Genomic DNA, 131,180 nt, shown 5'->3' with positions numbered 1-131,180 from the left:
GGTCTTTTCCAGCTCCAGGTGGTGTGTGTCTAATCTTAAATTCTTGAGATGACTGCAGTTGAGGGGTCTTTGCTGTTTGAACACAAGAATCTGCTCTGTGCACTGCAATGCCTGGCAATGGAAGAATTTTTTTCTTAGCCAAGGAGGGAGCTAACCCACTGCTTTGTCTGTGTGTACACCTTGCCTTTTTCACTGGCACCATTTTATTCCCGACTCAGCACCTGAGGTGCATGCCGAGAATTGTGAGTAGTGTAGACCAGTGGTTCTCAGTCTTTCCAGACTACAGTATCTCTTTCAGGAGTCTGATTTGTCATGTACCCCAAGTTTTTAAGTGAGGTGAAACGACTTGCTTACAAAATCAGACATAAAAATACAGAAGTGTCCCAGCACACTGTTACTGAAATTTTGCTTATTTCTCATTTTTACCATATAATTATAAAAATTGTACTTACATTTCAGTGTATAGTATGCAGAGCAGTATAAACAAGTCATTGTATGAAATTTTAGTTTGTACTTACTTCACTAGTGCTTCTTACGTAGCCTGTTGTAAAACTAGGCAAATATCTAGCTGAGTTGATGTACTCCCTAGAAGACTTCTGTGTTCCCACAGTGGTATGTGTATCTCTGGTTGAGAACCACTGGTGTGGAGGGCCAGTAGTAGGTTGACCTAAAGGGTAATAATGTAACATATTTGCTGTTGGTTTGTGTCAAACCTACTTGCACAGCATCTCCAGCACACAGCCAATGCACTCTGTGCTGAGAGCATTGGCTAGGGCTCTGCGAGGCTGGGGGAATGGAACGTGTGTCTAGGTGCCTGAATGCAAGTCTCAGGGTAAATACAAATGTAATTGTGCCAGCCTTCTGTATTGACTGTGTATGGTTGAGAGCCTGCCAGGTGGGGTTATTTTATAGTGCATTTTTCCCAGATCTGGACCTTAGCGTCCAAAATATGGGTGTTAGCATGAAAACCTCCAAGCTTAGTTACCAGCTTGGACCTGGTAAAGCTGCCACCAGCCAGGAATCTATACAGTGCCTGGCGCACTGTGGTCTCCCCAAAACCTTCCCTGGGGGACCCCCAGACTCAGATTTCTTGAGCCTCACAACAAAGGGGAATAAACCATTTCCCTTCCCTCCTCTGGGTGTTCCCTCCCTGGATTCCTGGAGAGATATACAGAAGCAAGCTCCGTGAATCTAAACAGAGGGACTCCACCTTCCCTGTTTCCAGTCCTGGAAACACAAGTACTTCCCCCCTCACCCAGAGGGTATGCAAAGTCAGGTTAGTAAATCTAACACAAAGAGATTTTCCCCCGACTTCCTCCTCCCACCAATTCCCTGGTGAGCTGCAGACTCAATTCCCTGGAGTCCCCACTAAAGAAAAAACTCCAAGAAGTCTTAAAAAGAAGGCTTTATATAAAAAAGAAAGAAAAGGATATAAAAATGGTCTCTCTGTATTAAGGTGACAAATACAGGGTCATTTGCTTAAAAGAAAAAAATGAATAGACAGCCTTATTCAAAAAGAATACAATTCAAAACATTCCAGCAACTACACACATGTAAATACAAAAGAAAACAATATAACCTATTATTGTCATACTATTCTTGTACTTGCAACTTGGAAACAGAGATTTGAAAGCCAGGAGATAGAAAGATCACTCTGAGCCGAGAGGGTCAGACCCAAGACAAAGAACTCACACACAAACTTCCCTCCACCCAGATTTTAAAAAAGTCTTGTTTCCTGATTGGTCCTCTGATCAGGTGTTTCAGGTTACTGGTGTTACCCCTTTACAGGTAAAAGAACATTAACCCTTAGCTATTTGTTTATGACAACTGTGTATGGTTGAGAGCCCGCCAGGTGGGGTTATTTTATAGTGCAGCCACATCACTGCCTTAGTAGTTTTTGTATGTTATATAATGTATGAAGGAGCCTGAGAGAAGGAACAACTCCAGAAGTCTTATTCTCTGTTTGCTCATTGGAATGACTCTGTGATCTCTCTTGCTGGGAAGAGGTAGGGCTGAAATTCCCCACTGAACTCCTGGCAAGTGGGGATTATAGACTGGAATGAAAGTGGTGGGGAGGGGTGGTTTTTGTTTTTGTTTTTTCCTTTCTTCAGCAGCCCTTTTTGGATCTTGTTCGAGGGCCTGAAACAGTGCAAATGGGTTAAGGCCCAAACTTTGTATTCACATTTTTATTGATGGCCCTTTTTTGTGAATAAGAGGGATTTTTTCCACCATCCCCACCTTGTACTCACACATTCTCAATAACCAGTTGAGTGATGTTTTGTATGATGACACCGTGTAGCATATTGCTGCATTTCCCAGGACACCTGCAACCTAATATTTGAATATTTTGTGTTTATCAGGAAATTGCAGGCCACATGCTTCATTACAGCCTTCTCATTGACCTCCCACACAAGGTAGAGAAGGATTGTGAGATGAGAAGGAAAGGAGCCCACTCTAAGCCACAGTATGAGTGCCGCTCTGGTAATGCGCGCCATGGTTTGGACAAGTAACTCCCCCTCTCTGCCTCAGTTTTCCTATCTGTACAATGGGGGTAATGATACTGACCTACCTCACAGGGCTGTTGTGAGGATTGATTAGGTGTTTGTAAAGCACTTGGAAAGTGGACGCACTACAAATGCTGTGGAATTGTTAGATTTTGGTGAAAGAGTGCATGGCCAGGTATTCGTGTTCCCTTGTTCTCAGGCTCCTGGGCAGACTCTGTTGCGGAGCTGCCATTTGCCTGGTGCTAGATGGAACTGACAGTTACTGTCAACTTAATTTTCACAGGTTTTTTTTTTTCTCAAATCTGCAAATGCAAAGGAAGTGTACAATGACCATTCCCAGTATTATATACAAACAATGCTCTGTGGAAATGTGCCCCTTTTTCACACTTTCCAAAAAGAGAAGCTGATAATATTTCTGTACCAGGATTTTAAGTCCATTTCCTTGGGTATTTCTGGCTGGAGTAACCTAACCAGAAAACTGTGTTTTGAAGTCATCACTCATACTGTAACAACGTTTTTTAGGTGTCGGTCCAGGAAATAAAAGATTTGCAGGTGTGACCATGTGTAAACAGTATTTATTTATTTCTAGACTGTGAAATAGCTCCATTTCTGACCAGAGCTGTCATCACAGCCACACCCCTTCTGTAGATAAATTGCCAGGGCTACAGCAGTTGGCTGAGCAAAGTGAGGCTCTACACTTCACTCAATGGCAATTCAGTTTGTTTGTCTGTCTAATGTGATAGCGGCCAACATTGAACCCAAACACCTCCAGAATTTCAGGGAATGTTCGAGGCTTCAAATTCACTTTATCTGTTGAAGCTCAGGAAATAGGACATAGTGGGTGTGGCACACAAAGCACCTGCCGTCTGGTTAGCTGACCCAGCAGTTTCAGCCACCTCTGTAGTTATCTATAGATCAAGGAACTGGGAGGTAGCTGCCTTTAACACCTCCCAATGTAACAATACCCCCCATCTCAGCTCTGCTGATTCTCCTAATTACAGTTTAAAAACGTTTACATCTTGAAAGACTTCTCTCCCAGACACAGAGGAAAGAATTAAGCATGGTGGGAAGCCCATGGAAACCCTGGTGTGTGGGGAGGTAGAAATGGGAGAATCTTGGTATAGGGAGAAAGGGGGATGAGAACACAGCCCTGGCCATGGTGTGGAGGAGGGGAAGGCGGGATGGAGGGGACACAGAGCCCCTGACATGAGAGAGGGGATAGGGAGGGGCTGCAACAGGTTCCTGAAATAAAGGGAGATGAGAGGGTGATGCACAGGGAGCTTGTGGGGTGTGTGTGGAGGGATGCAGGGAGTCTCTGGTGTGTAATATACTCAGCCTACAGGCACAACACAGTGTGTGCCCCTGGTATATAAATGCCAGTATAAAATTGCATTTAGCATCCACCTGCTGCAAGCAGTGAATTAGGACAATGATTGATTTTCTGGGTTTGTGAAAACCACTCTGTACAATGTCTTCCCAGTGGTTCTCAGGAGATGGAAATTGACCTCAGTGGCCAGTGAAGGATTTACACCACATGAGGATCTGGACCCTTAACTTTCGCTCCCAGTCAGTTGAAATTAATCTCAGGATTTAATACAAATAATAGTTCAGTACTAATGCAAAATTATCTGCTAGCTGTTTTTAACAATACAGGTATTGTACTGGCTGACAGTAAACTCCGAATCATGTACATTTAATTCAAAGCTGTATTTATTTTTCAGATGTGATTGTCAGACACCAAGGACAGAAAGTTTAATTGAAACTATCATTCCTTTTACAAAGAAACCAAATTTGAGCTGAGTAGTTGGCATGTGTCTTAATAATGCTTGTTAGACTCAGTTCTCTGCTGGTTTAAAACAGCCTTATATACAGAGGATATAAGTATCTCAAGTTTGTAATTTTAGAACAAGCAAATTATCTAGTAAAACGCTGAGGACGCTGCAGATCTGGCAGGTGCAGGAAGTGATATACTGGTATGAGTACTTTAATACTTTTCCTCCTGAGCAGAAGAGGGAAATGGTTCAGAAGTTACCAGATTTTCTCTATAGCAAAGTCATGTATTCTCCACTTCTCTTTTTAGTGTAATTTATACCTGGGGAGGGAAAAAAAGAGGGAGAAGTAATGAGCAGTGAGTTGGTAATAATGAACATTTAAATACAAAATCCAACTATCCAAGATGCAAAAAAACCCCATCAAGTTAACATTTACGTTATATTTCACAATGTGTTACTATATATGGAAAAATCTCAAACATTTGAAAGGCTCAGCGTTAAAGAAAACAAGGAGCATATGTAATGTATGGTTGTCCAGTTAATGATAGCAACAGAACACCACCACTGGAGCTGTTGAGCCACAGCTTGGCCCAGGCATTGAGCCCTCTGTTCGGGTGGCACAAAGAGGCTGGAAGCATTTTGCAAGGCTTTATAAATATATTTGAATAAAACCTAGTAACTTACACTGGGTTTTTTGCAGTCACCAGCACATTTTGCCATCTGAACCTTGTTTTTACAGTTACTGATGTTAACTGCTACTTTCACAGGTACTTGCTTGCATTCCTTCTTGCCTGGAAAGGTAAAGTCCACCAGAACTGAAGCTTTGTACTATTCTTCACTGGTGCAGCTCCTTCCGGGGGAATTGGTGATTACACAGCCCCATATCTGCAATCCTTATGCAGGGGTTGCAGTCTCTATTCTGGTTGGGGAGCTGATAGCTCCCCTGTCACCTGCACATGGGCAGATTTCAACCCCCAACTCCCATGCAGGAACTCTGTGCAAAGCCCACTTAGCTGGGCTGCAGGGAAATTCCCTAAGTGGAGTTTCAATATGACAGAATTAACTAGAAACAGGCTTTTTTGTGCTATTGACACTGGGCATCGTAGCTCAGTGTAACTTCTATGTAAACTGTCTCTGTACAAGTCTAGCAGAATTTTATCATATTCTATATTCTTGATTCCTGTTTAAAACACAAACCACACCAGAATCTATAGATCATCATATGCCCTACATGATAACATTCCCTATTGCTTTTTAACCTCGTTTTTAAAGGTTGGGGTGTGGCTATAATGCTCCAGGCAGCCCTGGAGATCAAAAGCCCTTTGCTTATCTACAGATCAGATTCAGTAGCTCCTGTGGCTATGCCGGCTACCCAGCCAATGCCTCTCAACAGGAGCATCCGAGTGAGTTTGTTAATAGTGGACTTGTGCTCTAGGAGTCTGGCAGAAGTAACCCAGGGGCCGACTTTTAATCCTCTAGACAGTCAACTTTTGCCACACTGCACCATGAACAAAGGGCCATGTTTGAGAGGGCACTAGGAAGTCTCGGATACGGGTGGTTGGACTTGGGCCCACATAATGTAGGGTAGATGCTGGAACCCCAAGTTGAGACCCATGATTCAACAATCCCTAACCTGGGGTTGCAAATGAGTGTTGATGCTCAAGCCCTAAGTTAACATTCCCAGGGTCTGCTAACTCAAGGTCTACTAACCCTGGGCTTACACTGCAGTGTAGCTGTAGCTTGAGTGACCTGTCTGAAGTCACACAGCATATGTCCACACTGCAATATGACCTGTGGCTGGCCTGGGTCAGCTGATGCTGGCTCACAGGGCTTGAGGTGTGGAGCTAAAAATGGCATTGTAGACATACCCCTAGGAAGACAGTGGCAGCACTAAGATTGGAACCTAAGTCTCCTATCCTTCAGCCCAGAGCCCCATCTGCACGGCTTATTGGGCAGCAGTGATGTACCGAGAGGTGCAGATAAATGGTTATTAGCTCATGTTTGTAGAGTTTTGAGGTACCATCTTTAAAGAAAGACCACTAGGAAAATATGAATCTGTTAATTATATATACACAGTATTATGTTCTTTGCAGCACCAATCTCTGCTTGGGACTGTGCTGAACCAGCACTGTTAAGCCATCTGCCTTGCACATGGACAAGAGGCATGGATTCTCTCAATCAGCAAATGTCGGCCAATCTAAAACAACAAATATAAATGTGATTGGATGAGAAACTACGATGTGACCAAACAAAATATTAAGTCTACAGCTAATAAATTCAGCGGGCATGTGGTAGGTATTATTTTCTTGTAAAATATCATGATTTTGCACACTGTATATTGCTCTACCAAAGTGTTAGGAATAGTTTAATTTTTTTTTTTTATTCTCTGATTGCCTCCCAATGTTATCCTTACGGGGTCTCTGAGCTCTTTTTGTGTGTGTTTCTTTTCACCTTTTAAGTTAGGTAAAGAAAACATAACTCAGCTTCTCTGGTTGCCTGATGAAACTGCATAAGAAATACATACAAATAGAAGACTGTCCTTAAAGTTCTACATCCACTTACATGCTTTACTGGCTTGGAATGTTACAGCAAGACCAATCAAATTATTGCTGTTTTCTGGGTGGGACTGTTAGGTGTTCGGAGCCCCTTCTGCGCCTTCTCCCATGCTAAGAAAGCCCCAATTCTGTAAAGAGAACCATATGAGATTACCCTCCTGCACCTGTGCGGAGCTCCCACTGGAGTCAGTGGGAATGACTGTGCTAAATAAACTTGTCGTCAGTAGGGGGCTAGGTAGAGGCAGGGATCTACCCATGCAGCAATCTTTGAGGGCTTGAGGCCTCAGTGGTCAATGCAGAGTATGGAAATAACCCTTGCAGTTTCAAAACACCACACAAGGGGCTTAGCCAAATGATTTCCCTAAACTTATTAAACAACTTGAGCATGGAGAGGAAGTCTGTCTCCTTAGCTATCTGTCCCCTTGAATAAAAAAGTTAAATGAATGCATAATGTCCTGTTTTAAACTCTTAGTATAGGTCTCTTGTGAAGTGCACACACACATGTTTAGCACAGAACTTAGATTCCAAAAGTTCAGAGTTGCACAAAGGTGGATGTTACAGTGGGTCGGGAATCACTGTTTCTATTCCCTCCCCCCACATTACAGACTGCAAGTTTCAGGGTTTTTGGGGGGTGAGGGAACCAAATATTTTAGTTGAAAGTGAAATTTCTCTCCCTCATACACTCTCCCACACACTTTTGAAGAAACCTTTCACTCTCTCTTACTCCTGTATGTTTGACAAAATCTCATCTTTTTCATCCCCCAAAATGTCAATCAGCTCTCATAGCTATCGTGGTGCCTTGCATATCCCTGAGTAATTCAATTGCAGCATTTGGGAAGAAACGTGCAATTCACCTCATATTCTTTGTTGTTATGGCAACATTTCCCTGGTTCTGAAAAAGAAACATGTTCAGCCTTTAAATAATGTTGGTGGTGCTGAATTTTAGCAGGCTGCTATATTTTCAGTAGTATTTATTCTTCTTTATTAACATCATTACTGGTTATTGCTTTTGGGCACTCACAAGGCTATTATGCTTTCTAATCAACAGCGGGCTGGGTTTTTTCAATCAAGTTGACAATTTCCCATTTCAATCCCAAAACCACATTTAGCAAATATTGAAAACTGGACACATACCACAATAAAAAAATTTACAGCAGGAATCTTCAGGTCTGTGTTTTACCAGCCTCACTCCTGCTTTCCATGAGGATGGGCTTGGACAGGTCAGAGGTGAACATACAACAGTATTGGACTCATGGCAGATACGGCTATGACAGCTTGTAGCCAGGTAGCTACTTGCTGGGGGTTAAAAACAGAAAGAAAGATACCTAGTCAGTTGCAACTCTAGAAATTTTGTGCAATCCAGAAAATACCTGAATACTCTGATTTTTTTTATCCCATTGAGCTGTAGCAAGCTGTTTAAAAATGAATGCATTGAAGTCGTTGCCAAAACACTCATTGACTTCAACAGGGTCACAGTTTCACCTACTTTTGCCTGAAGACTGACTGACATCAGTCACTCTGCCAGTAACCGAGATCTACTCACCTATTCCCAAAGCTCTAACTACAGCCCAGTGTCTTCTCTTATTGCCTATTTTCTTACTCAGACAAATCTTAGTCATATACAAAAGAAACGATCCTCACAAGAACATACCGTGGTCAAGAGTCTGCTGTCAGCCAAACGTCTGCAATGGTGCTGGACAGGTGTAACTAGGAGCAGAATCTGGCTCTGATGATTGTTTAATGGAGCGTACATACCATGACAGGTTGCCATTCATCTGAATCCTTCTGCTTGGCTTCAGAACCTCATCATTTACATAACAATCAGATTGATCATGCTCAGTACAGATACCTTCATACAGTCTTTCAGGACAACCACTCCATCAACTGGGCTATCGTACATCACAGCTCCTATCCCTCTCTGATAAAGAGCAGCAAGAGCTGTTGCAGGCTTTCACATTGTACTCAAAGACCTGAACCTTTTCACAAGCCTGGTCTGTTAAGTAGTAACAATGAGCAATAGTTTCACTCTTTCAAATATTTATTTGATTAGGTGTTTCATTTGGATCTTGTTCCCTACGTCAAGGCATTATGCAGCTTGTCCATGGGAAATGAGAAATGTTGGGCTTTTTAACTATTGTTTTAGCAAAAAAATTTGAAGATTACTATATCTATATAATATCTACAGTGCTGTAAGCAGAGCATAAGAAAGATGAAGAATTTACATGCGAAAATAACAGCAAAGCAATGTAGACAAGCAAAAGCAACGCCCACATTCACAAATTCCCCAGACAAGTGGTTAGATATTGTTCAGAAATGCTATTATGCACTCTCCATGTCTCCTGGAATTCTTGTCAAGAAGTGCAGAATTTCTTCACAGTGCTAAAAAGTACAACTAAAATTGCCCGTTTTATTTCCCTTACATCCCCATGAAGCCTAACTGTGCAAGTTTAATGGTGGCCACTAAAATCTGTATAAAGACTAGACAACCTTATTTTTTAAATAGCATGGAAAGCTGAGAAAAATGATACTATGAGACAACACTGTTCAGGCTAGAAATAGCAAATGTAAAGAGAATTATTGCCGAGTCCTGTTCAGCTTAACTCCTGGGAGACGTCAATAGGACAGCTCTGGTTTAGGGACTGCACAGTGGAACCCATAAGCAAAACCATTTTTGGTCAGATTGTGACCCCACCCCCACCCCAGCCACACATGCATGTGGAAGGTCTTCCACACATGGGTCTCCTCTCCCTCGTGTGGAAGGGGGCTCAGGTGCCTCTGTGAGGATGAGTGAGCTGAGCACAGTTTTCTTTTACAAACTTTTTTGTAATAAATAATATGAATACGACGTTTGTTTCTGTATGAGGTTCTTCAACCTCAATGGTGTCGGGCTGATAAACTAGTTCTGGGAAAACAAATCAGTAATGGAGGTGACTATTTTATTGTAGAGATTTTTTTTTTAAACTGAAGATACATGCCTCATCTATCAAGCTAGCTAGTCGTTAGTTACTAAAATCCAAAACAAACACCACTGTTGAATAGGGTAGGGAGTTGATACACCATAATTCTGATTATAGCCATTAACAGCAGAAGGTGGTCTATTGTTTGAGATATTTGCAGGAACAATCGCCTAGCAGTTGCCTTACTGGCCAGTAGGTGATGCTGTTGTTCCATGACAATGTTGAAAACACATTTTCTTGTAAGGAAGAAGAGTTTTAAAACAAAAGTTTGGAAATCAGTTGGTCAGGCTTTTAGCTCTTTTATTAAATGATTTGAACCTCATTAAACAATAATATATATATATAATATATATATATATATATATATCAATATATCACATGGCCCAAATTCAATTAAAATATATTTTTCATTTACATTGGATGCCATGTATTGTCAAGTATATAATAGTGCAACATTATTGTTATATTAGTGCTCAGTTATCCTGATCAGGCTCACTACTACACGTGGGTATGTCACTGTCTCGCTCTCTGTTTTGCGCACGTGCACCTCCCCCCTTTTTAATCTATTTTTCAGTTACAATTATGCTCATGAAAAATAATGACATCAAATACTTCTAAAGGAAGAAATGAGGTTTTGGCCCTTGATATACCTTTCTATAGCTTACATTTCTCATGAGACTGTTGCTAAAAGTATAACATTTTAAGTTAGATCACATACAGATGGTATCCCCCTCCCAAAGTGGAGTATAACTAGTGCTGGATCACAGCAGGTATTTTCATTTGCTGAGATACGATGCTACATACAGCTACTAAAGCTGAAAAGCAGTAACAATGCACTGCTCAGCATATTATACAAATAGTGATTGGTCCTGCTTTGAGCAGGGGGTTGGACTAGGTGAGCTCCTGAAGGTCCTTCCAACCCTGATATTTTATGATTCTGCTAATTCTACAGCAGTTCAATGAGTTTCTTTTTTTACTTTGCATCTCTGTTTGATTTTTAGTTTATTAGGTAAATTTTTTTACCCTAAAAGTTGGATTCTACCAGAAAATACTTTCCCACGTAATAGGGAAATGAGCATACAAATCTAAAAAAGTCTTGGCAAGTTAATGATCTATCATCTACCAATGATGGTAATGTTACACAGAGAAAAGCCTTTTGATCATTGGGGCTAGATTTTACTATGGAGTTGGTTAACTAATGTAGGCCTATGGGGCCATGTTTTCAAAAGTGCCTCCAGGAGTGCGGGGCCCAATTCCCATTGACCTTTTAAATATTATTAAATCATCATTAGGGGCTGATACATCATAAATTCACCAATGCTCAGTGGGAGTTGGGGGACTAACTCCTTAGGTGCTTTTGAAAATTCCACACGGGGGGGTGGGGGGCGGGGAAATTGCAGGGGGATAGATGGAGCAGGGAGCATCTTTTTTCTTGCACCCCCACAGAATTACTGGAATTCAATAGTGGTTCGATTACTCAGGGAATGCAGGGACTGACTTTGTACCTGTTATCTCCAAAGAAGGAGCTGCCCCATTATGAACCAGCCAACACCATAGGACATGTCAGAGCACTGTTGCAAGGGTGGCTCATGGGCCACATTCCTCCTGTTGTTCCAGAAGCACTGTTGTCTGAGCCATGATACCTCCCAGCGCTATCAGAGGGGCAGTGGACCTCTGATTACTCCCAACCTTCAAAGCACAGCCAAGCCCATAAACTATTGCCTTTTTCTATGCTGGCACACAAAGGAGGCCTCACTTTAGGACATGACATCAATTCCCAGGAACTTGGAAATGCCTCAAATCACCTCCAGTATTTTCTGGCTGGACATAAAACTAGCGTCCGCATTGTTTTTGAGTGATTCACAGAGCCCTTTGGATTTTATATACATATATATATATTTTTTCCATTTGTCATACTGATGTTTGCTATATGTGCCACTACACAATAAAGTAAATGTCAGGTGTTTCAAGAGTTAATTAAATGTTCAACTAGCCTTATTAAATACAAAGAAATGAACCAGCATTATCTTGCACAGGGTCCAACATAGGTATGAGCAGCTGACCTCTTACGCTTCGGTGCGGTACAGTACTTAGACCATATTTCTCACTTGATACATCCAATATGGCAAGAAACATCTGCATCACACTATTCTACATTCTGAGCACCCAAATGGGCCAGTTGCTACTAGTGATACAAGAGGAGGACAGTTTGGCGTGTGGTTGTAATGACACCTATCAATGACTCCAAGCCACCCTATATATATTATGCATCCTACTTTAGTGTATCTGATTTTTCACATGATCATGTATGGCAAGACAGGAACCATGCATAAAATCAAACAGGACAATTATTTATTTTCTTTGTCCATTCATGAACAAAACAAAAGGCTTTGTTTGTGTAACTTTTATTTTGTCTTTTGTTAAAAAAATATATCAAAGTGATGTTTGAATGTTTATAAAGGAAACAAAAGGTTTTACAAGACGTGTTGCCAGCAAGAATAGTTGTTTATCCCCCAAAGCCCTAGCTTAGATATCAGAGCAGTGGGCTTAAAATTGCTTCTATGTATGGGGGCAGGCTTCGGGAAATACAATAGAATAAGAAAATTGATAGTGTATATAATTAGCTTCCCCATCTGCTCTCTTAGCACCAGAGCCACCTGAAGTCAGTGACAGACTACCATTGACTTCAGTGGGTTTTGGACCAGGCCCTTACTATTCTGGCATTTTAATGCCTGCACAGTGTGAAATTTGAAAAGACATACAGTAGGGTTAGACAGAACTCAAGAGTTTACTAGGGGGAAATAACTGACAAGATCAGGCTAATTTGGGAGTGAGGCGGCTTCCACAGCACTAGGCTGTTATGACAATTTTCATCTACAAACAAAATAGTGGCTTACACCATAGCTTCCCAGAGAAAAATCCATAGGACGACACACATTAGGCAGAAAACAGGCACTGCGTCCCCACACAGTTCTAATGGTACAGGATGGGAGTTTTATCAAGAAAATCCAAAGAGCTTTCTGGGGGATGATACTGTGAAGAGAAGCTGTGTTTCTTCAATCCCCATTTCACTAATGTTTTGGGAAAAGGAATGGGTTTTCTGTTCCTTTCATCCCCACTATGGGAAATATTAGATCAGATGCTATAGTCTTGTAAGTAGATCAACTTTAACAAACAATGAATGGCATTAGGCATATGAACAGCAGTAGAGAATATTAGACCTCAAAATCAGGGAAAATTCTCAATCTAATTTCAGAACTTTCATTAAAATAATTAAATCCTCAGCTCTACAAGCTATAAATGTTAAATATAAATGTTGTATTAATACTAGAACTCATAATTTAGGAGCCATTTCCCAGTAACCTGAGGAAAGGTTAAAAACTAGGTGTGTTTAGTCTTGGGAAAAGAAAACTAAGTGGAGACCCAATAAATTCTTCAACTATGTTAAGGGCTGTTCTAAAGAATACAGTGATCAATTGTTCATGTCCATTGATGGTAGGAAAAGAAATTAATTGGCTTAATCTGCAGTAAGGGAGATTTAGGTTAGATATGAGGAAAACTTGTCTAAGGATAGTTAAGTACTGGAATGAGTTACCATGGGAGGTTGTAGAAACCCCTTCAGTGGAGTGTGACAGTACTGGGGACTAATAGCTGAGCCAGAACTCTGATCACTTACACACCAATTAATTCTCCTGGGATGGACCTGGCATATTAGAATGGATGGCGGAGGATTAAAGAACTAATTAGCCAATTGGTGCAGAGGCTAGGAGGCGGCATAGGAAGGATGTGCTGGGAGACAGAGATGTAGGTTCATAGAACCAGAACCAAGAAAAATCCTTGGGTGGTGAAATCTCTTTTCTCTTCTTGGTAGAGGAGAACTAATGCTACAAATGCTGTGATGTCTGGGTCAGTAAAGGTGGTGGGAATAGACAATGTAAATAAGCTACACAGAGGTGTTTAACAATATCCAGCTGATGAGTAATCAGTTCATGGTATGGTATGTCTCTTTATGAAACACCTTTAAGTCAAGTGCACAAAATAATTGAGATGCATTTTTTTAAAATATGGGTTTAGTTAATTTTTTTTTGTAAATTATGTACAAAAAAATTACTGCATTCAAAAATAAAACTGTAAAACTTTAGAGCCTACAAGTCCACTCGGTCCTACTTCTTTTTCAGCCAATTGCTAAGAGAAACAAGTTTGTTTACATTTGGGGGAGATAATACTGCCTGCTTCTTATTTACAATGGCATCCAAAAGCAAGAAGAGATGTTCGCCCAGCACTTCTGTAGCTGGCAGTGCAAGGTATTTATGTGCCAGATGTGCTGAACATTCATATGCCTTTTCATGCTTTGACCACCATTCCAGAGGACATGCTTCCATGCTGATGTTGCTTGTTTAAAAAACAAAACAAAACCAAAACAAAACATTCATTAAATTTGTGACTGAACTCCTTGGAGGGGAATTGTATGGCTCCTGCTCCATGGTTTTACCCACATTCTGCCATATATTTTCTGTTATGCTAGTCTTGGATAATGACCCAGCCTGTGTTACTTGGTTTAAAAATACTTTCACTGCAGATTTGACAAAACACAAAAGTCCCAATATCAGATTTCTAAAGATAGCTGCAGCACTCAACCCAAAGTTTCAGATTTTGGAAGGTGTTTTAGAATCTGAGAGGGACGAGCTGTGGCGCATGCTTTCAGAAGTCTTAAAAGAGCAACACTCCGATACTGAAACTACAGAACTGTGAACCACCAAAAATGAAAATCAACCAGCAAAAGAACCAGCACAATCAGTAACATTGCAGGAAATGTGTGCCACTACTTCCTCATCCCTCCACTCAGACTTTCTATTACAGCTGAGGGCTGTAATCTGGGGTCCACAAGCTGAGGGAACTGGACGTATGTTCTACTCAACAGTCCGTCAACAGCATAAAAGGCTAAGGGAGGCAGGGCTGCTGTAACACAATTCTAGCACTGCGACAGGCAGCGGAAAAGGTATTCTCTTGTTATGAACAGAGTTCTGCAAAACATTTACAAGGTGGTTTCAATATTGTTACATTTAGCATGTTTTCTCCCCATTTGAATCCTAGAGGGTCATCACTGTTATGAGCCTTTTACCTTTGAAACAGTGGTAACTCAACTATCAAGAAGAAACAATTGTCAAAGTTAGGTTGGTTTGACAACTTTCTACATCACTCTCTGTTAGCATCTGAATAAAATCACTTGCTTCTGGAGGAAAGCTTAAGAGCTTATATAAACAGAGGTATCATAGGTGTGTGCAGCCCATTTCATTAGGGTGTGCACCCAGGGAATGTTCTCTTTTTTTAAAGGCGAACATTTACTGAATACTTAACCATAAAGGGCATTATTTTTATTCAAACAAACTAAGGAAACTAAAACTTAACTAAACTTAATTTTTTTTTAAATTAACAACTAAACTTTACTTAAAAATGAGACACAAAACAGCAAATTTTTGCTGTAGTGATAACCAGGTGTATACAAAGATACAGTCAATTTTCATGATCTTTATCTTTAACCAGATAATGAGCTAACCCGAATTGACCAAAACAGATTAAGGTTTCTTCATCTTCCTATCCTAGAGAATGAGACATTGCTCACCAGGTGTTATGGATTTAAATTCCTCAGTCACATCACTGTAATTAGCTGACAAAGCCAATTCTTGTTCAGTGTACAAAATTATGAGTGAGTCGAGGCGCTGTTGGGACATTGTACTTCTTAGTTTGTTTTTTACATGTGCTAGTTTTGAAAAGGTTCTTTCAAATGAACAGCTTGTCTGCTCCTTTTTTTATCTTAACAACGAACCGATACATACTTTAAAATTTAAAGGGGGTATAATATGATTGAATTATAACGTAAAGCCACGGGCTTGTTATGCTATTTCAGTAGAGTACACGCGACAAAGAATACAAACACTGTAGACACTGCGCTGGGCATGCCTGATGCAGCCGCTTATATAGGTCAAAGAATTTTCTAGAATAGTAGTCGGAGGGGAGGACCAATGGTAATGCGGCACTGCAGTAGTGGGGACACATGCTGCGAGCGAACGTGGGCTTTCTATATAGAGCGTATCATGAGATTAAGTTAAAACGTTGTCATAACTTTCCTACTCAGATCTGAACCTTAGAGTTCAGAACATGAGAAGCTAGCATGAAACCTCCAAACTTAATTACCAGCTTGGATCTGATATCGCTGCCACCAGCCAGAATTCCAGTGTCTGGCTCACTCTGGTCTCCCGAAAACCTTCCCTGGGGAACCCCAAGACTCAGATGCCCTGAGTCTCACCACAAAGGGAATTAACCCACTTTCCTTCCCCCTCTTTACCACCTCCCAGATTTCCCCGCCCTGGGTACTCTAGGATATTTCCTGCTTCAAGTCCTTGAAACACAAGTACCGAGAGATCAAATCTCTCTCTCCCCTCACCCAGAGGGTATGCAAAGTCAGGCTTAGTAGATCTAACACAAAGAGATTTTCCCCCTCCCTTTGTTTCTTAGCCTTAACCAATGAAAAAACTCAAACAGGTCTTAAAAAGAAAGCTTTATATAAAAAGAAAGAAAAAGACATAAAAATGGTCTCTGTATCAAGGTGACAATATACAGGGTCAATTGCTTAAAAGTAAAAATGAATAAACAGCCTTATCCAAAAAGCATACAATTTAAAACATTCCAGCAGCTACACACATGTAAATACAAAAAAACAATATAAACCTATTGTCTTACTATCCTTGTACTTACAACTTGGAAACAGAAGATTAGAAAGCCTGGAGATTCCTGTGGTCACTCTCAGAGCCCAGAAAAAGAACAGACCAAGAATAAAGGACTCACACCCAAAACTTCCCTCCACCCAGATTTGAAAAAGTCTTGTTTCCTGATTGGTCCTCTGGTCAGGTGTTGTTTGTTACCCCTTTCCAGGTGAAAGAGACATTAACCCTTAGCTATCTGTTTATGACAAACGTAAAGCCACTTTTTTTTGGTGTGGAGACATTAGGGCAGGTGTGGGCAAACTTTTTGGCCCGAGGACCACATCAAGATTGCAAAATTGTATGAAGGGCCAGATAGGGAAGACTGTGCCTCCCTAAACAGCCTGGCCCTGCCCCCTATCCAAACCCCACCCACTTCCTGCCCTGACTGCCACCCTCAGAATCCCCGACCCATCCTGCTCCTTGTCCCCTGACTGCCTCCCTGAGGCCTGCTTCAACCACTACCCCGGGATCCCACCCCCCACCAACCCTCCCCGCTCCCTGACTGCTGCACCCCTATCCACCTCCCGCCTCCTTACAGAACCCCAGAACTCCCATAATCCAACCCCCCGTTCCCTGTCCCCTGACTGCTCCCCCCCCCCAGAATCTCTGCCCCATCCAACTCCCCCTCATCCCTGTCCCCTGACTGCCCCCAGGACTCTTATCCAACCCCTGCCCTTATCCAATCCCCCCGGTCCTGGCCCACTTACCATGCCACTTACCTCTGCCTCCCTCCTCTCTCGGAGCTTCAGCATGCCGCATCCAGGAGTGGCCCTGGACAGCGCTGCAGTGGCATGGCTCTGGTGGGACTTGAGCTCCTGCTGCTCAGTCTGCCGGAGCTCGCAGCTCCTCTGCCTTACCACATGGCTCCGAGCGGCAGGAGCTCAGGTCCCACTGGAGCCATGCCACTGCAGCGCTGGGGGGAGGGGGAAGCTGGGGAGCCTCCCTGGCCAGGGGCTCAGGCAGGCTGGGCAGGATGAGCTTGCCCACCCCGCATTAGGGTGTGCCGGGGCAAACCCAGCACACTCTGTACACATGCCTAGGAGAGGGCTACTCAAATTGCATCAAAATCAACCTGCAAAAAAAGTCCGGTCACAGCAAAAATAGCAAATTTCATGGATGTGTAATTTATGCCATGACCAACCTGCGAAAAATGTGATTTCTCTGTAACATTTCTCAAACTGGGGGTCCTGACCAAAAGGGAGTTGGAAAGCCTATTGTAGAAGGGTTACCGCATTGCCACCCTTATTTCTGTGCTGCCTAGGTGGCCAGAACGCAGCAGCCTCTGGCCAGGCACCCAGCTCTGCAGGCAGAGTAGCTGCCCTCAACAGTGGAGAAGTAATTATGGCAATACTGTGAACACTCCTCCCCACAATAGGCTTGTGACCCCTTTTGGGTCAGGACCACCAATCTGAGAAACACTGTGTACCTTTGTATACTTTTTACCCTATACTATAGGGTAAAAGTTACGCAAAAAGACCAGATTTCACGGTCCATGACACAATTTTCATGGCTGCGAATTTGATAGACTCCTGCACATAAGGGGTCAGGCCCCAGCTATATAGAAATTGTGTGAGAAATAAAGCATACTATTGGAAAATTGTCCATGAAAATGTATATCCACAAAATAGTGTTCCAATAAATAGATACAAGGCTTACACTTCAACATGATCTATAAACTGACTTCAGCACGTGAAATATCAGATATTTAAGTTTATTTCTTTATGATAAAAATAATGCATTTCTGAGTAATAAAATCCCATATAAATAGCATTATTCACAGCACATTATACAACACAAACACATTATAAACAGTGCAGATACGAAAAGATTCCAAATAGCCAAATACGGATTCATTTTGAGAAGGTTCTATGCTTTCTGTTATCCTAGTTTAGGAATTATTTATAACTGTAAAAGATTGGAGGGAGGGGGACTTGTTTCGTGGGAACACTTTGCTCTGCTTGGCAGGAGACAAAATTTCAGAATGACTTTGGGGTTTTTGCTCCCTGGCATTGCAGGCTTGTTATGGTGAAGATGCTCTTGGTCTTAGGGCTCGAGAAAAATGTCTGTCTGTGGTATGAAGGACAAAGTAAGGCACTGAGTCATGGTGTCAGACAATTGGGTTAATGGATATAGAGCAATGAAATGATATCTCCAGAATAAAGGTAGGTGTGTGTATGAGCAGTTTTACCATGGGGTTACACAAGGCAAAAATTAGCCCATCTCAGATGCCTGCAGGCTCCACTACATACTACAAAAATATCAATATAAGGTGCTCCTAGCAAAGCTAGGCAGTAAACTTTGCACACATGGTAAATATGAATAGTATAGTTTTCATTCTTTCAGACTGAGATCAGCAAACTGGACAATTCTATTGCATGAATACTCCATAGGCACTTTATAGCACATTGGATGGCTACCTGGGAAGAACCATGTCATACCACATTCTGTGCACAGCTATATTCATAACAAGAATTTTACCCTGCATTCTCCCGACCATGCAAAGGGAGTTTGTAGAATTACATGTGTTAATATGTTATGAAACAATAGTGTTTCTGTGAATGAGATTGCATTGCCCAGTGCCAGGCATACACTCAGTCAAAAAGAGGCACTATCTTCAAAGACACTTTCATTCTGAATTTTGTCTTTGCTGTTGCAGTGCACAGCCTTTTATGAACAGACTGAAAACTGTCGAACTCTAATGTACATAGGAAAGAAAAAAGCCTGACCTAGTCAGCCTGCGCTTTGTAAACTAGGCTGTATACATTCAATCAAAATTATTAAATACGAGTTTAACAACATTAACCATCAGTACACTTCACATATGCAGGTAGCAGAATATATACTGAGGCCTAAACTTTGCTCTCATTTACACTGTCAACTTAATGAAGTTACTCTGCATATAGATGGTTGTAACTAGGAGAAGAATCTAATCCTCTGGAGTCACTCTAGATTTATGCTGGTGTAACCAAAATCAGAAACATACCAATGAAGATACTTTGGATTTATATCAATGTTGCTGAAAGCAGATTGAATGAATAGTTTTGACTCCTTCAAAATATTATAAAAATAAAAATATTATAAATAAAAGTATTCCTTATTTCTTCTGATATTTCATGATTTTGAGGGATGACAGTCACTTCCCTTTGTTTCTTAAACAAAAAAGTAATGTAAATAAAGTAAAAGTTTAAACCAATGGAAAACTGGGAAACAAGGTGTCTCTCCACTCGTCTAGGGTTCCTTAATCCAAAGAAAAATTTCTCATTTTTTCTGCTAATTCCTGTCTCACTTCAATGTGCTTTTTCAGGTTCTGTACTTCATGGGGCAGCTTAATGTCCCACACAGACATACATGACTGCAGTTCTGTAAAAATAATTAAAAAAAAAATTTAAAAGTACTACACAGATACAATTATCAGATTACAAATGTGATTCTGCTTTGTTTTTAATTACAGTCAGAAATAACAGATCTGGAAATGTAAATAGGCTTTAGTGTGAATGAGATTCAGGCCCAAATCATTAAAAATAGAATTAATGCAAATTTGAACCCTAAATTTACTATGGCTCAGACTATATTTGGTGGGAGTCCAGTCCCACAACCCTTATGCACGGAGTAAGTCCTTTCTTCTTGAAGCAGTCTCACAGGTTTCAGTGGAGTAAGGGGATGAAAGGATTGCTTGCATGAAAAGGGCTTGCTGGATAAGGCTTCCTAGTCTCAATTCTGATTACTGTAGTTATAATTTTGGATATTGTTACAGTTATAATCAGGGACCCTTAAAAGAGGTTCTGGTTCAGTTAGAATTTTGAGCAAAGGTTTGTCTGGTTCTTCTTTTATCAAAATCAACCCATCCCTAATATCACATTAAATTTTATATTAATTATGACATTGCTGTATTTTATAGGCTGTTTGGCAGGATCCTAGAAACACACAGACAACAATAAATCATCACAAAGCTGCAATGAAAATATATCTAATGATATAATCAAATTGCTAACAAACATCTTCCAAAAAAAAAAAAAAAGTACAGTATTTTTTACAACCTAAGTAATATGGATTAGTAAAATAAATTACCAGATACCTTTCTGATGTTTGTTGTCTTCATTACATTTATAGCAGTACCCCAAAACCAGCATGACATTCTTGAGGCTCCCTTTTCAAAAATAAAATGTTAGATTTTAATTTTAACTAGCACTTGGATTTCACTTCATTTAAGAGCAGAAAAAGCAGATTACATGCACCATTGAAGGAACAGAAAGCAGATTTCAGTAAACTAGTGCATATTATATATTTTACTGTTAAAAAAAATCAAAATTCAACATTATCAATCAAAGTGACATGAAAAAATGCAGTGTGTGTGTGTGTGCGCGCCCCCATTTAATATGAGGGATTTATCAAAGATCAAGAACAAATTACATAAATATTGTAAATCATTTACCTTCGTTTACATCCATCCAGCCTCACGGGGTAAAGAAAAAAATTGCAGTGAAAATATGTTAAAGTTTTATGAATGTGGGTGTGAGGACGGGCTTCGTCCCTGTGTCTTACTGAGCATATATAAGGCTAGATTTTGGTTTACTACCAAAACTGGGATTGTGGAAGGTTTAAGGGGCCATGCTGGAAGTCCCAGGAGGTATTCTGCCTGAATCAGCCACAATTCCTCTTGGGTCTCGCAGGGAGTGCTTGCTAGAGCAGCGTTATCCCACTATGAAAATAACAGTGCGCCCTCCTCATGCTGGGCTAGCTCTGCTTGTTATGGGTGACTGACATCTGGAACAGTATACCTGTCCCCTTCTGGACTGTATAGGTTTCCCATTTCAGGATTCTAGGTAGGTATAGTATGCATTTTTGTTACAGAAAACCACTAGAGGAAATTCTGGGTTATCAGTGTATACAGTTAATGTAAACAGATTGTAAAGAGGATGCTGTTTGTGAGTACACTAAGGATTGCCAAAAGTTTAAAAATAAAATAAAATAAAAATTGCAGTCGAGTGAGAATTTTTGGTGACAGATGCCATACTTAGTTTTTAGTGTTGAAGCATGGAACAATATGAACTTTTATTCAACTCACAGTACAAATAGAGCAGACTAAGCATGTCTACACAGCTGCTGGCAGGTGTGATTCCCAGTGCGGGTAGACATACACGTGCTAAAAATAGCCGTGTGGCCATGGCACCACGGGCAGAGACTTGGGCTAGCCACCCAAGTACAATCCTGCCCACCTGCCTAGGCATGTACGCAGGTGGCTAGCCTGTGCCGCTACCTCCACGCTGCTATTTTTAGGCACTAGCTCAAGCAGAATTGGCAGATGTATGTCTACCGGCCCTGGGAGTTACATGTCCCAATTGCTGTGTAGACATACCCTAAATGTTCTACCAAGTGACATGCTGTTAATCTTATTACACATATGGAAAATGCAGAAAACTAGTTAATTGTGATACAGAAGGCTCAGACTCAAACTTTAAGGCCAGAAGGGACCATTGTGATTATTTAGTCTGACCAGAGCGGATTAGGGTCACTTAGGTGTCGAATTCTACAGTGATAGGATCTTAACAAGTACATTTTACAATAATACTAGTTTGCTGAAGGGTTCGTCAGAGTGAATTGAAATTTATTCTTCCCTATGAATCAACATCATCACCAGCTATGTCTGACTGTAGAATATATTTAATGAGTCAGTGCTGCAGACAGAAAATAGATTGGGTTTTCAGATCCCAGGTTAAGTTTACAGTGATTCCAATGGAAGATATCAGAGCTTTAAAGTATGGAATTAACTAACAGGAATATAGTAAGTGTGGGAACTCCACAATGTTAGCTTTAGAGTCACTTTTCCTACTATGGGCATGCTTTATTCTATGCTGACGCTGGAGATGCAGCTCAGGGGTGTTTCATAGAAGGTGAATGTAGACCATGTGCAGTATCCCAGAGTATTTTATTATAATACACATACTTAAGTTTTCCATCCCTGCAGTATAATGTATTGTAACCTGGGGATGTCTAGATTAGTCTGGGGGACACAGAAGAACAGAGGGGATGGAGAAATTACTATACCCTAGATCTGACCCCTCTGCACCTGTGCTGCTGTGGCTATGTATAAAGCAGAAGTAACTCCTTGAAAACTACCCACTTTCAGTCCCTGCTTCCACATTAGCTTATAATAGAGATGGCCATGGTGACAGGAGCAGCTCATACATGCAAAGTTGTGAGCTCTGACAGCAACCCCCTAACCCAAGTTTCTATTCCCTGCTCCTACTTCAAACAGCTGAATTGCAAGCTGCACATGTAACTCTGCTCTACTGAGGCACCAATTAGAGTTTTGCTGAGTGGGAACTGAGAGTGGGCACCACAAATCAAATAAGCAAAAAAAGAATGATTAGAAAGCAACAAGATTATACATACATACATACATATTCAGAGAGAGAGAGCGAGAGCGAGAGAGCAAGAAAAGGAAAAAGGGAGAGAATGAAGGAAGAGAAAACAGGCAGACAGAACAGGAGAAATAAAGTGGACAGAAGGATGGTGGCAAGTGTGTGGGGGCATGGCACAAAAGGGGCATAAATGAGATGCTACTGGTCACAAGTGGGGCTTTCCTAGAAAAAATGCATGAGCCACTGCTGTCACATCTAGCACCAGTAGCACAGTCTTTGGTATTTACTCACATAAGGATTTTGACTGGTTAGATTAAACATGCAAATAGAATAGAGTGAAGGAAAAAAATGAATATTCTAATTAGTTCATGGAATGGCATCTCAAACAGGAATTGTCAATAATTCTATAATGAAAGATTGTTTCTTTTGAATATTTACCGAGCTGGGCTGGCAGCATGACTTGAACAGAATCACAAAAATCGTGTATTATTCGTATAGGACGACGTGTTGTTAAATCAAGCAGCAGGATATGTCCTCCCCCTGTTCCTATCCAGAGGGCAGTATTTTTTTGTAGACAGATGGTCTTCACTCTTCCAAAATAAGCCACTGTATGTTTTGATTCTTTATCTAATTTCACCACTTCCTCCCTAAAAATATGAAGAGATTTTGTATTAAAAATTGCTTACATGCATGATATTTCATTGGATAACTGCTAAGTTCACACCCTTGCACAGGAAAAAACATTTTAAATCTGGTGTGAATGCAGACTGCATGAATCCTAATCTAAGAAACTTCCTTAAATTAAACAAGTTGCGAAGAAAACTACTGAAGTTTTAAGAACCATCAGTCTTAACTTGGGCAACCTGAAAAGGGCTTTAAATTGGACACGGGTAGCTCTCCTTTCTCCTTGAGTCTCAAAGCTGTGTTTGAATAATACCCTGTTCTAGTCTTTAAAAGGAGATGATGACATTGATGTTACTGCTCACAGGAGCATGAGACTGAAACAGACTTGACATACAACACTCCTTTTCACCAGCTTTGTTAGGTAAGAAGATACGTGTGTACAAAGAGTTAAATTAACTAGGCTTGTGTAGCCTACCAGGAGGTAATTTGAGGATGGAGACTCTATTTTAAGGTATTTTGGTTACCAGTTTAATTAGTATTGTTTATAGATTGGGGACAAAGGAAACTCAGAAATGAAACCTTCCCTTCCATATTCTAAATTCTCTCCTATATGAAAAAGAAAGACTGGCAAGGCAGTGGGTAGGGGAAGATAAATCCCTGTACAGACCAAAAGAAATTAAAACACCCTCCCCACCAAAAAATGCAATTCCTTCAGGAGCCAGGATTTCCTCTTGCAGTGTGCTAACAGGAGTAATTTTAATCAGCATGAGTAGATTTATTTTCAATTAATGTACATACATATAGTTGTGTGTCCAATATGTGTGTAGTTGTATATATTTACATATAGTATATGTGTTATAGTTATGGTCTCCATAGGATCCAGTATGTGCATTTTATACATTGGAGGAAAAGCTACTACATCATGGATTAATACTAATGGTGATCACTTCTGGCATCTTAGAACCTCTTTTCTTGAAGGCAGAAGCCGTGACCTGTTGAGTATCTCCTGGGTAACTCCTGATATGCCCTCATCTCAGAGTCACACTCTCTCAGTTTCTTGAGTTCAATGAGATTTGAGGGCACTCAAAAGGCCCAGGAGGAATTTAATACCTTGCAGGGTAAGGCTCTGAAGGACAGGAGCAATAGATAGCAAAATTAAACCACCCTATCTGAAATTCTGAGATATGTTGCCTGTGTTCTCAATCTGGGCATGGAGCAAAGGGTGGGAGATAATAATGTTACCTAACTATCCTATGTCAGTCCATAGCTGTCATGGCATGGACAGGAGTCCCACAGAGCTAAAGCATTAATCTGGGGTCACATGTAGTCAGTGAAATAAACATTTGGTGTAAAATTAATAGAAGCTGAAGAATGAAGGCCATGGAAAAAGCCTGAGAGCCTGCCTGGACCAGTCCAAAACTTAAGGGTAGAAGAGGGGGAGGGATAGCTCAGTGGTTTGAGCACTGGCCTGCTAAACCCGGGATTGTGAGTTTAATCCTAGAGGGGGCCATCTGGGGCAAACGAAGTACTTGGTCCTGCTAGTGAAGGCAGGGGGCTGGACTCAATGACTTTTTTTTTTGGTGAGCCTGGCTAGTTCAGTTGGAAGAGTATCAGACTTTTAATCTCAGGGTCCAGGGTTCAAGTCCCTGGTCAGGCAGAAGAGACAGTTCCCCCAGTGATATCCCTCCACAATCTTCAGAAGGCATCTCCTGAGGACTCTCCTTGAATTCAGTTCTTCCGGGGGGGGAGGAGGAATAGCTCAGTAGTTTGAGTGGTCCTGAGAGCCTGCCTGGACCAGTCCAAAACTTAGGACCAGAAGACAGGGGGAGGGATAGCTCAGTGGTTTGAGCATTGGCCTACTAAACCCAGGGTTCTGAGTTCCATCCTTGAGGGGCCACTTAGGGATCTGGGGCTAAATACATAAAATAAAAAAATGGGGATTGGTCCTGCCCTGAGCAGGGGGGTTGGACTAGATGACCTCCTGAGGTCCCTTGCAAGCCTGATATTCTGATTGTACAAGAGGGGAAGGAAAAGCCATGCCTGACAACAGAATTGGTCTCACCAGTGATTCCCTTCCCCACCACCCCCAAAATGTGAAGTACTTTACTAGACAATCTCTCAGAAGAATCCACTATTCATCTATTACATACAAAATAAGACACTTACTTTAGAAAATGTGCACAGTCAATTAGTTCACAAAGTTTCTCTGTTTTCTTATCCCAAACTTCCACAAAATGGCTGTTTTTCTTAGCCAAGTAGATAGATTTGTCCACTGCTATTGAAATAATGTTTGCATCACTGTAAGCCTTGTGACAGAATCTAAGAAAGAGGAAAAAATATTAAACATATACTATATTCCTAATAGGTAAGCTCTGGCTACAATTACAGACACGGGAAGCCTAAAAACAAAGTGGGCCTGGATCAATTTAAAAATAAACGATCTGATATGAATGTTTACAATCTGTGGAGTTGCACCAGTATAAAACCATTTTAAGTGAGATCAGATTCAGGCCTATAATGTAACTATTGGTCCAAGATATGGGAAATCTTAATGTGCTTGCTCCTGCTCCCAACAAAGTCAATGGATGTTTTACCACTGAATTCTGTGGAAGCAGAACCAAGTTCAGTATCTATTAACAAAATTTTTCCTAAACATATCTGTCAGGTGACAACAGAGCAAACACTGCTTCTTCCTATTCTAACAAAAGGCCAGATCCTGCAAGCTGCTAAGGACTTCCAACTTCTTTTAGAGAGCTGCTCAGCACAACGCAGGACCAGACCCAAAATGGGTGCAGCCTGATTCTGCCCAGTTTGCTTTACCTCTGTTTTTAACTCTAGTAGCACCCTTTTTGAGTACTTAGTAATTTGAATCTCTTACAAATCCCATGATTGTGCACACTTTTATCATCACATCTCTGCAATTTGAAAAGAGCATCCTTCTGCCTCACTGATTTGGGGTGAGGACTGTACGCTCAACAACTTCAGCCTCACAGTCTGTATAAGAATAAGACCTTTGCTATCTTCATCACAATAAAATTTTAGCCTCTTAATAATTAGAGGTAAGAAATCATATGCAACATATGTATATTGGGCAAAGACGTATACACATACCTTATAACCAGTGGCGAGCTGGAGCTGGTTCAGAAGAACCAGTTGCTAAATTTAGAAGCCAGTGTAGAACCAGTCCTGAAACAGGTGGGCGGGCAATCTCTGGCCTGTGGGCCATAGCCAGCCCCCGGGACCATCCTCTCTGGCCCGCCTGAGCTCCCAGCTGGAGAGGCCAAGGCTCCCCTGGCCCCTCCCTTGCTCCCCCACCTCGCAGAGCCGCCGGAGCCCTGCGGGAAGCAGCGGGGCTCTGGTGGCTATTAAAAGGAGCGCGGAGGCAGAGGCAGCTGGAGCCCCATCCCTTTAAATAGCCCTCAGAACCCCCCACTACTCCAGGACTCCGGGGGCTATTTAAAGGTCATGGGGCTGTCCTGCTTCTACCACCCTGGTCTTTTAAATAGCCACTGGAACCCTGGGCAAGCGGTGGGCCTCCAGTGGCTATTTAAAGAACCGAGGCAGCAGAGGCAGCTAGAGCCCCCTGCTATCCCAGGGCTCTGGGGGCAATTTAAAGGGCCTGTGGCTCCCTTGCTTCTTCCGCCCTGGCCCTTTAAATAGCCGCCAGAGCCCTGGAGTAGTGGCGGCGGGACTCCGGCAGCTATTTAAAGGGCCAGGGTGGTAGAAGCAGTGGGAACCCTGGACTTTTTAAAATAGCCCCCAGAGTCCCCCTGCCACTACCCCAGGGCTCCAGCAATGGGGCTCTGGTGGCAATTTAAAGGGTCTGGGGCTCCAGACTCGCTCCACGTGAAGGACCTGCCGCGGAAAACCTGAAGCGAGTGAAGACACCCCTGCCGCCAAGGACCCGGTAGGGAACCGGTTCTTAGGATTTTGGGAGCTCATCACTGCTTATAACTATAAATATATATAGGGTAAATCCTATGCTCAATGCATGTACATGGCTCCCAATGAAATAGTATTTATACATTCAGAAAACATACATCTACTTCCTGCCACATTTGTAAAATAAAAATGCATACTACTTAATGTTTGCTTTAAAACTAGAACAAATACCTTGAGTATCAGTTGATCTTATATTTTTTTTATTATTAAAGGAAAAAATGGAAATAAGGTATTTACAAAGAACAAGCAATAGCACAGGATTCTCAAACAAAACACTGACAGAAAATGTTAATGAAAACATGAAGAACCAAATTACATTAGTATAAAAAACTCACAGCTGACTTGTCTTTGTCTCAATCAGTTTTTGAATAGATATATCACCATATAATGATATGATCTTTGTTCCACAGCTTCCCCAGACTATATTTTTTTCAGATGCATATGTGGAGTCACTTAAGCACATAAGCGGTGTACTGACATTCCCTATAGTTAATATCTTCAAAGGTGCTGCACCCTTGCACTGTAAAAAGAAATATATACTCCATTAGAAACATACAGTATATACTTAAACATGGCAACTTAGAAGTTGACAAACCAAACAAACACATAGGGCTTGTCTACATCACAAAGTTGCAGCGCTGGTGAGGGAGTTACAGCGCTGCAACTTAGGAGGTGTACACATCTGCAGGGCACCACCAGCGCTGCAACTCCCTGTTTGCAGCGCTGGCCGTACTCTCGTTTTGTCTCGGGTGTAGAGGATCCAGCGCTGGTGATCCAGCGCTGGTAATCAAGTGTAGACACTTACCAGCGCTTTTCTTGACCTCCGTGGAATAAGCAGGTATCCCAGCATACCTGAGGAAGCCTCTGGTAATCAAGCTGGTCTCCTTCCCCGGCTTGCTCTCGCGTTCCCCGAACCCCGAGCAAGCAGGTCTCCTTCCCTGCGGTTTGCAGGGTGGTTCGGGGAACGCGAGAGCAAACCGTGGCGAAGCTGGTCTCCTTTCCCGGTTTGCTCTCGCGTTCCCCGAACCCCCCTTGAAGCCGCCCAACAGCGCTGCAGTGTGGCCACATCTAACACCACTTGCAGCGCTGGTTGCTGTAAGTGTGGCCACTCTGCAGCGCTGGCCCTATACAGCTGTACTAATACAGCTGTAACAACCAGCGCTGCAAAATTTTAGATGTAGACATGGCCATACAGGGCCAGATTTTCTATACCTTTATAACACCTTTGTGTCACTGGGTTTTGGTTTCAGCAAACCCTCCCCCTCCTCCATTACCTCCCCATTTTTTTGGTAAACTGCATGAAAGAAAGCTATTAGAAATAGTTACTTTACATATTACTGATTATGTTTTTTAAAGAGAGTACTATATATGTTAAATTTACCTTTACTGCTTGGTCTTCAAAAACTGCTACTTTGCCATCAGCTGTTCCCACCAGAAAAAAATTCTTCTGTTTGCTGAAATTAAATTATAAATTCCAGAATTGCCTCATGAAAGGACGTTCACTGAAGAAGATTTAAAAACAGAAGTGTCTGGCAGATTAGGGGTTTTGCTGGTCACTAAAAGTGAACAGAGGGCCACAGGTCCAAAAATATGCATGCCTGTGAGCAAGCAACACATGGGCAAAGTATGTATTGTGCCTGAAGCTACATGTACAACCACCCACTTTGTGAATACTGCTGTGAAGTCAGATTTCAAAATGTAGCCCATAATATTTAAACTCTAAATGATACCTTTGCTTTGAAAAAAAGTTGCAGTATAAACAGGTAACAGAATCTGACATTTTCTGAAGATGGTGTTTGTTTTTTCCATCTTCTGTATTAAATGTCCACAGGGAACCAGACTGTGTTCCTGCCACAACCCAGTTTTCTCTCTCTGTAGGAAGAGTCACTAAAGCCAAACACAAGATTCTTCCATCTGTGATGTCCTGTGTCAAGAAAAAGTAATTAAAAGCAACCTGGTTATTTTTCAGCAAGGATTACACAGGTCCTTCTGGGAAGATGGCCTTTCTTCCCCATGGAAAGAAATTCCTAATTAGCAGAAAATACTTTCAACTTTTCCTCTGGCAACCCCTGGCATTCAAAATCCTGAAAAGAAATGATTAATAAATAGCTATGATCCATGGCAGGCTGATGCCATGCCTGTCCTTTTAAAATAAAAATAAATAATTGGAGATATACCTATCTCCCAGAACTGGAAAGGACCTTGAAAGATCATTGAGTCCAGCCCCCTGTCTTCACTAGCAGGACCAAGTACTGATTTTTGCCCTGGATCCCTAAGTGACCCCTCAAGGATTGAACTCACAACCCTGGGTTTAGCAGGCCAATGCTCAAATCACTGAGCTATCCCTGCCCCCAAAGAATGCACCATCTGTCTGCCCAGTGCTGTGAGAAGACCAGCAGGGTACTCTAACACATTAATTAACTAACTACCAGGAACACATACATTCTCAGCATATAGCAGCTAATGAACATCTGAAAGCTGTTGTTAGAGGAGCAAAGACATGGAACTGCACTTACGATACTTTCTGTGGCACAGTTTAATTGATGGAAATAAAGCACAGATCCAAATATTTCGTTTTAAAAAATCCCGCCCTCCCCACCCCCGAAAGCAGCAATTTCAAATGTAACACAGTATTTGTTATCTCATGCCTGTGTCTCACTACTGTCTATTGCGTCACAGAAATCCTTCTTTTAATATGCTCTGTGATGAGTCATATCCAGTGCTGGTAGTGAAACACATGTGCAACTTTGCATACCTAGCCTGGGTAATCTATCTTCCGGGTTGCAAATCTGCTTCTTGTGACAATACTGGATATGGGAACTCCAGAAACTAAATGGAGACATTTGGTGGGTGCATCCCATGGCAGTGAGAGTCTCCTGAGAAGAGTGGGAATTACAGGAAATTGTATTGGCATGGAGGCTTATCAGGATTATTGGTCTGTGTTCTGGCCTCAGTGCAAAAAGGCTGAGTTGGTCTACAGCCAGCCCACTGGAAGAAAGAAATGCATTGGTAGTAGGACAATATTGTGAGGGTTATTGGATGGACAGGAGGGAGGGGAAGATGATCACAGAATGATAGAAATGTAGAGCTGGAAGAAACCTTGAAAGATCATCAAGTCCAGATCCTGCGGGCTTTTCCCCTGCTCTATATTCCATAAGCTAATCAGCTTCACTTGTCAGGAAGTCTCATGATAATCAGCTTAAATTTCATTTTGCTCAGTTCCATCCCATGACTTCTAACTATGCCCCTCCCTGAGACACCCTCAGTAATTGCTCTTAAAAAAGAAGCATTTCTGTGGCCCTTCTGATCTGAGGATCTCAAAGCACTTTTCAGACATAGGAAATTAAGCCTCAAAGTCCCTACTTCTCTGTCTGTACAGTAACTATCAATTCTAATGTTTCATAGTTTCATAAGGTAAGTCTATGTAGAGAAAAAAAACCCAAAAAACAGTGGCAGCTGTTCTGTTTCATCTCATGGTATCAGTGCTGATTCTTATATCAAATGCCTTTGGAATTCTTGACCATGACACTTAGCTGATATGGCTGTAGAGCATGAAAGCAGTTAAAGCTGGGAGCTAGGCTTTCCAGATGCTATACCCTATTGTTAAAATGCATTTAAATGTATGTAAACATAGAAACATCAGACCTATCAATGCCAAGGAGTTAGTAATAAATGACAGCTTTCACACTTACCTCACAAGTATGGTCGTCTGTATTTAAGTCAATAAACGAAACCTGGCCTTTTTTTGTATTTCCATTACCTATCCAGACCCCTGCCTTCTTGCAGCTTTGATTAGAAGCAACCATGCACTCTGCTGTAAAGGCACTGCGTATTGAAATATGTCTCATCAAACAGATAAGCTTTGCTGAGTTCAAAATATCATAAACCTGTAAAGGACACCACAAGATAACCAAGATAACAACAGTCTGTAAATAAAGAGATAGCACTTTTCATTAGGAAGGGTAACGAAGTACAATCTATGTACACAGTATCACAGCATGTAATGGTTACTCATGTACTGCAGGTACACAGGCACGATGCACTACATTACTGTTTTTCAGGTGGAAGTGAAAAATACATTGAAACTATAGGACAATGTCAATGGGACTTGGTCTCCTAAATTGCTTAAGGCACATTTGAAAATCTTACTCAGTATCACAGAGTAAGGTAGTATAATGACAGAAGACACACTATGGTAGTTTTTAGATCTATACCATTTTAGAAGATCTATGGAGTAGAGTAGATGAACTGCATCCATAATTTTATGGCAAGTTCTTGTTGGCTAATGTTAATTGAAAATGTCTATCTGACACAAATCCTATGTGGCTAGCATATATGAGTATTAATCACCAAGTAATGAAGTGGCAGAAACATGACTGGATGATTCATGGCAAAATATAAAGGAAAATGGCCAATTTCTATGTTGCACAAATGTTTCTGTTCAAAAATAGGGAGGAGAAAATATTGTACTTCTTACAAAGGGCTTGTCCACACGGTGCACCACTGGGGTGTAAATTCTAGTGCACTGGTGAGTAGCACACTAACTGGCCTGTATGGACCCTACTGTTGCACCCCAGCAGTTCCGTAGTGCATGTAAAATGTAGTCCCGTTTCAAACAGGACTTCACTAACACCCACTACAGAAATTTTAGTGCACACCAGCAGGATCCACATGGGCCAGTTTGTATGCAACTTGCTAGCATGGAGTAGAATGCAGACTATGCCAGAGGTGTGTACACTATAGAAAAGTCCTAACTTAAATTCACCACTTCCTCTTGAACTGGTAGAGCATAATAAGTCAACAGTAGAAGCTAACACAGAAATTGTCTATTACAATCACAAACTACCTGGTCAGATGTAGGTCTTTCCTGCGGGTTTTCTTTCAAACACTTGCTGATTAAACTTTCAACTTCAGGCCAGGGGGCACACCCGTATTCTTTGACAGGATCTAAAATATAAATTTTGTACTGCTAATTAGAGAATTGCCTAATTATTGCAATTTATCACAACTAAGGACTGAGATTTATGAATACCATTCTTCTTACCAGAATTTCTCACAACTTCTTACAAAACTGCCCAGAGATACATCCCACACTAGGGTAAAATTTTAAACTGCATAGAGATTAAGTGCTCAAGTTCTATTAACAGCAAACTGGCGTTACACAGCTAGAGTGGTTGTCATTACCAACAATCACATCATGATGCCCGAGGCATCACTATTTCCCTAATTTTAGAATGGGATCTAAGCTGTAATTGCTGGTGAATGCTTACTTTTTAATGGGGACTTCAGCAATGCCCATGCACTCTCTTTTGAAAATTTACTAGTCTGTGTTCGGCAGAGAGAATGGTATTAAATAGAATTAGAGGAAGTCTTTTATCATATGGATGAATTTTCAGCACACTGCACAGGAACTCCCAACATCATTTATGGGATTTATGAGATTAAATTCTCACGTAGAGGTTTACCTCATCATCTTAGGCACTGAGAGTTCTAAACCCCAAATTTAAATAGTAATTATGGTGAAATTTTTTTTCCTTTTCATCAAAATGCATCGTGATATCCCCAGTATCACCATATATGGACATGACATTAAACAAGGTTAAAGAAAAAAAAATGCAGCCCACAAAATGAACATATTCTCTCTAGACCAGGTCTGAATTTAGTTCTAAGCATACAAAAGTCCTGTTTCTTTACGGAGTGCACCAATTTGATCCCTGATATATCTCTAAGAAAGTTACACCAGGGATGATGTTGGCCCAATATCTCCAAATCTGAGTTTCTCATTGTTTGAAAACAGAATGTAATTTTAGACAAATTCAAAAACTGTTCATTCTTTTCCATTATCCTCCAAGTAGTGGTCACAGTCAGACATAGGATACAACACAAGTGGCAATATTTATCTTAGCCAGCATGACAATCTATGTAAGGACACAAGAACGGCCATACTGGGTCAGATCAAAGGTCCATCTAGCCCAGTATCCTGTCTTCCAACAGTGGCCAATGCCAGGTGCCCTAGAGGGAATGAACAGAACAGGTCAAGTGATCCATCCCGTCACCCATTCCCAGCTTCTGGCAAACAGAGACTAGGGATACCATCCCTGCCCATCCTGGCTAATAGTTATTGATGGACCTATCCTCCACGAACTTATTTAGTTCTTTTTTGAACCCTGTTATAGTCTTGGCCTTCACAATATCCTCTGGCAAGTTCCACAGGTTGACTGGGCATACTGTGAAAAAATACTTCCTTTGGTTTGTTTTAAACCTGCTGCCTATCAGGGCCGCCTGGGGGGTGGGGGGGCAAGTGGGGCAATTTGCCCCAGGCCCCGGGTCCTGCAGGGGCCCCCACAAGAATATAGTATTCTATAGTATTGCAACTTTTTTTTTATGGAAGTGGCCCCCGAAATTGCTTTGCCCCAGGTCCCCTGAATCCTCTGGACGGCCCTGCTGCAATATAGTATTCTATAGTATTGCAACTTTTTTTTAAATGGAAGGGGCCCCCAAAATTGCTTTGCCCCAGGTCCCCTGAATCCTCTGGGCAGCCCTGGTGCCTATTAATTTCATTTGGTGGCCCCTAGTTCTTGTGTTATGAGACAGAGTAAATATCACTTCCTTGTTTACTTCTCCACACCAGTCATGATTGTATAGACCTCTATCATATCCCCCCTTAGTTCCATAACTCTTAATTTTTGTTGCCTTTTTCTGAAACTTTTCCAATTCCAAAGCATCTTTTTTGAGATGGGGCAACCACCTCTGCACACAGTATTCAAGATGTGGGCATAGCATGGATTTATATAGAGGCAATATGATCTTTTATGTCTTATTTCCTATCCCTTTCTTAATGATTCCCAACATTATGTTTGCTTTCTTGACTGCTGCTTCACATTGAGTGGATGTTTTCAGAGAACTATCCACGATGACTCCAAGATCTCTTTCTTGAGTGGTAACAGCTAATTTAAACCCCATCATTATACCTGTACAGCTGGGATTATGTTTTCAAATGTGCATTACTTTGCATTTATCAACACTGAATTTCATCTGCCATTTTGTTGCCCAGTCACCCAGTTTTGCAGCTCTTCGCCCTCTGCCTAGGACTTAACTATCTTGAGCAATTTTGTATCATTTGCAATTTTGCCACCTCACTGTTTACCCCTTTTTCCAGATCCTTTATGCCTATGTTGAATAGGACTGGGCCCAGTACAGATCCCTGGGGGACACCACTACTTACCTCTCTCCATTCTGAAAACTGACCATTTATTCCTACCCTTTGTTTCCTTTTTTTTTTTTTTTTTTTTTAAACAAGTTACCAATCCATGAGAGGACCATCCTTCTTATTCCACGATGGCTTACTTTGCTTAAGAGCCTTTGGTGAGGGACCTTGTAAAAGGCTTTCTGAAAATCTAAGTACATTATATCCACTGGATCCCCCTTGTCCACATGGTTGTTGACCCTCTCAAAGAATTCTAGTACATTGGTGAGACATGATTTCCCTTTACAAAAACCATGTTGACTCTTCCCCAACAAATTCTATGACAATTTTGTTCTTTACTATAGTTTCAACCAGTTTGCCTAGTACTGAAGTCAGGCTTACTGGTCTGTAATTGTCGGGATCACCTCTGGAGCCCTTTTTAAAAATTGGTGTCACATTAGCTATCCTCCAGTCATTTGGTACTGCAGCTGATTTAAATAATCTTTCCCTTCTGCATGTTCCAGTGTTAAATCTTGAAGAAACATGACATACCTGGTAATTTTCCACTAATTGCTAATTCATCAAATTCATTTGGAAACTTCATGCCTTCTATTATTCTACCTCCTGCTGTTAAAATGTCATAAAGAAGCAAGCCAAATGAATACACATCAGCTTGCTGATTGTAAATAACATTTCCTCTGGCAACCTCTGGTGCTCGAAATCCTGGAAATAAAATGATTCATTAATAGCTATGACTCATGCCAGGCTGATGCCATGCCTGTCCCTTTAAGAATAAATACCTCTTGATGAAAAATGCCACAGGAAGTTAAAAAAAATTACATACTATTTTGGAATTGGCAGCAGTCCATATGCTGAAAATCATAGAAGAAATGAGCAAATGGAAGGTCAGTGTAAAAGAAGTACTGTATCTGTAAATCAGTTAATAAGCTTCTATGCTATTAGTCTAACCATCAAAAGAGCTTTATTATTTAATAGTGAAAAGGAAGGGCACGTCCTGCAATCCTAACTCAGGGCCTGATACTGCACTATGGGAGTCATGCCCTCATGTTCATGGCAATGGGCCCAATTCTCATTTACTCTAAGCCTACTTTTTCATGGCTCTAGCAGTACAAAAGGGCCTTCAAATGGGTGTAAATAAGATCCAATTAAAGTCAACGGGAGCTGCAGGTGTTCAGCACCTCTGAAAAATCAGAACCCTAAAGCGCATATTACTGACCACTAAAACCCAACCACGTTTAGAATATTGTTTTAATAAACTAATAAGAATAAAAATATTCAAACTGAACATATTTGTACAACAGAGAAAATAATTAAGATCAGTTAATGTAATTTAACTTACATTCTTTTTAACAGCCTATTACACTGCCAACATTGTGTAAAAGGCCCTTTAGTGTAAATGGGAACAGGCCCAGGATATATAAATCTGTTTTAATCAGTTATAACATGGTGAGAACCACAGCAATGCAGACTGTCCCTTAATTGTATACTTCTTATGGTGGAATTCCAAAATCCTGTCTTATTCTTTTTAACAAAACAAAAAATACAACAAAGCATTTTTTGCCATACCTGGTGTGCCTTCTGAAGTTTTTATCCCCATTCTGCAGCAATATTGAGCAATGCCATAATCAGCAATCTTTGCAATGACTGCTGAATTGGGATATAATGTAAAGAGCAGCACATTATGAGGCTTTAAATCACGATAAATAATCATTGAGGAATGCAGATACCTGTTAACAAAAAAATACTTAGGTGAAAGCATTTAAAATCCGAATCTATCTATTTACACTGACTGCATCAATAATACTACAGTGAGTCATGCTGTTAATTTTAATGATTCTGACATCAAAAGGAAAAAAAGTTTACTAATATGATATCAGATTCCTGGATTATGGTTTTGGAATTATCCCAACATATCAGTTGTTGGCACATGAACAACTTGGTACTATAGTTCAAGACACCTCACTTAGAGTGACACCGCCAATTAAATAAAAAATAAACATAGTTTCACCTACACCTGCCCCTGAGCTTCCCTGCCAGCTTTTGTAATTTTAAAATCGTGTTTCCCTAACCATTATGAAGACATTCACAGATTTTCAGGTTAAAAAGAATGGGACAAATTAAAGTTCCAGAATTCTGGCTTTTTCTCTATTCACGTGAATCCCACTTGTGAATAGAAAAAACAAAAAAAAACACAAGAGAAAAGACAGTGAATAGACTAAATGTAAAAGTATTGTCTGCTTGTGAGTGGTTTTATGGTTCCTGGCCCTATAGGTGAAGTGGCACTTCATGCTTTCTGCCTTTATTCATTAGTTTCCTTAAAAACCAACAAAACAAATAACCTAGACTATATTTTAAAAAAAAAAAGTACAGAATTCTCTCTCTTTTGGGACACATACAATAAAAATGTATGATAGCCTCGCCCTACAGTTGACTGAGATCTTGAAAGGATAAGCTAGTAAACGTCATCAGATGCCCAAATAAGTAATAGTAGCAGATGCCCTTGACAGAATGTTCTTCTTGTAGCCCATGTCAACGAATCCCTTATAGAAAACTGCTATAGAATTGAATAGAAATTATAACCCTTCTATAGAGTTTTTAGAATGAGCTTACATAATTTAATAGAAGTGTATTGAATTGTATACACTGCTTGACAGGACTGTATCCTCTATTCAATTAATCAAATATAAAAAGATAGAACTTCTTTGACTAAGCCAATACACCCCATTGAGAATCAAGGACGGGAAAAGAGAAAGCTTTCCTACTTTCAGACTGTCAATATTTTTCTGTGCCAAAATTAGCATTTCAAGAATATTTACCTTAAGCCATCTGCTACATGTAAAGCTATCCTGTGCTGAAGTGTTTTAGTTAAGCTTGAACTATCTTGCTGAAGCAAACGATCCAGAGAACCCTTAGGGGCTAATTCCATTACCAACATCCGGGGACGGATTGCAGCAGCCAGCAAAGACACTAAGCTAGGGTGATGGAGATGACAAAGCACTGCAAGCTCCTGTAAATTGTAAAAAACAAGTGAAATACTGCATGTATTATACTTATAGTTCTGGGGTGAACTGGGTTTGTTTCAACAATATTAACTACTAAAAGGCAGAAAATTCAGAATTAAGGCAGAGACTGTGCTTAATTATTATTAAACCCTTCACTATTGTAGTTTTACTAGTGCAGCACTATAAAAAGAGGCAACATTTCTTACTTGTCGTAAGAGTCTGAGGGAAGTATGTTTATTAAAAATCTTTACAGCTACTTCTTCTCCACCATATGATGCGCGGTACACAGATCCAAACCCACCGTCACCTTTTCAAAAAGAAATGGAAGGGTATATAAAAAAATAAAAGCACATCTATCTTCTCTCAAATTGACTGGGCCTGACTCTAAAAAGCACAGAGCACCAACAGTTTTAGCTTAAACTAGTGAGAGTAGTGTGCGCTCAGCACATCTAAAAAAATCAAGGCCCTAACATAATCCATAAGTATCGCTTAGCAGAACAGACAAATCAAATAGAAAAAAACCTCAATAAAATGTTTTCAGTATGTTTTATAATTTAGCCCGATAGCTTAATTTACATAAATGTTACACTTTTAATATCCTTGCCACATATTAGGTATATAGGAGGGACTAAAAATTAATATTCACCCAACAGAAATTCAGGCGCCTGGTCAAACTCCAATTCATCATTGTTCAACATGATATTTCTAGGCAAATCAGCCAATATCAGGTCAGGAGCAATCTGGGCTATTGGAATGGTAAAACTTGGTTGATCTGGATTTACTAAGAGATCACCTAAGTAAGAAAAAAAAAATGAGATACAGTTGAAAAGCAGATAAAATAGCATATTCACCACACTACACTGAATGAAGTGTACATCTATCCATCTCTATTTATGTATACAACTAATGCACTTCATATGAACTTTGCATATGTGTACTAACTAGTGACACTGAATATACTTCTCCAGTTTATACACATTTCCTGCATGTGTACAGGATCAGTTCTACAGTTTTCGCCGCCCCAAGCAGCACACCGAATTGCCGCCGCGGATGGCGGGGGCAGTTCCTGTGCCCTTAGGGCAGCAGGCGCGTTTCCGGGATGGCAGCAATTCGGCGGCAGCTTCTATGTTTACTTGAAGCCGCCGCGGACAGCTAAATATAGAAGCTGCTGCCGAATTGCCGCCACTGCGGAAACGCACGTGCTGCCCTAAGGGCACATGGACTGCCCCCGCCATCCACGGCAGCAATTCGATGCGCTGCTGGGGGCAAAATAACAGGGACTGCCGCCCCTTGAAGATTGCCGCCCCAAGCACCAGCTTGGGATGCTGGTGCCTGGAGCCGGCCCTGTATGTGTAAATAATTCCAAACCATGGTTTAGTGGCATACACAGTGGTCAACATTAAAAACTAGCCTTTATCAATGGTTGCCATAAAGCATTAAGCTAACTGAGATACCACATTTTTTCCTCTATACCTAGAATAGGAAACAACTCTAGTAACTATGTGGTACCTGTTGGCTAATATTGCCTTTTTAATTGTGGCCACTGTTCAGGATCCAAACAACAGGACTAATGGCCACTGCAGTACTAACATGAGTCAGAATTAATCACATGAATAAGGGTTGCTGGAACAGATCCTGCGGATGAGTGGTAGGCGAGTGTCTCTTTCAACCCTCCTACTCTGTACACCAGTGCAGGGGCAGCACAATCTGGCCCATACTGTATTGTAATACAATGGCATTAGAACAAAAAAGTTGTGGCTGTTGAACCACATTATGATGACGATATTGTTTATTTTAATCAAGTGTTCTTAAATAATGTGAGGTGTCTAAATGCTATGGCAGTGGGCATCATGTACAGTAACTCTTCACTTAACATTGTCCAGTTACCATTGTTACATTGCTGATCAATTAGAGACCATGCTTGTTGCGCAGTGCTCCCTTCTAATGTTGTTTGGCAGTCATTTGCTTTGTCCTCTGCTTGCAGAAAGAGCAGCCCGTTGGAGATAGCTAGTGGGGGTTTGGAACCAGGGTGGATCGACAACTCTCCTCATAACCTCCCTGCTCCCCTATGTTTTCCCTGTGCAGCAGCCGCCCAGCAGGCTATCAATTGCTGGGCAGTTCAGCTGTTCCTCCCCCCATTGCCCTGTGCTGCTCCTGCCCTCTGCCTTGGAGCTATGCCTGGGAGCCTCCTGCTTGCTGTGTGTGGGGGGGGAGAAGAGAGGTGCTAATGTCAGAATGTCCCCCTTCCCCCCCCACTCCTGCCCCCTATTTCTATTCTACAGGGGGGGAGGACATGACAGGGTCTGGAGAGAGGGAGCTTGCTGGCAGCAGCTGCTGTCTCAACTTGCTGATCTACTTAAAAAAGCAGTGTACTTAGAGCAGGGTCAGCGTACTTAAAAGGGGCAATGCACGTCTCTCTCTCTCACACACATGGTGTGTCTCTCTGTATCTCTGCGCCATGCTGTCTCCCTCACTCCATTTGTGCTGCCTTATGGAGTATGAGGCTACATTAATAACGTGTTAATCCTGGAGGGTTCAGCCGAGTGCTAGTTCATCATTTAGCAGCAAGGCATTCCCTGGGAAATATCCTATCCTCTTCCATCCTCTGACTTCACCACCTCAACCAAATTTCATACTAATCGTTGCTGTGTACAATATTAAACTGTCTGCTTAAAAAACTTATACTCTGTGTGTGTGTGTGTGTCTGTGTGTATGTATGTACATGTCTTTTGTCTGGTGAAAAAAATTTCCCTGGAACCTAACCACCCCTATTTACATTAATTCTTATGGGGAAATTGGATTCGCTTAACATCGTTTTGCTTAAAGTAGCATTTTTCAGGAACACAACTAAAACATTAAGCGAGGAGTTACTGTATAAAAACTTATTTATACGGGTACTCTAATTAGCTTAATTAAAACATTATATACCTTCTTCAGCTTTTTTAAGTAAATCATCAAGTAATATTTTTTGGTGTTCTTTGCCATCCTCAAAGCTACACAAAGCCCATTTCTTCAACAGTGTTTCCCCTTCTCCACATACATCTATATCCAGTAAACCTGGAAACCATTCTTCCACAAGAGAATCAATGTGATCCACAACTTGCCCCAAAAGGACACAACCTGTAAAAAGCCAAAAAAAAAATGTAATTAGAACCACAGTCTCATATCTGCGATTATAAAAACAAACTGCATGTTCTGAAAGGAGCAAGCAAAATGAACAAATGCACCAAGTTTAACTCAAACAGCAGATACAAGAACATATTTAGGAATAATTTAACCTTTTCTGCAAGAAGGAGCTGTAATTTTCAAAAAACTGTCTGGATTGCTATCAAATACTGCTGATTCCACTAGACAGTAAGCTTCAGGAGACCAGTTCAGGTAAATGCCTTGTCTCCAATACATTCTATTAGGACGAAGAGCTCGTTCTAGGAAAAACAAAGTTAGTCAAAGTCAGACCTTTAATATGAACTCTATAAATTGGGCTGAACATTCCAAAAATACAAATCTAAGCATGTACTTGTGGTTTTACATATTTACACAACACAAACAACCAATGCATCTTTGCATGCAACTGTGCATCACCAGAAAAGCTGAACATACTAATCACATTTTTGACCACTCCAACAATACATATACAAGAATACTAAATATTGACTCAGCTCATGGACTAGTTGGTAAATATAGGTAAAGTACAGATCTTGAAGTGCTGGCACACTGGACTCAAATATAAAGTTTCTTAAGCAATAAATAAAATCATTTGGTGTCTTCCATTTTCTCCCTAGTGGAAACGTCTACATTACATATGCACCACAGCCTGATGAGACTGGAATGGCGTGCCCAGGAGAGATCAGTTGCCAGAATAGCAGAGGTGTAGTAAGTCAAATTTGAAGGGCATTACCAAAGATACATTTATGTGAACTGTCTAGCTGCAGCTAATGCTCGTATGTTAAAAAAAAAAAAAATTAAAAAGCCCAGTGAAATGGCTTAATTAAGAAGGCGGGGGGAGTAGGCCCTTTGTATGGACTGAGAGAGTTTTAAAAATAGCTCTGATAAAAATAGAGTCTGCAGAATTTTTTTAGAAGGGGGGAAGAGATGGGCACCAGCAAATGTGTAAGGGCAATGAATTTCATGCCCCAGGAGCCAACACAACAAAACTGGTTGTCAATGGTAGAATTCCTAGAAGGAGATGGGTGTCAGAGTGCAGGTATCTCCCAAGATGAGGCTCAGAGGATGTGTTTTCAATATAGCCAGGTTTTTCCCCATTAAGGGCAGAATTCTGTCATACAGCCATAGCTCTGTATCGGGTGCCATGTGGAGGCCCACTACCCTAGCAGGAAATCCAAGAGGCACCATGTCTAAGCAGGCATAATGTTTTTTAAAGACGAGGGGGGTCTCCAGGGAAGACCAGCAACTGCATTACCCATAGGGTGACCAGACAGCAAGTGTGAAAAATCGGGACGGGGGGTAATAGAAGCCTATATAAGAGAGAAACCCCAAAATTGGGACTGTCCCTATAAAATCGGGACATCTGGTCACCCTAATTACCCCTGGTGTAGCATCTATTCCCGCTGGGTGATGTGGAGAAGGAGGTGACAACGACTCCACTTCCTCCCTGCTTTTTCCTACTCTTTTTGCAGAAAGTAATCCCAACAGTGCTTAAGGGCAAAGATTTCCTCTGTGTCTGTCCTATGTGCGTGTGTGTGTGCACACATGGTGGTGCTGGGGAGAGATGGGCAGAAGAGAGCAAGAGCCTGCTTTCATTCTCCCTTTCTCACTCACACTGAGGGTAGGCACAGTGTTCCTAAGAGTTTTTAAGTTATAAGTAAGGGCCACTATTTTATCTTCTTACACTTGTCAAATGGCCAGAGATGAGCCCAAAACAAAAACATAAAACACAAAATTTCAGGAAAGTGATAGGAATTAGCATTCGTATCTGTAGATTTGAACTCAACTCTGTGGCTAATAGGTGTTCAAGGTAAACACACACATTGATAGGTTTGAAGTTAAATGTCAGTACCTCTTCCTGAGAGCATGTAAGACGACACTTCAAGCAACCTGTTGATCAGTCTGGACCAGAATCCCATGGGAAAGTACGGCATCTCATACAGCCGAACGATGATTTCTGAGTTTTCACAGTGGGGAAGCTCTATCACAGGTCTGTGATCAGACAAACTGAAAAAAACAGGAACATTATTTTTCAGTATTTCATCATTTACTACTTCCAGAATTACTAATTACATAGACTAAAATGAGAATTATTGTACAGCTGATTATTTGTTAGATATATTGATGAATGAATGTCAGAAATGAATGCATCCCCAAATCACGTAAGCAGGGGGCAGATTACTGGGGTCTATCTGTACTAGTGTGTGTGCTATTTTTCATGTTTATGGACATTTTCTGCTCAATTTACACTGCATGCATTCCCAGTGATTTCAGGGAGCTCTCCAAGGATATAAGCATGTGAAAATATTGACGTAAATATAATGCTTATCTTGCACTTATATAACATCACTCATCCAATGACTCTGAGGAGTTTCAGAGGGATTAATCAATTAATCCACACAACACTCCATCCTTTAAGGAAGGTAAGAGTTAGTATCTACATTGCACTGATGTAAAAGCGGAGGCAGGGAGGCCATGTGACCTGTCAGTTCATACAAAAAGAGGGTGTCAACACTGGCATTACTACTCATAACTCCAAATTTCCAGTATTATGGTTAAACCATCAGACGATTCAAAGGCATAATGCCTCTAGGCATCACTGCTTGGGCAGTGCAACTCCTCCCTATTGTGACCCTGACTTAAACCAAACGGTTTATAAATACTAATGTTTATGATTTATATTGAAATGAATATCTGTATATACTGGTGCTGTCTGAATGATTTGATCATTAGTCATACGGGATATTTTGCTATTGAGGTCTCATTGTAAAAGAAATTGTATTCTCACAAAATATTTGGCCTTTTATATGTGCCATTTTTCGTTGTGCTAATAGGATACAACCAGGGCCCTACCAAATTCACAGTCTGTTTTGCTCAATTTCATGGTCATAGGCTTTTAAAAATCAAATTTCATTATTTCAGCTATTTAAATCTGAAATTTCATGTTGTTGTAATATTAGGGGTCCTGACCCAAAAAGGAGTTGGGGTGGGGGTTGCAAGGTTATTGTAGAGGGGATTGTGATACTGTTACCCTTACTTCTGTGCTGCTGCTGACAGCGGAGCTGCCTTCAGAGCTGAGCAGCTGGAGAGCGATGGCTGCTGGCCAGAAGCCCATCTCTGACGGCAGATCTGCTGCAACCAGCAGTGCAGAAGTAAGCATGGCAATTTATGGCCATCCTTACTTCTGTGCTGCTGCTTGCAGAGCTGTGCCCTCACTCAGCAGCCGCCACTCTCTGGGCACCCAGCTCTGAAGGCAGCAGCAAAGAAGTAAGGGAGACATGGTATGGTATTGCCACTCTCTTTTGCGCTACTGCTGGCAGGATGCTGCCTTCAGAGCTGGCCACCTGGCTAACAGCTGCCACTCTGTGGCCAGCTCTGAAGGCAGCACAGAAGTAAGGATGGCAATACCGAGACTCCCCTGCAACTCCCTATTGGGTCAGGACCCCCAATTTCAGAAATGCTGGTGTCCCCCTGTGAAATCTGTATAGTTTTAAGGTAAAAGCACACACACACACACACACACACACACACACACACACACACACACACACACACACACACACACACACACACACACACACACACACACACACACACACACACACACACACACACACACACCAAAAAAAACCCCAAAAACAGATTTCATGGAGGGAGACCAGATTTCACGGTTTGTGATGTGTTTTTCATGCACGTGAATTTGATAGGGCCCTAGATATAACTTTGTTTACTACAAGATCACTTTAACTTTTATGAGAAGAAATGTAGTAGTATACAAATCTAGCATAATAAAATCATAGAAGATTAGGGTTGGAAGGGACATCAGAAGGTCATCTAGTCCAACCCCCTGCTCAAAGCAGGACCAATCCCCAGACAGATTTTTACCCCAGTTCCCTAAATGGCCCCCTCAAGGATTGAACTCACAGCTCTGGGTTTAGCAGGCCAGTTCTCAAATCACTGAGCTATCCCTCCCCCAAAGTCTTGCTCACTGGGGAAATTGCTTTGATATCGAACAGCTAGAAATGCCATTATAGCCTAGAATATCAGAGTTTTTGATCTTAGTATACTTCCATGGCACATTTGTGGTTCTCTCTCTTTTTTACCTGCTTGGAACAAGTAGTTGATCTTCTCCTAATGGCAATGCAATTTGGAACTTTTCCAGAAGCTTAAAGTACTGTGACATGTAGATCTTAGGGAATCTGCTCGTCTTTAAAAGGAATTTTTCCACATCTGAACGCATTATAATTCCTTTGGGGTATTTAGAAAAGCCTTCCACCTTCACTGTCAAAATCTTTTAAAAAAGTAAAATAATTTCAACTCTGCAGTCATAATTGGATTGCATTTTTCTGACAAAAATAGTTTTCTGCAATATATTACCAGTATTTACAAAAATTAATAATCTTATTTATAGTAAAACTCAGCATTTCAGCAATGACAGCCATCTGAGCACAAGCTAACAGTTCTGAACAGTATATCCCATGATACTATTTAGCTACCTCTCCATTCAGTGTAGTGTAGTAGTGTACTTTACTGGCTCCTCGTACCACATATCATATGGGAGATTATTCCACATGTTAATTAGTGAAGAACAAATCTTCAAAGATTGGGAAGTCTGAATAAACATCTAAAAGTTTGGAAGATTTTCCAAACTAACCAAACCAATGGTGGATTCTTTCCAGATAGACCCTCCTATCAGTCCTTTTGCCCCTCACTTGTCTCAATATACAGGTCAGTAAAACCCATCCCCTCTTCTTCCTTTGACAGCAGGGTCCAATTACCCTTCTTCTCCACCATTCCAGGTTACTGTTGTTGCTTTTTGCCAGAACTCCAGCCTTTAACAGTTTGTTGCGGGATTATGCTGCCTCTCACCTGGGATCTCCATTTCCTTTTACACATGTTCTGGGACCTAACTGACTGCGAGCACTATCAGACACCAGAGAGTAAGAGAACTGAGAATGGAGGCACTGGGGTACACTTGAACTCTAGAATGCATATTTAAAAGGCAGCAGGAGGAGTCATGCAGGCCAAATTGGGGAGCTGTGAAAGGGAGTGGGTCATGAAACTGGGAAGAAATAGAGCAAAATGAGGCTAGGTCAGCTACAGTAGTTGGGGATGGAGGAAAGAGCTGAATAAAGGGATACAAAAAAATATAATAATAAGCTAACCTGTGCCATGATTTTACACAGCCATTTAGGGTCCACAAAATACAGATCTGTTAGCTGAAGTGCTGGGTCTTGAAAATGTAGCAGTACGCCTATATAAATAATATTGTAATTAGAATAATATCACACAACACCCATATGAAACAAAAGAAAAGAAGGACGTTGCTTTTAGACAATTCTGGGCTGCCTATTTCCCGCTTTTCTGATTAGGGGCATATTAAATGGTAGGTACCAAACTTAAGAATAACTCAAGGTAACAGTATCAGAGTGCAGTCATGACATGGTCATCTTTTCCATTATTTCCTGGTGCTGTATTTATAGTCATAATCTGACCAACTCCTTTCAAATATCTAATATGCTCAATGTGAATGCTCAGTGTTGATTATTATTTTAGTCTAAGTATCCTCAATTATATAGTCTGCATCGTACTGAGATACTGTGTTAACTATGTTGTATAACTGCTGTCCCAGTCACAGGCTATCCTAGTGATCTTATTTTTCCTTTTGAATCCTCTTCTCTGTTCTACAGGTTTATTACTTTCAAATAAAGCTAAGGGACATAAGTTGTTAGCAGATTAATCCTTCACACATGATCTTTCCCTTAGGTTACAAAATTTTAAGGTAACAAAATGAAATCATAAACAAGAATAACGGCACCTAGAGGATAATAAGGTAATAAGTAATAGCCAACATATAATGTCAAGAACAAATCATTTCAGACCAAACTAATTTCCTTTGACAGGGGAAGCAGCAGAAGTCATATATCTTGATTTTAGTAAGGTTTTTGACAGAGTCCCATATGACACTCTCATAAACAAACTAGGAAATGTGGTCTAGATGAAATTATTATAAGGTGGCTGCATAACTGGTTGAAAATCCATACTCAAAGAATAAGAAACCGTAACCTTCCTTTCTATAACTGTTGGTCTTTGAGATGAGTTGCACATGTCCATTCCACTGCAGGTGTATGTGTACCTCATGCACAGATGTTGCAGACTTTTTTCCCCTTAGCAGTACCTGTTGAGGTGGCTCAAGCACCCCTCTTGCTGGGCACCACCACGTGCTGGTATAAGAGGGTGGAGCAGCCCTTGGCCCTTTGTACCAGATGCACTTCAACAGACAGGAAGGTGGGTGGGTCATGGAATGGACAAGTGCCACACATCATGAAGAAGAACAGTTACGGAAAGGCAGATAACAGGTTTTTCTTCTTCGAGTGCTTGCGCGTGTCAATTCCACTGTAGGTAACTCTCACACAAACAGCTATGTAGGTGGATTGAGTGTCTATCTGAACAGTGATTGTAGAATCACTGTCCAAAACTGGCATCATCTTTGGACTGAGGGGTAGTGATGTAATGAAAAGTGAAGGTGTGGACTGAAGACTGATCACTGCTTTACTTATGTCGATAATTGGTACTCGAGCCAGGAAAGCTGCAGAAGTTGGTTATGCTCTAGTAGAGCGCACCAGCATGCTAACTGGTGAGATCATGTTAGTCAGTTGGTAGCCTAAATGGATGCAGGAAGAGATCCAGGAGGAGATCCTCTGGGAGGAGACTGGATTGCTCTTAACACTGTCGGCAACCGCGACAAAAACCTGTGTAGAATTCCGGAATTATTTAGTATGCTCTAGGTTGAAAGCTAACCCTCTTCTCACATCCAGTGAGTGAAACCTTTCTCGTTGCTTATGGTGATGGGGTTTTGGAAAAAATGTGGACAAACTAGGTTAATGTGAAAATTAGAAACTACTTTTGTAAGGATTTTGGGTGCAGCTGGAGATAAGCCTTAATCCTTATAAAAACTGTATAAGGGGGTTCTGACACCAAAGCTCTCAACTCATCAACCCATTTTGCTAAGTTGATCACTACTAAAAAGGCCACCTGCACATACAGATAATGGAAGGAGCAAGGTGTGAGTGGTTCAAAGAGAGGTCCCATTACAGTTGCTAGGACTAAGTCGAGATAGCAAGGAGGGACAGGGTCCCAAACTCTGGAGTACAATCTGGCCAGGACTTTCAGGAATCGAGCAATAATGGGGTTGGGAAGAGAGGGGCCTGTTATCCATCTGTATACGGAAAGCTGAGATAGCGGCCAAATGCAACCTTCCTAATAGTCAGGTTCTGTTTTAGATCAGAATATAGTCCACAACAACATTCAGGGGTGCTTGCCAAGGAGACATGCCTTTCCCACAAGGCCAACTGGAGAAGTGCTTCCACTTAGCCAGGTGGTCCTAGTTGAGTGTTTTCTACTATTTAAAAGTACATTTTGGACATTCTGTGAGCAGGACCTTTCAAAGGGAATCAGCCATGAGGCATCCACGCTATGAGATAGAGAGCCTGGAGGCTGGAGTGGAGAACATGACCATGGTCTCAGGAAATTATATCTGGATCCAACAGGAGGGATAGAGGAAGCTCTATCAAGCATATCAGTCGGACTGAGTACCAGTATTGACTTACAGCGCCAGCATGTCCCTATAAGAATAAGATGAGCATGGTCCCTTTTTATTTTGGATAGGACTCTGTGGAGCAAAGGAATCGGAGGGAAGGTGTATAGAAGGTAATTCTCCCTGGACAAGAGAAAGGCATCTGTTAGGGAGCCTGGGCTGGGACCTCCCTCCCTCCCTGCAGGAACAGAACTGATGACATTTTCTGTTGGCCCATGTCCCAAAAAGGTCCACTTGGGGAATCCCCCAGAGCTGGAAGATGGATCTGGCTATGTCTGGGCATAATGACCACTTGTGTTGATCAGTCAACCTGTTTTGTTTCCCCAGAAGGTAAGTAGCTTTGAATTGAGGAGGCTAAACAGAAGTCCCAGAGATTAATTGTTTCCTGCCAGAGTTGGTTTGACCGTGCCCCTTCTTGCATGTTTATGTAAAATAGAGTCGCTGAGTTGTATGTCATACTCAGTAGATTTTCCCCACTATGTGTGGAAGGAAGGTTGAGCAGGCTAGATGTACTGTTCTTAACTCCCTGACATTTAGGTGAGCCTCTAGCTCTCAAGATAATCAAAGACCTTGAGTCTTCAGGGACCCAATGTCAGCCCACCAACCTGGAGATGATGTGTCTGTGACTAGGATGAGTATTGGTCATGTGGGAAGGAAGGGAACTCCCATGCAAACTTTTAGAGGTTCTGTTCACAGTCCAGAGATAACAGGACTAGCTCTGGCTTGGAGCATATACTGATGCTAGCCATGTCTGCAGCATCCTGAACTGCAGCCTGGCTTACTACACTACACAGGTACATGCTGCTATGTGACATAACAGGCTGAGGCACTTGCATGCTGTCATGAGTGGGTAAACTTTCATTTCAAGTACAGTACTAGATATCGAATGGTTTCAAATCTGGTCTGTGGCATGAAAATCCTAGCCTCTGTGGAGTCAAGAACTGCTCCAGTGAATTTTTTCTTGGGTGGATCTTGGGAATGGGGAGCAAAGGTATGGTTGTCAAAAAGGTTGTTGACAAAATGCTTTCTTTTTGTCACTGGAGTGTAGATTCCAAGAGATTTGAGTGTTGCCCTGGAAGATGTATGGCTGTGAAGCTTGTCATCAGATTTCTTGGAGAGCAGGGCCTTCGAATGAAAGGTCCTCTGTGTAGGGCCGGCTTTAGGAAGTGCGGGGCCCTGGCAGGGATGACTTTAAAAAGAAAACAAACACACACACACACGGGGCTTGTATTCACCTGGCGCTGCTCTGAGTCTTTGGCGGCACTTCAGCGGTGAGTCCTTCGCTCGCCCCAGTTCTTCAGCGACACTGAAGGACCTGCTGCTGAAGCGTCGCCAAAGACCCAGAGTAAGCTTAGGACCCGCCACTGAAGTACCGTTGAAGACCCGGAGAGAGTGAAGGACCGGCCGCTGAAGACCCAAAGCGCCGCCTGGTGAGTAAAAATTAAAAACGTGCCTCTAGCCAGCGAAGGGATTCTCACTGGGCGCGGGGCCCTCTTCAGTGCGGGGCCCGATTCGGGGGAATTGGTGGAATAGGTCTAAAGCCGGCCCTGCCTCTGTGGTCTGTTGGACTTCAGCATGTATTCTGGATGACTGTAACCATGAACACAGTGATCGCTGATGCCATGGTTTGAGCGCCCGAATTTGCACTATCCAGACTGTCCCGGAGGACAGTCCACACTCCTCCACAACTACTGAGAACTTTTGCTTGCAATCATCTGGTAATTAGTCTTTGAATTTAGCAACATTCTCCCAGACTGTATAACTGTATTAACTCAGGAGTGCCTGTTGGTTTGCGACTTTGAGCGGCAGGCCCACTGAGGAATAAAGTTTGTGACCAAACAATTCTAGGGGTTTTTTTTGTTGTTTTTTTTATATAAAGTCCTTGCTTATAGGTGTGGAGGCTTGTTGTCCCTAGCTTTCTCATTTTGCTTTGGGAGACAGAGAAGACGATTTCTGCCAAAGAGTCTTGACAGGCTCCATGGTTGCCTTGTTGATTGGCAGAGCAACCTTTGCCAAGCTGGCAGACACCAGGATGTCTCCCAACTTGTGACAACTCTAACATACTTCTTCTGGCTGGATGTCAAGGATCAAGGCCACTATTTTCAGGAGGTCTTGATGGGTCCTGTGTTCTTCCTGAGGAGGCGAATCTTCCACTGAAACAACAGCATCACCTTGGTGATGAAGAGGAGTCTGCAATCTGAACCTGAAGTGGAGGCCACTCTCCCCATGTAATGCTTCAGCCAGGAGTCAAAGTGCTGCTTCCATAAGCAAGCCCTTAAGCCTTGCTGCTCTATCCTTTTGTGAACAGGGTTTGAAGCTCTTGCAGATGTGACAATGGTCACTAATGTGGGCCTCACCCAAGCACTTCAGGCAGGTCAGATGAGGATCACTGATCAGCATGGAGTTTGAACACATCCCACAGGACTTGAACCCTGAGGAGTAAGGCATTGTTCTGGTACTGAGCCTAGTACCGAAAAGAAAGGAACAATCTCCAAGGACACAAAACACAGAAACCTAGCGCTAACTAACTTGAAAAACTAACAATAATTAACTTCAACTATTTACAATGAGGGAAGCACCTGAGTAAACAATTCTGAGATTGCTTCAACAACTATCACTGGCCATAAGAAAGAACTGAGATGGGTTAAGGGCAGCTCCGCCTTTTAATTTCAGCACTCAGTGACACAAAGGGACAGGGGGGTTCTTGAGCCACCCCAATGTCTACTGATGGGGAAAAAAGTCTCTGACATCTGTGTACAAGGCATGTACACACCTACAGTGAAACTGACATATGCAATCACTTGAAGAAGAATTATCAATGATTTGCTGTCAAACTGGAAGGTGGTATTTAGTGGGGTCCCACAAAGATCAGTCCTGGGTCCAGTACTATTCAACATTTAAATTAATTACTTGGATAATGGAGGGAGGAGTATGCTTATAAAATTTGTGATGACACCGAGCTGGGAAGGGAGTGTTGCTTGCACTTTGCAAGACTGGATTAGAATTAGAAATGACTTTCACAAATTGGAGAATTGATCTGAAATCAACAACATGAAATTCAATAATGATACTGAAAGTGCAAAGTACTACATGGAGGAAGGAAAAATCATTTCCACAACTACAAAATGGGGAATAAGTGACTAAGCAGTAGTATTGCAGAAATGGATCTTATAGTGGATCACAAACAGAATACCAGCCAAAGATGTGATGCAGTTGCAAAAAAAAAAAAAAAAAAAGGCTAATATTTTGGGGTGTATTAAAAGGACTGTCATATGTAAGATATGGGAAGTATTTATTCTGCTCTACTTGGCACTAGTGAGTCCTCAGCTGGAGTACTGTGTTCAGGTTTAAGTACTGTGCCAGCCTTTAAGAAAAATGTGGATAAACTGCAGAGAGTCCAGAGGACAACAACAAAAATGACAAGATTTAGACATCTGACCTATAAGGAATAGTTAAAATAACTGGATATGTTTAGTCCTGAGAAAAGAAACTGAGGGGGGCCTGATCACAGTTTTCTAATATGTTTAGGGCTCCTGTTTATCAGAGTTTAATAATTTAATTTTTGAAGGTTTATTTTTTTAGCAATTTTTGAGTTTTAGGTAATTGTTCAGAAATGGGAAGGTGGTTTCAGGTCTTTCTCTTTGCATATACTGTAATGACTAATGTGTATTACACATATTGCTCATTACAGTATTAATACAATTATATCCTCAATACTTTTTGTAATGTGCACTAGAGAACTTCTAGTGTGCAATAGCAGGGTCTACTTAGACCAATTAATGTGCAATATGTTAGCGCGCTTTACAAGTCACATCCCGGTACTCCATGTTACTGTTCCATGCACACAAGTCCTTAGATACAAATAACTATTTCTAGTGTTTTCCTGGTGTTAAACACCAATTTCATGTTTTTTTGTATTGGGGGTTTTTTATCTGTGCTTATTGGTTAAAACCTAAAATCACAATTAAATATGTTAAGGGCTGTTATAAAGAGGACAGTGATCAATTGTTCCCTGTGCCCACTGAAGGTAGGAGAAGTAATGGGCTTAATCTTCAGCAAGAGAAGTTTAGATTAAGTATTAGGAAAACTCTTCTAACTATAAAGATAATTCAGTACTGGAACAGGTTATCAAGGGAGGTTGTGGAATCCCAATCAGTGGAAATTTTTAAGAACAGATCAGACAAACATCTCTTGGGGATATAAATATACTTGGCTCTGCCTCAGTGCAGGGAGAAGGGATTGACTAGATAACCTCCTAAGGTCCCTTTCAGCCCCACATTTCCCATGATTCTATTATTTCAGTCAACCAAGTTCTGGCAACCTGCTGAAGGCCTGGTGCACATTGCTGGCACCATACTCTCTTCATTGGGGTAAAGTTTAGTACCTGATTCATTCAGAAAGTGAACTGCATGCGGAAGTTCATTTTCATCCAGCTGTAACTGATTTTCTTGCACCAGTAATAATAATCGCTTATGGTCAATCACAGGAAATTCAGTTGGAACATTTTCACGCTCAAATAAAATTATCTTCTCAAGTTCCAGATAGCTGTCTGGGATTAGCTGTCCTACTACTGGCTGGTCTCTGATCTGTGCAATTATGAATAATAATCTTAAAACACATTTTATTTAGTTTTTTTTTAAATTTCAGACAGATGCATGCAAGATGTAAATTAAGCAGAGAATAAAGGTAACCAAATGTCTATAGAACAAAAAGAGTTATCTGATGACTAACCACAGCTTTTAACAGATTCACAGAAATAAAAAAAAATTTCAAGATACACTATGAACATTTTAAAAATTAATTTTTCATAAAGTACTTCCAAAATTCACTAATATACAAAATAAATAATTATAATTATATACCAGGCATCTGAAAAGATTTTGTTTTTCAAATCTTTCTTACCACAATAATGAGAGTTCAGTTAAATGTTGAAAAGATCTGAGTCAGGAATCCTGTATGTAAGTGAAGCACGCATACCAATGACTAAGGCTACGAATTTTTCACAGAAGTCACAGATTCCATGACCTCCATGACTTCCGCAGCCGCTGATGCTGGCTCAGGGGCTGCTTGAGCTGGGCAGCCCCATGGCCAGCAGCAACGGTTTGGGGGTGTGGGAGGGGGCTAGGGGCAGTGGGTTGGGGAGGGGGGCGCTTACCTTAGGGGGAGGGGGGCTCCCCAGCTCCCATGGCCCTGCAGTTCCTAGATGTCAAAGGGGCCGGGGCATGAGGGGGCTCCGCACCACACGCTGGTCACGCTTGCGGGCCCCACCCCTGCAGCTCCCATTGGCTGCGGTTCCAGGCCAATGGGAGCTGCGGCAGCTGGCCCTTGCGGTGAGAGCAACACACCTAGTCCCCTGACCTCTCTGCCACCTGGGAGCTGCAGGGACACGGAGCCAGGTAGGGAGCTCCTGCCAGCCCTTCCCCCCAAGAACCAGCAGGGTTATCAGCCACGCTACACAGCCCAACCCAGCAGCAGTGAGGGTACCGGGCTTCGCTGCCCGCCCCCACACCAGCAGGGTCCCCCAGAACGCCCCTCCCCCAGAGCACCCGCAGCACCCCGCCCAAGTTTTAGTCATGGATATTTTTTGTAAAAGTCATGGACAGGTCATGGGGTGTGAATTTTTTTTTTTTTTAACAGACTGTGACTTTTACTAAAAATACCAATGACTAAAACATAGCCTTACCAATGACATACTCTCAGCAGTTTAGAATCCTAATGCTGTTCTACATATCATTGGGGCAAAAACCTGGCCCCACTTAAGTCCATGGAAATTTTGCTATTGGCTTCAGTGGGGCCAGGATATCATCCCTGGTGTTTACCTGGAACTAACCTAAACTGAAGCAACTATGATTTTTTAGATGTCTATAAACAGCCTTTCAGATTCTTATATATGAAAATGTTCACATAAGATTTGTTCCAGCTCTTTTTATTTTGGCCTTCTAGTTCTCCATGATCCCTTATTGGAATCAACATTAATATTTTATTGTACCAAATATCTTTTGACATTATTCAGTGGTAACAAATGCTTTTCTACCTTGAGGCTAGAGGAAAAATAGTGAGTATTACTTTAGCTTCACAAACTACTTAATTAGTTAACAATCTTTCTCTGAAGACTCCCCCTCAAGTTCTTAAAATGCTTAACAATCTGGTGTTGGATTTTATATGTGACAAGAAATATTATTACGCCCTTAAGTACGCTTGGAAGACTGACAGCCTTGGGCTACCTATTTTAAAAACTTAAATAACTTTACCTTTATCTTCCTACCTGTTTCCTCATGATTTTCCTTTCACAGAAGCAATATAAAATATATAATTCCTCCTTTCTCCTTATAGCTGCCTTATTTTTTTTTATTATCAATGAAGTCTAAACACAATGCTAAATTACACTTTAGAGGCTGTTAGGACTGTAAGGGTAGGAGGACCACCTCTAAGAATTCTGCCTTCCTAAGGCAAAATATCTCCAGAATGCTGTGGAAAATATGGCGAGATATGGGACCGCACACCTTTAAAAGGTGTATCCTCCATTCTCCCCAGTGCTGCTCTGTTGGTAGTTTACTGAAGTACAGGAAGTGGGTCTATTCTGTTCCACACAGACATACCCATTCTGGAACAATAAGCAATGGCCTGCTCCCATCCTGTGCACTGCGGAACATACCTAACCAAATTATGGATGTTACTATGCAGGTACACTGTGGCAAAGGAGAAAAAAGGGGGTTTCCAACTTTTCCCCAGCATTTGGTGCACCAGCACAAAACTAGACATAAATATGTTACTTGGGCTGATAGATCATTAGGGCAGGCACTGTGGGTGAAATCCTGCCTACAATGAAGTCAATGGGAGTTTCCAATGACTTCAATGGGGCAGGATTTCTCCTTGTGTCTTTAAAGTATCATGTTCACTGATGGCATTATATAAACAATGGAGAAATAGACCCAGAAATACAAGCTAGACCCTGTCTTCTCATTAGATTCTCTATCTTCATGTCTCTGTATGAAGAACCTTCTACACCCACTTCTAGGTGTAAAATCCTGGGCTTAATTTTCCACTACACCCGACCACAGCTTGGGCATAATGGAGAGAAAGGTTAACAGGGAGCCAGTTGCAACTCTCTCTCCTCCATGAGTACACCCTTCTCCTGGCCTCTGATCTACACATTGCTTCTCCACTCCTCTTGTCTCAACTCCCAACACATCTGGCCCCGACCTGACACACTCAAGCATGTTGTCGCACAAGACATGGTGAAGCAGCTGGTGCAGAAAGCAACAGAGCTACCTCCACTAGTTTTACACCAGTGGAGATTCTCCTTATATAAGGGTAATTCTCTAAGGGGTTTCTGCAGCTGATATACATTTGCTTTTCCCTTCATAATACATTTTTTAAACTGTGCAAATTGAAGTTAGTGGATGGGAGAATCTGGTCCCCTTATCTTCAGTATGACCTATTCTGAACTGCTACTTCAAAATAACTCACCTCAGCTTTATGAACTTTCCACTATCATCATTATCCTGGATTAACCTCTAGGACACAAAAGCATAGTCCTACAGCAAATCACAGTATCATAAGTTTAAGAATTTAGAAATGGCTGACTGCCAGTATCACACAAACATTCGGCAGTATGTTGCCGTTCAACAAGAGTGAGTAGCTGTTGATCAGATCAATCAAACAATCCATAAGAAAAATGTTCATCTATTTCAATTTAAATGTTTTATTTCTGATATCTTATATATTAACAAAAACTATACGTATGTAACCCCTTTGGGGTTTAAAGAGCATGGTCCCTTTAAATCTTTTCCCAGGGGTGAGGGGGAGAGTAAGAAAAAAGGAGGGAAACTCCAGAGAGTGGGACTGGAGCTCCAGGGAGGCAGTCTTCAGGCCCTGGAGAAGGAAGCAGGGAGAACCTGCGTGAAGCCTGAGGTGGACAGGCCCGATCAGGGACAGCCCAGGACAGGAGCCAGGAGGAGCCCTGTGCCAGTGAGGAATCGCCCGAAAAGGACAGGCCGGAACTGGACCCAGTATCATGGCTGCCCAGAGCTGCGTGGGGCTGTGAGTACTGGGGCTTGTAACTCTGCACTGGGAACAAGGAGGGAGGTTGCTAGATAGTTAAGTGGGGAGGTGGTCGCTCTGTGTGGCTTTGCAGAGAGCGGCAGAAGAGGGCACCGGAGGGGTTTGCTGGGTAAAGTTCACTGGTGCCGAAGATGACCACGAGCACCCAAGACTCACCACTAAACTGGAACTTTGCTCAGGACTCCTGAACTCTGTGTGCGACACATTACTCAGTGCCTGCTCCTCCAGATTGTGCTACCACTGGGCCCGTGGGGCCTGGGTTTGAATGCAACCCTGTTCTACTGCTCCCCCTATACTTCCCCTTGTTGTTTTTCTCCTCTCATCCATTGTACTTTTCCTGTGGGTGGGTGTATTCACTCTGGGGGGTTTGGAACAGGTGCCCCTGGGATGGAAGGGATTTCTCCTGCTGCATTCCTGCGTGCGCTTTCTCTTGGCCAGAGCTGCCTGCAGAGCAGATTCCATCTTGGCCATGAGGGCGCTAAAGTTACACTTAGATGATATTTGTGCTAAAGTTTTGAAAAAAAAAGTAATGAAGGCAAATCTGTTGATATTTTTTGGATAGTGATTTGCCTTCTTTATTCTGTTATGTCTAAGGTATTATAGTAAGTTTTAGTAACTTGATTTCAAGCATAAAAAAAAAGTGTTACAACATTCTGTTTCCTCAACAACTTTAAATATAAAGAACAGCATATGGTTTACCTTGAAATTCAGACTCTCCTTTATTATGGTTTTCCGAATTTTCATCATAGCATCAGATTCTTCTGTGGCATTTACAAAATGATAATCTTGGATTGCTGGGAAACCCCTCTTATTCAACAGCTCTTTGGTAATTTTACTCAGACAGGCCTTACGTTGCTTCTCACTAGAGGCATCTAAATGAGTGCCAACAAGAATCACGGGGGATGAGGAAGCTCGAGCCTGTTAATAAGATCCACACAGTTTGTTATCTCAGTGTTGAATCATGATTTTCTCTTTATGTTTACACAATTCAATCATAACACATGAAACTCTAGGAACACGAAAAGGCAACCATGTTTGTCACTGCTGCCTCTTTGTCATAATTTATATTTCTCTATTTTCTTCTCAAAAGTGAAGGCAGAGTAATATTAGGAATTTTAAAAACTGATTTGTTTTAATTCACATCCTGCCAGAATTTATGAAAAAAAACCTGAGTTTTTAAAATATGTAATACAAGGAAATATTTTAGGTCTGCTGATGGAGTAATCAGTAGAACTAAATCTGAAAGTCTATGCGTTTGAAGCTGCATGTCCATTTTATAGTTTTGATTGGGTAAGGCATTAACAGTGTTACAGTTCTGTTACAAGGATGGGTTTGATCCCGAACACAAACACACCTTTATCTTGGGGAAGCTAGGATCTAGAATCCAAACTTTGCAGCTTGGTTCCACCTCTAGTAATATACTCTAGCAAACATATTTTTAGAAAATACAATCTTTCAGCAAACAAATTGGTGCACTTATGAACTAGAGGTACTGAAAGTGGGAAAGGAGTACATGCGAGTTATGGCCTTTTCTAAAAATTCACTATGGCTTTATACCTTGGGACAGGGAAACAAGATGTGAACACTGTGTGATGAGTGAAGGAAAACAGCAGGTAACAGTTATGAGAAAAGAGTGAAAAAACCTAGTATCTTTGTACTGATCTACCTCTGGTACAGTTAGATTGAAAAGAGTGAGGGTGTAATACTCAACTTGATAGTTAAGGATATGATAAGATCACGCAGGTCATGGATTCTGTGACTTTAATGGACCTCTGTCACTACTTTGGCTTCAGCCTCGCCACAGTAGCTGTTCGCAGCAGGGGCTAAAGCTGTTCCCCACCATGGCAGCTGTGTGTTAACCAGTGTAACCCTACTGACTTCACTGGCGTTTATAGCAGTGAGAAAAGTGAACCAGGGCCAATGTTCAGAACTCTCTCTATACTATTTAACAGTTCCCCTTACACTGTTTTGTTTGTCTACGCAAAACAACATCATAACTTGCCAACTTCTCATTACGCATACCCTACTGCACAAATCTGAACTGAAAACTGCACTTCTTCATAAGTCTGCAAAAAATTATGAAGACATTTTCATAATCAATAATACACATTCCAGAAACTTCCCAATCTTAATGTTTGCACCAGCTCAGCAGCCCATACAAAAAGTTTCAAGTGAATTCTCTTTGATACTTTAATCGAGTCACTTGGAATCTAAAAATCTATATTATAAAAACACTGCTATTACCTTGATATTAAACAGCCATGGCTTCATAGCATCCACTTCTGCTGGTCCTTTGCTGAGATCATAAACAGCAAGATACAAGGCTCTCTGAGTCATAAAATGTGGATGAGTGCTGTAGAACTCCTCTTGTCCTAATGGATAAAGAAATCAAATATTTCATACTACTTTCCTCACTTCACTCCTTCAGGCGAAAGAAACAGCAAAACCTCATTTCTCCTCTGTCCACTAATCTGCAAACCTAACTAGTTCTCACAAAAATCCTGACAGTCTCATTTCACTTCTCTGCAACACTTTCCATTGACTTTAATGGGCTTTGGATCAGACTTATGATGAACTAGGATCTAGCAACTTCAGAGGCTGCTTCTTCCTCCACACACTTCCTAAATAGCTAAGCTGTACAGGAACAATGCATCTAGAGAGACCCGGGTTTAGACAGCTGACACCAGAGGTAGAACATTCGTAGCTGTTTGACATTGGCTGTGGAACTTAAATAGGCAAGATCAGACTGAGCCCAAGCATGACTGCGTTCAGATCTAAATGAGACACAGATCTTTTGATAAAGACTCTTCCTGGGACATTGACCTCTTTTAGGGGAAAAAATCCCTAAAACTACAAACGTATTGAAACCTGGAAGGAGAGGGTGGACTATAAGTGAAAGAACGAATGAAAACCAAGAACACATACAGGGATGAAATCCTGGCTCCCCTGAAGTCAATGGCAAAACTCCCACTGAGTTTCAATGGAATCAGGTTTTCACCACAGTTTATCTACTCACTCATACTCTTCCATAATTGTATTTGGTTCTAACATACAAATGTGATAGGCATATTGGAAATACTTAAAGACTGATAAATTAGGGTGGTTAGTGTGCACTTTGCCTGTGTGTGTGTGTGTGTGTGTGTGTATATATATATATACACATGTGTGTATATATATATATATATATTCCTTTCAGTGTACCCAAACTGAATTCTGATGAAGTACACCAGGGGAGCCCTTACACAACTGTTATGGTCTGTAACCTTAACTATAATTTAATTTAAATTTTGCCTCAGTGCAGGGGAATGGATTAGATGATCTCTTCATGTCCCTTTCAGTCCTACATTTTTATGATTCTACAGCAAATTGCAGTACTCAGCTATTCTGTAGTCACATTACCATAATTAATACTAAACCACTATTATCAAAATAAGTGATCAGAGTACATTTAATCATGAGGTATCCTTGGGTCTTTTGTTTTATGTATTTGTTTAATTAATCACTAATTTGCAAAATTCAGTAACTCACAATGAGTTCCTTGATCCTGAGTATGAATTAGCAAGATTCTGCTGGATGTGGTTTGAGATTTTACAGACTGTTTCTACGAACAAGCATTGCATACATGAGTTAATCAGGGCAATCAATTAATGTTTTCGAACAGAATACCTGCAAAATCCCAGACATTTAATATCATATCTTTCTTCACTTTGCCTTTCACTGGAACTGACCAGTCCTTTACATCTATGCCTATTGTAGGATTCTGCGTCCCCAAATCTGATCGCTTGCATTTCATTAGTTGTTGTAACAGTGTAGTTTTACCACTGCCAGTATTTCCCACAATCATGAGTTTCATTCTATTATAAGGGACAGCCTTCTTTAGCCGCTGCTGAAGAAACCTGGCATGAAAAATAGTTAATAAGAAGTGTATAATAAAGACACATACCAAAAGAAGTCTCGAACTGGCAAACCAAGATCATTCCAACCCCTTTTCAAAATTATTAACATAAATTATTTAATATTGCATTTAATCTTTTGGACAATGTGTGTGTTCATTTTGTATTTTTTAAAAATGTTTAACACAGACTAAATATCTTGTCTGTTTGGAACAACTACTGCAAAACTTTCTATGAGTGACATATTGTAACATATTAAAAATGTACTAAGCAACCATTAAATACCTTTGTTTGCATAAGAGTCATATGCTTTTCTGGAGGTATCATCAACTCAAAGTGATACTATTACATTTTCATATGACTATGAACCCCATTTTTTTTGAGGAACAAAGGTTTACCAGAGTCATAACTAAGTCAAAGATCATGTGGGAAATCAGTTGATACCTTTAAAGGGGCATATTGTTACCACACCATCCACTGTGTATTCCACAAAGCCATGAAAAACAGACAACAACAATAGGATAACAAACCTTATAATGTCTCTGGCTTTGCATCCAACATGTTTGAAATCTAAATTAAGATGAAGCCCATCCAAAGGAAGATCCCAGATTTTGGACAACTTTCCCATTTCATCTGGAAAGGATCTCAAGCCAGAATTATAACTTACATCCAGAGATGTCAAGTTTTCAAGGAAGCCAATCTGAGGAGGAATCTGGATAGAGAAAAGTTAATAAACATTTGAACATTTATTAAAAGTGAGTGTTTATTTGTCTATATATGAGGATGAGTATCTTAAGCAAATATTTAAATAAGATCAAACACAATTCCAATTCTTTCCTTCCAGTTATTATCATCATCTAAACTATACATGCCTAATATCTTAATTGGACAAGAAAGTAACTCTTAACGAACTAATTTTTTATCCCTTTTACAAAGAAGATGACAAATACTGTTCTTACCACACATTAAAGACAGAAAGAGCTTGAAGAAAGATAGTCATATTCTTTTCAAAGGCAATACACAGTTCTAATTACATGCTATTTTACTATTAGTGTCTTCATTCATAAAAAGTAGCGCAAGAAGGACCAAATTTAATTTAGGGTTGATCTGAAAACCAAGTGATCATTCTAAAGACCATATATAAATAGGAAAAGTGGTTTGATGTTTTTAAGTATCTAAAAATTCATACTTTACCTCCTTTAACTTGTTATGGGACAGATGTAGCTTTTCTAGCCTAGACCATGCATATGCTTTTTCATTCAAGTCCAAAACGTCTATCTGATTGTAGTTAAACAAGAGCTCCCTTAAGTTTAAGGATTTCCAGTGCATAGGTCCAGGCAGGTTTATGATTTTATTGTTGCTTAAATCTACTGATCGCAAACTAAGAAAATAAGAGGAAAAATCAGCAGAGAAAATAAATAAAATGGAGACTAGCTATAACTATGATAATCTGTTATAAACAAACAAAAGGGGAAGATATTAGAATAAGAATTTCTGTTGGAAATTTAGATAGGAAAATAGAAAATTATTGATGATATTAGGCCAACCTCAACAATGTTCTTAAGGGAAGTAAGGTTAGAAAGCAACAGTAATTATCTGAGACAATATTGCAAATAGGATGTGGATATATTGGGGTGAAAAAGGAAAAGAAAAGAAAACCAGAGAACTATGACTGATTCAATAAAGCATACTGTTAATGTATTTATTTACACATGGAATTATATATTCTGGAAATGAACACTCATAATGTAATGAATATACTTATTTCAGTGACTGAACCAAAAGTGGCACTTTCAAATACATGCATGCGCAGTTACATCAATATGGGATAATATAATTGTTTTTACTTATACAGTATCATGAGTGTGCATGGTACCATCCAGATGAATAAAAGACCAAATCTAAATTATGCTGTTAGTCACACCTGGGTAAATATGGAGTAACTCAAAATAAAATCAATAGTTATTACAGTTTTTTACCCATATATCAGAGCAGAATTTGGCCAATGGTGCCAGGTTCTAGTGACTTCACAGTAATGGCATCTTTACAAAAATAAACACGCTTATAGCATTCATTTCAATATAATATCAGAAGAATGTACTTATTTTAATGTGTTTTATGAGATTCAAATAAAAAAGCACTAAGTGTTTCCCTAAACGTTCTTGTGTGTATATACTGAAGACTACATGTTGAAGAAACACATGAATTGCAGAATATCAGGGTTGGAAGGGACCCTCAGGAGGTCAGCTAGTCCAACCCCCTGCTCAAAGCAGGACCAATCCCCAGACAGATTTTGCCCCAGATCCATAAATGGCCCCCTCAAGGCTTGAACTCACAACCCTGGGTTTAGCAGGTCAATACTCAAACCACTGAGCTATCTCCATTATGCACATTTTTTTTCTATGTGCAATCTATGGAACAAATGCAGGTGTGTTTATTTCAAAGTGAAGTATGAACTGTGAAAAATTCCTGGACCTCTTATCGGACTCGTCTGGGCTGGGAGACACAAAGCTTGAGAGCTGCATCTCCTTCAATACGTAAATTAAGTTTTAGGGCTGTCGATTAATCACAGTTAACTCCAATGATTAACAAAAAAAATTAATCATGATTAATCACAGTTTTAAGTCACTGCGATGAATACCAGTTGAAATGTATTACATTTTTGGATGCTTTGTTACATTTTCAAATATATTGATTTGCATTACAACACAGAATACAAAGTGTACAGTGCTCACTTTATATTATTTTTTATTACAAATATTTCACTGTAAAAATGATAAAAAACAGTATTTTTCAATTTGCTCTACAGCACTTGTATGAGGTGATCTCTTTATTGTGAAAGTGCAACTTACAAATGTAGATTTTTTTTGTTACATAACTGCACTAAAAAACAAAACAATGTAAAACTTTAGAGCCTACAAGTCCACTCAATCCTACTTCTTGTTCCGCCAATTGCTAAGACAAAACAAGTTTGCTTACATTTATGGGGGATAATGCTGCCAACCTCTTATTTACAGTGTCACCTGAAAGTGAGAACAAGTGTTCGCATGGCACTTTTGTAGCTGACATCGCAAGGTATTTACGTACTAGATACTTCTATAGAAGTACCTTTAGTCAATATGTAACCAGTAGTGGACACTGGAAGGAGTAACAGGAGGGGGCCACAGAGATATTGGATACATAGGAGAGGGGGGTGGAACTGCAATGGCAGAACCCGGAGAAGTGATAAGAGGGAGCTGCCACGTGAGGGATGAATTGAGGAGCAATACTGGTGCCTAAGAAGTGACTTGAAAAAGTGGGTTGGAGAGTAGTGCTGAGCCTGGGAGGACAGGAAGAGGAAGTGGGCGACTAAACCTCTCTGGAGCTTGGAAAAGGTGGTAGAAAGGAATGGGAGTGGCAATGGAAAGGAGCAAGTGCATGAATAACGTTGAGTGTGGGAGGTGTTGCTAGGCCATTTAAAAAATAGTTAACATATTAAAAAACAGCCTCATGGGTCTGGATTGAGGATTTGTTACATCCCTAGTATTAATGTGGTTACAATTAAAGGATGTGCCAAGTGCATTATTTTGGCCAAGGTGCTAAAATTTAACATTGCTGTAGCAAACTCAATAGGGCTAGTTTTCACATGAATAATGCTTTGATGGAACAGGATAATTTGTGACAAACGCAACTCTAACCCAATTCAACTTGGGGGGCATATACAGTGTTATTCTTTGAGAAGGAACTTATTGTAGACATTTGGGAAGGGAGCCACTGGACTCAGTTGCCTGGTGTAAAATGATGAAGTTCCAAGACTTAATGAAAAGAGAAATTGCCAGTATCCTTTTTACCTTCTTAGAACCAATTTGTTTTTTCTGGTGCAAACTCTGGAGGCAAAAATGGGCAGCTTCAGCATTCCTAAAAACATCTTTTAGTTTTTTTTTAAAAAAAGAGAAGTTCATAGTTTGGAACTACCTAGGGGATTCAGGCTTTCTGCAGTTATTGAAGAAAAAGTGACCTACTACAGCTTGAGTAGATGATCATCATATTTTAGATTTAGACTTTTTAGGATGATTTGCTGAAAACGTCGACTAGAAACACACTGTATTTTCTGCTTAATAATTGCCATTCCACTAGGTTTTCCTTCACAGAGGACACAACATTGGCCTTAACAAATGAAATAACTTACTGTGGAAGAAGAAGAATTGCTTCTGGAATACTGACAAAATGATTTTGAGATAATTTTAAATTTGTTATGCCAGATGGCAAGTTAGGTATGGTATCTAAAATAGAAAAGAAACTGAATTACTTCCTTTAGACATTTTTCAGCACTCTTTACCTTAGTTTATAAAGCTGTCATTTTCTAAAATTAGAGATAGATTGTGAGGCTAGTTTCCAAACACTGGTATCTGTTTCTATTTTTTGGTGCTCAAATTGGCACTTACAAGAGTAAATAACCATTTTAAATCACCCAAGTGTTGACTTGAGCTCCAAAGACAGGATTGGATTTTCTTTTTCAGGTACTCCCATTTGAAAACTGAACTCTCAATTTGAAGAGTTTAGAGGAGAATTAAAATACCTGTTTTCTCCAAACATTTCTACATTTTTAAACTTTTATTAGGCACTATGATATTTAATTTCATATTATTATCCAACATTGAAATATTCTTATTTACATTTTGCTGTGTTACTAATACTATATATGCTTGTCATTCCAACAATGTAGTAAAATACCATATGTACAAAAAAGATTGCTTAAAAACTTCATTTACATAACAGCTACCTTCTGAAAGACTGAGAAACTATATTATAAGCATGTACAAAATAAAAAATTCTATATGTTGGTTAGATATGTAAGAAATTCTAATAATAATTTAAGAACTTTTATAAATTCATTAGGGCAAGTGATTCATTTATTACAGTTTCTCAAATTAGTTGTTATTTTTTTGTATAAAATGTTTTAAGCCATTGAATCATACTCTGTATTGCTTAGTCAGATGACAGTACCAGGAGAAATCTTTGCAGACACTCAGAAGACTCACTTATCTCACTTAAATCAGTGTAAATTTAAATTAATGGAGTTATACTGATGTAAAAATGGTATGAGAAAAGAATCAAGTTCAAGTTATTATTTATCAACAATTACCACACCACAGTACCTGAGATGCGACAATTATTTCCTATGGTAAGCATAGGGAAATAGTATTGTATATGTGATAATTGTTGTGGTATACTCTGGCTAATGGATATAGTGTGGTAACTGTTGATAAATGTTTATGAGGCTAATACTGTATATTAGACGTTGCCGTTTTGCAAGCAGTCTTTACATTAACTGTTCTGCTTTGCCTTCTTCCTAATCTGGACTACACCATGTATCATCTAAACGTCTCATTCTTTTTTCAGGAACTCCTAGAATACTTACCAAGTAAATTCATCTTGGCACTAAATATCTCCAATTTTGTGCACTCCTTGAGAAAATCAACAGCCAGGGATGAAATATTGTTCTTACTAATGTTTAAAACTTTCAGTTCCTTCAAGCATATGGGTGAACATATACCTGCAATTTTGTTTCTAAGGTAAAGGAAAACAAATATTAGAAGTGCTATACAAAACTACTTGCTTTAAAAAAAAAAAAAAAAAAGGAAAGTAGAGTATAGACCTGATTTTGCTGTCTTTACATATGCGAACAGAAACTGAAAATAGTATTACCCGAGTAAGGACTGATGGATCAGGATTGATATTTATCCACAATACCAATACATATGACAATGTGGATACTTCATTGTATGTATTTATTCACTTTATAATTCAAATGTTAGCATGTGCAATAAAGTGTCATTTTCTGATTACATATCAAGTTCCAATCCTTCAAGCACATGTGATTAACTTTAAGTAAAGGTATGTTTACACCGCAATTAAAAACCTGCAGCTTGCCCGTGTCACCTGACTCAGGCTCGCAGGGCTGAGGACAAGTGGCTGTTTAATTGCAGTACAGACAGATATTCAGGCTGCCCTTTAACTTGAGCCCTGCGAGCCCAAGACAGCGGGCACGGGCCAGCCACAGGTGACTAATTGCAGTGTAGACATACCCTATGTGAGGAGTTCCGCTGACTTAATATGTATTTGCAGGATTGCAACCTAAACAGCATCTGTCACGTTAAAAGAAATAGATAACCAATTAACATGGACAGACAAGGAGATAGTTCTAAGATTAACATATGATATAAAATGCATGTATCCTAGAAAAAAGAACAAGGGAAACAGAGAGAGAGTTAAAGATTTTCAGTGTGAAATATAAACTAAGATGTTAGAGATATTTGGGAATGAGAGGAATAGCAAAAACCTCTCTACCATGGTGATATTAGAAACATGAACTCATTTAATGAAAAATAATAAAAATGAAGAAAAAGAATGGAAATCTGGATTCTGCATCTCCTTGCTTTTGTGAATTTAATTAACTACTATATCACATTTTTATTAGAAAATAATTTACATTCAATGACACTGATTATTCTGGATGAAATAAACTGATTATTTTCTGCAATTTTTGTTAAACAGTAATAAAATAAACTGGCACTATTCTTACCCTTCTAGCATTAGCTGTTCTAGGTTTTCTGCAACATCTGCAAGAAATTTAGGAATGCATGACAGTTGATTGTATGATAGATTAAGTTGCTTCAGAGTTGGGCATTTGGTATGTGGATCCAAAGCTAAGGAAAGGCCAATGTCATTCCGAGAGATATCAAGGTTTGCAATAAAATTCATTTTCAGTAAATAAGTAGGAAACGATGCAAACCGGTTACTGTGCAAATCCAGGTAAGTCAAACATTTCAAAGTCTGAAGGAAAACGAGAATTTCTTTTTTAAAAAGTACAACATACAGATATGAATTTCTAATTTTTAAACTAAATTAATATTTTAGGCAATTACTTCATATTTATTTTATTTATGCTATCAAGTAAATTGAGAGAAAATAGTAATTATTACAATTATTATAGAATATGATATCAGTAAAATAAAGAGGATGTGCATGAATGCTGTAATAAAACTAACTAGTACAATTACACAAAGCCTTTAGCATAGTGGTATTCAAACTTTTTACGCCCAAGATCACTTTTTGAATTTAAGGGCAACCCAGGATCTACTCCGCCCCTTCCCTGAGGCCCCACCCCTTCCCCAAAGCCTCGCCCCACACACTCCATCCCTTCCTTTCTCCGTCATTCGTTCTCCTCCACCCTTACTCACTTTCGCCAGGCTGGGGTAGGGGGTTGTGGTTCGGGAGGGGGTGCAGGCTCTGGGATGGGGCTGACGGGTTTGCAGTGCGGGAGGGGGTACAGGGTGCCAGCCCTGGGAGGGGGGTCAGGGCTGGGGCAGAGTGTTGGGGTGCGGGATGGTATGAGGTGCTGGTTCCGGGAGGGGGCTCAGGGCTGGGGCGTGGAATTCAGGAGGAGAGGGGTCAGGATATAGGCTCCAGGAGGAGGCTCAGAGCTGGGATACAGCCTCTCGCCAGTGTGGCTGTTGCTAAGGCAGACTCCCTGCCTACCCTGGCCCCATGCTGCTCCTGGAAGGGGCCAACACGCCCATGTGGGAGTGTGGATGGGCAGCACATGGCTCCACGCGCTGCCCCTCTTTGCAAGCAGTGCCCCCACATCTTCCATAGGCCACAGCCCCCAATTCCTGGCCAATGCAGGGGCAGTGCTGAGGGAGATCCCTGTCCCCATGCTCCCGGGCCTGCGCCGGCCCCTTCCTGGAGTGGTGTGGGGCCGGGCAAGGCAGGGAGCCTGTCTTAGCAGCAGCCTTGCTGTGCCGCCAGAGATCGCGCTCGCCTGGGAGATCGACCAGTCAATTGCAACCGACCAGTTGGTGACCACTGCTTCAGCATATAGGTAGCATATGCAGTTCTGATTTCCATTTACATAATACAATCATGTAAACTATCTGTAATGTATACTTCCCAATCTGACCCTCTGCAGTAAGTATCTGACAGAAATTATCTGAGCATGTCTGCACAACTAACTGGTTAACAGCACATTCGGTTACTGCATGAAAATTGTACACATGCAAATTAGGGAACCTAATGTACAAATGTAGGCACAATGATGACAATCTGGTCTTTCATCTTAAAAGAAATGATAATTTTCTTGCATTATGTAAAATTATATAAAATTACTTCACACAGTTGTTCTGGAATGCTTGTGAGTGCATTTTGGTGCAGCTCCAATTTCTCAAGACGTTCCAAGTGACCAGTTAAACAGCAGTTCTGACTGATGGCATCTATATTCTCCAGCTCATTTGATGAAAGATCTAATGATTTAATATATTCTTTCTCAGAGAGCAATGAAGACAAACTGTCTGATCGTCTTAAATGCGACTGGAATTTTGAGATCCCTTCTATTAAAACAAAAACAAAAGCATTCATTTTCACTGATAAACATACAACAATTTAATAACATGATTTAATTGATCTCTGAATTACAATTCACAGAATTTGAGGTCTAACTCTGTACCCAATGAAGGCAATGGCTGTTTAGATATTGGCTGAAATGGGAGCCAATGAGGACTTCTGTTAAGAAACTGCAATTCAAATTCCCATAGGGTTCTATAGGGAGTAGAGGGATACTTATGTTCTGCATAATACAAATGGCTTTAAAAATGCTTCTTAGGGCAGTCATGAATGTACATTATTATACATAATCTTACAGAAATTCTTTGTAAAGCTGAAGAGAAAAGTACTTTACTGTATAAGCAACATTTGTACTGTTTTATTAAAGTTTAAAGTATTAGGAGTAATTTTTCTAAACAACATTTTTGGAAAACTTACCCCTAATTTTTCAAACTTGAATAGAACAGTGCCAATGTTGCTTTAACAATTTACTTCAACGGATTACTGATTACAGTTATCCACAAAAAATGTTAAAAACTGGAAAAATCTTATGTATTTTTACACTTGACTCACTGTGAAATTCATCTGAAGACAATAATCTTCTTCTTTGCTTCACTAATGGTTCATGATCTGAACCGGGTCCCTGGTAAATCCCAAAACACAACAAAAAACAACAGCTGTGAATATTTTTACATCCCTAAAAATGTATGAATTCGATTAACTTCCTTTTTATAGCAATCTGCAAGTTATCCACACAGTAACTTAAAAAAATGAAAAATTTAACCTTAAAATGTAACCAAAAAAAATAACTTACCGTTTACAAATTACTGACTTGTAATACAAAACAAGAATAGATTTCAAGTATAATGAAATTTACAGGCTTTTTTCTTTGGCAACATAAAAATGACAATTAGTTTAAAAAATATTATCTGAACTTTAAATAGTTCTTGTTAGATCAGAATGGCTATTTGTACTGTTTGCCATAGGCAGTTCATAAACACTTGCTGAAATAAAATGCTATCTATGGCAATACTCTATTTAGATGGGCATACAGTCATCACACAGTTATGGAATATTTTATAAGGTACTAAATGGTGTATTGGTGACCATCAGTCATTTCTTGATATTTTATCATTCACAGTTTTCCATCAGGCAACATAAATAATGGATTTAGGGAGGTTTATAGTAAATAAATTACTTATCTTACCAGAGAATTGGAATGCCTTTGCAAAGTAGGAGAATATCTTTGTAAGGGTGTATCTTTGTACAGATCAGTAACAGCAATGGAGCTGGATTTCTTTTTCATCAGAAATGAACTTTCACTCCCTATTACAAAGTGAGGACATAGAGCTACAGAAAATTCAACCAAATAATACACATATCAACGTAAACCATAGTGTGGTATTTCCAGCACATTAATAGCAGGAATTGACTGGCTAATTCAATGTGCAATATGTAAAGAATATACTCCAGTATACTATAGTAATGTACTAACATGCTCCAGATGTAAACTTTAGTTTGCTAGGTCATTCCTTTTGCATTCATGCTAACAGGATTTTCAGAAATATACAGCTGTGATACTTAAGTTAGTTTAAAAAATATATCCTCGTCTGCTTGGAAGCGGGAGAGCTCTGGGCCATACAGGCAAACATGCTGTTGAAGGGAGCTTCAGACTTGTGGCTTCAGCATTTCTTAGAACAAATTGATCCATCTGCCATTAGAGGTCACTATAGTGGCTGCTGTTGAGTAATCCACAGTTGCCTGCCATCCTTCCTCCTGCAGTTCTATCCTCCACTTGCTGGCTCCTCTTCTGCTTTTTGCCTATGCTGTCCTATAGAGCAGAGTGACAGCACCTGAAGCTGGGGGGGGGAGGGGGGGAGGAACAGAGGTGCCTTCTTGAACTCGAAGGGGAGGAAGAGTGGAGTCCCCTCAACTCATCACCACTGCATGAGAGGGTAAAAGAAAAAAAAGGCATCTGGCCCCTTTTGGCCTTCGGATGAGAAGGTGAGAGATGGTGGGAGGGTGAATGAGATGAACAAAAAAAGGTTCAATGGCTTTCTCAGCCCTGAGTGGCAAAGGAGGGAGACAGAAAGACTTCTAAATTCCTTTAGATATTAAGAGAGAAGGATGGATGGGAAGCTCCTGGGCTTCTTCCCACCTTGGATGGAAAGTTGCTCTACACAACATTTGGTGCTATTAGATACATTTTATATATTAACTCACATCCTGTGCCACCACAAAACAAAATGTTAATACAAATAATAATTAATGGTATTGTGAATATAAATTCTCCCTCCCATCGTTTAATGGAAAATGTCTGAGTGGCTTCTGTGGTTTCATATATCTGGGCCCCATTCAGTCTCATTCTCTCCTATTTGCTGGAGGTGTGAAGTGGAGGTAGGAGATCTGTGTGCCTCATACTCATTCTTTGTGGAGGAGGAGATAGGCCTCTAAAATCCTAAGACCACCTTGTTGGAAGAACTGATGTTGTTCACCACAATTTACAAATGAATACCAGTTTTGCTATATGGGGCAACTAACGGTATCTACTAGCATACATACTTCTGGAAAACAATGCTACAGTAATGAAAAATGATGCCGAATTATGCAATAGAAAAACACAAAATAGATAACAAAAATATCAACAAGTCGGACTTTTCTGATTCCACAAAGATGTTAAAATTCTAATTCTTGAGCAACAGTTTTAGTTTTCTAAGATTTTCAAAAAATAACACTGGCATTAAAGCAAAAAATCTGATTCTCTAGCTAATTTTATTAGTCACTGTATGCAATGCAAAAATTCTGTTGTAACTATTTAACAATTTACTATAATTACTGTCGGGAAAGACTGTATGTTGAAGATGCATCCATGGAATTTAAGTTAAGTTTTCTGAAGATGTGACAGAGACTTTTTTTTTTTAATAGAGAAGGTGAGTGAGATATCTTTTGGACCACCTTCTATTTGTGAAAAAGACAAGCTTTTGAGCTACACAGAGCTTTTCTTCAGGTCTGGAAAAAGGTACTCAGAATGTCACAGCTAAATACAGGGTGGAATAAATTGTTTAGCATAAGTAGTGAACACATATTCTAAGAGACCATTTGAGGTGAAGTGGCCATTAACACCTCTCCAGTCATAAGACAAAAAAGAGTAATAAGTTGTAATAAGCCATATATCCAATGTCTTTATTAAGACCACAATTTTTAGTGTCTAGCAAAAAGTTATAAAATTAAGCTCCTAGGCTCATCTTTTGAAGTTGTTCTGCAAGTTTCTTTGAGGATGAGGACTTACAGTCAATTTATATCTGACCTGTTTTATGAAAAGTGTTTTCTCCCAGGCAATATGATGTTTTGGTCCTTTATTGTTTTTCAGTGTGAGTTCATTTGAGCCAATGAAATGATAGAAAATAAATTAAGTAAATAACCTAAAACCTAAGAACCTTAGTTTCGTGCCACTGTTTTCCACATATACACAAAGGCTTAAATAAAAATATCCTACAGTTATACACAAAGACTTCTATCTTAAAACAAATAAATCGGGATATATACTTTACTTATTTATTTATTACTTTATGGTCCAATAGTTGCCAAAATACTTTAAATTGAATTTGCATCACAAATTCTAGACCAGCATTGTGAAGAGGAGACAAAATTGCTAGAGTATATGTACCTTCACTATTGGTGTCATCACTGAAGCGAAACACGCTGTCTACTAATGGCTCAGCCATGCATGTACAATCATCACTTTTATCCAGTATATCTTCAGAGGAAGTTACATCAGAACTGGATCTTGATCTGTCTTCTGAAAAACTCTTCATTTGGTATCTGAGCACCATTCTTGCCAATGCAGAACCTGCACCTAAGACACCAATAAAATGGAATGTTCTTCAGTAAATTCATGTAGATTAAAATTACTATAAAGACTTGTTTTTTTTATTTTTAAAGTTTAGGGGCCATTTCAGAACTAAGAGGGCTATGCTGATTTACACTATCTATATAACAGGCTCTCTAACACTGTATTTCAATTTTAAAACTCTTTCTGAAGGTTTGTAAAACATCATTAGGAGGGTTTATCACATTTTAATACAATGAATTCTATATACACTTACTTGTTTTTTGTCTTATAGGAGTAAGTTTATCTTGGAACAAAGGGCTGAGCCAGGAAGGTTCAATTCTCCCCATACAAAATCCTCCAAGACATATACTGCTGTTGGCTACATCCAGGCTAAGCTTCCTTAAGAGCAAGCTGATGATTTGGCTATCTCCTTTCTTTATGCTGACTGTTAAAGCACTCCGAACATCCTGCTCTCGAGCACCACTAGTTAATAGCAGTTCCACCAGCTTAGGATTGCTTCCTTTCTCACAAACCTATTACCGAAGAAATGAATAAAATGTGTGTAAAACAGCAGCTTAGATTTTAACAAGAGTTGTTTCAACTACTGTTTCTCCATATTCTCAGTATGGTGTCCTTGGATGAACTGTAACACAAAATTTCCTAAACATCAAGGCTGAGATTTCTAAAACTGCCTAAGTGAAGTTCATCAAGCCCCCTAGGCTGCTTTAGCCTACTTGTAATGGATACCTCCAAAACATGTGGCAAATGCCATATATTTTGGCATGAGTACACGTAAGTGGTTGGTTATACCAATGAAAATGATGGATAATTTGTGATTTGCTTGCTGCAATCTGAAGTCAATGGTGTGATGCCTCTTGGGATACCCAGGATTGAAAGTCACCTTTTTACCCTCGTGCCTCCTGAGAGAGGGAGACTTGCTTGTGCTTAACTAAGTGTCAGCTCCCTGACACTTCTGGTCAGTTAGCCCAACAACTTATCTCCTCTGGGCTATGCCAGCCCTTACTATGCCTTGCAGGTTAATACTAGGTGTACCTCAGTCACCAAATCCCTTTGAAATTTTTCCCTGCAGGATGCTCAGAACACTGCAGGATTGGGTCTAATGATAGTTAATCTTGATCATGCAGGCACACACATCCAGACAAATTAAAATCATCCACAAAAGTGACATCTTTCAAACCAATATAACGATCTACATTTTCAAGAACTTACCTGATAGATTAAAGAGCTTGTCTTTGTGTTCTTATTAACATCAGCTCCCAATAAAAGTAAACATTCAGCCATAATGCTATTGTACTCAGCACATGCTTTCTCCAACATCATGTTTTTTAAATCATCATTGTTGGCTATTTTAGCAAAGCATTTACAGCAAAAGCTTTGAAACTGAATGGGAAGAGAAATAATTGAAATGAAGGTAGCAAACTTCAGAACATTTCAGAACATCTGGATGTGGAGTGATTGAAAGAGAGAAGATACCTGCTCATCTCTTTGTTCAGTGAAACACATGGACATTTGATAAAAAATGACTGTGTCAAATGATTCATATATCAGCAGCTTTGCAAAACAAGGGGACAAGTCAAGGATTGTCAGGATCATGTGAAATCCCTACAAATAACAAAATGATGTGATCAACAACAAATGTACATTTAAAAAATATCAAATTTTAAAATGATGGAAGTCAGATACCACGTGTTAGAGAATTAACAAAAAGAAATTTATGAGTAAAATAGATATACCCTTTTGGTATCTTTTGTTTTGGTTTTTTGACATGTAATCATACTGGACTGCAAGGTGGATCAGAACACAGCAGAAGGTCTGAGTATCGAACCACTTTTAGTCTTAAGAGTATTTCTATACCGTAGTCAGGAGGTCTGATTAAGCCATGCACGGGCATACCCAGAGCAGCACTGATCGAGCTAGATTTCTCAAACTAGCAATGAAACTGGTAGTGCGGGTGACTGCACAGGCTAGCTGCATGAGCATGTACCCAAAGTCCTGGACGGCCTTGCACTTGGTTAGCTAACCCATGCTGCTGCCTGTGTTTCACTGCTATTTTTAGTGAGCTAGCTAGATCAAAGCTAGCTTTGGCATGCCCAGATGTGCTTCAATCATACCTCCCTACTGCCGTGTACATATACCCTCAGTTGCAGTTTAGTCTCGGTTAGTTTGACTCACTTATGTAAGTTAGTGGCAGCTACTGGTTGATGTTTTGAAAAACTAGCATTGGGCCTGGTGCATTATCAGGTCTACTGTTATAAACTGAAATTACCTAACTTTATGTAAAAATAAATAAAAAACATTGTCAACATTTTAGGCCCAGCATTGAAACACTACTTTTGCTGAAAACTTTCATTTCCAGATTACCACTAGATGTATACATATTCTCCCTCTCAACTATCATTCATAGATACAAGAAAGAAAATAAAACAGAACATAATTTGAATTAATTCTTAGCATGAACAAAAGTTATACATGTCTTCATAGGTTGAGATAGTGCCCAGCTATAGAACAAATACACAGGAGAGAAAAAAGGAAGACCTTTCCCTTCCCTTTTGCATTCTCAGTGCAAGGGAAAGACACAATGATGGCTCCTGTGCTCAGAAATAGCAAGACTGCTTCTTACTAATACCCAGAGGATGCAAGTTACCCCATACGGGGTGGGTGAAGATGCCCCAATCAGATACTGAAGTGTTCACACCACACAGCCTGCATGCCTGCTCCACAATGTTCAGTTTGAAACACCAGTTTGCTAAAATACTTATAGTAAATCTAGAAATTAAAGAGAAAAACCCAACAACTCTATTTGCAAAATTTGAGCCTATTAACTAGAAATGGGTAAACTGAGTGATAGACAAGAACCTTTGTTCAAAACTCATTGTGACTACTATTTGAGTAATTTCCTCCCCCAAACATTATTTTTTTCGTTTTTCTCCATTTCTGTACTGGGCACAAAGTTAAACCTGAAAGGGAAAAGCCAAAAATCTGTGAAAGACGGCCATGGATATGATATTTCTAACCCAGGGGTCGGCAACCTTTCAGTGGTGTGCTGAGTCTTCATTTATTCACTTTCATTTAGGGTTTTGCGTGCCAGTAATACATTTTAACGTTTTTAGAAGGTCTCTTTCTGTAACTCTACCATACTTAACTAAACTCTTGTTGTATGTAAAGTAAATAAAGGTTTTTAAAATGTTTAAGAAACTTCATTTAAAATTAAAATGCAGATCTCCCCAGACCAATGGCCAGGATCCGGGCAGTGTGAGTGCCACTGAAAATCAGCTTGTGTGCTGCCTTCGGCACACGTGCCACAGGTTGCCTACCCCTGTTCTAGCCTGAGCTAAAACAGAAGTAGTGGGACTCAGAAGAAAGTGACCTCACACGATGGCTTAATTCCAGTGAAAAATAAAGCTGATGACAAGCAGGGAAAGCCTCACATCTACAGGAGCCAGAAAAAAAGCTAATGACCTCATTGCCTGACAAAATAAAAATGAGTACCACTCTTACCACATTCAAAACTATATGCAAAACCCATCTATTCAATAAACTGTATTAACCTTCTCAAGTACAATGGCATTCACACAGAATTTTTTTTTAAAAATCTCATCAATAACTTTAAGCTTGTTGCTGATGACAGGGCTGAAAGACACACATTTTGTGTTTATTTTTCATAGAAGCTGCTCAGCTACAACTATGATGGGTACATTATAAAATGATGATTGATAGAGTGATGGATTGTTATCAAGGGATTTCTATTCCAGTTTTGCAGACCATATAGGTTCAGGTAAGCATCCACACTTATGGATGCATATTCTGAACTGAATTAATGCCTTCTGAGACAGCCATCACTATGGGAACCTCAACAGTTTGATTTAATTTTAAGTGCTCACTTGCTCAGCTTTATAGTAATTCAATCACTATTTGTATTACTGTGGTAACTAAGCGCCTTAGTCATAGACCATGTTCTCATTGTGCTAGGCACTGTACGAACACGCAAAAAACCAGAAACAGATATTTCAAATTTACATAGCAAATAAAGTTTTTAAAAATAAACCTGTTCCCATTTTCTTTCATTCATTCTCATCTTTACACTCAAACATATCACATACGTGTGTCTGTATTTCAACGACCTCCTTAAATCGCCGTAAAGAAGAAACCAGAACTGTTGCCAGCACATGCATAGATGCGATACACAAACTCTTTCTTGTAATCAAAGATCCTAGAAGACTCAAACCTAAGCACTGTATTTCTAGAAAAAAAGATTAATATTAATTACTGGTTCAGAATTAAAGAGACAAATGTAGTATGTTATATTTATAATATGATGTAAAGATACATAGGCTATTACAAAATTCACATTTAAGTCACAAGAAATCTTCCTATGTACCTTGATCATCTGGATACATCTGTAGTGTGTGAAGGACAGTGTCTGTGGCTCCTTGCTGGGATAACATTTGTAGTGCACCTGAACACTCCACTACAGAAGAAAGTATTTTTAATCCACATTTCTGAATGCCAGGATTTCCAATAAACTAAAAGAGAAATTAATACAAAATAAGGTCAGATTTTTTTCTCCGTTACTCAACGTGATAAGGAAAGTTGCTTGGTCGGTTTTTTTTCTCAAAAGGTGTAAAATTGTAGCTGTTATGAAAGTAATCATTGCAATTGAATTTGCATAAACTTTTCCATTATACCTGCTGTTTCATCTTTTCGTAACTTTCCACAACATTCACCTTTCAGGCTGAAATCTTGTAAAGGTGAATATTTTTTGAAAGTTAGAGCAAAAACTATTCAGTCATTTTGAGTATAAGAAGAGCAAAAAAATGCACTTTCCCCATTGTCCAAAAAAACAGAACAAAAAACAACCCTCTGTGAAACACAAGACAAATGGCTCAAAAACATGCGAGGCTTTGGAAATATTTTCCTAATAATCCAAAGGTCAGAATCATCTGGGTTATTTAACACGAAGAAAGATATGCCTAGGGGTTAAGCCTAACGGGCACACGAGACTTCAAAAATATCTAATCTTTTGTTCAGTTATGCAATAAATGTTAGGTTATTTGTGGCCATTTTTCCCTGTTTCCCTTCATTTACATTTGTAACCTGAAGACAAAGTACCAGCCAGTTGTCCTGCTGCAGGGCGTCACAACATATAGGTCATGATTCCCTGGAGAGTTACCTCAAGGGGGTTACGACCATTTTACCTCTTTATCTTTTTCTTAACCTTTCATTAATGTGAACCAAGCACAAACTGATGCAATGATGCCTTCCTGAATCTGCAATAGTTCCAAGATAGTGTTTCTTAACCAGTGGGTTGTGACAACCCCATAAGGATCACAAAAGGCATTAAGGGGTGTGACATTCCCCTCTGCTGTTGTCTGGACCGGTGATTTGCTAGGCCACTCCAATCCTTGACTCTGGGAACCAGCCTTAACCTGCTCTGCTGTGAGAATCCCCACTCCTGGGCTGTTCACGCACAGCCTCTGGCATGTAAGTTGCTCCCAGCTACTTGCAAGCGAATGACACTAGCCAATATCTCCAGTCCCAGCCAGACCCTGAGAACTCAGTCTTGCAGTGTCCAGTTGTGCTCACTGGACGCTGCAAGCTTACGTATGTCAATTTAACAAAGAAATTGATATGTACCAGGCTTGTTCTCCCAAGGGGAGTCTCTGACACACTGCAAATCAAATGCACTGCTTCAGGTAGAACAAACAGATTTATTAGCTATAAAGGTAGATTTAAACGATTATAAGTCAAAGCATAACAAGTCAGATTTGGTCAAATGAAATAAAAACAAAACACATTCTAAGCTGATCTTAACACTTGCAGTGTCCTTACAAACTTAGATGCTTCTCACCACAGGCTGGCTCTTCAGCCAGGCTCTCCCCTTTGATTAGTGGTTCAGTTGGTTGGTCGTGGTGGTGTCTGTAGATGTAGGAAGAAGAGAGAGAGCATGGCAAAATGTCTCTCCCTTTTATCATGTCCTTTCTTTCCTGTTGGCTTTGTCCCCCACCCCCATCCTTCAAAGTCAGGTGAGCATTACCTCATTGCAGACCCAAACTGCCCAAAGGAAGGGGGTGACTCACTGGAGGGTCTAACAGATTCTTTTGTTGCTTTGTAAGACAGTGTTCACTGTTCCTGTGAGGCTGGGCTGGGTTTGTCCCAGCCATGCCTGATGAGGTGTGAACTGCCTCTCTGCTCTTGGAGAGTTTTTGCATGGGCTTCCTTTAAGCCATGAGGATACATTTTCAGCCTCGTTACTGTAACATTACTGTAACAAAGATTATAACAACCAGGCTCAGTGCATTATGAGCCTTCTGAAGACACCCAAGATGACAAACTTTGTATTGGATACCACACAATCATTTCATAAAGATGAACATGGAGGTGTAGGTTGTTCCTCCGAGGTACAGAGCATCACAAAGAGGGATCACAATGTATTGAAACTTCTATTAGTTTAAAGGAAAGAAAATCTCACTTCTTACTCCCTGCACACCCTTACCCTTCAAGGTCAAGTATTTTCATTCAACCCTTTGAAACATAGACAATAACATAAATTACATATACCTCTACCCTGATATAACACTATCCTCGGGAGCCAAAAAATTGTACTGCGTTATAGATGAAACCGCGTTATATCGGGTAACGTTAGACCGGGGTAGAGGTGTAGTTTTGTTATTGCTAGCATTGATACATTGTTTACTATGACTACTTTTGTAATACATATAAGGGGGTTATAAAAATTTTGACTTCACTAGGCAGTCGCCAACCCAAAAATGTTGAGAGAAACTGCTCTCAGAGATGTATGAACTGCCTCATTCATCTCAATCACAGCCTATGGATTCAATGAGCCATTGGATTTGGCATTTTTCCAATGTGCCACATAATTCAGCATTTTTGCTGCAGAACTGCTATTTTGTTGCAGCCCAGCATTTTGTTTTCTGTCTCCCTGTCCTGCTGGGACCTGCTTGCAGGTGCCTCTTGCTCTCCAGGTTTCTTCTCGTGAGGTTGCAACTATCCTGCTCTTCCCAATGGCTACAGAGTCAAGCAGTCCCAGGCAGTTCTGTTTGGTATGGAATAGCTTGAGAAACACTGTTCTATTGGAATCCAAGAAATCTGTATTCATATTTACCGGTTTTAGGTAAATCACATTAAGAGAACAGTTGCAGGTTTTTCTGTGTAAAATACAGTAACTTCTAACTTATGCAGGATATTCATTATTTCTGCATAAAACCGTCTTTAACATTTAAAATATTATCAAAAACAACTGCAAATGAATTGAATGTCTAAGAAAAATTAAGTTTCCTAATAAATATCCACTAGAATTATTGCATCAAAGATGAACTTCTCTGGCATATTCCAGAATAAATTAGAGTAAGAAAAAAATAGTAAAGCAGATGAACACATGTATGAAAGATCATTGAAGGTAAAGTTTATCAAATCAACCAGAAAATGATTTCATTGCATTCAAAGTTATAAATAAGTCATTAATTGCAACTGTAAAATACCAAGCAAATTTATTAGGAGAAAGATTTTAACCATACCCTGTTCAAAGCATCAAGCACTAGTGTGTGAGTCCCCTCCAACAAACACTGGTTTTTAATTACTTTTAAGGTAAGCATCAAGTCAGCATCTCCCACTGCTCCTGAAGAACCATTTTGCCGTTCTTTCACGGCACCTGTAACACACAGAAAAACACTTCTTCTGGAAAACAATTTTCACATTTTCTTTGTAAAATCAGTACTGCAATCAAACTGCTGCAAAAGTTATTTACAGATAACTCCTGAGACCTGTGGGATGGGGTGTACTCCCCACACTGACCCTGAGAGGGTAAATTAAACCCAATTAACCTACAGTCTGCACCTGGAGGGGAAGCCATGGAGCAGGGGTTGATTAAATGAGGCTCAGCTGGATTAGAACAGGGGGTGCCTGTATAAAACCCAGAAGCTGAGGAGCAGAAGAGAACTGTAGGGAAGTAGTCTGCAGTCACCCCCTGGGAGAAGGGAGTTATATCTGGGACTAGAGACAAGAAGCCTACAGTTACTCCCTGGGAGGGCAGAGCATGGCTTGGAAAGCCCAGAGAAGGGGAAGAGCAGAGAGGTAGGCAAGGCTCATGGAGAAGAGCACAGAGGGATGGGGTAGATCAAACTCTCGCTGCTGATGAGAGGGCTTCTGAGCCAGGACCTAGAGTAGAGGGTGGGCCTGTGTCCTCCTACCAGCTGCTGAAGTGGCATTGGTGGGGCAGTGAGTAGGAAGACTGCCTAAGCCCATTTGTCAACAGGGACTTTGATACCGCAGAAGAGGGGGGACATGTACGATGACCAGGCCAGAGGGCTGAGTCATGAAGAGGAGGCTGCAGTTCTTGGAGTAAGAGGGGTCTGCGGGCCAAGGGGATGATGGGAGAGACACTGCCGGTGGAGGGTGCAACACCTAGCCAGAGCTAATCTCCAGGAAGAGGTGCCACCAATAGTTAGTGCACTCCATGACGGCCTAATTTTAGTTTCTCACTATTTACACAGTTCTGTAACATCACAGACCAGAGTTACCAAGAGCCCATGGCGTTAAAACTCAATTTCCCCATGTTGTTGATTATTACGAAACAAATACTCCAAAGAATTTTGGTTGCAGCAAATGGAGTGTGGGGGGGGATTTTGCATGTGAACTTGTACAATATGTTAATCATTCATAAGATGAATCCCAATTAACCTCAAACTTAATAAAATCAGATGGGATACAGAAAGATCACATATTTTTCTATGAGTGGAGATGAAGTCTAATCATACAGAGAACCATGTAGGGCTCCAGTCAACAGCAGATGCAAGAGAAATGAAGATTTCAGCTTTTGTTTTTCACTTTCAGTTCAAAATCTAGCAAGAAATTAATTACTTAATGGATTTCTGTTTCTTAGTGTCCATACTACTTACTTTAAATGCCTTTAGGATTTTCTTGGAAGGAAAGCACTTAGAAGGAATTTTTGACTACTAGACCTTTCTGTTGGCAGCAGATTATAAACCAAATTATATCCACAGATAACAAAAATGGAAATTGTGCACACATAAACTAACAGGACCATGTTCTGCTCTTTTAACCTTTTTGTAGTAATCAGCTCTCAGCGCAAACTGGCACTACAGAAAGTAACTAGAGATCATGTAAAAGACTCTTTAGGATTCAAGAATGTACTGATTATTTTTTCTATAAACAACTAACTTTCTTCACGTATTAACCTTCAAATGCCAACTAGGGCAACAGTCAAAGGGAAAAAAAAAGTCTCTTTTTTGGCTTCATTATGATGGACAAAGATTTTAGCAAAAAAAGAATTTCTTCTGCTTGCCTGTTAAAGTTGAATATCAAGTCTTAAATCTCCTGTTTTTGCTCAAGGACTCATTGAATGAATGGAAAAATACTATAATTATATTACAAGGGACAAGAAATGAAAATTTCAGCTTGTAAGAGAAACCTGCATTTTAATCAAACTGTTTAAAACGGTTTGTTTTTGTTAATATTCATTTAACCAAAACTCCTGACAAACACTTGCAAGAAATGCTGTCTTCAAAAAGATTCCCCATCTCTTCAGTTTAGACTGAGAAAGCTCTCCCTCCAGATCTTTAGTATTCCAATGAGACTGTCAGCAAAAACAAAGACGACAAGACTTAATATTTTTGATTTAAAAAAATAACTTAAAAAAAACAAGAATCGTCTCTAACCTTTCCAAGCCTTCCGTTTCTACACAATAAAGAACAAAGGGAACACACATTTTTTTTCCCCATTGCAGATTGTCTGTAAGGTGTTTCTTTGAAATGGATTTCCTAAATCATCTAGTTTAGCCTCACAACTATTTGCTGTAGACAAGAGCTAATATGTTTCTAATCTTGAAGTCACTGCCCCCATTGCTTGGTATGTGAGATCCAGTTACTGTTCTATATGACAATGAACTGAAGCAATACCTTCTGCTAGTATATCCAATTTGAAATAAAGTTTGTTATTTTTGGCCTATCACTAATGGAACAGCCAATAATTAAGGTATAAAGTCATGGCAATGGATTCATAGTCCCTAAGCCTATAAGTAGTATCAAGGGAAGCAGCAATGGACCAAATTCATCACTGGTGTAAGTCCATCACTGGAGAAGTCAATAGAGTTTCAGCAGTGATGAATTTGGCCCAATATGTTCAACGTTTGCCAAGCTTTTTCTTCCACCTTTAGCTATGTTTCTATCCTTAAAAAGTTCCCCTTTAATTATAGAGCTTTAAGTAAAAATTACTGATTTGAAGTTCCACTACAGAATGGATGATTAACTATTTTAAGAAAGATCAGAAAACAGCCATCTTATTTATATTCTCCTATTTGACACATAACATCAACTATTTTCCTTGGATGACTTACCAGGGATCATAAAAGGTAAAATGACTCGAAGGGCCTCCAGCTGTACAGATGGCACCTTTTCATGTTTCCTCATAGCCTTTATGACTTCTGATGCAACTATTATCACTATGTCCAGATAGGGGAAACTAAGAGTAAATATGCATTTACAGAATTAATAAACATATAATTTAGAAATGCATTAGTTTTAGTTTGGTAAACAGCAGTATGTGAGTCTGCACATTAATCTTCTCAGTTTTAACTAGCAAACAAATTCAGCTATTATAGTTTTCTTATACAGTATTTTCATGCTTTTAATCTCTATTATAATACTAAATGTAATTATTTCAATCCTGGAATATTCAGAAGTTTTCTATGCAGTGCAGACTAATAACATACTAATAACAGAGCATGTTACTGTGAAGCGTACATTTCATATGTACCATTTTAAAACTCTGCTCAAGATGCAAGAAAAGACATGTGATCTCACTCCTTCCGTTTGCTCCATAAATTTCCATAAACTGTTCATGAAGTGACAGAAGCTTGTTTCTGTTCATTTCTGCAATCTGTCATGTCAGCTTTTGATGTAACAAAATTGCATTTATTAAGATCAAAAAACAAACCTTAGCTCAGTTTATTGGCATTCCAAAATGGGTAGCAACAAAGCCTATAATTATCTTTTGAAGGCATTCTCCTTCATTTTAATATTTTTTCATTACTTTTGAAGTGGTAAAAAATAGCACCTAAATACATGCTAAGACTGCTATCTTTAGGGTTTTCTAAAATTTCACTCTTTCATAGCAATATTGCCTTTAAAATGTTTCTATTACACAATTAGGTCAGTGGTTCCCAAACTGTGGGGCATGCCCTGCTAGATGGGTGTGGGGGAAGTATTTTGGGGGGGGCAGTGGGGCTCACTGGGGGCGGGGAGAGTGCACAACCCAGCCCCAGTCTGCCCATGGCCTTCTGGCCTCCCAGCTCCTGACCGGTTCTGGTCCTGCTCCCGACAACAGTTCCTGGGGTGGCGCTGACCAGGTGGGGGGCACGACTGAAGAACTTTGGGGACCACTGAATTAGGTAAATAAAAATGCACTTTCTAATTAAAATGACAATGTGATTGCATATGACTTATTCATATGTAAATATGGTTGTGCAGTACATTAACATTATGTGATAAGGAAATAAAAGGTAATACTTGATCAGTGAGATGAGGAAGTTACTCGCTTTGTGCAGTAATGCAGTAACGATGGTTCCTCAAGATGTGTCTGTGTCCCTGTGCTGCTGACCAGAGATCTTTGGTAGCAGTGTCCGCTCACCCAGCACATGTGCTGCTCCTTGCCTGCCATGAGGCTGGCCAGCGTGCGCGGGTAAACCTTCCTCAGTTCCTTCTCTACTACAGAGTCAATGGCAAGCACTACAAAGTACAGAGGAGGAGGGTGGGTTGTGGAGCACCCACAGAGATACATCTCAAAGAACCATAGTTACTGCACAAGGTGAGTAACTACTTCTTCTTCAAGTAGTGTCCCTATGGATGCTCCATTGTAAGTGACTCCCATCACTGGGTCTTCAGAGCTGAGTCTGTTATAGATGATAGCACCAAGGCATCAAAGCTGGCATTTGCAGCCAAGTTTCCCAGGATGGCATAATGTTCTGCAAAGGTGTGTGCAGATGCCAAGGTAGCAGATTTCTGATATAGGGACATCCTTGGAGAAGGCAACAGAGGAGGACACTGACCTCATAGAATGTGTGCATACTGAAGATGGGGGTGCTACATTACGTATCTGGTAACAGAGCTTGATACAGTTCAAGACCCATTTGGAGAATCTTTGAGCTGAAATTGTGGTACCTTTTGACCTATCTGCAATGGAAAGGAAGAGTCTCTGAGATTTTCTGAAAGCTCTTGTTCTGTCCAAATAGGCGGCCATGGCTCTCCTCACATCAAGCATATGGAGGAAGGCTTCCCTATTATCCTGATCAGGGCTGGCTCCAGGGTTTTTGCCACCCCAAGCAGCAAAAAGAAAAAAAAAGCCACGATCACGATCTGTGGCACTACTGCTGCCACTTCAGCGGCAATTTGGCAGCTGGTCTTTCGCTCCGAGAGGGAGTGAGGGACCTGCTGCCAAATTGCAGCCGAAGAGCCGGACGTGCCGCCCCTCTCCATTGGCCGCCCCAAACACCTGCTTGCTGGGCTGGTGCCTGGAGCTGGCCTCGATCCTCATGAGGTTTAGGATAAAAGGTTGAAAGTTGAATAAACTGATTCATATGAAAAGTGGAAGTCACCTTGGGAGTGAACTTTTGATGCGGTTGAAGAGTGATTTTGCTTAAGAAATTCAAAATTTTCTATGCGACATCCTCTCTGCAGTAAATTTTCACCCTATGTTAAGTAAATAACTAGCTGTCAATTATTTAAATGTTTTAAAACCTGCACTAGAACATCACATGACCCCACATTACTAAGTATATCTTACCTTCCCTCAAAAACACGATTCAGCATTTTGCAGGCACTTTCAGCCACTTCAGGGGACTCTGAATGTTTCTTCATTATGTCCAATACATTAATATGTATTCCTTTTGCCAAAAGAATCTTTCTAATATTTACTACAACATGAGAAAGCGTTATATAAACAAACATGAATATATTCATCTAGGCTGTGATCCTGCCAACTTCTGTGCATCGTCCAACTTGAAGCAGGCAAGTAGTCCTACTGACATCAATAGGACATACATAACTTCAAACAAGTGAGATATGTGTAAGACTTTGCAAGGCCAACACTTTATTTACAAATTTATATACATACAAACTAGAAAATGGTATAGGCTGAAGTAGAGTAGAGTGTATTTGCACAACTTAGCCCATAAACTTAGGATCTTAGAATTGCTTAATGGGAACAAATATGGGATGCAGGATTTATCAGTCTATTTTTAATTTTTATTCAAAATAACTTTTACTGTGAGTTTTTCCCCTGTGATCATACAGGAAACCTAGAACTTAAAAAAAAAAAAGAAAAAGAAAAAAACCCTTTAATTTTCAAAATAAGGCTCCAAAAATAAGTATTACTTTTTGCATCGGTCCAAAGTCTTTCAGTTTCACCAACATAACTCCATTTACTTTAATGGAATTAATCCATAACTGAGATCTGATTCAGATTAAGTAATGAGTTCATCATACCTGAAATAACACTGCAGAATAGAATAGTCATGTTTATACCACATGAATCCTGCACTGGTCATCATAACTATCACTAACTCCTGCCTTTCACAAGCCAGTATGTACATTTCAAGCTATTATGTAAATTGACTATAAATTGTACTTGTAGATTTCAAGATGCTTCTCCCCATCTATTGTTTCTGTGTTAAGTACATTATTTTAAAAGGAAAAAACGCAGGGGGAGAATTTTAAAAAAGCAAAACTCAATGACCTTGAGCTGGGATTTTCGAAGGAACTTAAGAAAATTAGGCTCTGGGCTCCCATAGAATTTCAATGGGAATTGGATGCCTACCTCCCTTAGGCACCTTTGAAAATCCCATCCCTTGTTGTAATAAAATTGATATCATAATGTATACATACTGTGTGTGTATCAATCTATCTATCTATGTATAGCTATTAAAATCCAAATATATAACTAATACATCTGCATGATTTGGGTTTTTGTAGAAAGAGATATTGTTACATGCAACAACAACATTGTACTATTCAGTTCAATATGTAAATAATTGTACTGGGATGGCCTGGATGTCTAGTGGCAACATAATGCAATCTCACCTGGGGAAAAAGTTTTAGGGTGCCAATCTTTTGTTTCACTCTACCCAAGGCTATCAGGGGCAGGAGCAGCAACAGGACGAAGGCCATGATCCTGGAAGTGCCTATGTGCATGCTTAAATTTCAGTGCATGAGCTGTCCCAACCCTACTCCAATGATATTATGTAACAGTACCCTGTAATATTATTGTAATAAAATAGTTGAAGTCTGACAGTAAAGACGAGGGAATCTATACTAAATTTCCTTACCATTTTGTTCTGATAAAGTTGCCAAGGCATTAGCAGCTGCCTGAAACACTTCTTTTGCTGTGGAATGCATCAGCATGGCTAGCATCACTTCTCTGTGTAGGGGATACCTTTCACAAAAACAAATAAATCACTGCATAATGGCCATATTACAATGGTTATAGTACATTTTTAGGAACCTATCTTAGAATTAAGTGCAATTATTCTTTGTAGAACATAATACCAGGTTGTTAATGTTTTGCCCTAGCAACAGTTAAAGAGAAAGCCCTTTGAATAGTTGCAAACTGCACATTCCTGTCTCCCTGACATTAATGGGGGCTTTGTCTAAATGAGTCAAGGTCCACAAAAGAATACAATAAAGTATATTTCAAATTTGGCTATCATGGCATCTCTGAGAAGGAGGTGACAAAGAGATTCTCTCCGTCTTGCCCAAGTCCAGCTTCTCCTCCTTGATTTCAGTAGTGCCCCCAACACCTCAGCTTTCCATCTAATTTGCGGGCTTATTCCTCATCTTTTTCTCCCAAGCTACAAGATGATTGAAGCTCCTCCCCCAGTCCTAATCTTCTGGGAACAGCAACAAGCTGAGTGTCTTCAGGCAGCATCCCTCCCTCAGGTATCACTGCTGGCCCTGCCCTGTTTGATGAATTAGAAAGCAACAAAGGGAAACAAAGTACCATAAATTAATTAACCCAAGTGACCTAACAATTAGTTTTGAATCTCTGTGCTCCCCAACATATAATTCAAATTATTATTACTAACTGTTTATCTTCATCTCCAATTTTCTCATGAAGGTTGCATTGATACATAAACAGATTGTTCAAAGCCCAACAAGCAGCCTCCTGAATTTAAAACAAGAGCAAAATAAAATACTTTTAGAACAAATACAATTTAAAACAGCTACAAATTATTTTAAAAAACATTTTAAAAATAGTTCCACTATTTTTGCCATTCTGTTGTGGAGGTCAACACATCAAAAACAGATAAAAAAATTAACAGTTATGTATAAAAATACTAATTCAGTCATAATTTATGTTATCCAGGGTTGTTATGATGACAGAAAGCCTCACTTAATTTTTATATATACAGATCTTACTAAAAATACACACATATATCTCATGTTCTTATTGACTATTGTTTTATTTCAGGAATAGAATTTAGGAATTTCCCTGGCTTACTTTTTTTCAAACAAGCCATGGACCATCTCTTTTTCTCACTGTGCTAAGTAATACCAAGTTGATAACCGTAACTGGTGTTCTTTGACATGTGTTGTTCATGTCCATTCCACAATAGGTGTACATGCTCGCTACATGCACTGGTGCTGGAAGTTTTTCCCTTAGCAGCACCCGTAGGGGAGCACCCTTAGCGACACCTGGAGTGGCACCACCATGGTGTGGTAGAAAGCACTGCGCACTCCCTCCACCCTCTGTTCCTTCTTGACAGACAACTCCGAGAGAGGGAAAGGAGGGCAGCATATGGAACAGACATCAGCAACACATCTTGAAGACCAGTTACGGAAAAGGTAACTGTCTTTTCTTTTTCAAGTGATTGCTCATGTGCATTCCACAATAGGTGATTCTAAGCTATATCTCTTGGAGGTGGGTAGGAGTTCACAGACACTCAGGACGGAGCACCGCCCAGCCGAACTCAGCGTCCTCCCTAGTTGGGAGATGATCGCGTAATGCAAGGTGAACGTGTGGACCGATGACCACATGGTAGCCCTGCAAATGTCCTGAATAGGGATGTGAGCCAGAAAGGCAGTTGACGAGGCTTGCGCTATCGGCGGCGGGGGAACTCCCACCAGGTCGTAACAAGTCCGGATACATGAAATGATCCAGTTGGAGAGCCGCTAGGTGGAGATTGACCAACCTTTCATGCGTTCAGCTGTGGCAATGAACAGCTGTGAAGATTTCCTGAACAGTTTCGTACGCTCCAGGTAAAAGGCTAGAACCCGTCTTACATCTAGCATGTGGAGGTGGCACTCCTCACTGGACGTGTGGGGCTTGGGACAGAGCATCGGCAGGAAAATGTCCTGGCCCATAGGATAGGCGGAGACCACCTTGGGAAGGAACAAGAGATGCGGTCGGAGCGAGGGATGTGGTCAGAGCTGGACCTTGTCCTTATGGAACACCATGTACGGGGGTTCGGAGGTCAGAGCCCGGAGCTTGATCTCACAGAAAGTAGCTTTCTTTGTGGCAAGGTGGGACCAGAAGCATGTAACAAGCGGTTCAAATAGCAGTCCCATCACCTTGGCCAGTACCAAGTTCAGGTTCCACTGTGGGACTGGAGGCCTAACATAAGGAAAGAAGTGGTCCAAGCCTTTTGCAACCTTTTCCAAGACCTTGCCAATCAGTGGAAATGGGGGATAGGCATACAGAAGCTGACCGGACCAAGACAGAAGGAAGGCGTTGGAGACAACACCCATGCTCTCCCCCCACCGCCCCGGAGCAGAAACTGGGACACCGGTGATTCTGCCTGGTCACAAAGAGGTCCACTTGGGGAGTGCCCCACCTGCAGAAGATCCTGTGCACCACCTTTGCGTGCAGCAACCATTCATGCGGAGAGGAAAAGTCCTGGCTCAGCCAATCTGCCTGAGAGTCCCAGGTGCCCAGTAAGTGGTGGGCTTCCAGGGTGATATCATGGGATACACAGAAGTCCCACAGCCTGAGGGCTTTGTGGCAGAGGGCGGGGGTGGGGTCCCGCCTTGCCTGTTGATGTAGAACATCAAGACCGTATTGTCCATGAGAAACCTGACCATCCTGCCTGCCAGGGTCCAGGCAAAAGGCCACACAGGCTAGACGGACTGCCCTGAGCTCCTTGACATTTATGTGCAGGGCTAGTTCCTATGCTGACCACAGACCTTGGGTCTGGAGGTTTCCCACATGGGCTCCCCACCCCAAGTATCAGACATCAGCTCCACAGTCAGGCTGGCCCCTGAACGGAACCCCTTGCAGCATGTTCCCCAGGGCAGACCACCAACAGAGGGAGGCTAGCACAGGTTCAGGTACCGTGAGGACTTTGTCCATCCTGTCTCTGGACTGGGAGAATGCAGAGGCCAACCAGAGCTGAAAGGGCCTCATCCAGAGCCTGGCATGATGAGCCATGTACATGCATGCCAACATGTGACCCAGAAGCTGGAGGCACACTCTGGCGGTCATCACAGGGAAACCTCATTACCACCCCAATGAGCTCCCTCAGGGTTTTGAATCTGTTCGGTGGGAGGAGGCTCTGGCCGATGTCACGTCCAGAATTGCACCAATAAATTCTATGCGTTGCACCGGTACCAGTGTGGATTTGGTGTTGTTTACCAGCAGCCTCAGCATGGTGCACATGGACAGGAGGAGTGTTACATGATCCTGTACCTGTGATCTGGAGCTGCCTTTGACCAGCCAGTCATTGATGTAGGGAAAGATCTGGACCCCCTGACGTCTGAGGTAGGCCACTACCACAGACATACACTATGTGGAGACCCTGTGTGCCGTCAATAGGCCAAACGGGAGGACAGTGAATTGGTGGTGTTCCTACCCTACCATGAAGCGGAGGAAATGCCTGTGGCCCTTGAATATGTGAATGTGGAAGTACATGTCCTGTAGATTGAGGGCAGCATACCAATCTCCATGATCCACGGAGGTGATGTAGGAGACCAGAGAGACCATGTGAAACTTGAGCTTTACCATGTACTGGTTCAGGCCTCGCAGGTCCAGGATGGGCCTGAGCCCTCCTTTCGCCTTCAGGATAAGGAAATAGCGGGAGTAGTATCCCTTGTGTCTGAATTCTGCCAGCACCACCTCCACCACTCCTAAGTGAAGGAGCCACTGCACCTCTTGCTCGAGTAAGCCCCTGTGAGAGGAGTCCCTGAAGAGTGACAGGGTGGGGTAGCAAGAAATTGGAAGGTATAGCCCTGGGAGATGGTGTTGAGGACCCATCGGTCCGAGGTCAGCCAGGACCACTCTGGGAGGAAAGTACATAAGCAGTTGGAGAAGGCAAGGTCAGGTGGATCCTTGGTGCAAACTGGAAAGTCACCCCCAGGCATCCCATCAAAACTGGTGTTTACCCGCCTGCTTGCCCTTAGAGGGCCCAGACTGGGGTGCAGGCCAAGATTGCCATTGTGGGTGCTTTTTATAGTCCCTTGATTTTTTTTTTTTTAATAAGGGTGGTCATATCTAGAGTAGGTGGCCTGACTGGGGGTCTGCTGCGGTTTGAATTTGATCCTGTCTGGGACCAGGACATAGAGACCAGTAGTGTGGGAGTCCTTAAGACCATGTAACTTCATGTCTGTTTGTTCCACGAACAGGGCCTTGCTGTCAAATGGAAGGTCCTGCAAGGAGTTCTGCGCCTCACTGGACAACCCAGACAACAGGAGCCATGACGCTCTCCTCATGGACACTGCAGAGGCCACAGATGTCACAGCCATATCTGCGGCATCTGAGGCTGCCTGAAGGGCTGCCCTAGCGGCGGCTGTGCCCTTCTCAACCAGAGCCTCAAACTCCTTTTTAATCACTGTCCGGAAGGGAATCTGAATTTTTGGGCACTGTTGAAGTCATATCTGCCCAGGAGGGCTTGGTGGTTCACTACCCTCAGTTGGAAACTCAAGGATTAATAAATCTTTCTACCGAATGTGTCAAGTCTCAAGTCCTTATTCTTAGAGGTAGAAGCGGGTTGACCTTGACGCTCCTTATGGTTGACTGCCTTGACCACTAAGGAGTTAGGGGGTGGGGTGGGTATATAGATGCTTGTGCCCCTTGGCAGGTACAAAATACTTCCATTCAGTCTTCTTAGAAATGGGGGGAAAGGAAGCCAGGGTTTGCCACAGGGCATTTGAAATCTTTGCCACCCCTTCATGGAGTGGGAGAGCCACCCTGGTCAGTGCCATAGCCGAGAGGACATCAAAGAGAGTCCGAGGGTTCCTCCACCTCCTCTGCTTGAAGGTTGAGGCTTGATGCCACCCTTTTCAACAACTCTTGGGGGGCTTTTGTGTTCTCCTGCAGTACAGGATGAGGAGAAGGAGCCGTGATTGCCTCACTTGGGGAGGATGAGGATTGGCCTGTGGTGCTCTGCATCCCCACCGGTACTGCTGGGCCCACCATTTGGTCCCCCTTCTGAGCACGGGACTGGGGATGACCGCTCCTCTGACCCTTTTCTGGGAGGTTGAGAGAGGGAAGCCAATGGTTTTTCCACAGCTCTGTCCACTGAGCAAGCCACCACCAGGGGCTGCATTGGGGCCTACAGGGCCCATTGGTACCATGGCGCTAGCCAGGGAGCCCAGTGCCACTGCACCTGCTGTGGCACCATCAGAGCAGACTGCCCTGCTTGACTCGCCTGGCCCATTGACTGCTGACTTCGAAGGGAGGCTGGGCTGGCACACGATCTACCGTTATCCCAGTATGGGGACAAGTTGTTGTATCGCGAATGGTGCCGAGCACGAGACCATGATCTCGGAGTGAAGGAGCAGGCGGATCCACGACCGCATGGTGCCGGAGATCTATGCCACGGGCTATGGGAGTGGTACCATGGGAAGGGCCTCGAGCGTGACGACAAGCGGGAGCGGTGTCGGCGTCCGTATCTCAAAGGGCTACAATAGCTTCTCAGAGACAACGAGTTCCAGTGCCGCCTGTCCTGGTCCCGACAGTGCATGCTCTCATCGCAAGGTCTATGTTCCCTCGAGGCAGAGCAATGCCTGGAAGGTCTGATGCTCAGCACCCAGCCAGACAAACCTGATGGGAGTTGACGGGGACTGGTGCAGGCTGTATGTGTGACGGTCACTGAGTGGAGAACGTTGTCAGGAACCTTCCCTTGACCGCGAGCAGTACTGTCCGAATGGCGATTGTGGGGGTCCAAGCAGCGGCTTGCCTCTGGACTGGGGAGACACTGGTTTCAGTGCAATCAGTACTGGTAGAGAGACAACATCTCAAGCCGCCTACAGGGCCTCTGGTGTGGAGGTCACCCAAATGTGGGCACTGGCACCCAGGGAGGTCAGCTCGGAGTGGGCTGGGCTACTCCACTCGACTTGAGTCGGAGGCCGAAGAAGATGGAGAGTTGCCCAATGCAGGTCCAGTCTCTCCCCCAGCCTTGCTCCGGTGTCATGGCAAAGACGACCTCTCCTTTGCCGTTTTTGAACTATGCCATGGCAGCACCACTCCAGGAGTTGCTAGGAGTACTACTCTACGGGTACTGCTAAGGGAAAAACTTCTGGCACCGGTGCATGTGGCCAGCACGCACACCTCCTATTGTGGAATGCACATGAGCAATCACTCGAAGAACAGACATTGACCATACAAACTATATGTGTCTCATTCTTTTTTTCAGAGACTCGTGGCTCTTGGGTTAAATTTATAAACACTTATATTTCTGTTCTCTTATATTGTGGTATGAAGGCTACAGGGTAAGATCCTGGCCCACACTTCAGCCTCCGACAAGGCCTTGCACTGGCCCTCTGTATCTCATGTGAATTATACCCTTAATGACTACATATGCATGATCTGAAGAAGTGACAGAGACTACCCCACTGAGGAGATGAACTAATGGAGAACTGATCAGCATTAATTCCTAACTCCAGTCCAATCATCAAGAGTTTATCTATCGGAGAAAATGTTATTGTGTTCAAACATGAATGTGAAGAACTGAGTTAGCTGACACTATACTGACCATGACTGACCAGACAGCGTAGGCTAGAATAAATCATTTTCAGCGTCATGTCAGCAAATAATTATGATCACAAATCGGATATATTTCTCTTTATTCAAACTTCCCTTTACTACAAATAAATAGTTTGTTAGTCAAGATTCACCTACTGATTTGGGGGAATATTTAAATTGTTTCCGTTTGCCAAGAGGAGATTATTCTTCACAAGTGGGTCTCACTCTCTTAAAAGGTATAATCTGATGGACACAACAGAAGATATTGTAACTGAATGAACACGCTGTTTTACAGCCTGTTGGGTTTTATTTATCTATTTATTTATTTTGTGTGACAAGGTATTTATTAACAATCTTGAGTTCTCTTGCTTCTCTAAATCATGGCACCCTGTAACAGGTGGTAAGAGCCTGTCTGTGAAAAAGAGTGGGTCCACATGCACTTCTATCATGAGAAGCCATTATTAATAATTAAGCAAAACCCAATCTTTATTTCTACAGACTATAATTTTAGTATATTTGAGAGAATTACTTTGCTAAACACCTTCACTTCTGCATTTAATTTTTTTATTTTCACACACACACACACACACACACACACAAAATTCTCACCTGTACATCTGTGTTTTTTCGGTGCAATTTTAATGCTTTATAGCATGCTTCCAGCCAATATAATTTTTCTCCCTCTTCCTCTTCTTTTCTTTCCTCGAAGTCTTGGTTTAAAAATATTGTTTCCGCTTGAAAATAAAATGACAATCCTTATCATGAAAATAAAAGATTTAGGACTTGTTCCACTCTGAGTTACGTGGGTGCTCATCTCTGCCTATGTGGCTAAATCCAGATTTTGCCAAAGCTGATTTTACCAGAGAAAGGTGATATAAGCCAGTCCCTTCTAGGAAAGATAAAAACTTCTGATTCAAGTTCTGCAGCAGATTTTTTTTCCATTTTCTTGGACATTATGAAAATATTTTAAAAGTTCATTACAGACAAGAGGCTGTTAAATTAAATGTAGTTATATCTCAGGCCATATTTCTAATTTTAAAATGCACGCACACATTTATTTTCATGTTCACATAAAGAATACTGCAGATGTTAAAACATGACTCCACGACACTTGTACACTGCCATTTGTCAGAGTTACTGTGATCTTCCAGCACTCTTCTGTCATTAGGAAAAGAAGGGTACACTGAAATGGCTAAGAGAAGTATAGGCCAAGAGTAAAATAAAATGTGGTTTTAAATTGTCAGTGAATTTCAGTACTTACAAAAATGAATGGTTGCCAACATAGTACCAAAGGTTACACAAAGTAGGCCCAGTTCTGCTATCTGCTACACCTTTGGTACCCTTATTCACATGAGCAACCCAACTGACTCCAAAGTGACACAATTATTCACACTTGTAAGAGGTTACAGGATCACACCCCTAACAAACATTTTAAAACTGTGGCCTTAATGCAGCTTCAAACAAAGCTCAAAACTGTCAGGTTATTTCTAAAACATAGACACCACCCTGCTGGGAAACAGAAGTAAACTGCCATAGCAGTATTTGCAGATATACAAACCAATCATGAGATTTAGAATACCTATATTTGCTACCCTCATAATAGTTTTTAAACTAAGAAGGGATTATCCAGTATGCAACCTATCAATAGATATGTTAGTGCTCATCAAAACACTATACCAACTAAGCGGAGGGTAGGTGACGCAGTTAACTGGTAGATACTGGCATGCTACAACAAAACAATGAGCTCTATCAGGTGAGCAGGATAAAACACTGTTGCATACCTAGCCTCGTTAACCCCTATTCCTGTCTGAAATCTACTAGTGCCAAAATATAGAAGAATTATGAAACCACAGGAAATTACACTAGCACACCAACTGTGGAAACATAAACATTTGTCTATTAATCATTTTATTTAGGTAATTAGGAAGGAATTTACTTACTGAGGAGAGCTAAACAACCGAGTGCTGCAGCTTGTAACTTTGCATTTGCAGAGTATCTTATAACAGCCTTCACAATGACTTCGTGTACCTCATTTAATACCAGGATGTTGAAAAAATTTCCTAAAAAGTAGATTACAATTTTATCTGAAAATATCTAGCTAGATCTATATTTATATACAGAGACAATATAGTTATATCCACATGCATAGGACATAAATACTGTGCTTGAAGAAAAACAGCAGATGAGGCAGTTAATTTGTTTGACATAGTAAGTAAATTGCATTGTGAAATGAGGATAACTGGCCAAAAATAAGAAAAACAGGGAACTGGGTTCTTCGGTTTCTCCTCCTCATTCATGTAGGAAGAGCCCATGAGGATCCTCTTGTCATGGTATAAATCCCCACTCTGAACCTTAGCGTCCAAAAGATGGGGTACCAGCATGAATCCCCCTAAGCTTAATTACCAGTTTAGATCTTGTACTGATGCCACCAACCAGGACTTGCAGTGCCTGGTACACTCTGGTCCCCCAAAACCTTCTCAAAGGACCCCAAGACCCAGACCCCCTGGATCTTACACAAGGAAAGTAAACCCTTTCCCCCCACCGTTGCCTCTCCCAGGCTTTCCCTCCCTGGATTACCCTGGAAGATCACTGTGATTTAAACTCCTTGAATCTAAAAACAGAGAGGAATGCACCTTTCCCCCTCCTCTTTTCCCCTCCCCAAGAGGTAATACAGATTCAAGCTCCGTGAATCTAAAACAAAGGGATTCCACCTTTCCCCTCTCCCTTCTCTCTCCATCTCCCACCAATTCCCTGGTGAGTACAGACTCAATTCCCTTGAGCCTCAACAAGGGGAAAAAAATCAATCAGGTCTTAAAAAGAAAAACTTTTAATAAAAAGAAAGAAAAAAAGTAAAAATTGTCTCTGTAATTTAGATGGTAAATATTACAGGGTCTTTCAGCTTATAGACACTAGAGAAGAGCCTTCCCCCCAGCACAAATACACATTAAAATCATTCCAGCAAAATACACATTTGCAAATAAAGAAAACAAACAAAAAGACTAAACCGCCTGTGGTACTTATACTCACTATTTGAACAGAAAATTAGAGAGCTTGTAGGTACATCTGGTTACTCTCAGAACCCAGAGAGAACAACAGACAAAGAAAACACACAAACAAAGACTTCCCTCCACCGAGATTTGAAAGTATCTTGTCTCCTGACTGGTCCTCTGGTCAGGTGTTCCAGGTTCACTGTTTGTAACCCGTTACAGGTAAAAGAGACATTAACCCTTAACTATCTGTTTATGACACCTCTATATTCCACTGAATCCTTCAAAGAGGATTTTACCTACCTTCAGATGAGACTTGCTGGATGTGACTCTCTAGCGTCTATAAACACCATTCCTTTAGGTAGCTACAGGAGGTGTTAATGAAGAGCAAAATGAAGTGCTCACCTCTGTCAAAAGGCAGAGTTTGCAGCCACTGCATTCTTTCCAAGCTATTCCTGCCTTCAAATGACTATGGGCTTGTCTACACTTACATTTTACAGAGCTCTAACTTGCTGGTTCAGGGTGGTAGTAACAGCAAGTATGAGCATTTTAAAGCGCTAGTGTAGATGGGCTCCGAGCGCTGGGAGCCATGCTCCCAGTGCTCAGAGCTAATCCCCTCGTGGAGATGGATTACCAGGAGCGCTGGGAGAGCTGTCTCCCAGCGCTCGCGTGTGACCACGCTCACATTTCAAAGCGCTGTCATGGGAGCATTCCCATGGTAGTGCTTTGAAGTTTCCAGTGTAGACATATCCTGACCAAAGTACAGACCTGAACTTTGATTTCTGCACTGACACTTGACTGACCCTGTAAGGGAAGCTATTTAACTGTTTTGACCTATATTCCGAAACAGAGATCTCGCCACACAAAATAGATCAGGGATTAGCAAAAGCTTCTAACTATATTAAAAAAAAAAAAAGGAGTTTATAAAAAAAAAAAGTTTACATATTTTGAAACAGTAGGTAGATAAATATCTTTGCTGTATATATAATGAGCATCTCTAAAAAGAAACATTTACTATGGTACGCGCAGCATTTCCTGCCACAGGTTCAAAGTAAGGAATACTGCAAAGAATAAACAAATAAAAACCAAATTTCCCTATCCTCCTCAAGGAAAATAAATACTACACATAAATCTTATTTTAGGAGTAACTACTTCATTAAACATATTCTGCCAGTTACATCTATTGTATCGGATATTTAATTTTGTTTAGTAATTCTTAATTAAAAGAGAGTTGAATCACTCTACCAACGTGACAGAAAAAAAAAATCAAAGTTTTAAAAGGAATAACTGTTTTCTCTAGCCTTTCAGATGAAATGCAAAACTGAAGAGCATACTTGTGGTTTGATGGTGCTTTTCTGACACACAACAGGAAGCTAACCTTGCTTACTCCAATTCACTATAGAGTTGATCCTGCAAGGGGTTGAGCACCCTCAAATTTCTATTGCTTTCAATAGGAGACAAACAGGATCAGCATCTTGCATGATTGAGCTCTATGGCTCAAATTCAAAAAAGCACTTAAAAAAAAGCATCTGCATCATTCTGAAATATCTAACTTAATTTCCTTTGTAAATGGATATGTAGTTATGTAGCGGTGCCCTGTTCTGTTAAATAGCTGTTTCTTGCTGCATTTCTTTATGTAGCTTACAGGCATTCAGGTGCTTAGGTATAAAACAATTTGAGAGCCTCTCTCCAGAGGCTCATCTAAAAGTATGAATGTGACACATAAACATATTTTGTACTGTAAATGCCTTTAAATTACCAGATCATCTTCAGACCAGCAAAAGTGGTGATTCTATCTCGTCACACCTTAGAGACTAACAAATTTATTTGGGCATAAGCTTTCATGGACTAAAACCCACTTCATCAGATGCATGGATTGGAAAATACAGTAGAAAAATATATATACATAGTACATGAAAAGATAGGAGTTGCCTTACCTGTATTTTCCAATCCATGCATCTGATGAAGTGGGTTTTGGCCCACGAAAGCTTATGCCCAAATAAATTTGTTATCTCTATGGTGCCACAAGTACTCCTCATTATTTTTTCTGATACAGGCTAACACAGCTACAACTCTGAAACCTGTCTTGTCACAGTTGAACATGAGCTATTGAATTTGCAAGCTTTCACCGTTATTCTAATTTAAACATAAAAATTATAGATGAGACAGAGCAAGATTTAACTTGACTGTGAGTTATACCAGGCATAACCAAAAGTAAAATATCAACTGGTCAGACTGACACTCTAGAAGCAGCCGTACAATTCAAGAGATTCAAATCCAGGTCCTAAACTTTCAATCAAACTTCTCAGGCAAGCAGGGGCTGCAAAGACTATAACACAATGTCTGTTGTGAGGGTGGAGGAGCACCTTGTTTTGCTCTTAATTAACCTCAGTCAACAAGGAAGCATTTCTACGATCCAGAAGCAACCATGTCCAACTTTCCTTGGCCAGAAGGAGGGTTATTGTGATGTGGATCTTTGGGAGCACTATAAGGAGGATAAATGAGATCCCAGAGGACACTTTTTACAAAAAAATATAGAACCATCAGTTGTTTCTCAAGTACTCAGCATCAGCACCTCAAATATGAAATCCTAGAAGGAAATATCTTCCATGCCGTAATAACTCTAAAAAGAAGGCTTTGATACTATGCACACATAGGTGTCGTTGCCTTGTGCTTCTCCTGTCTGTTTGTTGTATTTCTCTCCTCTCTCTTGGCGTGTACTTAAACTAAGATTTTCAAGGAAGAGGCTGTCTTTGTTCTGTATTGGTACAGCATCAAGTCTACATGACTAGGGCCTCAGGAGCTACCACAATACAAATACATTCGCTATTTGTCTGGCTAGATATAAAACATTAATCTAGTTCTACTTTAAAAGTTAACTGGTGGTGCAATTTTGTCACTAGCAACACTGTCAGCTGTTAAAGAAGTAAGCAAACAATGAAAAATTTCAGTGTAAAATACTATTTCATGAACTTACCCAGTGTAAGCTTGTGCAACAAACAGCAACTCACTTCCTGAATTGGTTCACTGTTAGGGAATGTTTTCATCATTTCCACTATGACATTGTAACATCTAACATTTCCAGACATGAGCACTTCAACATTGCTGGCTAAAGTAAAAAAAACATTGTTATGCTTCTTAAATAAGAAAAATTAAATGATAGGGCTTGAATACATACATGTATTTCAAAAACTGGATCTCTACCTTGGTTTTAACCATTGTGACAATTTTTATTATTTCTGCTTATCTCCACAATGAAAGATATTAACACCTATACCTACAAATGCTGTTTTACTTCAACTTAGAGTCACTTATAGTGTGAATTGTTACTGATCTGTTTCCATTATATATTTAGCCATATTTAACAGAAATGACACCTTTTACTCATATAGCACCTTTCATAAAGAGATCTCCAGGTGCTTTACAAATATTAATTAATCTGTAAACAGGTAGGTAAATATTTCTTTGCACATTTTGCAGATGAGTAAACAGAAGTATACAGTATTTAAGTGATTCGCTCAAGGATATACGGTACATCAGTTCAGTGGCAGGGCCTGGAATACAACCAAGAAATGTTGACCCGTAACACCCTGCTCTAACCATTGTAATTCTAATCTCCTCTCCTTTTTGTAGGCAAGTTAACATCACTTATTTTGGCTGTTAGCTCTGCCCATTCAATAGATAGAGAATGCTTAGAAGTGTTCTGCTGAGGTATGCTTCTGGGTTTTTGAATGATGTGCCAAAGTGCAGGTTTTAATTACAAATATTTCTACACTTAGTTTAAAGTGGAAGTAGTATATAGCAAACAACAATAAAAAAATCTTATTAAGGATTAGTGAAAGAGGCTGAGCAGATCATCTTCTAATAGAAATGGGGACAAAAAAGCAGGTCCACCTCTATTAAAATCAGGGTATGTTTAACTAGCAATTAGATACCCCCAGTTGGCCAGGATCAGCAGACTTGGGCTTGGGCTGCAAAATAGCTATGTAGACATTCGTGTTTGGGTTGGAGTCCAAGCTGTGGGACTCCACAAGGCGGGAGGGTCCAACTGAGCTGGTAAGAATTCTGAAGCAGCTTATTTCAGAGTAAAAGGAGGCCACATATTCTGTTTCAATAATCACAATGTTTAATCAATGTCAATGTTAGCAGCTGAGAAACCTCCTTTATTTTTCCAAGTGCTTACTTTTCTGAATTCTCAATTATGACAAACTAAACTTGTGTTCAACAAACAGTATTCTATACACTTCACAAATAATTAATGATAAGAGTAGCCCAAATATACAAAAAAGGCTATTGGAAGTTTCCACCTAAAGAAGAACAAAAATAGAGTGGATCTTAAATAATGGCACAATCGAGCAGTTCTAAGCCTGTAAAGTGCCAACAGCTGTCCAGGACTGGGTGGGCACAGAGGGATTCAAGGCTGCTCTCACATTCTAGTCTCCCACCTTCTGCAAAAGCAGATTTACTCAGCCACCTACACCGGACCTCCTCAGATGCCAAAAGCCATCCAGTGCACCAATGCCTATGGCTTTCCTTTGAACTACTCTGGGAATTCATGAAGCACTACAGAGAGCATTTCAGAACTGAATGTCCTAGTGTGAGTGATTTGAAAAGACTGATAGCCCCAAATGCTACAGTAATGCACTTACATGGACCAGCTAATGAATGTAAGGAATAAAGTGCTGGAAGTACAACATCTTCTTTTTCCTGAAACTGTTTTAACACATTCAGTATAATCATGTGATCTTTGCTTTCAACAAATTCAATCAGCTGCTCTTCTGGAACTAAATTGAAAAACAGAGATATAGTATGTTTTAAGGAAATAATATATCTGTACAGCTTGGTATTAATTAAAAACATTTTTTTACAAAGTTTTCTGATATTTATTTTATTCCTTTTGCATCCTAGACACCAAAATCCTTTCAATAATTTAAGACTTGTCAGCGTTGTCTTCCTTTGGTCTAGAACCTTTATGATACAATAACAAAGTAAATGGGAACCATAAGACCTGCTTTCTATCAATTGACTGCTCTGTTGCTTACATAAGTAAAAGATCTTAAGGTCAAGCTGTAGCTGCACCACTGCAGTGTGCTGTTGGGGTGGGTGGAAGATGCCAACAGGAGAGAACTCTCCTATCGGCATAAAAACCCATCCTCCTGAGAGACATAAATATTGCCAACGTAAGAGGTACTGTAGACATAAATGGATTAACAAACTTGATCAGTTTCTCTTTTAGCATATGGTTGAGATGCAGTGTAAAGACTGATAATTTCCTTCATACATTAAAATTAGGAGTTATTTCATATCATTGAATTTTAAGCAGAACACTATTAAAACCAGTGATGAAGACTGCTTAAAAATCAATGCCACAATATGGTTTTATAGTTGAGAGCTCTAATAGAAAATAAAAGTATTTACAAAGAGGATCAAACCCTAAAGTTGTGTGGACATTACACATTCTATTTATTTTTAGAATGAGCACTGGTATAATGTCATATCTTTTACTAATTTTGTAGGTCTTTGCCATTGTCCATGTCATGTATTAAGCATATCTTGGAATATAGTGTATTAATTATGTCCTAGAGCTTCTTACTAGTGAACATTGCATTAAAATGTTGGTTGTTGTTTTAGGACATTATATCTGCATAAATGGATAATCCAATTTAAATGAGTAAAAGTGCAAGAAAACATTAACTCTAACACAAAATTGTCTGCAGCAGCATATCAAACGAATGGAGCATGTGGTCTGCACTATTACAGTCTATACAGTCATGTGGCCAAATCCTATCAGTCACTTATTTTTTCCCACGTTGAACTGATAACAAAATTCAGTGGGAATTTTGTTTGATAAAGGAACAAAGAATTTAGTCCAAACAAATATAATAGTGATTATAAAGAAAATGATCAAATCCAAGAAAAAAAACTGAAATAATTACATATATTACATCAATACAACTACATGTATGACATTAATATTAATTTAAAACTTATACTTCCTTGTCACCAGAAACCATGATCAAAACTGAGATTATTGTGCTAGATTTGTACAAGAACATGTGAAAATATAGTCATTGTTCCTATTAGCTTAGAAGACAGTGACATATGAATGGTGGAGAGATGAATAATAGTCTGATATTTTTATATATGTTCTGGCAGAAGCGGAGGAGTGAAGATTTATTTATAGGTGTTGAGCAGACAGGGCTGGCCTTACTATAAAGTGAACTGAGGCAGTCGCCTCAGGTGCCAGACTGGGGGGGAGCCACTCGGACCCAGAGTGTAGAAAATTGTGTCTGCTGCTGGTGCATATGTATTCTCTCTGCTCTAGATGCACAGAGATAGTGGAGTGCTGTGCTGAAGGAAGGAGGGTACAAGAGACATAATAGGCAGGCAGGAAAAAAGTGAGAGGGAATAATAGAAAGCAGCAGGAGCTGCAGGGAGAGAGGAGGCGAAGCCTCTTATGCCGGGCCGTCCTTACCCATACAAAGTACGCCGCTGCGTAGGGCACCAGGAAACTTGGGGCATCAAATTTCCTGGTGCACTGCGCAGCTGCGTGCAGCTCCAGCCCCTGCTCCGGCTCTTCCCCCACTCCTGCTCCGCCCCAGCCCCACCTCTTCCGGCCCCTGCTCTAGCAGCATTCAGAAAAAGAAAGCAAGCAAAGGAAGCTTTTCGATCTAAGCAGGAAGGAGCGCTCCTGAGATACATGAGACAAATCTTCATGGTGAGCCTTCCAGCCCCAGTGAGGATGTGAGTGGTGAGGAGATGCCTAATCTTCCAGTTAGTCAGAGTGCAGGTGACCTAGCAGCTACTGTAGCATACATATCTCCATCTCAAATGGATGTAACCATGCACATTCCTGAAGAAAAGTGTAGATCAGAGAAGAGTGTGGTGGAGGCGCAAGAAACAGCTGCTGCTGAGTTTAGTTCCTTAAGTCTAGATGATCCAGGACTGTGGACCCATTTGAACAGTAGCCTGAGGGATTTCCTTGTATTGCATGGGCCACAGCAAGTGAAAAACTTCATGTTCCCCAAAGGCAATGAAAATAGAAGTTTCCATCCAACATATTACTGGCGTGAAATCCCCAATGGTGATGAAGTGGAGATGCCAAGGCTTATGTACTCAAAAACCCAGAATGCTGCATACTGTTTTTGTTGCAAACTCTTCCAGGTCTAATGTTCCAGCTACATCGGATTCTACAGGAATAAAGGACTGAAAAAATCTGGCTAGAAATCTGGCATGCCATGAGAAGGCAGCAAATCACCAGAGAGCATTCCATAGGTGGAAAGAGCTTGAGATGAGACTGAGGTTAAAGGCCACCATAGATGATCAGCATCAAGAGAAGATTGCCTCAGAATCTCTTTACTGGCAAAGTGTTCTGAAAAGGCTCATTGCCATTGTGAGAATGCTTGTTACCCAAAACCTAGCACTGTGTGGCACTTCAGATCAGCTGTATGTGCCAAACAATGGAAACTCCCTTAAAATGGTGGAGCTGATGGATGAGTTTGATGCTGTACTCCAGGAGCACCTAAGAAGAGTCATCACCTAAGAAATGTACACACATCACTACCTTGGAAAAAACATTCAAAATGAGATCACATAGTTACTGACAACAAAAGTCAAATAGAAGATTGTGGCAAATCTGAAGTCAGCAAGATATTACTCTGTTATTCTGGACTGCACACCTGACATCAGCCATATGGAACAAATGACTTTAATGGTGCATTTTATAACAACAACAGAACCTAGTGAAAATGTCCCTGTAATGGTGACTGTCAGAGAGCATTTTCTAGAATGCATTACATTGATGATACTACAGGAGCTGGTATGACAAATGTGCTTCTTAAAAAGATGGAAGATATGGGAATTGCGATAGCTGACATGAGAGGTCAGGGCTATGATAATGGTGCCAACACGAGAGAAAAGAACAGAGGAGTGCTGAAATGGATCTGAGAGTTAAACCCTCGAGCTTTTTTTGTCCCATGCAGTTCTCATTCATTGAACTTGGTGGTCAGTGATGCAACCTCAGCTTCTAGTGATGCTGCTGAATTTTTTAATGTAATTCAAAGCATCTATGTATTTCTCTTTGCATCAACTCAGCGATGGCAGATTTTGAAGCAACATCTGGGAACATCCTCTCTGATACTGAAACCCCTGAGCGCCACACGATGGGAAAGTCGAGTGGAGGCGATAAAGCCTATCAAACACCAAATTGGGAAGATAGATGATGCCGTACTTGCCAATATGGAGGATAATGCTATGAAAGGAACTGTTCATGGGAGAACAATGGCAGAGGAAAATGGAATCACCAGAAACATACATAACTTCAAATTTCTGTGTGGCTTAGTGTTGTGGCATGACATACTGTCTCAAATAAATGTTGTAAGCAAGAGACTCTAAGGCGTTGACCTTGCTATATCTGGAGCAATGGACCAACTGGACAAAGCAAAGTCATATGTACAGTCTTACCTGTCAGATGAGGGATTTCAAAATTTTCTGAAGAGTGCACAGAAGTTGGCAGAGGAACTTCACACAAACTATTTTTCCACCCATTCAAGAATACAAGTCACTGAAGACGACATTTTGATTACGAGGCATGGGATAATCCCCTAAGAGACCCCAAACAACAATTCAAAGTTGAATTCTTTAACCAGGTGCTAGATTGTGCAATACAGTCAGTTGAAGAACATTTCATGTAGCTCAAGGAACACAGCAATATATTTGGGATGTTCTATGACATTCCAAAACTTCTCACTATACCTGAAGAAGACCTACACCAGCAATGCAGGGGGCTAGAGGCAGTGTTGACACATGATGACACGCAGGATACGGATAAGAGTGATTTGGGGGATGAACTGTAAGCCCTTTCAAGATACATTTCAGCAGGATCAACTCCAACGGCTGTTCTGGAATATATGTGCACAAAGAAGATGACCGCCCTCTTTTCAAATGCTTTTGTTGCTCTGCGCATACGTCTAACACTTCCTGTAACAGTTGCCAGTCAAGAACACAGCTTCTCCAAGCTCAAGTTAATAAAAACACATTTACACTCCATAATAACACAGGAGAAGTCTGTTAGCCTTGCAACCATCTCAATAGAACATGAACTGGCCCAGACTGTGGACCTTCAGGAAGCAGTTCAAATCTTTGCAACTAAGAAGGCATGGAAAGCACCACTTTGATTATTCAAACAGATAAAAATGCCAGTGTTTACTATGCCGATAAGAAAAGCTACATTTGCTGTTCAGGTGTTTGAAAGTCAAGTGTTACTTAAAATTTTTGAACAAGGCATTTTAAGTTGTTAGTTCTCCTTTATTGGGGTAGGTAGCAGAGCAGTACTATGAGAGGAATAGAACAGGAGGAAGGCAGAACTGAGACCTTCAAAGTTTTGGCCCAAGCGAGGAGGTGTCATTTGAGCTCCCCGCCTCAGATGCCAAAATGTTGTGGGCCAGCCCTGTGAGCAAAAATAGTTGTGGGCTCAGTAAGGGTGTTGCATTTCTCAAAATTAACTTTAAAACAAGATGTTTCATTTTGATTCAAGACCTGCTTTAATAATATCATGATCTATCAAAACCAGCTATGGCAAGTAAAAACTATTTTGCAGGTTTTCATTACATAAAGATTTTCTTTTTTTGAATACATTAAAATAAATGATTATACAGTAAATGTGAAAGTCTTCAAAACTTTTGCAATTTTAGAAACATAAATAATCAGAATCACAACTATTTTGAACTGAAAACATTTACACATGGACATTGCACTGACTTTTATCTTTTTAACAGCACTAAAGTCAATGGAGTATTTTCTTGTATGATCTTGAAAGTTGGGTTTTGTATTGATTGACCCAATCAACTGAGGTGTGATCCTTTCTTTACTATATAAAAATATAACACAGTTCAGAACTCATAGCATGTATTTTTGCAGCCAGGTAGTCATCTTTAGTTTATTCCCAAATCATTTCCTCTTGATAAACTTCGCAAAATATAAATACCTTTCTTAAAAAGCATGTGCAAAGTTTTACAACCATATTGCTGGATTTCTTCATTGTTTGGGAAGGTTTGCATAGCATCAAACACCAACAAAAATACATCTGTCTCTTCATCCAAGAGCATAATTGTAATTATATCTATACAGCAGAAGAGAAAATGAGATGTGATTACATTCTGTACTAAGCTACATTGACCATTTCTATCTGAAGCACAGAACTTGATTACAAATTATTTCATACTGTCTTTAAAAGTGCTAGTTTTGTTCTTCACTACGATGGGTCAAATCCATGTGTTGGTAGAGCAAATATGGGATTCCCAGAGTCACCTGCTGTCACTAGGCCCAATCCTTCAGTTCCTCTGCAGGCAAAACTCCCAATGGAACCATTGCCTGTATAAGGACTGAAGCATCAGGCCAATTGCTTATATTATAAAGAATAAAAAATGCTAACGTCATTTTCTACGTCTTGAACCCATTTTGTTTTAAATTAACATGGATTCTTTAAAAGCCTATGATAAACTCTGTCTATTGGTGGAAGTGTCTAGTAAATAGGTGATCATATAAAACAACCCATCAGAAGGCCAGGGTTAAAACAGCCATGCAAAACTCCACGCAACCACTCACCTATGGCAAGTAATTTTTCTAATGGATGAGTAAAATATCATTAGGTTCTTTCATGATAATCATTTTCATGGGAAGGGTGTATTTTTTGTTGGACTAATATTTATTCATGACAATTTTTCAAGGTTGTGTTAATGAAAAGTATGATTCATTATGCATAGTATTTCAGTTGCAACTATTCTGTTCTATTTAGAACCTATACTATATATAGAATATATAGTCCTACAGCTCTGCATTCTCCTCAGCCAGGCGTTCTAACTGGAGTATAATTAAAGTATACACACACATTATATAAGGGTAAAGTTTGATTAATCAATTACATCTACTATATCGCTGGGAGGAACAGTATCAGTAAGAAATAACCTATGATAGAATAACTAGTTGATAGCTTAGGAGCATTGTGACATATGAGACTGAGGGAAAACTGCTAGCAGTAGTCATTCATTAATGGCCATATTTTGCCATCATTATTGTTCATATTGAGAAATACCTTGGTCTGCAAATAGGGCCTGACCTAAAACTTGTTAAACTCAATGGATTGACTCCCACTGGCCTCAAAAGGCTTTGGATCAAGCCCATAGTCCTCACTACAGTGGAACCTCTAATTTATGAACTAATTGGGGACTGAGGAATTCATAAAATTGAAAAATGCATAAAACTGAACATCTCAAAACTACAGTAAGTACGGTGCCTAACTTGCAGTATGATGCATTGCACTGATTTCTTCTTGTTCTTCAAACCACTGAAAAGTTATTTCCAATGCAAGGAAGACAACAGAATGTGAAGGGATGTTGACTTGTTCATCAACAATGTCACTTTCATTATGTGATTTTTTTCATTGGGAAAAATGGCTCCTATAACAGACTGTTTGTAAGAGAGGTGTTCATAAAACTGAGGTTCTACTGTATATGTAAAGTAAAATATTACTCAGTGAGAGTAAAGGTGGCAGAATATAACCCTTGGGAACACCCATTAATTTCAGTGGGAGTTCAAAGAGTTCAGCATCTCACAGGAAGCTTTCAGGATGTAGCAGGATCTGGTCGTTAGTGAGCAGAATGATAGAAATTACTGTGTCTCTGAGAGAATCTGATCTTTTCAGAAATACTAGCTATTACAAATGGAAAGATGTCAGAATCAGTTAAACTTGCCCTTCCATTTAGTAAGAAAAATTACTTAACTACTCAGCAAGCATCTGTTACTATGCTAATGGTTCTGAACAAAAATGAAAGTCTACATTCTCCATTGCCTTGCAGCCAGTAGAGTTATATACACCTGTGCAAAGTAGGTGCAAAATACTACCATTACAATTTTGTAGCATTTACTCCTACTTTGCACAGAGGTGCATGGCAGAGAAGAATCAGGCCCAATGTGTCGAATAACCCATATTATATTATAGTCTACAATTAAAAATATCTTACCAATTAGGAAAGTAAAATGCATAATACCTGAAGAGAGTAGTTGATTTAGTGCCTTGAGTCCTATTATCAAGAGGTTTCTGTTTGCGTTGTGGATAGCAAGCATTTTAAGGATATGCCTAAAACGGAAAAAAAAATTAAGACTAATCAAATGTTAGTTCAAAATATATCAAATACAGATATACAGCAAACACTTGCTTGAAGAAATAGAATTTTTTAACCTAGGGAAAACTTTTTAAAGTCATTTTTAGCTCTGACTCAAAGAAATTTTATACCTTTGTCAGTTTGGCTTTTTAAGCCATCAATGACCATAACTAGTTTTCGATATTTTATTTTTATATATTATACTTTGTTTACCGAGACTGTACATCTTTTAAAAAAAGAAAAAGAGAGATGTAATGATAGACAAGTATATAACAAAAATGGAACGAGATAAAAAGATCCTTGTAAATCACTAACTGCTGAGGAACAACTTCTGTCATTAGATACACATACACAATTCCCACTGAAGTCAATGGGGACGTATATACATGAGAGCAGAATTTGGCCCTATGGGAGTAAAATGGTAAAAAGAAAACAGGGATGCAAGTCATACCAATGTATACATAAAAGATATTTTACCAAGGAAGATAATAGGCCGCCTGCTGCTGGGTTTACCTGCAGAGCAACTTAGGAAAAAATAAATTTTCCTCACAAATTTCCTCCAAACAAAGTTCCCTCACAACTGTCCCACCTGGGAGAAAGGAGTTCACCAGCCTGCCTAGAACAAATGGTCCCTCAATATCCATCTTTAGACTCCCTGGAGGACAGGCATACTGGTACGGAGTCCCAAAGCCTGTGCACAGCTCACTGGTCTTCCCTCTCCCTCACCATAGTATGATTTGCAGCATGGTTCAACCCACAGTGACTTCTGGACACATTTTTCCCTGGAAATCACAGGGTCCCAGAGGAATATGCTGGGGGAGATTATCCGGTTCCCAGCTTTTCCTGCCCCTTTCTCCAGACCCATCTCTTTCAGCCAGAGTCCCAATCCAACAGAGTGGTACCGCAATGGTCTAGAAGCCAAGGATGAGCTAGCAGCAGAGCAGGTACTATCTCATAAGTTCAGGGTGTCTTCAGCCACAGTTTACAACCCTTCATATCACACAGCAAAGTAATACGTGTAGTAGTGTTATTTATAAAGTGAATTTTCTATCTTGGCTATGTTCTACGTCAGTAGCATACATCTGAAAGCAGCTACTATATATATTGGATTTGTGTACCAAAGTGCAGTGAATTGAGATACTGTCTTGACCCATCACAAATCCAACAAAAACCAGGCCCTTGTAGGCTCCAGGTGACCACTGCATAACCTATGGATACAGAAATTTAAACTTGGATCAAGCGCACTATTTGGGTCATTCTTAACAGTGGAAATCAAGATTCAGTTAAAGATAGTCTTGATATTCATGAGAAAAGATGTCTCACTGCACTTGCAACATTATTCATTGATCTCTTCTGTCGAGCTTAAGAGGGGCATAAGGACTTATACAGCTCCTTTACACTGGGACAGAGACCTCGGACAAATTCTTAGTTGGGCTGAAAGCTGGGGAGATGGTTGGAGGGAAGGAAGGAAAATCTTCTCCCTTCAAACTTGTAGAGGAGCTCCACAGACTTACCAGAGGATACTTCAACCCAGTGCCTGAAGTACCATAGTCCTGAACATCCCTAATGCACCCCATTGTGGAGGAAAGACACATCCTTTTGTCCAATTTCTCCCTTGTCCATATATGTCCCACACCTTGAATGCAAGGAGAACCCAGAGTTGGCCCATATGACTCTGCTCAGCCTCCTGAAATCCAAACCTCTCCTTTGCACAGCAGACCCTCACCAGCTCTAGTTCATGAAGGGAAATGGAGATTAGGTTTGGCCCTGTGTGTTCGGGACATTTCACAGGAGGTAAGCAGTGCCAAACAATAAATCTCAGCTCTGAAGTACCTACATTCTAAAGACATGAGTTGGCTCAGTATAGTGCCGCACAAAACAAACACAGAATGGGGCACGGTTATTAAGACCAAAAGATTGAGCAATGCACAAAGAAATTCTCCACACATCCTCCCATCTCAAAAGTAATTGAAAGAGAGGAAGTTAAACACTTTCACCTCATTTACTGTATGACCAACTTATTGTTAAAGATTACAAAAGTTGTGGCAAAAATTTTATGAGCAGATATGCTGAGAGAATTTCCTTATTTTTTTCTTTTTGAGAGTTGTTATATAAACTACTTATCAATGTATCAGTCAAGACGTGAAAAGTTACTTCATTTGCTACGTTGTTTTTTGTAACAGTTAATATACCTTAGTTGAGCCAGAAAGTGTTGTGAACCAATTAGTCAAATTAATTATTATAATTATTCATTTGTCATACTGTAGCAGGTACCAGACCTTATAATGGATCAGGACCCATTGTGCAAGGTGCTGTACAAATACAGAGTAAAAAGACAGTCCCTGCCCCAGAGCACTAACAATCTATGTCAATATTTCTAACTTAAAATTTCTGTTTTCCAAAAATACACAAAGGCATATCATCTTACACTATAAACCAACTGTATATAAATTATGTTTTTATCTCTAGCCTACTTGCATACTGCCCCTCTGCAACCATCAGGCACTTGATGTAATGCAACCGCACTACGGTACATACCAGACACTTCTACAAAGAGCTCTAAATATAACAACTGATTTGCTCTGTCTTCAGCACTGACGAGAAAAGATGCTAGGCTTGCTAAGCTTAGCTCCTTACCAAATCCTACTTTCGCTAGTCATGCTTTCAGATAGGACTGTGCAGAATTTGCCAAAGTATTTATAGTGGTAAGAAATAATGTTTGGTGTTGTCAGCAGCATGCCCTACTGCTCATGCTAGGAAACAGATTGTGCCTAGATAGGAACTTTGCTTCTATTGTCATTATTATGTGGACCCTTGGGAGGCTTGTGTGACTAGATCACGAGAATAGGGATCAGCTCTCTGGAGACCAAGAACGAATGACAGTATTTACTGCCACTATTATACCACTCCTCTTAGAATTTGGCCCATTCACTCAACAAGGAGTCTTTAAAATACTAAAGAAACCTGAACTATACCACATGGGTTCAGTCATTGTCCTTCTTGACTTGAGCACCTGGTATTGTTACAAACAAAAACTGCCAATGCCTCCTTAAAGGCACAGACTCCATAGACAGTGACTTATTTTTTTCCCAGTGGTTCTCCACCCCAAAGCCCCACTCCACTCCTCCCCTTCCTCCAATGCCCCATTCTCACTCTGTCTCTTCCCACTCCAACTCCGTCTCCTTCCCTGAAGTCCCTCCCTCACTCCACCTCTTCCCATCCCTGCTCCCTGAGGCCCCCACCCACTCCCTGCTCGCTGCTCTCTTCCCTCCCACAAGCCTCTTCCACAGCCATCAAACAGCTAATCGGCGGCACCACGAACAGCTGTAGCTGGTGGGTACTGAGCACCCACTATTTTTCCCCCATGCGTGCTCCAGCCCCAGGGCACCCACAGAGTCAACATCTACGATTAACTATATAAACAATCTATCATCTACCATATAAAATTATAGTCCAGCCATTGCATAATAAACTATAGTTTGATACAACTGATCTTATTAACTACAACCTGGTACCCTTTTGAAAAAAGAAATGGGTAAGATTGGAAAGAGTGCTCACCTGACCTGTGACATTGGACCTTCCCAGTTACAGATTTGACCACACTAGTGAACTATCTTTTCTTAACCATAGATGAGGAACATACCTCCCTACCCATATTACTGCATCACTTGGCTGCATTTGACAGCTTAAATGCTGCTGTTCCATCTTAAAGAGCTAGCAAGACTGATAGAAACTCCATGAGATGGCAGAGATCCTTCCTCTCTTAAACTCTACCACGAGGTGACTGCACTTCTACCTTCCAAGTTCTCACTTGTGGAATTCCACAAAACTTTATCCTCTTCCCAACTTAAGATATGTGTAACTGCTAGGTGAGTCCATAAAATGCCCTAATTTGCCAACAGCATGTAGATGTCACAGAACTATAGTTCTTTCAGTCTGAATGCTAAGAATGGAATCACCCGGCCGTCATAGTACCTAAATGAGATCAGTGCTCGGGATGCAGTAGTTTGCTGATGACGAACCCGGGGAAAAGGAGGAAATGCTGGCGAGAAGAATAAAGGAATTTGAAGACCTAGCAAACATTGTAATATCACCCTCCTTCTAAAATGTTTGCCCCCATATTGTCAGAATGGTTCTGAAATCCCTTCATTTGCCTTTGGCCGGCCAAGAGACCTTTCCACATCCTGCCAAATGAGAACCTAGTGACAGTTCATGCTTTTAAGCCTTCCAGGTTTCAAATAGTAAAGCATCATATTTAGGAGTGAAAAATACTTAACAACTCCAGCTGGTTCAACACATACTGTCTTAGCCTACCTACTAAACAACATACTTGACACAAACACAACAGACTGATCACTATATAGGCTCCTCATATAATCCTGGATCAAGTTAATTTCAAAGAGGTTTTCTAATATGAGAATGGCAATCAATGATACAGCAATTTACTGGTTTACCTTCCAAAAAATCTTTTTATACAAGTATTTTTTCCTCTTTGCTGTCCTACTTTCTGTCCATTAGATCCTGTTCCAAACAACTTTCAATCTTCACATAAGTCTTATGATGGAATTCTAGTGCATTTTTTTCTCTGCATTACTATATGATAAAATTGTAATAACCAAGTTAAAAAGTTAATCTAGAACAATTATTTAATGTGTTAGAAAACACATTTTTCTCTTACTTTTTTCTTCTAGAAGAACTCTAAGAGACATTTTGCATACAATACTTGTTTGTAAAATTTATGTACTTACTGATGAACACCAAGTACTTCCCAATCCTTTCCAACATCCTGAGGAGTTATGTTACAAAGAGTGGCTGGACACACTTCTATTAATTTACAAAGAAGCAACCAACCCACCTGTAAAATAAAAATGTAGTTATTTTTCAACAGACAAGTCAACTCTCTTACTTGTGTCCCTTCTCTGAAGAAGAGAGATTCTACTTTAAAACAAACACAGTTTCCCGTTCCCCTTGTATGTAGGAAAAATGATTTAGCTCACATAACATATTCCCTGATCTGAAAACCTAATAATCTAAACAAGATACAATGAACACACACAAGACAAGGCAGAGTACACACAAAAGTTATCTAGCTGCTCAATAATATGCAAATTCCTTGATTATGAAATACCTCAGAGAATAAGATACCCAAGGCCTAACTTGAAAAAGATTCCTTATTTTATCCATTTCATCTTGGAGAAAAAAAACACTAATAAATGTTCCTAGTTTATTATGAAAGCTTGCTAGATCTTAGATGTGTAGGCTCACATATTGAAAAAGTATATTTGCGGCTTGATTACAGCCTATAAGTATCTATACAGGGAACAAATATTTTAAAATGGGCTCTTCAAATTTAGCCAAGAAAGGTATAATACAATCCAATGGCTGGAAGTTTAAGCTAGACAAATTCAACTGTAAATAAGGAGTACATTTTTAATGGCAAGAGTAATTAACCACTGGAACAATTTACCAAGATTTGTAATGGATTCTGCCATCACTAACATTTTTTAAATCAAGATTGGATGTTTTTATAAAAGCTATGCTGAGGAATTACTTTGGGGAAGTTCTATGGCATGTGTTATACAGGAGGTCAGACCAGACGATCACAATGGTCCCTTCTGGCCTTGGAAGCTAGGAATCTATTCAAAATATATAACATTGCATGCCACATATCAGGCCATAGAACCATGGACGGTGTAGCCTTCCTAAAAATGAGGGGGGGGCCGGGGGCCCCTGCCCCCTCTATGGCCCTGCCCCTCCTCTTTCCCCTGAGGCCCCACCCCTAGCCAAGCTGGAAGCTGGAGCCAGGGCCCCTCCCACCTGCCCGAGGGGGGGGCGAGAGGACCACGAGAGCAGACCCCAGCGAGTGTCCCCAGCCCCGGGATCACTACTCCTGTCCAGGGCAATTGGAGGATCCGTGGCTCCCCACAGCTGCCGGTCTGGCCAGGAGATAGGGCCAAGGGGCAGGGCCAGTGGCAAAAAGTGGAAGGGCCATAAACCCCTGGCCCTGCCCCGTTCCAGCACCCCAGCATATAACATATTACATTTGATTGAGAATGCAAATGGGATTTAAATCACAGCACAATTTGGTCCTATGTATTAACAAGAGATGTTACTTATCTGCAATTATATTATAAAATTCATAAGTCTGGCTTTTATATTTAATTTTTAATGTTAATTTTGTGTCCAGGACAGGTACTGCATTGTGATCCCTGGAGACTGAAATCTCCCATTAATCCACAGAACAGGAAGGGCATAGAAAACAACAATGCGAACTCCTCCACTTAAACAAGTGTGTCATAACCCTGACCTAAAGGAAGCACCTCTTGGTATGAGTGGAGAGTTTGGTTTCCATACAAATTCAGTTCTTGGCCTCTCCTCTGAGACTGACAGCAAGAGTATCATTTGTCGTGGGTGATTTTGCATTTCAGCTATTTGGTCACTTGGAGGACACCAATTCACTCCATAATTGGACTCATTCATATATATAGCCAGATACATATACTTTTGTCTCTAATCCTCCATAATCAAGACAAAAATAAAATTAATAAAGGACAGTAACTAAGTTATCACTTTCAAACGAACACTGGTTCCTTCAGAACAGTCTTTCCACATAAGGCTCAACCATGAATAGAACACTGGATTGTGCCTGGACCTGAACAGATGCAAGAAGGTTCAGAAGGAGGAGATGGTGGAAAAGAGAAAGAGCGCAAGAACCTCCCTCCCCTTTGCATATCTGTGCAGGGATTGCACAGAATCTGTCCCTTGTAGTCCTCTAAATGCAAGAACTCCACAAGACCCTCACTCTCAGTGGTTTTAACGTTTGTAAAATGAATGAAGAGGGCAGAAGAAGGCCATCGTTCCATACAGAATGAGAAAAATGAATCCAGCACTCTTGCAAAAGGTGGCATAAAAGCTATGCCTCCCTGAGGTGTTGTTTCTGAATCTGACAAGATGCCACCCTGAGCTCCTGATGCACTTCCCACACCACACAACTATGTGCCATAAAGCCACAATAAAGCCCTAAGAAAAGATACTTTTTGGCTACCTAGACAGAATTATTGTTTTAAATACTTATGGAATGTGTGTTAGATAAACTGATCATTTTAATTATTGTCTGGTTCTGTGAAAAACAAATACTGATGATTTGTTAATGTCAATTTGTTTTAATTATGAGTTATGTTTAAATGTAAAAAATGTCACAAAAGATAATGTCAGAGGTCTGTAACAGTAAGCCATATATAGTTATAGAACAAAGAGAAAATAGCATAAGGCTTTCATGTTCAAAACTCGTCTTCCCTTTTCCAGCTGTTGAACTAAGTACAGTTTACTGGTCACTAACAAATGTGTTTGCATTGCTTAACAAAGACCGTGTTTTAAAAGTCTCCCACCCCTCATCTAACTCTATCGTTCTTTATAAAATGTAGAACATTATAAAAATTAGTTTTATGCCTTGGTTTTTTTAGTTCCCCCTTCTTGTTCTCTAAAACATTTTCCTTATAAAATTTAGATTTGTATCACACCAAATTATTTATTATTTTAACAGCAAGTACTGATAAATGTTTTCAGTAAGGACACAGTACACACTGAAAAATGCCAAAGCAAGCATCTAATATGCTGATACAGGGATGGGCAAACTACAGCCCACATCCGGCCCATCAGCTGTTTTAATCTGGCCCTTGAGCTCTTACTGGGGAGCACACTCTGGGGCTTACCCTGCTCCAGCACTCCAGCTAAAGAGCAGGGTCAGGGGCCAATCCACATGGCTCCCAGAAGCAGCTGCACAGCCCCACTCCGGTGCTCCAGCTGGGGAGCAGGGTTGGGTTGCACCACACAGCTCCTGGAAGCAGTGGCATTCTGCCCTTCCCCCCATGCTATCCCCACCCTAAGTACCACATCTGCGGCTCCCATTGGCTGGGAACTGCAGTGTGCAGAGCCATCTGGCCGCATCTCCACGTAGGAGCCGGAAAAGGGACATGTTGCTGCTTCCGGGAGTTGCTTGAAGCAAGCGCCACCTGGAGCCTGCATTCCTGAGCCTCTCCCCACACCCCAACCTCCTATCCCAGCCCTGATCCTCCTCCTGCCCTCTAAACCCCTCAGTCCCAGCCCGGAGCACCCTTCTACACCCCAAATTCCTCATCTCTAGCCCCACCCCAGAGCCCGCACCCCCAACAAGAGCTCTCACCCCATCCCAGACCCCCCTCATTTCTAGCCTCACCCCAGAACTTACTAAATATGATATCTGTTCTGTTTAAGGCATTATTATTTTTTAATTTTTGGAAATCAATAACTTTCCCACTGTTTGTAGAGAAGTTTATGAGGTCTGTATTAGTAGCCCAACTTGCCTTGGTATGTGCAATACTGATCTACTAAGAAGCAGAGGTTCACTTTGTACAAGATGATTATACAGGAACAAACCATTGTGTGGCAAGCTGAGCCAGAAGGAAATATGTTAATCAATCCAAACACTGCCCATACTCAGACAAATAATTTTCACTCTAGAGCCACAAACCAGAAAGAGCTACTGATCCAATAACCTGTGCATTGAAAAGCAGTTGTTAGTGTAGACATGCGGTAGCAAAATGGAGCATCTACAGTAACCTCTCGCTTCACGTTGTAGTTGTGTTCCTGAAAAATGCTACTTTAAGTGAAACGACGTTAAGTGAATCGAATTTCCCCATACGAATTATATATATATATACACACACACACACACACACACACACACACACACACACACAGTATAAATGTTAAACAAACAATTTAATACTGCACACAGCAATGAGGATTGTGAACCTTGGTTGAGGTGGCAGAGTCAGAGGGTGGGATATTTCCCAGGGAATGGATTACTGTTAAATGATGAACTAACATTCGGCTGAGCCCTCAAGGGTTAACACACTGTTGTTAATGTAGCCTCACACTCTACAAGGCAGCACGAATGGAGGGACGAGACACAGCATGGCAGAGAGACAGACACACACATGGGGGGGGGTGTGAATGAGTGTGTGAGAGAGAGAGAGAGAGAGAGAGACATACACCATGTGTGTGAAAGAGAGATGTGCATTTCCCTTTAAGTACGCTGACCCCCCTTTAAGTACATTGACTTTTTAAGTAGATAAGCAAGTTCAGACAGCAGCTGCTGCCAGCAAGCTCCCTCCATCCTGAGCTCTGTCCTGTCCTTCCCTGTCCCCTCCCGGCTCTATGGAGATAGGCTACAGGCGCCGGGGGAGGGGGACACCCTGACATTAGCACCCCTCTTCCCCCCTGCACAGCAAACAGGAGGTTCCCAGGAGCAGCTCCAAGGTAGAGGGCAGGAGCAGCACAGGACAGTGGGAGGAGGGCCAGCTGAACTGGCCGGCAATTGACAGCCTGCTGGGCAGCTGCTGCCCAGGGAACATAGGGCAGCGGGGAGCTGAGGGAGGGCTGCCGGTCCACCCTGGTTTCAAGCCCCCACCAGGTAGCTCCAACAGGCTGCTTTTTCTGCAAGCAGTGGACAAAACAGGCGGCTGACCTGACAGTGGCTAAATTATAAAACATACTGAAAACATTTTACTGAGGTTTTTTTCTATTTGATTTGTCTATTATGCTATTAAAAGATACTTCTGAATTATAGAGGGTTTTTTAAACTGCCAATAATATATATGTTGGGGCCCTGATTTTTCAGATGTGCTGAGCGCACACTACTCTCACTGGCTTAAGCTGAGACTGTTGGTGCTCTGTGCTTTTTAGAGTCAGGCCCAGTCAATTTGAGAAAAGATTGATGTTCTTTTATTTTTTTATTTTCCCCTTCATTTTCTTTTTGAAAAGATGACTGTGAACTGCCCAGCAACTGACAGCCTGCTGGGTGTCTGCCACACATGGAACCTGGGGAAGCTGAGGGGGGGCTGCCAGTCCACCCTGCTTCCAAGCCCCCACCAGCTATCTCCAACGGGCTGCTCTTTCTGCAAGCAGTGGACAAAGCAGGCGGCTACCAAACAACATTAGAAGGGAGCATTGCGCAACTTTAAATGAGCCTGGTCTCTAACTGATCAGCAACATAACAAAACGATATTAACCAGGACAAAGTTAAGTGAGGAGTTACTGTACCGCACTGTCCTCATCATAAACTCAGACTCAAGAGTCCCACAGTTATTGTGACTGAATCACAATGGATGAAGCAGGGAAGGCTGAGTAGTTAGTTTACAATATTTTTAAAATTGTTATAGCATTAGTGAGCAGAGGAAAGGGTGGCTGCAGCATTTTGTGACTTGAAGGTTTGTGCTTCATACTACCTATGGGTTTGCTTAAAACAATATTAGACTTTTTGTTGCCCTTTAAAGTCAAGTCATACAGGCTAAGAAATTCAGACAGAAGGCTGAAACTTCATTTTAAAACCAACTATTAAAAGGTGAGTTAAAGATATTATCCCAGTGTCCTGGCCAAATTGCAGTTCAGGTACAGTAATTACTTTCTTCCTTATGCAGTTTTCAAAATTTCCCCTGCAGTTTCAGTTTGAGGTATTTTTTACTTCCTATTCTAAACTTCTGTCATTTTGCTATTGCTAAACTGCTGCGTTCAATCCTAAAAGTATTGGCTCTATAAATCCCTTACCTATGGGATAACTGAATAGTGAGCCATGAAATTAAAGTTTCAGATTCCCCACACTGCTCTGATATCCTCAAATGAAAGGTATAATAGTGCAAAAAATTACTATTTCATTATTATTATAAACAACTATACATCACTAGGAGAGTCAAGAATACATTGTATTGCTTACTCTGAATTTTTTTAATTGTGTGTGTTTTAAACATAGACCTTTCCCAGTATTTAAAATAGATATTTGTGGGGGATTTTTATATTTTGCTCTTAACAAACTCAAATTGCAATTTTTTTCACCTTTTAAAAATCATACACATTTATTTTAAAAAAATGCAAGCCAGCCCTAAAGAGATCATATTGTCTATAAATATGCTTTGGGGATAACATACATTTTATTTTATGTGACTGACTGCCAGGAAGGATCTGTTTCATGTGTTTTTTCTGGCAATGACATGGAAAGCACCTGCAATAGTTAATATGAAAATAAGTCAGTCTTATATTACAGAGATAACCAAGCAGAATCTTAAACTGCAGAATTTCCCCCAACTTTGTTTCTAAGGTTGTCATGTGCGTGACTGTGGCTATTTAAGTAAGATGTCACTTCCTTAACACACCCTGCTATGTTTAAGAACAATACTGGAATATAGCCAACATTATATCACATTTGTACCATGACACCACATGGGATTTAGAAATTTGCACGCTATAGTACTTACATTATTTATAAATATACTTGTTTGCTTTATTTTGGTTTAGTATTTAGAAAAAGAAAATAATTCACATACACAAACAACAGGTGACAACAAACTTTAGCCATTAAAAATCATTAGTATTCCAGAGCAGTGGTCCGTGATAATAGTATATTTGTAATATTATTAGTACAAAATAGTGGTACCTATTATGATCTGTTTCTTAAAATTTTCCAACAAGTAATTTGACATAGAAGAAATATAGCAACATGGATAACTGAATTCCACAGATTAAAATGGTATATGGTATATTCTTATTTATTTTTAAATCCACTTCTGTTTGTCTCTCTTTAATGTGTTTCTTTACTAGAACATCTGGGGGTGACTGTACAGAACTGCTAACATTTGGGGCCCCGGAGCTATACTTTTGTTGTATTTATCTTCTTACTGTAATATTGTCTCATCTTATGTAACCTACTAGCAGGGCCGGCTTTAGGCCAGTTCAACCAATTCCCCTGAATCGGGCCCTGCCTCAAGAGGGCCCCATGCCCAAGCCCCAGTACGGCGTACCAGCAAGAGCAGGGGTTGGAGCCCCAGGCCCTTTAAATTGCCACCAGAGCCCCACTGCTGGAGCCCTGGGATAAGGCTGTGGGGCTCTGGGGGCTATTTAAAAAGTCTGGGGCTCCCATTGCTTCTACCGCCCCGGGCCCTTTAAATAGCTCCAGGAGCCCTGGGGAAGCGGGGGTGGGGGGGGGCTCCAGCTGCCTCTGCTGCCCCGGTCCTTTAAATAGCCACGGGAGTTGCACCCCTTCCCCAGGGCTCCCACAGCTATTTAAAGAACCACAGTGGTAGAAGCAGGGGAGCCCAGGGCCCTTTAAATAGCTATTTAAAGGGTTGGGTTTCCAGCTGCCTCTGCCACCTCGGTCCTGTAAATAGCCGCTGGAGCCTCGCTGCTTCCCCAGGGCTCCCATGTCTATTTACAGGGCCGGGGCAGAGGAAGCAGGGGAGCCCCAGGCTGCTGCTGCTACCCCATGGAGGAGGGGGCACTCATCACACAGGGTGGGCTGTACCCCCTGTACCCACACCCCCTGCCTGCAGCCAGCCCCTACTGCACCCCCTGCCCGCAGCCAGCCCATCTCCAGCCAGCCCCTGCCGCACCCCAATGCCTGAAGCCAGCCAGTCCCGCACTCTTCTGCCTACAGCCCTGCCAACCCCTGCGGCACCCCCCTGCAGCCCTGCCTAAAGCCATCCAGCCCACCTCACACACCCCTGTCTCCAACCAGGCCCACACTCCTTGCCCTGCCTGCAGCCAGACAGGGCTGCCCAGAGGATTCAGGGGGCCTGGGGCAAAGCAATTTTGGGGGCCCCTTCCATAAAAAAAATTGCAATACAATACTATATCCTCGTGGGGGCCCCTATGGGGCCTGGTGCAAATTGCCCCACTTGCTTCCCCACCACAGGCGGCCCTGGGAAAAATAAACCTTGTGCATCATGGCACAAACCCAGTTTTGAGAAAACTTCTTTACAAGGTATCACTGGTTCTCAGTATTAGCTAGTGCTAAAAGGCACTAAAGCTCATTAAAAGGATTGGATAAATATTTTCCGTCAAAACTTTTTCTGGATTGAAAACTAGTGGGTTTTAAAAAGCAGAAAAAAAATCACAGACAATGTCTGCTTTCCTTCAAAATTTGTTGTGGGTTTGTTTTTTTTTTTTTAATTGAAAAGCTGAAATTAGTCTGCCAAAACCTGAACATGGTTTGGGGTTTCAGAAGCGTGTGTTCAAATATTTGCTGCTTGCTGGGTTTGATTGTTTAAAGAAACAATAAAAAATTCTGCTTAAAAACATTACAAAATTTTTGAACCACCTCAGCTTGTGACCAAACGCCTGAGCCCATCCAGTCAGAGAATTTTCCAGGTTTCTGCTACTCTGCTGGCTTCCTTGACTTATATTTGTCTCCATAACTTTGGGCTCATTTGGCTTAGAACATAAGAACAGCCATACTGGGTCAAACCAAAGGTCCATCCAGCCCAGTATCCGGTCTACCGACAACGGCCAATGCCAACTGCCCCAGAGAGATTGAACCTAACAGGTAATTATCAAGTGATCTCTCTCCTGCCATCCATCACCACCCTCTGACAAACAGAGGCGAGGGACACCATTCCTTACCCATCCTGGCTAATAGCCATTAATGGACTTAACCTCCATGAATATATCTGTTACCTACAGAGTGGCTCCATGGGGTCCCTCTCAAACTGGAGATGGTTCCTGTGGGTTTGTCTTTAGCATAGCTTATGTACATACTCCAAGAGCTGAGTATTTGAGCTTGTTCCAGAATCTGGGATGAGCCTATGTTGTGAAAACTGAAATGCTCAAAATAGCACATGCATGTGAATGGACACAGGGTGCTAAAATTAAATTAACCCAGGGGTTCTCAAACTGAGGGGTCTGGACCCCTCAGGGGGTCACAAGTTTATTAGTGGGGATCACGAGCTGTGAGCCTCCACCTCAAACCCCGCATTGCCTCCAGCATTTATAATAGTGTTAAATATATAAAGAAGCGTTTTTAATTTGGGAAGGGGGTGTCGCAGAGGTTTGCAATGTGAAAGGGGTCACCAGTATAAAAGTTTGGGAACCACTCAATTAACCCCTCTGGAGCCTCACGGAATGCAGAGGAGGCGGGTGTTTCCCTTGGTAGGGTTGGGAAGGATATTGCTCTTCTCATGTGATCCCTCCCCCAACAGCTAATTTTAAATGAAGCTACCCTCCCCTGACATGAATCTTCCTATGGCACTGAAATTAAGTATAGACTATAATTTGGCATTTGAGAAGTGGAAGGGATGGTAGCCCTAATGGACAAGCTAACAGCTTGGCTCTTCTACAAGCCTCAAATTGCTGAATGAGCTTTATGTTAGGGAAGGTTGTACCTCCCGAACAGGCTGGCCCTGCCCCCTATCCGACCCCCACCCACTTCCTGCCCCCTGACTGCCCGCCCCCAGAATCCCCAACCCATCCTGCTCCTTGTCCCCTCACTGTCCCCCAGAGACCCCCCCACCACCACCACTCAGGGACCCCACCCCTGTTCCCTGATTGCCCTGACCCCTATCCACCTCCTGCCGAGTCATGACAGACCCCCATAATGCCCACGATCCAACCCCGCCCCGTTCCCTGTCCCCTGACCACCTCCCAACCTCTGCCCCCTCCCTGCCCCCTGGGAATCCCTGCCCCTCAGCCAACCCCCCCCCCCCCAGCCTCGGCCCCTTACTCCCAGCTCCCCCCCCTCTCCCGGAACCTCAGCGCATCCAGCAGCGTCCCTCGACAGTGGCACCGTAGCTCCGGCGGGGCCCCTGAGCTCCATCCTGCTCAGAGCCACGTGGCCAGGGGGCAGGGCTGCGAGCTCCAAGCCGAGTGGAGGGAGCTCAGGCCCCAGTGGAGCTCGCAGCCCCTCCCCCTTACCACGTGGTTCTGAGTGGGGCGGAGCTCAGGGGCCCCGCCAGAGCCATGCTGCACCCCTGTTCAGAGATGCTGCTGGATGCGCTGAGGCTCCGGGAGAGGGGCGGAGGCAGGGTCGGGCTGGGGCCGGGGAGCGAACCTCAGCCATTCTCGTGGGGGCCCTGATGGAGCCCGGGGCAAATTGCCCCACTTGCCCCCTCCCTAGGCGGCCCTGCAGCCAGATCCTACCTCCAGTCAGCCCCTGCCCTGCCTCCAGCCACCCCAAGTCTACCGGTGCCCTGCAGTTCCCAGGGCAGTAACCCTGCACACCTGCTTCAAGGAGGGGAACAGGGAGCAGCTGGGACCCACACATGTGCACACCACTAGGGTGACCAGACAGCAAGTGTGAAAAATCGGGACAGGGGGTCGGGGAACCCTATATAAGAAGATGACCCAAAAATCAGGACTGTCCCTATAAAATCGAGACATCTGGTCACCCTAGCACACCTCCAGGGAGTGGGGGGGACCTACACATGTGAAACGGAGCTCATTTCTAGTTCAGACCCATCTTTTTAAAAAAGAACTTCAGGTAGGGTTAACATACATCTGTATTTTCCCAGACACGTCAGGTTTTTTGGTTCTTAAATCACCATCCGGGAGGAAAATACAGATGTTTGGTAACCCTATTGGTACAAAAAATACATACAGTGGCACATCCCTTAAATCAGAACTTTTTATAGGGAACCGGTTGCTAAGAAATGAAAGGCTTTTTTTGACTTTTTTTTTTTTTTAAAGTCATCCCTGCCGGGGCCCCGCCGAAAATGTTCGAATTGGGTCCCTCGCTTCCTAAAGCTGGCCCTGCCTCCTAGTGACAATATTGTTAGCAGAAGCCTTTGCAAGGAGACTTGCTGTACAATGCTGTATGGCTGTTCTCACACCCCTGCGGTAGGAAAGGCTGTGTATGGTTACCACCAGTGAAAGTAAGGCGGTCTGGTCCGGTATTGCATACAGTTAAAAAGGGGCCGCTGGTACCGGCCTGTCCCGCTGACTTTAAAGCATTGCTGGGGCCGCGCTTTAAGGACCCTGCTTAAAGCGCTGTCGCGGATGGGGAGTGGGCACAAAACGGGAAGCGACGTTAAAGAGCTGCCAGAGCCAGCCCTGTACAGGTAAGAGCTCAATTACACCTTCACCCCGATGGTTATGTCTGGCACGGCGACTGCACAGCTGGACTTTCCCAAACGTTGAGGGGGGTTTGATGTGGCTCATTAGAGCATCAGGACCCGCCGCAAAGTTTGGTTCTGAATGCAAACTTCCCGCGCAGCTGCGGGGAGCCCGGGGCTGGGGCTTGGCCCCATCGCTCCCCAAGGGGCTGTGTTAGGCTCTGCTCCGTGGGTTTGACAGCGGCCACCTGGGGACGGGGGGAGGCAGCCAAGGCGTTTACCTGCTGCACCGCGGCCACTCGCAGGTAGGAGTCCAACACCAGCAACAAGGGCACGTGGACGTTGCGGCCGCCGAACAGCCTGGGCGCTGCGGGGAGAAGAGAGGAAACAAAGCGAGAAAGAGCCCGTTACTCGCCGGGGCAGAGCGGGGGAGCCCTACTGGGCGCCCGGCCAGGAACTCACCGCGGGGCCGGTGGGCCAAGGCCAGCAGGTCCTCCAGCGTCTGCAGCAAGCTCGCCAGCTGCTTCCCCTCCTGCACGTTCGTGAGGCGAACGATCAGCTTCCTCAGGACGGCTTCCTCCCGCTTCTCTTCCTCCTCCTCGGGGCAGCTGCCGCGACTGGCCATGGCTGGCCCCCTCCTCATCCCATGCAGAGCGCCTGGGAGCTCCCCTCGGGCTGCTGAGGCGGTGCCCGTAGTAACTGCTGCCGCGCCTGTCCCACGGCTCAGCCCCGCCGCTGTGAGCATGGGGCTATTTTCGAGCCTCTTCTCCGTCCGCCCGCCCCCTTCGCCTCAGCACTGACATAATCTGCGGCGAGACCCGACAGGCCCTGCCCCGGCTTGAGGTGAAGGGGGGTGCAGCGCTGCCCAGCTACCCTTAGGGGGCGCTGACGCGACACACTTTCTCGTCAGGGGGATTCCAGAGGAAGAATCAGCCAATCAGTTTTCAGCCGCTGACCGCTCTGCCGTCCAATCGCATGGGAGCTCTGGGAGGACCGCCCCTTCGTGCCTCTCGGCGTCAAAGCGGGAGCCGCCCTATGGTGGTAATGTCGCGTATCGTTGCTTTGCTGTGGTTGGGGTCTCGGGTTTTTGGGCGGGAAGCAGGCGAGGGCTGCAGCTGTGGCGTCCCCTTCTGGGATCGTTGGGGGGCGGGGCGAATGGGTCTCGCAGACGCAGCACGGACCGTGGGGGGGGCAGCGAGCTAGGCGTCACCCGGACACGGCTCGGGGGGGCTGCCCCGAGGGGTCAGGCTGAGCACGAAGGGCCCCACGTGCCTCATAAGGGGCTACAACTGAACTGTTTTTTTCCGGATATGGGGGGAGGGCTTCGGGCAAATTATGCCGATCCCACGGGCAGGGGCCCTTGGCTCTGATTACTTCTCAGAGAGTGACTGGTGCTGGCACATGATGCCCAACCAGCAGCTGCTAAAGTTAGAACATACACCATGTGTGGCTAGTCCTCTGATCCAAGTATCAAGCTTCCTCTGCAGTCATCTCTGATACTTTGAAAGGCAGGCCTTTGAAAAGCGAGATTTTAAATAATTGAACAATTACCCAAATCCATCTCCAGAACGAGGGGGCCTTCGAATAAAAAAGCACCTCCCTTTAGCTGAGGGCTGGCAAGTCTGTGAACAAACTCCATAGCCATCATCCAGCAATTAATGATGTGACAGAGGTTTCAGAAGCATCAAAACATACTGCAAATATCTTAAGTATTAAATTAAGATTTAGAATCAAATCTCGTGTCAAATGATTTTTCTGAATGACTTTTCATCTTTCCACCACACATGTTTCACTTGATTATATACAATTATCAGAAGTCAATTTAGCCAAACAATTGCTGAATTCAGTAAGGAGTTTGTAAACCAACTGAAATTTGATCTAAAACTTGTAAACTTGATGTAGCTCTGTGGTGATGTGTTCTTATAACATATATACACAACTAGAAAATGTAAAAGTTTCAATGTATTAACCAACTTGTTAGTGTATCTGTCTTTAAATTCATTAATGTGTCTGTCACTTCTCCAGAATGCTTGTAACGGGTGCCAATAATCACTAAAAAATCCTCTAAAAAGGGGGTTTGCAACAGTAAGAAAAAAAATAGGAATACTTTCACCGACTTACATTTTACTAAAAATTAACAAATGAACTGTTTTGAGAAAGTGAAGCAAATAGGAGATAAAAACAGATCACTTATTGAACATGAACACCATGATGTATGCTTTCTGCGTTTTCCCCAATCTCTATTGCCTCATTTTGGAAGTATTCTCTTGCCTCACGTCTTTCACACTTTCTCTTTTGCAAGAAGAAACCTTGTACTGTCACCAGTTCTGTTTTTCACCATTTTTAATCGCTTCTAGCCATTTATGATCTGTTACTACAGATCACATTTTTAGCAAGTAAATTGTGACCAATACATGTGATCAATACAAAACTGTGCCGACTAAAGGAAGAGAAGGTGAATACTTTAAGACCAATTAAGTTTATCTCTGTTAAGATGAATGTCTTATCCTTTTTGAAGGAATAACTAGGAGTGTGGGGTTCTTGGAAGCTTTCATGCTTACTGTATCCTAATGCCCTGTTACTGATAAACATGCACAATGCTTAATGTGAAAACACATGAAGAAAACACCAGCTTAACTCCTCTTTTAAAAATGTTTTATTTTTAAGACACAAGCATTCTGAAACACCTACAAATCACTGGTTACTGCAAATGCTTGTTGACTAAACTATCTTTGGACTATTAGTATCAACTTGATCCTAAAAATGTAGGGCAATGCTGTCTGAATCCAGCCATATTTTTAAGTGTTTGAATACAAAGAAACTTTTGTCTTGGTTTCTTAATTATAGACCACAAAACCATAACTGCATTTGTGACATGAAGGGAAACAAGCTAAAACTTCAAGCACTATAAAGATTATATGTATCTGTGTCAGTTTGATGAAACACTGATTCATTAGAAACTAGTTGAATGCTTTCTCATTTGAACTAATGCTAACTCTCATAATAACAAAGTAGATTGAATATAAGTAGATACATATCAATCAGCGCATCTAATACAGTTTTCTTTCTTCAGAATTAATAGTTCAAACACTATATTTTAAGAAATGGTGCTGGATTCTTGGATTCCTGACTGTCTGACAGCAGCTAGCATCAGAGACTTCAGAGGAAAGTTTAAAATATGCCATTAATTGTAATGTTGGTAATTGCACCTTTGGGAAGACTAATATCAAGCATGAGGTTTTATATCTCCTCAAATGCTTATCCTAACTAGTATAAATTGCACATCTTTACTTAACCTATTCACATAACTATCTAACCCTAAATTGAATCTGCTGTGGATGGTACTCTTTCCTTTTTGAAGGTTGATTATAAGGGCATTGTAATGTGATTTTAGTGTTCATGGGTGTAGCTGCCATAAGCTAATTTTAACTTTTTTATGGGAAAAGCTTGTCATCTAGCTAATCATTGAGATCATTACTGAATTTTGAACAAATTATTGAAATTATAGATGGTTCTCATGTAATTATTGAAGACATTCTCTTTCTTTTTAGAGTTAAAAATTAATGATTCATTATAAGTAGTCATATGTTTCCAAATGACTAATCTGAATATCTTCATACTTTGTAGCTCTTCTCTGGGCAGAATCAGCATTTACTTCTATTTCAAACTGGTTGAATTTTGGTAAAATTGGCCTGCTTTCTTTTTATGAGGTACAAAAGACTAACGGTCTTGTAGAGACTTTTTTTTTTTTATAGTGCCTTGCTAGGATGGATGGAGTGGTTCTTAGCGGGTTCTGATGCTTACTCAAAGATTTTAGGGGATGCTGATGAGGGAATGTATTCTTTTTTTAGGACTAAAACACAGGGTTTGTTAGGTTTAAGCCTTGTCAATCCTATTGTTTAACCTGTGTGAGGCTAAGAAATTGTGGCATAGGTTGCTATGTTAAAAAAGCACAAGATGACACCTTTTTATTAAATCTGCTCTTTGTACTTTATCATCCTATGCAATCTCCTCTGTGTGGACAAGTAATGAAGTTCTGAGCATTGTTCAGCATTTGGTCCTTTCAGCTCTGTGCAGTACACTCAGAGTTTGCTTCTAGCCGCACCTTGCTGTGCCAGAGTTCCTTGCTCTATTGCCGGTGTAGAAACACACAAGTGCAGTGGAGATAAAATTGGAATGTCAGTGAGTATAACTGGGATGACATTATAAATTTGGTACTTAAGGGGAGATCACAAACATTCCAAGTTTTGATACGCAACAGCCATAGTGCACCAAAACATTTTACTTGCACTTGTCTAATGGCCTCATAGAACTGTACTTGGTAGCAGTAATTAAGAATTCTGCAAAATGCAGTGACAAATCCAACACAGATCACCTAGAGAAGAAAGTTTACAAGTATAGTAGCTAGCAGTCTTGAGACGTCTAGGTAAAGCAAGTCTCTGTAATTTCTTTGAAAATGTACATTATTTACATTCTGATTATCTATAGTCTTAAGATTTTCCCATAAGACCTCTTTCATTAGTGCAAGTATTTTACTATATTTGACGATGCTACGTGGACAAAAGGCAAAATACTTTAAGAACTTAAAAAATTATGTGACAGGGAAATAGCTTGCACATTGTGCAGATACACTTCTACCCCAATATAATGAGACCCAATATAACACGAACTCAGCTATAACACGGTAAAGCAGCGCTCCAGGGGGGCGGGGCTGAGCGCTCTGGCGGATCAAAGCAAGTTCGATATAGCGCGGTTTCAGCTATAACGCGGTAAGATATTTTGGTTCCTGAGGACAGCGTTATAGAGATGTATATTAAAAGCATATGTTCTTAAAATATATTCTTAAAGTGTTGTCCTGCTAAGCTGTCTTTAAAGAGATACACTGTTAAACCTTGTTTGCAGCACACATTTTAATTTGTAAATGCTGTGTATAAGCGGGAGATGCTATCATATTTAGCATGAAATGACTTACTTGAATAGAATGTGTACTATACATCCTGGCTCCATGGGCTTTGTCCTCAGAAGCTTCTGTATATAATTCTGCAATAGGAAATTTAGGAATGTGGAAGTAGAGCAAGCACTGACAGGGATTTGAAGGGGATTTAAATGCAAACAGTCCCCTCTGTGAGCAAGAGTCAGGCTAGTTGTAACCCTAATATCGCGAGACTTGTAGAAGCGAGGATTGTGTGAGGTGAGTGGGAAAGAACTGTGTGAAAAGTTGTTGCGACCTTGTGTTAGATAAAGTATGGAATGTAGACTATAGTCTAAATAGAAGTGAGAAAAATAAGATATCAAGATGACCTAGGTGTAAACAAAATGCAGTTGTTGCTCATTATTGTATGTAACAAAAGGTATCAATGCTTGCTGTAATTGTTTACCTGGAGAGAGACCTGTTTAATCTCTCTCCCTCCATGCAATTGCTAGAGATAATAAAGTATCTGACTTGCTGCACCCAATCAGAGAGTGAGAACTCTGTTTTTCTTCTACAGGAGCAAATATTCCTCATCTTTTCCTCCGATTTTGTGTTATTCCTGGCAAGGGAAAATTCCTTCGTGGATATAGCATGTAAATCAAATTTACTGAAACTGGCAAGCAGCATATAAGAGTAAATATGTAAACTAATGATTAAAGTTTGAGTAAGAAAGTATTTCTCTCTGGTAACGAAGCAATTCAGTATTTATAAATAACACGTATAACAAATTATTACAACTGAACAAAGAGAAAAAATAAAAATCATTAGTTAAGTGTCTGATCTTGCAATAGTTACATAGGATTTTATGCAAACAATCTTTTGACTGAGCTCATTCACACAGCCAGGCAACAATCGGACTATTGATGTCAGTGATCTTTGCCTGCCTCAGGACTGCAGGATCAGGCCTCAAAAGTATAGACAACTTTTATTAAATAACTTTTCATAAGTTCTATGTTAAAATCTTTTTGAAAATACATTAAACTAATTTTCAAAAATTTCTGGTCAGATCAAATTGTATTTTTTCTGCATTTTAAAATGTTAGTGGTTTTTTTTTGTTTTGAACATCAGTGCAATTTTCAAAATTCTCATTTCAGCAAGCAAGTGCAGATACAAGAAAAGGTTTTCAAAAATGGAAAATGATGTAGCAAGGCAATTGTAATAATAAAAAACCCTGAAATTTCATACAAAAAGAAATACTATATATACAAACAAAAGTATATATTTGTGTGTGTACAGTTTAGTCTCTTCGGAGATATTGAAGTCACAGTATTTCAGTCTAGCTATAGATTATCTATTTTACTTACCTGAAAACTTGTATTTTTAACTTCAGAAAATACTGAGCACAATGAAACTTGTCACTCTTATTCCAGTAGCTTTTGACATTTTCCCCCACAGGCATTTGCTCATCGTTCAATATTCTGTTGAACAAGTTGCAAGGATTATGAGTGATGTACCTAATTAAGGGAAAAAGAAAAAGACTTGAAGATGTCTAAAATTTCAGAAGATAGAAATAAGAAGAATATAAGGAAAATCATCTATGCTATCTGTTCAATACCCAAATCCTCTGAAAATTGTATTTACGATTTAGGCAGTACAAAA

At 41.0% G+C, this 131,180-nt stretch overlaps 1 protein-coding gene and 1 non-coding gene across 3 annotated transcripts; one reads left to right on the top strand and one right to left on the bottom strand.

The window, feature by feature from the left end:
- Nucleotides 1–18,242: 18,242 nt before the first annotated feature.
- LRRK2 (leucine rich repeat kinase 2) lies at nt 18,243–129,300 on the bottom strand. Of its 2 annotated transcripts, none has more exons than XM_030536163.1 (51): nt 125,072–129,300; nt 124,891–124,976; nt 113,504–113,610; nt 108,642–108,730; nt 106,580–106,714; nt 101,244–101,378; nt 99,572–99,703; nt 95,548–95,667; nt 94,217–94,341; nt 87,735–87,814; nt 86,979–87,085; nt 85,439–85,568; nt 82,995–83,119; nt 80,158–80,291; nt 77,001–77,145; nt 76,723–76,862; nt 74,096–74,224; nt 73,832–74,002; nt 72,876–73,134; nt 72,437–72,625; nt 69,977–70,119; nt 69,343–69,412; nt 68,557–68,777; nt 66,974–67,224; nt 65,810–65,958; nt 64,577–64,670; nt 61,603–61,789; nt 60,939–61,120; nt 60,182–60,411; nt 58,760–58,887; nt 57,215–57,433; nt 52,836–53,037; nt 46,020–46,108; nt 44,958–45,145; nt 42,707–42,861; nt 40,968–41,114; nt 40,618–40,809; nt 38,336–38,482; nt 37,896–37,996; nt 37,504–37,694; nt 36,254–36,414; nt 35,219–35,389; nt 32,327–32,427; nt 31,173–31,367; nt 29,211–29,404; nt 28,862–28,934; nt 27,816–28,000; nt 25,705–25,857; nt 23,353–23,561; nt 20,628–20,699; nt 18,243–19,912 (listed from the first exon to the last, which is right to left on the bottom strand). In XM_030536163.1, the coding sequence occupies exons 1-51, from the start codon at nt 125,352–125,354 to the stop codon at nt 19,791–19,793; spliced, it is 7,743 nt and encodes a 2,580-aa protein (XP_030392023.1). In that variant the 5' UTR covers nt 125,355–129,300; the 3' UTR covers nt 18,243–19,790. The 2 variants fall into 2 exon arrangements, with proteins under 2 accessions (XP_030392023.1, XP_030392868.1); XM_030537008.1 differs by having other exon boundaries at nt 69,977–70,095.
- TRNAK-UUU lies at nt 25,123–25,195 on the top strand. The gene has a single exon. It is a non-coding gene; the product is annotated as a tRNA-Lys (tRNA).
- Nucleotides 129,301–131,180: the final 1,880 nt, after the last annotated feature.

The sequence above is a fragment of the Gopherus evgoodei genome, chromosome 1, assembly GCF_007399415.2.
Source record: "Gopherus evgoodei ecotype Sinaloan lineage chromosome 1, rGopEvg1_v1.p, whole genome shotgun sequence".
NCBI classification, from domain to species: Eukaryota; Metazoa; Chordata; order Testudines; family Testudinidae; genus Gopherus; species Gopherus evgoodei.
The sequence above is the reverse complement of the archived record's forward strand: the minus strand, read 5'-3'. Positions and strand labels throughout refer to the sequence as shown.

Excerpts from the sequence above, each read along its gene's own strand:
- LRRK2 (XM_030536163.1), bottom strand. The coding sequence starts at position 125,354 with ATGCTCACAGCGGCGGGGCTGAGCCGTGGGACAGGCGCGGCAGCAGTT. Across the intron at positions 61,790-64,576 it reads GCAATTCTTCTTCTTCCACA|TTTGCGATCAGTAGATTTAA; the intron begins GTAAGTTATTTC and ends TTATTTTCTTAG. Across the intron at positions 28,935-29,210 it reads AACTTTTTTTCAAAGCAAAG|CAAACAGAAGAATTTTTTTC; the intron begins GTATCATTTAGA and ends ATTTAATTTCAG.